We start from the raw sequence: 144,179 nt of genomic DNA on the forward strand, positions 1-144,179 counted from the left end.
ATGCTCCCCTCTCTGGAAGTCTGAGACATGTGTGAAAATTTTCTAAGTCCAGAAAAAAAAATTTTTCAGCTTTTTTTCAAATTTCCCGCCAAGGGATATATATTTTACCCACACATTTGGAGCCCTCATGGGATGCCCTCTAACATACTATAACCTCATTTAGCGGAGATTTTCACAAAAAAGTGAAATTTTCAAAAAACTCAAAAATTTTTCCAAAAAACGACTAAGTATGAAGGACTCATTGGATGAAACGCTCTGGAACTGAAATCGAAAGAGCTTACAGACATGCTCCCCTCTCTGGAAGTCTGAGACATGTGTGAAAATTTTCTAAGTCCAGAAAAAAAAATTTTTCAACTTTTTTTCAAATTTCCCCCCAAGGGATATATATTTTACCCACACATTTGGAGCCCTCCTGGGATGCCCTCTAACATACTATAACCTCATTTAGCGGAGATTTTCACAAAAAAGTGAAATTTTCAAAAAGTCAAAAACTTTTCCAAAAAACGACTAAGTATGAAGGACTCATTGGGGGAAATGCTCTGGAACTGAAATTGGATGCGCTTACAGACATGCTCCCCTCTCTGGAAGTCTGAGACATGTGTGAAAATTTTATAATTCCAGAAAAATAAGTTTCAACTTTTTTTCAAATTTCCCCAAAAGGGATATATATTTTACCCACACATTTGGAGCCCTCCTGGGATGCCCTCTAACATACTATAACCTCATTTAGCGGAGATTTTCACAAAAAAGTGAAATTTTCAAAAAACTCAAAAATTTTTCCAAAAAACGACTAAGTATGAAGGACTCATTGGGTGAAACGCTCTGGAACTGAAATCCGAAGCGCTTACAGACATGCTCCCCTCTCTGGAAGTCTGAGACATGTGTGAAAATTTTCTAAGTCCAGAAAAAAAAATTTTTCAACTTTTTTTCAAATTTCCCCACAAGGGATATATATTTTACCCACACATTTGGAGCCCTCCTGGGATGCCCTCTAACATACTATAACCTCATTTAGCGGAGATTTTCACAAAAAAGTGATATTTTCAAAAAGTCAAAAATTTTTCCAAAAAACGACTAAGTATGAAGGACTCATCGGGTGAAACACTCTGGAACTGAAATCGGATGCGCTTACAGACATGCTCCCCTCTCTGGAAGTCTGAGACATGTGTGAAAATTTTCTAAGTCCAGAAAAAAAAAATTTTCAACTTTTTTTCAAATTTCCCCAATAGGGATATATATTTTACCCACACATTTGGAGCCCTCCTGGGATGCCCTCTAACATACTATAACCTCATTTAGCGGAGATTTTCACAAAAAAGTGAAATTTTCAAAAAGTGGAAATTTTTCCAAAAAATGACTAAGTATGAAGGACTCATCGGGTGAAACACTCTGGAACTGAAATCGGATGCGCTTACAGACATGCTCCCCTCTCTGGAAGTCTGAGACATGTGTGAAAATTTTCTAAGTCCAGAAAAAAAAATTTTTCAACTTTTTTTCAAATTTCCCCAAAAGGGATATATATTTTACCCACACATTTGGAGCCCTCCTGGGATGCCCTCTAACATACTATAACCTCATTTAGCGGAGATTTTCACAAAAAAGTGAAATTTTCAAAAAACTCTAATTTTTTTCCAAAAAACGACTAAGTATGAAGGACTGATTGGGTGAAATGCTCTGGAACTGAAATCGGATGCGCTTACAGACATGCTCCCCTCACTGGAAGTCTGAGACATGTGTGAAAATTTTCTAAGTCCAGAAAAAAAAATTTTTCAGCTTTTTTTCAAATTTCCCGCCAAGGGATATATATTTTACCCACACATTTGGAGCCCTCATGGGATGCCCTCTAACATACTATAACCTCATTTAGCGGAGATTTTCACAAAAAAGTGAAATTTTCAAAAAGTCAGAAATTTTGCAAAAAAGGACTAAGTATGAAGGAATCATCGGGTGAAACACTCTGGAACTGAAATCGGATTCGCTTACAGACATGCTCCCCTCTCTGGAAGTCTGAGACATGTGTGAAAATTTTCTACGTCCAGAAAAAAAAAAATTTTCAACTTTTTTTCAAATTTCCCCACAAGGGATATATATTTTACCCACACATTTGGAGCCCTCCTGGGATGCCCTCTAACATACTATAACCTCATTTAGCGGAGATTTTCACAAAAAAGTGAAATTTTCAAAAAGTCAGAAATTTTGCAAAAAACGACTAAGTATGAAGGACTCATCGGGTGCATCGCTCTGGAACTGAAATCGGATGCGCGCACTGACATGCTCCCCTCTCTGGAAGTCTGAGACATTTGTGAAAATTTTCTAAGTCCAGAAAAAAAAAAATTTCAACTTTTTTTCAAATTTCCCCAAAAGGGATATATATTTTACCCACACATTTGGAGCCCTTCTGGGATGCCCTCTAACATACTATAACCTCATTTAGCGGAGATTTTCACAAAAAAGTGAAATTTTCAAAAAGTGGAAATTTTTCCAAAAAATGACTAAGTATGAAGGACTCATCGGGTGAAACACTCTGGAACTGAAATCGGATGCGCTTACAGACATGCTCCCCTCTCTGGAAGTCTGAGACATGTGTGAAAATTTTCTAAGTCCAGAAAAAAAAAATTTTCAACTTTTTTTCAAATTTCCCCAAAAGGGATATATATTTTACCCACACATTTGGAGCCCTCCTGGGATGCCCTCTAACATACTATAACCTCATTTAGCGGAGATTTTCACAAAAAAGTGAAATTTTCAAAAAACTCTAATTTTTTTCCAAAAAACGACTAAGTATGAAGGACTGATTGGGTGAAATGCTCTGGAACTGAAATCGGATGCGCTTACAGACATGCTCCCCTCTCTGGAAGTCTGAGACATGTGTGAAAATTTTCTAAGTCCAGAAAAAAAAATTTTTCAGCTTTTTTTCAAATTTCCCGACAAGGGATATATATTTTACCCACACATTTGGAGCCCTCCTGGGATGCCCTCTAACATACTATAACCTCATTTAGCGGAGATTTTCACAAAAAGTGAAATTTTCAAAAAGTGGAAATTTTTCCAAAAAACGACTAAGTATGAAGGACTCATCGGGTGAAACACTCTGGAACGGAAATCGGATGCGCTTACAGACATGCTCCCCTCTCTGGAAGTCTGAGACATGTGTGAAAATTTTCTAAGTCCAGAAAAAAAAAATTTCAACTTTTTTTCAAATTTCCCCACAAGGATTATATATTTTACCCACACATTTGGAGCCCTCCTGGGATGCCCTCTAACATACTATAACCTCATTTAGCGGAGATTTTCACAAAAAAGTGAAATTTTCAAAAAGTCAAAATTTTTTCCAAAAAACGACTAAGTATGAAGGACTCATTGGGGGAAATGCTCTGGAACTGAAATTGGATGCGCTTACAGACATGCTCCCCTCTCTGGAAGTCTGAGACATGTGTGAAAATTTTCTAAGTCCAGAAAAATAAGTTTCAACTTTTTTTCAAATTTCCCCAAAAGGGATATATATTTTACCCACACATTTGGAGCCCTCCTGGGATGCCCTCTAACATACTATAACCTCATTTAGCGGAGATTTTCACAAAAAAGTGAAATTTTCAAAAAGTGGAAATTTTTCCAAAAAACGAATAAGTATGAAGGACTCATCGGGAGAAACGCTCTGGAACTGAAATCGGATGCGCTTACAGACATGCTCCCCTCTCTGGAAGTCTGAGACATGTCTGAAAATTTTCTAAGTCCAGAAAAATAAGTTTCAACTTTTTTTCAAATTTCCCCAAAAGGGATATATATTTTACCCACACATTTGGAGCCCTCCTGGGATGCCCTCTAACATACTATAACCTCATTTAGCGGAGATTTTCACAAAAAAGTGAAATTTTCAAAAAGTGGAAATTTTTCCAAAAAACGACTAAGTATGAAGGACTCATCGGGTGAAACACTCTGGAACTGAAATCGGATGCGCTTACAGACATGCTCCCCTCTCTGGAAGTCTGAGACATGTGTGAAAATTTTCTAAGTTCAGAAAAAAAATTTTTTCAACTTTTTTTCAAATTTCCCCACAAGGGATATATATTTTACCCACACATTTGGAGCCCTCCTGGGATGCCCTCTAACATACTATAACCTCATTTAGCGGAGATTTTCACAAAAAAGTGAAATTTTCAAAAAGTCAAAAATTTTTCCAAAAAACGACTAAGTATGAAGGACTCATTGGGTGAAATGCTCTGGAACTGAAATCGGATGTGCTTACAGACATGCTCCCCTCTCTGGAAGTCTGAGACATGTGTGAAAATTTTCTAAGTCCAGAAAAATAAGTTTCAACTTTTTTTCAAATTTCCCCCCAAGGAATATATATTTTACCCACACATTTGGAGCCCTCCTGGGATGCCCTCTAACATACTATAACCTCATTTAGCGGAGATTTTCACAAAAAAGTGAAATTTTCAAAAAGTGGAAATTTTTCCAAAAAACGACTAAGTATGAAGGACTCATCGGGTGAAACGCTCTGGAACTGAAATCGGATGCGCTTACAGACATGCTCCCCTCTCTGGAAGTCTGAGACATGTGTGAAAATTTTCTAAGTCCAGAAAAATAAGTTTCAACTTTTTTTCAAATTTCCCCCCAAGGGATATATATTTTACCCACACATTTGGAGCCCTCCTGGGATGCCCTCTAACATACTATCACCTCATTTAGCGGAGATTTTCACAAAAAAGTGAAATTTTCAAAAAGTGGAAATTTTTCCAAAGAATGACTAAGTATGAAGGACTCATCGTGTGAAACACTCTGGAACTGAAATCGGATGCGCTTACAGACATGCTCCCCTCTCTGGAAGTCTGAGACATGTGTGAAAATTTTCTAAGTCCAGAAAAAAAATTTTTTCAACTTTTTTTCAAATTTCCCCAAAAGGGATATATATTTTACCCACACATTTGGAGCCCTCCTGGGATGCCCTCTAACATACTATAACCTCATTTAGCGGAGATTTTCACAAAAAAGTGAAATTTTCAAAAAGTCAAAAATTTTTCCAAAAAACGACTAAGTATGAAGGACTCATTGGGTGAAACGCTCTGGAACTGAAATCGGATGTGCTTACAGACATGCTCCCCTCTCTGGAAGTCTGAGACATGTGTGAAAATTTTCTAAGTCCAGAAAAATAAGTTTCAACTTTTTTTCAAATTTCCCCCCAAGGAATATATATTTTACCCACACATTTGGAGCCCTCCTGGGATGCCCTCTAACATACTATAACCTCATTTAGCGGAGATTTTCACAAAAAAGTGAAATTTTCAAAAAGTGGAAATTTTTCCAAAAAACGACTAAGTATGAAGGACTCATCGGGTGAAACATTCTGGAACTGAAATCGGATGCGCTTACAGACATGCTCCCCTCTCTGGAAGTCTGAGACATGTGTGAAAATTTTGTAAGTCCAGAAAAATAAGTTTCAACTTTTTTCCAAATTTCCCCAAAAGGGATATATATTTTACCCACACATTTGGAGCCCTCCTGGGATGCCCTCTAACATACTATAACCTCATTTAGCGGAGATTTTCACAAAAAAGTGAAATTTTCAAAAAGTGGAAATTTTTCCAAAAAATGACTAAGTATGAAGGACTCATCGGGTGAAACACTCTGGAACTGAAATCGGATGCGCTTACAGACATGCTCCCCTCTCTGGAAGTCTGAGACATGTGTGAAGATTTTCTAAGTCCAGAAAAAAAAAATTTTCAACTTTTTTTCAAATTTCCCCAAAAGGGATATATATTTTACCCACACATTTGGAGCCCTCCTGGGATGCCCTCTAACATACTATAACCTCATTTAGTGGAGATTTTCACAAAAAAGTGAAATTTTCAAAAAGTCAAAAATTTTTCCAAAAAACGACTAAGTATGAAGGACTCATTGGGTGAAACGCTCTGGAACTGAAATCGGATGTGCTTACAGACATGCTCCCCTCTCTGGAAGTCTGAGACATGTGTGAAAATTTTCTAAGTCCAGAAAAATAAGTTTCAACTTTTTTTCAAATTTCCCCCCAAGGGATATATATTTTACCCACACATTTGGAGCCCTCCTGGGATGCCCTCTAACATACTATAACTTCATTTAGCGGAGATTTTCACAAAAAAGTGAAATTTTCAAAAAGTGGAAATTTTTCCAAAAAACGACTAAGTATGAAGGACTCATCGGGTGAAACGCTCTGGAACTGAAATCGGATGCGCTTACAGACATGCTCCCCTCTCTGGAAGTCTGAGACATGTGTGAAAATTTTCTAAGTCCAGAAAAATAAGTTTCAACTTTTTTTCAAATTTCCCCCCAAGGGATATATATTTTACCCACACATTTGGAGCCCTCCTGGGATGCCCTCTAACATACTATCACCTCATTTAGCGGAGATTTTCACAAAAAAGTGAAATTTTCAAAAAGTGGAAATTTTTCCAAAAAACGACTGAGTATGAAGGACTCATCGGGTGAAACATTCTGGAACTGAAATCGGATGTGCTTACAGACATGCTCCCCTCTCTGGAAGTCTGAGACATGTGTGAAAATTTTCTAAGTCCAGAAAAATAAGTTTCAACTTTTTTCCAAATTTCCCCAAAAGGGATATATATTTTACCCACACATTTGGAGCCCTCCTGGGATGCCCTCTAACATACTATAACCTCATTTAGCGGAGATTTTCACAAAAAAGTGAAATTTTCAAAAAGTGGAAATTTTTCCAAAAAATGACTAAGTATGAAGGACTCATCGGGTGAAACACTCTGGAACTGAAATCGGATGCGCTTACAGACATGCTCCCCTCTCTGGAAGTCTGTGACATTAAATTTCCCCAAAAGGGATATATATTTTAACCACACATTTGGAGCCCTCCTGGGATGCCCTCTAACATACTATAACCTCATTTAGCGGAGATTTTCACAAAAAAGTGAAATTTTCAAAAAGTGGAAATTTTTCCAAAAAACGACTAAGTATGAAGGACTCATCGGGTGAAACGCTCTGGAACTGAAATCGGATGCGCTTATAGACATGCTCCCCTCTCTGGAAGTCTGAGACATGTGTGAAAATTTTCTAAGTCCAGAAAAAAATTTTTTTCAACTTTTTTTTCAAATTTCCCCACAAGGGACATATATTTTACCCACACATTTGGAGCCCTCCTGGGATGCCCTCTAACATACTATAACCTCATTTAGCGGAGATTTTCACAAAAAAGTGAAATTTTCAAAAAGTCTAAATTTTTTCCAAAAAACGACTAAGTATGAAGGACTCATTGGGGGAAATGCTCTGGAACTGAAATTGGATGCGCTTACAGACATGCTCCCCTCTCTGGAAGTCTGAGACATGTGTGAAAATTTTCTAAGTCCAGAAAAATAAGTTTCAACTTTTTTTCAAATTTCCCCAAAAGGGATATATATTTTACCCACACATTTGGAGCCCTCCTGGGATGCCCTCTAACATACTATAACCTCATTTAGCGGAGATTTTCACAAAAAAGTGAAATTTTCAAAAAGTGGAAATTTTTCCAAAAAACGACTAAGTATGAAGGACTCATCGGGTGAAACGCTCTGGAACTGAAATCGGATGCGCTTACAGACATGCTCCCCTCTCTGGAAGTCTGAGACATGTGTGAAAATTTTCTAAGTTCAGAAAAAAAAATTTTTCAACTTTTTTTCAAATTTCCCCACAAGGGATATATATTTTACCCACACATTTGGAGCCCTCCTGGGATGCCCTCTAACATACTATAACCTCATTTAGCGGAGATTTTCACAAAAAAGTGAAATTTTCAAAAAGTCAAAAATTTTTCCAAAAAACGACTAAGTATGAAGGACTCATTGGGTGAAACGCTCTGGAACTGAAATCGGATGTGCTTACAGACATGCTCCCCTCTCTGGAAGTCTGAGACATGTGTGAAAATTTTCTAAGTCCAGAAAAATAAGTTTCAACTTTTTTTCAAATTTCCCCCCAAGGGATATATATTTTACCCACACATTTGGAGCCCTCCTGGGATGCCCTCTAACATACTATCACCTCATTTAGCGGAGATTTTCACAAAAAAGTGAAATTTTCAAAAAGTGGAAATTTTTCCAAAAAACGACTAAGTATGAAGGACTCATCGGGTGAAACATTCTGGAACTGAAATCGGATGCGCTTACAGACATGCTCCCCTCTCTGGAAGTCTGAGACATGTGTGAAAATTTTGTAAGTCCAGAAAAATAAGTTTCAACTTTTTTCCAAATTTCCCCAAAAGGGATATATATTTTACCCACACATTTGGAGCCCTCCTGGGATGCCCTCTAACATACTATAACCTCATTTAGCAGAGATTTTCACAAAAAAGTGAAATTTTCAAAAAGTGGAAATTTTTCCAAAAAATGACTAAGTATGAAGGACTCATCGGGTGAAACACTCTGGAACTGAAATCGGATGCGCTTACAGACATGCTCCCCTCTCTGGAAGTCTGAGACATGTGTGAAAATTTTCTAAGTCCAGAAAAAAAAATTTTTCAACTTTTTTTCAAATTTCCCCAAAAGGGATATATATTTTACCCACACATTTGGAGCCCTCCTGGGATGCCCTCTAACATACTATAACCTCATTTAGCGGAGATTTTCACAAAAAAGTGAAATTTTCAAAAAGTGGAAATTTTTCCAAAAAACGACTAAGTATGAAGGACTCATCGGGTGAAACGCTCTGGAACTGAAATCGGATGCGCTTACAGACATGCTCCCCTCTCTGGAAGTCTGAGACATGTGTGAAAATTTTCTAAGTTCAGAAAAAAAAATTTTTCAACTTTTTTTCAAATTTCCCCACAAGGGATATATATTTTACCCACACATTTGGAGCCCTCCTGGGATGCCCTCTAACATACTATAACCTCATTTAGTGGAGATTTTCACAAAAAAGTGAAATTTTCAAAAAGTCAAAAATTTTTCCAAAAAGCGACTAAGTATGAAGGACTCATTGGGTGAAACGCTCTGGAACTGAAATCGGATGTGCTTACAGACATGCTCCCCTCTCTGGAAGTCTGAGACATGTGTGAAAATTTTCTAAGTCCAGAAAAATAAGTTTCAACTTTTTTTCAAATTTCCCCACAAGGGATATATATTTTACCCACACATTTGGAGCCCTCCTGGGATGCCCTCTAACATACTATAACCTCATTTAGCGGAGATTTTCACAAAAAAGTGAAATTTTCAAAAAGTGGAAATTTTTCCAAAAAACGACTAATTGTGAAGGACTCATCGGGTGAAACGCTCTGGAACTGAAATCGGATGCGCTTACAGACATGCTCCCCTCTCTGGAAGTCTGAGACATGTGTGAAAATTTTCTAAGTTCAGAAAAAAAAATTTTTCAACTTTTTTTCAAATTTCCCCAGAAGGGATATATATTTTACCCACACATTTGGAGCCCTCCTGGGATGCCCTCTAACATACTATAACCTCATTTAGTGGAGATTTTCACAAAAAAGTGAAATTTTCAAAAAGTCAAAAATTTTTCCAAAAAACGACTAAGTATGAAGGACTCATTGGGTGAAACGCTCTGGAATTGAAATCGGATGTGCTTACAGACATGCTCCCCTCTCTGGAAGTCTGAGACATGTGTGAAAATTTTCTAAGTCCAGAAAAATAAGTTTCAACTTTTTTTCAAATTTCCCCCCAAGGGATATATATTTTACCCACACATTTGGAGCCCTCCTGGGATGCCCTCTAACATACTATAACTTCATTTAGCGGAGATTTTCACAAAAAAGTGAAATTTTCAAAAAGTGGAAATTTTTCCAAAAAACGACTAAGTATGAAGGACTCATCGGGTGAAACGCTCTGGAACTGAAATCGGATGCGCTTACAGACATGCTCCCCTCTCTGGAAGTCTGAGACATGTGTGAAAATTTTCTAAGTCCAGAAAAATAAGTTTCAACTTTTTTTCAAATTTCCCCCCAAGGGATATATATTTTACCCACACATTTGGAGCCCTCCTGGGATGCCCTCTAACATACTATCACCTCATTTAGCGGAGATTTTCACAAAAAAGTGAAATTTTCAAAAAGTGGAAATTTTTCCAAAAAACGACTGAGTATGAAGGACTCATCGGGTGAAACATTCTGGAACTGAAATCGGATGTGCTTACAGACATGCTCCCCTCTCTGGAAGTCTGAGACATGTGTGAAAATTTTCTAAGTCCAGAAAAATAAGTTTCAACTTTTTTCCAAATTTCCCCAAAAGGGATATATATTTTACCCACACATTTGGAGCCCTCCTGGGATGCCCTCTAACATACTATAACCTCATTTAGCGGAGATTTTCACAAAAAAGTGAAATTTTCAAAAAGTGGAAATTTTTCCAAAAAACGACTAAGTATGAAGGACTCATCGGGTGAAACATTCTGGAACTGAAATCGGATGCGCTTACAGACATGCTCCCCTCTCTGGAAGTCTGAGACATGTGTGAAAATTTTGTAAGTCCAGAAAAATAAGTTTCAACTTTTTTCCAAATTTCCCCAAAAGGGATATATATTTTACCCACACATTTGGAGCCCTCCTGGGATGCCCTCTAACATACTATAACCTCATTTAGCAGAGATTTTCACAAAAAAGTGAAATTTTCAAAAAGTGGAAATTTTTCCAAAAAATGACTAAGTATGAAGGACTCATCGGGTGAAACACTCTGGAACTGAAATCGGATGCGCTTACAGACATGCTCCCCTCTCTGGAAGTCTGAGACATGTGTGAAAATTTTCTAAGTCCAGAAAAAAAAATTTTTCAACTTTTTTTCAAATTTCCCCAAAAGGGATATATATTTTACCCACACATTTGGAGCCCTCCTGGGATGCCCTCTAACATACTATAACCTCATTTAGCGGAGATTTTCACAAAAAAGTGAAATTTTCAAAAAGTGGAAATTTTTCCAAAAAACGACTAAGTATGAAGGACTCATCGGGTGAAACGCTCTGGAACTGAAATCGGATGCGCTTACAGACATGCTCCCCTCTCTGGAAGTCTGAGACATGTGTGAAAATTTTCTAAGTTCAGAAAAAAAAATTTTTCAACTTTTTTTCAAATTTCCCCACAAGGGATATATATTTTACCCACACATTTGGAGCCCTCCTGGGATGCCCTCTAACATACTATAACCTCATTTAGTGGAGATTTTCACAAAAAAGTGAAATTTTCAAAAAGTCAAAAATTTTTCCAAAAAGCGACTAAGTATGAAGGACTCATTGGGTGAAACGCTCTGGAACTGAAATCGGATGTGCTTACAGACATGCTCCCCTCTCTGGAAGTCTGAGACATGTGTGAAAATTTTCTAAGTCCAGAAAAATAAGTTTCAACTTTTTTTCAAATTTCCCCACAAGGGATATATATTTTACCCACACATTTGGAGCCCTCCTGGGATGCCCTCTAACATACTATAACCTCATTTAGCGGAGATTTTCACAAAAAAGTGAAATTTTCAAAAAGTGGAAATTTTTCCAAAAAACGACTAATTGTGAAGGACTCATCGGGTGAAACGCTCTGGAACTGAAATCGGATGCGCTTACAGACATGCTCCCCTCTCTGGAAGTCTGAGACATGTGTGAAAATTTTCTAAGTTCAGAAAAAAAAATTTTTCAACTTTTTTTCAAATTTCCCCAGAAGGGATATATATTTTACCCACACATTTGGAGCCCTCCTGGGATGCCCTCTAACATACTATAACCTCATTTAGTGGAGATTTTCACAAAAAAGTGAAATTTTCAAAAAGTCAAAAATTTTTCCAAAAAACGACTAAGTATGAAGGACTCATTGGGTGAAACGCTCTGGAATTGAAATCGGATGTGCTTACAGACATGCTCCCCTCTCTGGAAGTCTGAGACATGTGTGAAAATTTTCTAAGTCCAGAAAAATAAGTTTCAACTTTTTTTCAAATTTCCCCCCAAGGGATATATATTTTACCCACACATTTGGAGCCCTCCTGGGATGCCCTCTAACATACTATAACTTCATTTAGCGGAGATTTTCACAAAAAAGTGAAATTTTCAAAAAGTGGAAATTTTTCCAAAAAACGACTAAGTATGAAGGACTCATCGGGTGAAACGCTCTGGAACTGAAATCGGATGCGCTTACAGACATGCTCCCCTCTCTGGAAGTCTGAGACATGTGTGAAAATTTTCTAAGTCCAGAAAAATAAGTTTCAACTTTTTTTCAAATTTCCCCCCAAGGGATATATATTTTACCCACACATTTGGAGCCCTCCTGGGATGCCCTCTAACATACTATCACCTCATTTAGCGGAGATTTTCACAAAAAAGTGAAATTTTCAAAAAGTGGAAATTTTTCCAAAAAACGACTGAGTATGAAGGACTCATCGGGTGAAACATTCTGGAACTGAAATCGGATGTGCTTACAGACATGCTCCCCTCTCTGGAAGTCTGAGACATGTGTGAAAATTTTCTAAGTCCAGAAAAATAAGTTTCAACTTTTTTCCAAATTTCCCCAAAAGGGATATATATTTTACCCACACATTTGGAGCCCTCCTGGGATGCCCTCTAACATACTATAACCTCATTTAGCGGAGATTTTCACAAAAAAGTGAAATTTTCAAAAAGTGGAAATTTTTCCAAAAAATGACTAAGTATGAAGGACTCATCGGGTGAAACACTCTGGAACTGAAATCGGATGCGCTTACAGACATGCTCCCCTCTCTGGAAGTCTGAGACATTAAATTTCCCCAAAAGGGATATATATTTTAACCACACATTTGGAGCCCTCCTGGGATGCCCTCTAACATACTATAACCTCATTTAGCGGAGATTTTCACAAAAAAGTGAAATTTTCAAAAAGTGGAAATTTTTCCAAAAAACTACTAAGTATGAAGGACTCATCGGGTGAAACGCTCTGGAACTGAAATCGGATGCGCTTATAGACATGCTCCCCTCTCTGGAAGTCTGAGACATGTGTGAAAATTTTCTAAGTCCAGAAAAAATTTTTTTTCAACTTTTTTTTCAAATTTCCCCACAAGGGATATATATTTTACCCACACATTTGGAGCCCTCCTGGGATGCCCTCTAACATACTATAACCTCATTTAGCGGAGATTTTCACAAAAAAGTGAAATTTTCAAAAAGTCTAAATTTTTTCCAAAAAACGACTAAGTATGAAGGACTCATTGGGGGAAATGCTCTGGAACTGAAATTGGATGCGCTTACAGACATGCTCCCCTCTCTGGAAGTCTGAGACATGTGTGAAAATTTTCTAAGTCCAGAAAAATAAGTTTCAACTTTTTTTCAAATTTCCCCAAAAGGGATATATATTTTACCCACACATTTGGAGCCCTCCTGGGATGCCCTCTAACATACTATAACCTCATTTAGCGGAGATTTTCACAAAAAAGTGAAATTTTCAAAAAGTGGAAATTTTTCCAAAAAACGACTAAGTATGAAGGACTCATCGGGTGAAACGCTCTGGAACTGAAATCGGATGCGCTTACAGACATGCTCCCCTCTCTGGAAGTCTGAGACATGTGTGAAAATTTTCTAAGTTCAGAAAAAAAAATTTTTCAACTTTTTTTCAAATTTCCCCACAAGGGATATATATTTTACCCACACATTTGGAGCCCTCCTGGGATGCCCTCTAACATACTATAACCTCATTTAGCGGAGATTTTCACAAAAAAGTGAAATTTTCAAAAAGTCAAAAATTTTTCCAAAAAACGACTAAGTATGAAGGACTCATTGGGTGAAACGCTCTGGAACTGAAATCGGATGTGCTTACAGACATGCTCCCCTCTCTGGAAGTCTGAGACATGTGTGAAAATTTTCTAAGTCCAGAAAAATAAGTTTCAACTTTTTTTCAAATTTCCCCCCAAGGGATATATATTTTACCCACACATTTGGAGCCCTCCTGGGATGCCCTCTAACATACTATCACCTCATTTAGCGGAGATTTTCACAAAAAAGTGAAATTTTCAAAAAGTGGAAATTTTTCCAAAAAACGACTAAGTATGAAGGACTCATCGGGTGAAACATTCTGGAACTGAAATCGGATGCGCTTACAGACATGCTCCCCTCTCTGGAAGTCTGAGACATGTGTGAAAATTTTGTAAGTCCAGAAAAATAAGTTTCAACTTTTTTCCAAATTTCCCCAAAAGGGATATATATTTTACCCACACATTTGGAGCCCTCCTGGGATGCCCTCTAACATACTATAACCTCATTTAGCAGAGATTTTCACAAAAAAGTGAAATTTTCAAAAAGTGGACATTTTTCCAAAAAACGACTAAGTATGAAGGACTCATCGGGTGAAACGCTCTGGAACTGAAATCGGATGCGCTTACAGACATGCTCCCCTCTCTGGAAGTCTGAGACATGTGTGAAAATTTTCTAAGTTCAGAAAAAAAAATTTTTCAACTTTTTTTCAAATTTCCCCACAAGGGATATATATTTTACCCACACATTTGGAGCCCTCCTGGGATGCCCTCTAACATACTATAACCTCATTTAGTGGAGATTTTCACAAAAAAGTGAAATTTTCAAAAAGTCAAAAATTTTTCCAAAAAGCGACTAAGTATGAAGGACTCATTGGGTGAAACGCTCTGGAACTGAAATCGGATGTGCTTACAGACATGCTCCCCTCTCTGGAAGTCTGAGACATGTGTGAAAATTTTCTAAGTCCAGAAAAATAAGTTTCAACTTTTTTTCAAATTTCCCCACAAGGGATATATATTTTACCCACACATTTGGAGCCCTCCTGGGATGCCCTCTAACATACTATAACCTCATTTAGCGGAGATTTTCACAAAAAAGTGAAATTTTCAAAAAGTGGAAATTTTTCCAAAAAACGACTAATTGTGAAGGACTCATCGGGTGAAACGCTCTGGAACTGAAATCGGATGCGCTTACAGACATGCTCCCCTCTCTGGAAGTCTGAGACATGTGTGAAAATTTTCTAAGTTCAGAAAAAAAAATTTTTCAACTTTTTTTCAAATTTCCCCAGAAGGGATATATATTTTACCCACACATTTGGAGCCCTCCTGGGATGCCCTCTAACATACTATAACCTCATTTAGTGGAGATTTTCACAAAAAAGTGAAATTTTCAAAAAGTCAAAAATTTTTCCAAAAAACGACTAAGTATGAAGGACTCATTGGGTGAAACGCTCTGGAATTGAAATCGGATGTGCTTACAGACATGCTCCCCTCTCTGGAAGTCTGAGACATGTGTGAAAATTTTCTAAGTCCAGAAAAATAAGTTTCAACTTTTTTTCAAATTTCCCCCCAAGGGATATATATTTTACCCACACATTTGGAGTCCTCCTGGGATGCCCTCTAACATACTATAACTTCATTTAGCGGAGATTTTCACAAAAAAGTGAAATTTTCAAAAAGTGGAAATTTTTCCAAAAAACGACTAAGTATGAAGGACTCATCGGGTGAAACGCTCTGGAACTGAAATCGGATGCGCTTACAGACATGCTCCCCTCTCTGGAAGTCTGAGACATGTGTGAAAATTTTCTAAGTCCAGAAAAATAAGTTTCAACTTTTTTCAAATTTCCCCCCAAGGGATATATATTTTACCCACACATTTGGAGCCCTCCTGGGATGCCCTCTAACATACTATCACCTCATTTAGCGGAGATTTTCACAAAAAAGTGAAATTTTCAAAAAGTGGAAATTTATCCAAAAAACGACTAAGTATGAAGGACTCATCGGGTGAAACATTCTGGAACTGAAATCGGATGCGCTTACAGACATGCTCCCCTCTCTGGAAGTCTGAGACATGTGTGAAAATTTTCTAAGTTCAGAAAAAAAAATTTTTCAACTTTTTTTCAAATTTCCCCACAAGGGATATATATTTTACCCACACATTTGGAGCCCTCCTGGGATGCCCTCTAACATACTATAACCTCATTTAGCGGAGATTTTCACAAAAAAGTGAAATTTTCAAAAAGTCAAAAATTTTTCCAAAAAACGACTAAGTATGAAGGACTCATTGGGTGAAACGCTCTGGAACTGAAATCGGATGTGCTTACAGACATGCTCCCCTCTCTGGAAGTCTGAGACATGTGTGAAAATTTTCTAAGTCCAGAAAAATAAGTTTCAACTTTTTTTCAAATTTCCCCCCAAGGGATATATATTTTACCCACACATTTGGAGCCCTCCTGGGATGCCCTCTAACATACTATCACCTCATTTAGCGGAGATTTTCACAAAAAAGTGAAATTTTCAAAAAGTGGAAATTTTTCCAAAAAACGACTAAGTATGAAGGACTCATCGGGTGAAACATTCTGGAACTGAAATCGGATGCGCTTACAGACATGCTCCCCTCTCTGGAAGTCTGAGACATGTGTGAAAATTTTGTAAGTCCAGAAAAATAAGTTTCAACTTTTTTCCAAATTTCCCCAAAAGGGATATATATTTTACCCACACATTTGGAGCCCTCCTGGGATGCCCTCTAACATACTATAACCTCATTTAGCAGAGATTTTCACAAAAAAGTGAAATTTTCAAAAAGTGGACATTTTTCCAAAAAACGACTAAGTATGAAGGACTCATCGGGTGAAACGCTCTGGAACTGAAATCGGATGCGCTTACAGACATGCTCCCCTCTCTGGAAGTCTGAGACATGTGTGAAAATTTTCTAAGTTCAGAAAAAAAAATTTTTCAACTTTTTTTCAAATTTCCCCACAAGGGATATATATTTTACCCACACATTTGGAGCCCTCCTGGGATGCCCTCTAACATACTATAACCTCATTTAGTGGAGATTTTCACAAAAAAGTGAAATTTTCAAAAAGTCAAAAATTTTTCCAAAAAGCGACTAAGTATGAAGGACTCATTGGGTGAAACGCTCTGGAACTGAAATCGGATGTGCTTACAGACATGCTCCCCTCTCTGGAAGTCTGAGACATGTGTGAAAATTTTCTAAGTCCAGAAAAATAAGTTTCAACTTTTTTTCAAATTTCCCCACAAGGGATATATATTTTACCCACACATTTGGAGCCCTCCTGGGATGCCCTCTAACATACTATAACCTCATTTAGCGGAGATTTTCACAAAAAAGTGAAATTTTCAAAAAGTGGAAATTTTTCCAAAAAACGACTAATTGTGAAGGACTCATCGGGTGAAACGCTCTGGAACTGAAATCGGATGCGCTTACAGACATGCTCCCCTCTCTGGAAGTCTGAGACATGTGTGAAAATTTTCTAAGTTCAGAAAAAAAAATTTTTCAACTTTTTTTCAAATTTCCCCAGAAGGGATATATATTTTACCCACACATTTGGAGCCCTCCTGGGATGCCCTCTAACATACTATAACCTCATTTAGTGGAGATTTTCACAAAAAAGTGAAATTTTCAAAAAGTCAAAAATTTTTCCAAAAAACGACTAAGTATGAAGGACTCATTGGGTGAAACGCTCTGGAATTGAAATCGGATGTGCTTACAGACATGCTCCCCTCTCTGGAAGTCTGAGACATGTGTGAAAATTTTCTAAGTCCAGAAAAATAAGTTTCAACTTTTTTTCAAATTTCCCCCCAAGGGATATATATTTTACCCACACATTTGGAGTCCTCCTGGGATGCCCTCTAACATACTATAACTTCATTTAGCGGAGATTTTCACAAAAAAGTGAAATTTTCAAAAAGTGGAAATTTTTCCAAAAAACGACTAAGTATGAAGGACTCATCGGGTGAAACGCTCTGGAACTGAAATCGGATGCGCTTACAGACATGCTCCCCTCTCTGGAAGTCTGAGACATGTGTGAAAATTTTCTAAGTCCAGAAAAATAAGTTTCAACTTTTTTCAAATTTCCCCCCAAGGGATATATATTTTACCCACACATTTGGAGCCCTCCTGGGATGCCCTCTAACATACTATCACCTCATTTAGCGGAGATTTTCACAAAAAAGTGAAATTTTCAAAAAGTGGAAATTTATCCAAAAAACGACTAAGTATGAAGGACTCATCGGGTGAAACATTCTGGAACTGAAATCGGATGCGCTTACAGACATGCTCCCCTCTCTGGAAGTCTGAGACATGTGTGAAAATTTTCTAAGTCCAGAAAAATAAGTTTCAACTTTTTTCCAAATTTCCCCAAAAGGGATATATATTTTACCCACACATTTGGAGCCCTCCTGGGATGCCCTCTAACATACTATAACCTCATTTAGCGGAGATTTTCACAAAAAAGTGAAATTTTCAAAAAGTGGAAATTTTTCCAAAAAATGACTAAGTATGAAGGACTCATCGGGTGAAACACTCTGGAACTGAAATCGGATGCGCTTACAGACATGCTCCCCTCTCTGGAAGTCTGAGACATTAAATTTCCCCAAAAGGGATATATATTTTAACCACACATTTGGAGCCCTCCTGGGATGCCCTCTAACATACTATAACCTCATTTAGCGGAGATTTTCACAAAAAAGTGAAATTTTCAAAAAGTCTAAATTTTTTCCAAAAAACGACTAAGTATGAAGGACTCATTGGGGGAAATGCTCTGGAACTGAAATTGGATGCGCTTACAGACATGCTCCCCTCTCTGGAAGTCTGAGACATGTGTGAAAATTTTCTAAGTCCAGAAAAATAAGTTTCAACTTTTTTCAAATTTCCCCCCAAGGGATATATATTTTACCCACACATTTGGAGCCCTCCTGGGATGCCCTCTAACATACTATCACCTCATTTAGCGGAGATTTTCACAAAAAAGTGAAATTTTCAAAAAGTGGAAATTTATCCAAAAAACGACTAAGTATGAAGGACTCATCGGGTGAAACATTCTGGAACTGAAATCGGATGCGCTTACAGACATGCTCCCCTCTCTGGAAGTCTGAGACATGTGTGAAAATTTTCTAAGTCCAGAAAAATAAGTTTCAACTTTTTTCCAAATTTCCCCAAAAGGGATATATATTTTACCCACACATTTGGAGCCCTCCTGGGATGCCCTCTAACATACTATAACCTCATTTAGCGGAGATTTTCACAAAAAAGTGAAATTTTCAAAAAGTGTAAATTTTTCCAAAAAATGACTAAGTATGAAGGACTCATCGGGTGAAACACTCTGGAACTGAAATCGGATGCGCTTACAGACATGCTCCCCTCTCTGGAAGTCTGAGACATTAAATTTCCCCAAAAGGGATATATATTTTAACCACACATTTGGAGCCCTCCTGGGATGCCCTCTAACATACTATAACCTCATTTAGCGGAGATTTTCACAAAAAAGTGAAATTTTCAAAAAGTCTAAATTTTTTCCAAAAAACGACTAAGTATGAAGGACTCATTGGGGGAAATGCTCTGGAACTGAAATTGGATGCGCTTACAGACATGCTCCCCTCTCTGGAAGTCTGAGACATGTGTGAAAATTTTCTAAGTCCAGAAAAATAAGTTTCAACTTTTTTTCAAATTTCCCCAAAAGGGATATATATTTTACCCACACATTTGGAGCCCTCCTGGGATGCCCTCTAACATACTATAACCTCATTTAGCGGAGATTTTCACAAAAAAGTGAAATTTTCAAAAAGTGGAAATTTTTCCAAAAAACGACTAAGTATGAAGGACTCATCGGGTGAAACGCTCTGGAACTGAACTCGGATGCGCTTACAGACATGCTCCCCTCTCTGGAAGTCTGAGACATGTGTGAAAATTTTCTAAGTTCAGAAAAAAAAATTTTTCAACTTTTTTTCAAATTTCCCCACAAGGGATATATATTTTTCCCACACATTTGGAGCCCTCCTGGGATGCCCTCTAACATACTATAACCTCATTTAGCGGAGATTTTCACAAAAAAGTGAAATTTTCAAAAAGTCAAAAATTTTTCCAAAAAACGACTAAGTATGAAGGACTCATTGGGTGAAACGCTCTGGAACAGAAATCGGATGTGCTTACAGACATGCTCCCCTCTCTGGAAGTCTGAGACATGTGTGAAAATTTTCTAAGTCCAGAAAAATAAGTTTCAACTTTTTTTCAAATTTCCCCCCAAGGGATATATATTTTACCCACACATTTGGAGCCCTCCTGGGATGCCCTCTAACATACTATAACCTCATTTAGCGGAGATTTTCACAAAAAAGTGAAATTTTCAAAAAGTGGAAATTTTTCCAAAAAACGACTAATTATGAAGGACTCATCGGGTGAAACGCTCTGGAACTGAAATCGGATGCGCTTACAGACATGCTCCCCTCTCTGGAAGTCTGAGACATGTGTGAAAATTTTCTAAGTTCAGAAAAAAAAATTTTTCAACTTTTTTTCAAATTTCCCCAGAAGGGATATATATTTTACCCACACATTTGGAGCCCTCCTGGGATGCCCTCTAACATACTATAACCTCATTTAGTGGAGATTTTCACAAAAAAGTGAAATTTTCAAAAAGTCAAAAATTTTTCCAAAAAACGACTAAGTATGAAGGACTCATTGGGTGAAACGCTCTGGAATTGAAATCGGATGTGCTTACAGACATGCTCCCCTCTCTGGAAGTCTGAGACATGTGTGAAAATTTTCTAAGTCCAGAAAAATAAGTTTCAACTTTTTTTCAAATTTCCCCCCAAGGGATATATATTTTACCCACACATTTGGAGTCCTCCTGGGATGCCCTCTAACATACTATAACTTCATTTAGCGGAGATTTTCACAAAAAAGTGAAATTTTCAAAAAGTGGAAATTTTTCCAAAAAACGACTAAGTATGAAGGACTCATCGGGTGAAACGCTCTGGAACTGAAATCGGATGCGCTTACAGACATGCTCCCCTCTCTGGAAGTCTGAGACATGTGTGAAAATTTTCTAAGTCCAGAAAAATAAGTTTCAACTTTTTTCAAATTTCCCCCCAAGGGATATATATTTTACCCACACATTTGGAGCCCTCCTGGGATGCCCTCTAACATACTATCACCTCATTTAGCGGAGATTTTCACAAAAAAGTGAAATTTTCAAAAAGTGGAAATTTATCCAAAAAACGACTAAGTATGAAGGACTCATCGGGTGAAACATTCTGGAACTGAAATCGGATGCGCTTACAGACATGCTCCCCTCTCTGGAAGTCTGAGACATGTGTGAAAATTTTCTAAGTCCAGAAAAATAAGTTTCAACTTTTTTTCAAATTTCCCCCCAAGGGATATATATTTTACCCACACATTTGGAGTCCTCCTGGGATGCCCTCTAACATACTATAACTTCATTTAGCGGAGATTTTCACAAAAAAGTGAAATTTTCAAAAAGTGGAAATTTTTCCAAAAAACGACTAAGTATGAAGGACTCATCGGGTGAAACGCTCTGGAACTGAAATCGGATGCGCTTACAGACATGCTCCCCTCTCTGGAAGTCTGAGACATGTGTGAAAATTTTCTAAGTCCAGAAAAATAAGTTTCAACTTTTTTCAAATTTCCCCCCAAGGGATATATATTTTACCCACACATTTGGAGCCCTCCTGGGATGCCCTCTAACATACTATCACCTCATTTAGCGGAGATTTTCACAAAAAAGTGAAATTTTCAAAAAGTGGAAATTTATCCAAAAAACGACTAAGTATGAAGGACTCATCGGGTGAAACATTCTGGAACTGAAATCGGATGCGCTTACAGACATGCTCCCCTCTCTGGAAGTCTGAGACATGTGTGAAAATTTTCTAAGTCCAGAAAAATAAGTTTCAACTTTTTTTCAAATTTCCCCCCAAGGGATATATATTTTACCCACACATTTGGAGCCCTCCTGGGATGCCCTCTAACATACTATAACCTCATTTAGCGGAGATTTTCACAAAAAAGTGAAATTTTCAAAAAGTGGAAATTTTTCCAAAAAACGACTAAGTATGAAGGACTCATCGGGTGAAACGCTCTGGAACTGAAATCGGATGCGCTTACAGACATGCTCCCCTCTCTGGAAGTCTGAGACATGTGTGAAAATTTTCTAAGTCCAGAAAAATAAGTTTCAACTTTTTTTCAAATTTCCCCCCAAGGGATATATATTTTACCCACACATTTGGAGCCCTCCTGGGATGCCCTCTAACATACTATCACCTCATTTAGCGGAGATTTTCACAAAAAAGTGAAATTTTCAAAAAGTGGAAATTTTTCCAAAAAACGACTAAGTATGAAGGACTCATCGGGTGAAACATTCTGGAACTGAAATCGGATGCGCTTACAGACATGCTCCCCTCTCTGGAAGTCTGAGACATGTGTGAAAATTTTCTAAGTCCAGAAAAATAAGTTTCAACTTTTTTCCAAATTTCCCCAAAAGGGATATATATTTTAACCACACATTTGGAGCCCTCCTGGGATGCCCTCTAACATACTATAACCTCATTTAGCGGAGATTTTCACAAAAAAGTGAAATTTTCAAAAAGTGGAAATTTTTCCAAAAAATGACTAAGTATGAAGGACTCATCGGGTGAAACACTCTGGAACTGAAATCGGATGCGCTTACAGACATGCTCCCCTCTCTGGAAGTCTGAGACATTAAATTTCCCCAAAAGGGATATATATTTTAACCACACATTTGGAGCCCTCCTGGGATGCCCTCTAACATACTATAACCTCATTTAGCGGAGATTTTCACAAAAAAGTGAAATTTTCAAAAAGTGGAAATTTTTCCAAAAAACGACTAAGTATGAAGGACTCATCGGGTGAAACGCTCTGGAACTGAAATCGGATGCGCTTACAGACATGCTCCCCTCTCTGGAAGTCTGAGACATGTGTGAAAATTTTCTAAGTGAAGAAAAAAAAATTTTTTCAACTTTTTTTTCAAATTTCCCCACAAGGGATATATATTTTACCCACACATTTGGAGCCCTCCTGGGATGCCCTCTAACATACTATAACCTCATTTAGCGGAGATTTTCACAAAAAAGTGAAATTTTCAAAAAGTCTAAATTTTTTCCAAAAAACGACTAAGTATGAAGGACTCATTGGGGGAAAGGCTCTGGAACTGAAATTGGATGCGCTTACAGACATGCTCCCCTCTCTGGAAGTCTGAGACATGTGTGAAAATTTTCTAAGTCCAGAAAAATAAGTTTCAACTTTTTTTCAAATTTCCCCAAAAGGGATATATATTTTACCCACACATTTGGAGCCCTCCTGGGATGCCCTCTAACATACTATAACCTCATTTAGCGGAGATTTTCACAAAAAAGTGAAATTTTCAAAAAGTCTAAAATTTTTCCAAAAAACGACTAAGTATGAAGGACTCATTGGGTGAAACGCTCTGGAACTGAAATCGGATGTGCTTACAGACATGCTCCCCTCTCTGGAAGTCTGAGACATGTGTGAAAATTTTCTAAGTCCAGAAAAATAAGTTTCAACTTTTTTCAAATTTCCCCCCAAGGGATATATATTTTACCCACACATTTGGAGCCCTCCTGGGATGCCCTCTAACATACTATAACCTCATTTGGTGGAGATTTTCACAAAAAAGTGAAATTTTCAAAAAGTGGAAATTTTTCCAAAAAACGACTAAGTATGAAGGACTCATCGGGTGAAACGCTCTGGAACTGAAATCGGATGCGCTTACAGACATGCTCCCCTCTCTGGAAGTCTGAGACATGTGTGAAAATTTTCTAAGTCCAGAAAAATAAGTTTCAACTTTTTTTCAAATTTCTCCCCAAGGGATATATATTTTACCCACACATTTGGAGCCCTCCTGGGATGCCCTCTAACATACTATAACCTCATTTAGCGGAGATTTTCACAAAAAAGTGAAATTTTCAAAAAGTGGAAATTTTTCCAAAAAATGACTAAGTATGAAGGACTCATCAGGTGAAACACTCTGGAACTGAAATCGGATGCGCTTACAGACATGCTCCCCTCTCTGGAAGTCTGAGACATGTGTGAAAATTTTCTAAGTCCAGAAAAAAAATTTTTTCAACTTTTTTTCAAATTTCCCCAAAAGGGATATATATTTTACCCACACATTTGGAGCCCTCCTGGGATGCCCTCTAACATACTATAACCTCATTTAGCGGAGATTTTCACAAAAAAGTGAAATTTTCAAAAAGTGGAAATTTTTCCAAAAAACGACTAAGTATGAAGGACTCATCGGGTGAAACGCTCTGGAACTGAAATCGGATGCGCTTACAGACATGCTCCCCTCTCTGGAAGTCTGAGACATGTGTGAAAATTTTCTAAGTTCAGAAAAAATATTTTTTCAACTTTTTTTCAAATTTTCCCACAAGGGATATATATTTTACCCACACATTTGGAGCCCTCCTGGGATGCCCTCTAACATACTATAACCTCATTTAGCGGAGATTTTCACAAAAAAGTGAAATTTTCAAAAAGTCAAAAATTTTTCCAAAAAACGACTAAGTATGAAGGACTCATTGGGTGAAACGCTCTGGAACTGAAATCGGATGTGCTTACAGACATGCTCCCCTCTCTGGAAGTCTGAGACATGTGTGAAAATTTTCTAAGTCCAGAAAAATAAGTTTCAACTTTTTTTCAAATTTCCCCCCAAGGAATATATATTTTACCCACACATTTGGAGCCCTCCTGGGATGCCCTCTAACATACTATAACCTCATTTAGCGGAGATTTTCACAAAAAAGTGAAATTTTCAAAAAGTGGAAATTTTTCCTAAAAACGACTAAGTATGAAGGACTCATCGGGTGAAACGCTCTGGAACTGAAATCGGATGCGCTTACAGACATGCTCCCCTCTCTGGAAGTCTGAGACATGTGTGAAAATTTTCTAAGTCCAGAAAAATAAGTTTCAACTTTTTTTCAAATTTCCCCCCAAGGGATATATATTTTACCCACACATTTGGAGCCCTCCTGGGATGCCCTCTAACATACTATCACCTCATTTAGCGGAGATTTTCACAAAAAAGTGAAATTTTCAAAAAGTGGAAATTTTTCCAAAAAACGACTAAGTATGAAGGACTCATCGGGTGAAACACTCTGGAACTGAAATCGGATGCGCTTACAGACATGCTCCCCTCTCTGGAAGTCTGAGACATGTGTGAAAATTTTCTAAGTCCAGAAAAATAAGTTTCAACTTTTTTCCAAATTTCCCCAAAAGGGATATATATTTTACCCACACATTTGGAGCCCTCCTGGGATGCCCTCTAACATACTATAACCTCATTTAGCGGAGATTTTCACAAAAAAGTGAAATTTTCAAAAAGTGGAAATTTTTCCAAAAAATGACTAAGTATGAAGGACTCATCGGGTGAAACACTCTGGAACTGAAATCGGATGCGCTTACAGACATGCTCCCCTCTCTGGAAGTCTGAGACATTAAATTTCCCCAAAAGGGATATATATTTTACCCACACATTTGGAGCCCTCCTGGGATGCCCTCTAACATACTATAACCTCATTTAGCGGAGATTTTCACAAAAAAGTGAAATTTTCAAAAAGTGGAAATTTTTCCAAAAAATGACTAAGTATGAAGGACTCATCGGGTGAAACACTCTGGAACTGAAATCGGATGCGCTTACAGACATGCTCCCCTCTCTGGAAGTCTGAGACATTAAATTTCCCCAAAAGGGATATATATTTTAACCACACATTTGGAGCCCTCCTGGGATGTCCTCTAACATACTATAACCTCATTTAGCGGAGATTTTCACAAAAAAGTGAAATTTTCAAAAAGTGGAAATTTTTCCAAAAAACGACTAAGTATGAAGGACTCATCGGGTGAAACGCTCTGGAACTGAAATCGGATGCGCTTACAGACATGCTCCCCTCTCTGGAAGTCTGAGACATGTGTGAAAATTTTCTAAGTCCAGAAAAAAAATTTTTTCAACTTTTTTTTCAAATTTCCCCACAAGGGATATATATTTTACCCACACATTTGGAGCCCTCCTGGGATGCCCTCTAACATACTATAACCTCATTTAGCGGAGATTTTCACAAAAAAGTGAAATTTTCAAAAAGTCTAAATTTTTTCCAAAAAACGACTAAGTATGAACGACTCATTGGGGGAAAGGCTCTGGAACTGAAATTGGATGCGCTTACAGACATGCTCCCCTCTCTGGAAGTCTGAGACATGTGTGAAAATTTTCTAAGTCCAGAAAAATAAGTTTCAACTTTTTTTCAAATTTCCCCAAAAGGGATATATATTTTACCCACACATTTGGAGCCCTCCTGGGATGCCCTCTAACATACTATAACCTCTTTTAGCGGAGATTTTCACAAAAAAGTGAAATTTTCAAAAAGTGGAAATTTTTCCAAAAAACGACTAAGTATGAAGGACTCATCGGGTGAAACGCTCTGGAACTGAAATCGGATGCGCTTACAGACATGCTCCCCTCTCTGGAAGTCTGAGACATGTGTGAAAATTTTCTAAGTTCAGAAAAAAAAATTTTTCAACTTTTTTTCAAATTTCCCCACAAGGGATATATATTTTACCCACACATTTGGAGCCCTCCTGGGATGCCCTCTAACATACTATAACCTCATTTAGCGGAAATTTTCACAAAAAAGTGAAATTTTCAAAAAGTCTAAAATTTTTCCAAAAAACGACTAAGTATGAAGGACTCATTGGGTGAAACGCTCTGGAACTGAAATCGGATGTGCTTACAGACATGCTCCCCTCTCTGGAAGTCTGAGGCATGTGTGAAAATTTTCTAAGTCCAGAAAAATAAGTTTCAACTTTTTTTCAAATTTCCCAACAAGGGATATATATTTTACCCACACATTTGGAGCCCTCCTGGGATGCCCTCTAACATACTATAACCTCATTTAGCGGAGATTTTCACAAAAAAGTGAAATTTTCAAAAAGTGGAAATTTTTCCAAAAAACGACTAAGTATGAAGGACTCATCGGGTGAAACGCTCTGGAACTGAAATCGGATGCGCTTACAGACATGCTCCCCTCTCTGGAAGTCTGAGACATGTGTGAAAATTTTCTAAGTCCAGAAAAATAAGTTTCAACTTTTTTTCAAATTTCCCCCCAAGGGATATATATTTTACCCACACATTTGGAGCCCTCCTGGGATGCCCTCTAACATACTATAACCTCATTTAGCGGAGATTTTCACAAAAAAGTGAAATTTTCAAAAAGTGGAAATTTTTCCAAAAAATGACTAAGTATGAAGGACTCATCAGGTGAAACACTCTGGAACTGAAATCGGATGCGCTTACAGACATGCTCCCCTCTCTGGAAGTCTGAGACATGTGTGAAAATTTTCTAAGTCCAGAAAAAAAAATTTTTCAACTTTTTTTCAAATTTCCCCAAAAGGGATATATATTTTACCCTCACATTTGGAGCCCTCCTGGGATGCCCTCTAACATACTATAACCTCATTTAGCGGAGATTTTCACAAAAAAGTGAAATTTTCAAAAAGTGGAAATTTTTCCAAAAAACGACTAAGTATGAAGGACTCATCGGGTGAAACGCTCTGGAACTGAAATCGGATGCGCTTACAGACATGCTCCCCTCTCTGGAAGTCTGAGACATGTGTGAAAATTTTCTAAGTCCAGAAAAATAAGTTTCAACTTTTTTTCAAATTTCCCCCCAAGGGATATATATTTTACCCACACATTTGGAGCCCTCCTGGGATGCCCTCTAACATACTATAACCTCATTTAGCGGAGATTTTCACAAAAAAGTGAAATTTTCAAAAAGTGGAAATTTTTCCAAAAAATGACTAAGTATGAAGGACTCATCGGGTGAAACACTCTGGAACTGAAATCGGATGCGCTTACAGACATGCTCCCCTCTCTGGAAGTCTGAGACATTAAATTTCCCCAAAAGGGATATATATTTTAACCACACATTTGGAGCCCTCCTGGGATGTCCTCTAACATACTATAACCTCATTTAGCGGAGATTTTCACAAAAAAGTGAAATTTTCAAAAAGTTGAAATTTTTCCAAAAAACGACTAAGTATGAAGGACTCATCGGGTGAAACGCTCTGGAACTGAAATCGGATGCGCTTACAGACATGCTCCCCTCTCTGGAAGTCTGAGACATGTGTGAAAATTTTCTAAGTCCAGAAAAAAAATTTTTTCAACTTTTTTTTCAAATTTCCCCACAAGGGATATATATTTTACCCACACATTTGGAGCCCTCCTGGGATGCCCTCTAACATACTATAACCTCATTTAGCGGAGATTTTCACAAAAAAGTGAAATTTTCAAAAAGTCTAAATTTTTTCCAAAAAACGACTAAGTATGAAGGACTCATTGGGGGAAAGGCTCTGGAACTGAAATTGGATGCGCTTACAGACATGCTCCCCTCTCTGGAAGTCTGAGACATGTGTGAAAATTTTCTAAGTCCAGAAAAATAAGTTTCAACTTTTTTTCAAATTTCCCCAAAAGGGATATATATTTTACCCACACATTTGGAGCCCTCCTGGGATGCCCTCTAACATACTATAACCTCATTTAGCGGAGATTTTCACAAAAAAGTGAAATTTTCAAAAAGTGGAAATTTTTCCAAAAAACGACTAAGTATGAAGGACTCATCGGGTGAAACGCTCTGGAACTGAAATCGGATGCGCTTACAGACATGCTCCCCTCTCTGGAAGTCTGAGACATGTGTGAAAATTTTCTAAGTTCAGAAAAAAAAATTTTTCAACTTTTTTTCAAATTTCCCCACAAGGGATATATATTTTACCCACACATTTGGAGCCCTCCTGGGATGCCCTCTAACATACTATAACCTCATTTAGCGGAGATTTTCACAAAAAAGTGAAATTTTCAAAAAGTCTAAAATTTTTCCAAAAAACGACTAAGTATGAAGGACTCATTGGGTGAAACGCTCTGGAACTGAAATCGGATGTGCTTACAGACATGCTCCCCTCTCTGGAAGTCTGAGACATGTGTGAAAGTTTTCTAAGTCCAGAAAAATAAGTTTCAACTTTTTTTCAAATTTCCCCCCAAGGGATATATATTTTACCCACACATTTGGAGCCCTCCTGGGATGCCCTCTAACATACTATAACCTCATTTAGCGGAGATTTTCACAAAAAAGTGAAATTTTCAAAAAGTGGAAATTTTTCCAAAAAACGACTAAGTATGAAGGACTCATCGGGTGAAACGCTCTGGAACTGAAATCGGATGCGCTTACAGACATGCTCCCCTCTCTGGAAGTCTGAGACATGTGTGAAAATTTTCTAAGTCCAGAAAAATAAGTTTCAACTTTTTTTCAAATTTCCCCCCAAGGGATATATATTTTACCCACACATTTGGAGCCCTCCTGGGATGCCCTCTAACATACTATAACCTCATTTAGCGGAGATTTTCACAAAAAAGTGAAATTTTCAAAAAGTGGAAATTTTTCCAAAAAATGACTAAGTATGAAGGACTCATCAGGTGAAACACTCTGGAACTGAAATCGGATGCGCTTACAGACATGCTCCCCTCTCTGGAAGTCTGAGACATGTGTGAAAATTTTCTAAGTCCAGAAAAAAAAATTTTTCAACTTTTTTTCAAATTTCCCCAAAAGGGATATATATTTTACCCACACATTTGGAGCCCTCCTGGGATGCCCTCTAACATACTATAACCTCATTTAGCGGAGATTTTCACAAAAAAGTGAAATTTTCAAAAAGTCAAAAATTTTTCCAAAAAACGACTAAGTATGAAGGACTCATTGGGTGAAAAGCTCTGGAACTGAAATCGGATGTGCTTACAGACATGCTCCCCTCTCTGGAAGTCTGAGACATGTGTGAAAATTTTGTAAGTCCAGAAAAATAAGTTTCAACTTTTTTCCAAATTTCCCCAAAAGGGATATATATTTTACCCACACATTTGGAGCCCTCCTGGGATGCCCTCTAACATACTATAACCTCATTTAGCGGAGATTTTCACAAAAAAGTGAAATTTTCAAAAAGTGGAAATTTTTCCAAAAAATGACTAAGTATGAAGGACTCATCGGGTGAAACACTCTGGAACTGAAATCGGATGCGCTTACAGACATGCTCCCCTCTCTGGAAGTCTGAGACATGTGTGAAAATTTTCTAAGTCCAGAAAAAAAAAATTTTCAACTTTTTTTCAAATTTCCCCAAAAGGGATATATATTTTACCCACACATTTGGAGCCCTCCTGGGATGCCCTCTAACATACTATAACCTCATTTAGCGGAGATTTTCACAAAAAAGTGAAATTTTCAAAAAGTGGAAATTTTTCCAAAAAACGACTAAGTATGAAGGACTCATCGGGTGAAACGCTCTGGAACTGAAATCGGATGCGCTTACAGACATGCTCCCCTCTCTGGAAGTCTGAGACATGTGTGAAAATTTTCTAAGTTCAGAAAAAAAATTTTTTCAACTTTTTTTCAAATTTCCCCACAAGGGATATATATTTTACCCACACATTTGGAGCCCTCCTGGGATGCCCTCTAACATACTATAACCTCATTTAGTGGAGATTTTCACAAAAAAGTGAAATTTTCAAAAAGTGGAAATTTTTCCAAAAAACGACTAAGTATGAAGGACTCATCGGGTGAAACGCTCTGGAACTGAAATCGGATGTGCTTACAGACATGCTCCCCTCTCTGGAAGTCTGAGACATGTGTGAAAATTTTCTAAGTCCAGAAAAATAAGTTTCAACTTTTTTTCAAATTTCCCCCCAAGGGATATATATTTTACCCACACATTTGGAGCCCTCCTGGGATGCCCTCTAACATACTATAACCTCATTTAGCGGAGATTTTCACAAAAAAGTGAAATTTTCAAAAAGTGTAAATTTTTCCAAAAAATGACTAAGTATGAAGGACTCATCGGGTGAAACACTCTGGAACTGAAATCGGATGCGCTTACAGACATGCTCCCCTCTCTGGAAGTCTGAGACATGTGTGAAAATTTTCTAAGTCCAGAAAAAAAAATTTTTCAACTTTTTTCAAATTTCCCCAAAAGGGATATATATTTTACCCACACATTTGGAGCCCTCCTGGGATGCCCTCTAACATACTATAACCTCATTTAGCGGAGATTTTCACAAAAAAGTGAAATTTTCAAAAAGTGGAAATTTTTCCAAAAAACGACTAAGTATGAAGGACTCATCGGGTGAAACGATCTGGAACTGAAATCGGATGCGCTTACAGACATGCTCCCCTCTCTGGAAGTCTGAGACATGTGTGAAAATTTTCTAAGTTCAGAAAAAAAAAATTTTCAACTTTTTTTCAAATTTCCCCACAAGGGATATATATTTTACCCACACATTTGGAGCCCTCCTGGGATGCCCTCTAACATACTATCACCTCATTTAGCGGAGATTTTCACAAAAAAGTGAAATTTTCAAAAAGTGGAAATTTTTCCAAAAAACGACTAAGTATGAAGGACTCATCGGGTGAAACACTCTGGAACTGAAATCGGATGCGCTTACAGACATGCTCCCCTCTCTGGAAGTCTGAGACATGTGTGAAAATTTTCTAAGTCCAGAAAAAAAAATTTTTCAACTTTTTTTCAAATTTCCCCAAAAGGGATATATATTTTACCCACACATTTGGAGCCCTCCTGGGATGCCCTCTAACATACTATAACCTCATTTAGCGGAGATTTTCACAAAAAAGTGAAATTTTCAAAAAGTGGAAATTTTTCCAAAAAACGACTAAGTATGAAGGACTCATCGGGTGAAACGCTCTGGAACTGAAATCGGATGCGCTTACAGACATGCTCCCCTCTCTGGAAGTCTGAGACATGTGTGAAAATTTTCTAAGTTCAGAAAAAAAAATTTTTCAACTTTTTTTCAAATTTCCCCACAAGGGATATATATTTTACCCACACATTTGGAGCCCTCCTGGGATGCCCTCTAACATACTATAACCTCATTTAGTGGAGATTTTCACAAAAAAGTGAAATTTTCAAAAAGTGGAAATTTTTCCAAAAAACTACTAAGTATGAAGGACTCATCGGGTGAAACGCTCTGGAACTGAAATCGGATGTGCTTACAGACATGCTCCCCTCTCTGGAAGTCTGAGACATGTGTGAAAATTTTCTAAGTCCAGAAAAATAAGTTTCAACTTTTTTTCAAATTTCCCCCCAAGGGATATATATTTTACCCACACATTTGGAGCCCTCCTGGGATGCCCTCTAACATACTATAACCTCATTTAGCGGAGATTTTCACAAAAAAGTGAAATTTTCAAAAAGTGGAAATTTTTCCAAAAAACGACTAAGTATGAAGGACTCATCGGGTGAAACGCTCTGGAACTGAAATCGGATGCGCTTACAGACATGCTCCCCTCTCTGGAAGTCTGAGACATGTGTGAAAATTTTCTAAGTCCAGAAAAATAAGTTTCAACTTTTTTTCAAATTTCCCCCCAAGGGATATATATTTTACCCACACATTTGGAGCCCTCCTGGGATGCCCTCTAACATACTATAACCTCATTTAGCGGAGATTTTCACAAAAAAGTGAAATTTTCAAAAAGTGGAAATTTTTCCAAAAATGACTAAGTATGAAGGACTCATCGGGTGAAACGATCTGGAACTGAAATCGGATGCGCTTACAGACATGCTCCCCTCTCTGGAAGTCTGAGACATGTGTGAAAATTTTCTAAGTTCAGAAAAAAAATTTTTTCAACTTTTTTTCAAATTTCCCCACAAGGGATATATATTTTACCCACACATTTGGAGCCCTCCTGGGATGCCCTCTAACATACTATAACCTCATTTAGCGGAGATTTTCACAAAAAAGTGAAATTTTCAAAAAGTCTTAAATTTTTCCAAAAAACGACTAAGTATGAAGGACTCATTGGGTGAAACGCTCTGGAACTGAAATCGGATGCGCTTACAGACATGCTCCCCTCTCTGGAAGTCTGAGACATGTGTGAAAATTTTCTAAGTCCAGAAAAATAAGTTTCAACTTTTTTTCAAATTTCCCCCCAAGGGATATATATTTTACCCACACATTTGGAGCCCTCCTGGGATGCCCTCTAACATACTATCACCTCATTTAGCGGAGATTTTCACAAAAAAGTGAAATTTTCAAAAAGTGGAAATTTTTCCAAAAAACGACTAAGTATGAAGGACTCATCGGGTGAAACATTCTGGAACTGAAATCGGATGCGCTTACAGACATGCTCCCCTCTCTGGAAGTCTGAGACATGTGTGAAAATTTTGTAAGTCCAGAAAAATAAGTTTCAACTTTTTTCCAAATTTCCCCAAAAGGGATATATATTTTACCCACACATTTGGAGCCCTCCTGTGATGCCCTCTAACATACTATAACCTCATTTAGCGGAGATTTTCACAAAAAAGTGAAATTTTCAAAAAGTGGAAATTTTTCCAAAAAATGACTAAGTATGAAGGACTCATCGGGTGAAACACTCTGGAACTGAAATCGGATGCGCTTACAGACATGCTCCCCTCTCTGGAAGTCTGAGACATGTGTGAAAATTTTCTAAGTCCAGAAAAAAAAAATTTTCAACTTTTTTTCAAATTTCCCCAAAAGGGATATATATTTTACCCACACATTTGGAGCCCTCCTGGGATGCCCTCTAACATACTATAACCTCATTTAGCGGAGATTTTCACAAAAAAGTGAAATTTTCAAAAAGTGGAAATTTTTCCAAAAAACGACTAAGTATGAAGGACTCATCGGGTGAAACGCTCTGGAACTGAAATCGGATGCGCTTACAGACATGCTCCCCTCTCTGGAAGTCTGAGACATGTGTGAAAATTTTCTAAGTTCAGAAAAAAAAATTTTTCAACTTTTTTTCAAATTTCCCCACAAGGGATATATATTTTACCCACACATTTGGAGCCCTCCTGGGATGCCCTCTAACATACTATAACCTCATTTAGTGGAGATTTTCACAAAAAAGTGAAATTTTCAAAAAGTGGAAATTTTTCCAAAAAACGACTAAGTATGAAGGACTCATCGGGTGAAACGCTCTGGAACTGAAATCGGATGTGCTTACAGACATGCTCCCCTCTCTGGAAGTCTGAGACATGTGTGAAAATTTTCTAAGTCCAGAAAAATAAGTTTCAACTTTTTTTCAAATTTCCCCCCAAGGGATATATATTTTACCCACACATTTGGAGCCCTCCTGGGATGCCCTCTAACATACTATAACCTCATTTAGCGGAGATTTTCACAAAAAAGTGAAATTTTCAAAAAGTGGAAATTTTTCCAAAAAACGACTAAGTATGAAGGACTGATCGGGTGAAACGCTCTGGAACTGAAATCGGATGCGCTTACAGACATGCTCCCCTCTCTGGAAGTCTGAGACATGTGTGAAAATTTTCTAAGTCCAGAAAAATAAGTTTCAACTTTTTTTCAAATTTCCCCCCAAGGGATATATATTTTACCCACACATTTGGAGCCCTCCTGGGATGCCCTCTAACATACTATAACCTCATTTAGCGGAGATTTTCACAAAAAAGTGAAATTTTCAAAAAGTGGAAATTTTTCCAAAAAACGACTAAGTATGAAGGACTCATCGGGTGAAACGCTCTGGAACTGAAATCGGATGCGCTTACAGACATGCTCCCCTCTCTGGAAGTCTGAGACATGTGTGAAAATTTTCTAAGTGAAGAAAAAAAAATTTTTTCAACTTTTTTTTCAAATTTCCCCACAAGGGATATATATTTTACCCACACATTTGGAGCCCTCCTGGGATGCCCTCTAACATACTATAACCTCATTTAGCGGAGATTTTCACAAAAAAGTGAAATTTTCAAAAAGTGGAAATTTTTCCAAAAAACGACTAAGTATGAAGGACTCATCGGGTGAAACGCTCTGGAACTGAAATCGGATGCGCTTACAGACATGCTCCCCTCTCTGGAAGTCTGAGACATGTGTGAAAATTTTCTAAGTGAAGAAAAAAAAATTTTTTCAACTTTTTTTTCAAATTTCCCCACAAGGGATATATATTTTACCCACACATTTGGAGCCCTCCTGGGATGCCCTCTAACATACTATAACCTCATTTAGCGGAGATTTTCACAAAAAAGTGAAATTTTCAAAAAGTCTAAATTTTTTCCAAAAAACGACTAAGTATGAAGGACTCATTGGGGGAAAGGCTCTGGAACTGAAATTGGATGCGCTTACAGACATGCTCCCCTCTCTGGAAGTCTGAGACATGTGTGAAAATTTTCTAAGTCCAGAAAAATAAGTTTCAACTTTTTTTCAAATTTCCCCCCAAGGGATATATATTTTACCCACACATTTGGAGCCCTCCTGGGATGCCCTCTAACATACTATCACCTCATTTAGCGGAGATTTTCACAAAAAAGTGAAATTTTCAAAAAGTGGAAATTTTTCCAAAAAACGACTAAGTATGAAGGACTCATCGGGTGAAACATTCTGGAACTGAAATCGGATGCGCTTACAGACATGCTCCCCTCTCTGGAAGTCTGAGACATGTGTGAAAATTTTGTAAGTCCAGAAAAATAAGTTTCAACTTTTTTCCAAATTTCCCCAAAAGGGATATATATTTTACCCACACATTTGGAGCCCTCCTGTGATGCCCTCTAACATACTATAACCTCATTTAGCGGAGATTTTCACAAAAAAGTGAAATTTTCAAAAAGTGGAAATTTTTCCAAAAAATGACTAAGTATGAAGGACTCATCGGGTGAAACACTCTGGAACTGAAATCGGATGCGCTTACAGACATGCTCCCCTCTCTGGAAGTCTGAGACATGTGTGAAAATTTTCTAAGTCCAGAAAAAAAAAATTTTCAACTTTTTTTCAAATTTCCCCAAAAGGGATATATATTTTACCCACACATTTGGAGCCCTCCTGGGATGCCCTCTAACATACTATAACCTCATTTAGCGGAGATTTTCACAAAAAAGTGAAATTTTCAAAAAGTGGAAATTTTTCCAAAAAACGACTAAGTATGAAGGACTCATCGGGTGAAACGCTCTGGAACTGAAATCGGATGCGCTTACAGACATGCTCCCCTCTCTGGAAGTCTGAGACATGTGTGAAAATTTTCTAAGTTCAGAAAAAAAAATTTTTCAACTTTTTTTCAAATTTCCCCACAAGGGATATATATTTTACCCACACATTTGGAGCCCTCCTGGGATGCCCTCTAACATACTATAACCTCATTTAGTGGAGATTTTCACAAAAAAGTGAAATTTTCAAAAAGTGGAAATTTTTCCAAAAAACGACTAAGTATGAAGGACTCATCGGGTGAAACGCTCTGGAACTGAAATCGGATGTGCTTACAGACATGCTCCCCTCTCTGGAAGTCTGAGACATGTGTGAAAATTTTCTAAGTCCAGAAAAATAAGTTTCAACTTTTTTTCAAATTTCCCCCCAAGGGATATATATTTTACCCACACATTTGGAGCCCTCCTGGGATGCCCTCTAACATACTATAACCTCATTTAGCGGAGATTTTCACAAAAAAGTGAAATTTTCAAAAAGTGGAAATTTTTCCAAAAAACGACTAAGTATGAAGGACTGATCGGGTGAAACGCTCTGGAACTGAAATCGGATGCGCTTACAGACATGCTCCCCTCTCTGGAAGTCTGAGACATGTGTGAAAATTTTCTAAGTCCAGAAAAATAAGTTTCAACTTTTTTTCAAATTTCCCCCCAAGGGATATATATTTTACCCACACATTTGGAGCCCTCCTGGGATGCCCTCTAACATACTATAACCTCATTTAGCGGAGATTTTCACAAAAAAGTGAAATTTTCAAAAAGTGGAAATTTTTCCAAAAAACGACTAAGTATGAAGGACTCATCGGGTGAAACGCTCTGGAACTGAAATCGGATGCGCTTACAGACATGCTCCCCTCTCTGGAAGTCTGAGACATGTGTGAAAATTTTCTAAGTGAAGAAAAAAAAATTTTTTCAACTTTTTTTTCAAATTTCCCCACAAGGGATATATATTTTACCCACACATTTGGAGCCCTCCTGGGATGCCCTCTAACATACTATAACCTCATTTAGCGGAGATTTTCACAAAAAAGTGAAATTTTCAAAAAGTCTAAATTTTTTCCAAAAAACGACTAAGTATGAAGGACTCATTGGGGGAAAGGCTCTGGAACTGAAATTGGATGCGCTTACAGACATGCTCCCCTCTCTGGAAGTCTGAGACATGTGTGAAAATTTTCTAAGTCCAGAAAAATAAGTTTCAACTTTTTTTCAAATTTCCCCAAAAGGGATATATATTTTACCCACACATTTGGAGCCCTCCTGGGATGCCCTCTAACATACTATAACCTCATTTAGCGGAGATTTTCACAAAAAAGTGAAATTTTCAAAAAGTGGAAATTTTTCCAAAAAACGACTAAGTATGAAGGACTCATCGGGTGAAACGCTCTGGAACTGAAATCGGATGCGCTTACAGACATGCTCCCCTCTCTGGAAGTCTGAGACATGTGTGAAAATTTTCTAAGTTCAGAAAAAAAAATTTTTCAACTTTTTTTCAAATTTCCCCACAAGGGATATATATTTTACCCACACATTTGGAGCCCTCCTGGGATGCCCTCTAACATACTATAACCTCATTTAGCGGAGATTTTCACAAAAAAGTGAAATTTTCAAAAAGTCTAAAATTTTTCCAAAAAACGACTAAGTATGAAGGACTCATTGGGTGAAACGCTCTGGAACTGAAATCGGATGTGCTTACAGACATGCTCCCCTCTCTGGAAGTCTGAGACATGTGTGAAAATTTTCTAAGTCCAGAAAAATAAGTTTCAACTTTTTTTCAAATTTCCCCCCAAGGGATATATATTTTACCCACACATTTGGAGCCCTCCTGGGATGCCCTCTAACATACTATAACCTCATTTGGTGGAGATTTTCACAAAAAAGTGAAATTTTCAAAAAGTGGAAATTTTTCCAAAAAACGACTAAGTATGAAGGACTCATCGGGTGAAACGCTCTGGAACTGAAATCGGATGCGCTTACAGACATGCTCCCCTCTCTGGAAGTCTGAGACATGTGTGAAAATTTTCTAAGTCCAGAAAAATAAGTTTCAACTTTTTTTCAAATTTCCCCAAAAGGGATATATATTTTACCCACACATTTGGAGCCCTCCTGGGATGCCCTCTAACATACTATAACCTCATTTAGCGGAGATTTTCACAAAAAAGTGAAATTTTCAAAAAGTGGAAATTTTTCCAAAAAACGACTAAGTATGAAGGACTCATCGGGTGAAACGCTCTGGAACTGAAATCGGATGCGCTTACAGACATGCTCCCCTCTCTGGAAGTCTGAGACATGTGTGAAAATTTTCTAAGTTCAGAAAAAAAAATTTTTCAACTTTTTTTCAAATTTCCCCACAAGGGATATATATTTTACCCACACATTTGGAGCCCTCCTGGGATGCCCTCTAACATACTATAACCTCATTTAGCGGAGATTTTCACAAAAAAGTGAAATTTTCAAAAAGTGGAAATTTTTCCAAAAAACGACTAAGTATGAAGGACTCATCGGGTGAAACGCTCTGGAACTGAAATCGGATGCGCTTACAGACATGCTCCCCTCTCTGGAAGTCTGAGACATGTGTGAAAATTTTCTAAGTTCAGAAAAAAAAATTTTTCAACTTTTTTTCAAATTTCCCCACAAGGGATATATATTTTACCCACACATTTGGAGCCCTCCTGGGATGCCCTCTAACATACTATAACCTCATTTAGTGGAGATTTTCACAAAAAAGTGAAATTTTCAAAAAGTGGAAATTTTTCCAAAAAACGACTAAGTATGAAGGACTCATCGGGTGAAACGCTCTGGAACTGAAATCGGATGTGCTTACAGACATGCTCCCCTCTCTGGAAGTCTGAGACATGTGTGAAAATTTTCTAAGTCCAGAAAAATAAGTTTCAACTTTTTTTCAAATTTCCCCCCAAGGGATATATATTTTACCCACACATTTGGAGCCCTCCTGGGATGCCCTCTAACATACTATAACCTCATTTAGCGGAGATTTTCACAAAAAAGTGAAATTTTCAAAAAGTGGAAATTTTTCCAAAAAACGACTAAGTATGAAGGACTGATCGGGTGAAACGCTCTGGAACTGAAATCGGATGCGCTTACAGACATGCTCCCCTCTCTGGAAGTCTGAGACATGTGTGAAAATTTTCTAAGTCCAGAAAAATAAGTTTCAACTTTTTTTCAAATTTCCCCCCAAGGGATATATATTTTACCCACACATTTGGAGCCCTCCTGGGATGCCCTCTAACATACTATAACCTCATTTAGCGGAGATTTTCACAAAAAAGTGAAATTTTCAAAAAGTGGAAATTTTTCCAAAAAACGACTAAGTATGAAGGACTCATCGGGTGAAACGCTCTGGAACTGAAATCGGATGCGCTTACAGACATGCTCCCCTCTCTGGAAGTCTGAGACATGTGTGAAAATTTTCTAAGTGAAGAAAAAAAAATTTTTTCAACTTTTTTTTCAAATTTCCCCACAAGGGATATATATTTTACCCACACATTTGGAGCCCTCCTGGGATGCCCTCTAACATACTATAACCTCATTTAGCGGAGATTTTCACAAAAAAGTGAAATTTTCAAAAAGTCTAAATTTTTTCCAAAAAACGACTAAGTATGAAGGACTCATTGGGGGAAAGGCTCTGGAACTGAAATTGGATGCGCTTACAGACATGCTCCCCTCTCTGGAAGTCTGAGACATGTGTGAAAATTTTCTAAGTCCAGAAAAATAAGTTTCAACTTTTTTTCAAATTTCCCCAAAAGGGATATATATTTTACCCACACATTTGGAGCCCTCCTGGGATGCCCTCTAACATACTATAACCTCATTTAGCGGAGATTTTCACAAAAAAGTGAAATTTTCAAAAAGTGGAAATTTTTCCAAAAAACGACTAAGTATGAAGGACTCATCGGGTGAAACGCTCTGGAACTGAAATCGGATGCGCTTACAGACATGCTCCCCTCTCTGGAAGTCTGAGACATGTGTGAAAATTTTCTAAGTTCAGAAAAAAAAATTTTTCAACTTTTTTTCAAATTTCCCCACAAGGGATATATATTTTACCCACACATTTGGAGCCCTCCTGGGATGCCCTCTAACATACTATAACCTCATTTAGCGGAGATTTTCACAAAAAAGTGAAATTTTCAAAAAGTCTAAAATTTTTCCAAAAAACGACTAAGTATGAAGGACTCATTGGGTGAAACGCTCTGGAACTGAAATCGGATGTGCTTACAGACATGCTCCCCTCTCTGGAAGTCTGAGACATGTGTGAAAATTTTCTAAGTCCAGAAAAATAAGTTTCAACTTTTTTTCAAATTTCCCCCCAAGGGATATATATTTTACCCACACATTTGGAGCCCTCCTGGGATGCCCTCTAACATACTATAACCTCATTTGGTGGAGATTTTCACAAAAAAGTGAAATTTTCAAAAAGTGGAAATTTTTCCAAAAAACGACTAAGTATGAAGGACTCATCGGGTGAAACGCTCTGGAACTGAAATCGGATGCGCTTACAGACATGCTCCCCTCTCTGGAAGTCTGAGACATGTGTGAAAATTTTCTAAGTCCAGAAAAATAAGTTTCAACTTTTTTTCAAATTTCCCCAAAAGGGATATATATTTTACCCACACATTTGGAGCCCTCCTGGGATGCCCTCTAACATACTATAACCTCATTTAGCGGAGATTTTCACAAAAAAGTGAAATTTTCAAAAAGTGGAAATTTTTCCAAAAAACGACTAAGTATGAAGGACTCATCGGGTGAAACGCTCTGGAACTGAAATCGGATGCGCTTACAGACATGCTCCCCTCTCTGGAAGTCTGAGACATGTGTGAAAATTTTCTAAGTTCAGAAAAAAAAATTTTTCAACTTTTTTTCAAATTTCCCCACAAGGGATATATATTTTACCCACACATTTGGAGCCCTCCTGGGATGCCCTCTAACATACTATAACCTCATTTAGCGGAGATTTTCACAAAAAAGTGAAATTTTCAAAAAGTGGAAATTTTTCCAAAAAACGACTAAGTATGAAGGACTCATCGGGTGAAACGCTCTGGAACTGAAATCGGATGCGCTTACAGACATGCTCCCCTCTCTGGAAGTCTGAGACATGTGTGAAAATTTTCTAAGTTCAGAAAAAAAAATTTTTCAACTTTTTTTCAAATTTCCCCACAAGGGATATATATTTTACCCACACATTTGGAGCCCTCCTGGGATGCCCTCTAACATACTATAACCTCATTTAGTGGAGATTTTCACAAAAAAGTGAAATTTTCAAAAAGTGGAAATTTTTCCAAAAAACGACTAAGTATGAAGGACTCATCGGGTGAAACGCTCTGGAACTGAAATCGGATGTGCTTACAGACATGCTCCCCTCTCTGGAAGTCTGAGACATGTGTGAAAATTTTCTAAGTCCAGAAAAATAAGTTTCAACTTTTTTTCAAATTTCCCCCCAAGGGATATATATTTTACCCACACATTTGGAGCCCTCCTGGGATGCCCTCTAACATACTATAACCTCATTTAGCGGAGATTTTCACAAAAAAGTGAAATTTTCAAAAAGTGGAAATTTTTCCAAAAAACGACTAAGTATGAAGGACTGATCGGGTGAAACGCTCTGGAACTGAAATCGGATGCGCTTACAGACATGCTCCCCTCTCTGGAAGTCTGAGACATGTGTGAAAATTTTCTAAGTCCAGAAAAATAAGTTTCAACTTTTTTTCAAATTTCCCCCCAAGGGATATATATTTTACCCACACATTTGGAGCCCTCCTGGGATGCCCTCTAACATACTATAACCTCATTTAGCGGAGATTTTCACAAAAAAGTGAAATTTTCAAAAAGTGGAAATTTTTCCAAAAAACGACTAAGTATGAAGGACTCATCGGGTGAAACGCTCTGGAACTGAAATCGGATGCGCTTACAGACATGCTCCCCTCTCTGGAAGTCTGAGACATGTGTGAAAATTTTCTAAGTGAAGAAAAAAAAATTTTTTCAACTTTTTTTTCAAATTTCCCCACAAGGGATATATATTTTACCCACACATTTGGAGCCCTCCTGGGATGCCCTCTAACATACTATAACCTCATTTAGCGGAGATTTTCACAAAAAAGTGAAATTTTCAAAAAGTCTAAATTTTTTCCAAAAAACGACTAAGTATGAAGGACTCATTGGGGGAAAGGCTCTGGAACTGAAATTGGATGCGCTTACAGACATGCTCCCCTCTCTGGAAGTCTGAGACATGTGTGAAAATTTTCTAAGTCCAGAAAAATAAGTTTCAACTTTTTTTCAAATTTCCCCAAAAGGGATATATATTTTACCCACACATTTGGAGCCCTCCTGGGATGCCCTCTAACATACTATAACCTCATTTAGCGGAGATTTTCACAAAAAAGTGAAATTTTCAAAAAGTGGAAATTTTTCCAAAAAACGACTAAGTATGAAGGACTCATCGGGTGAAACGCTCTGGAACTGAAATCGGATGCGCTTACAGACATGCTCCCCTCTCTGGAAGTCTGAGACATGTGTGAAAATTTTCTAAGTTCAGAAAAAAAAATTTTTCAACTTTTTTTCAAATTTCCCCACAAGGGATATATATTTTACCCACACATTTGGAGCCCTCCTGGGATGCCCTCTAACATACTATAACCTCATTTAGCGGAGATTTTCACAAAAAAGTGAAATTTTCAAAAAGTCTAAAATTTTTCCAAAAAACGACTAAGTATGAAGGACTCATTGGGTGAAACGCTCTGGAACTGAAATCGGATGTGCTTACAGACATGCTCCCCTCTCTGGAAGTCTGAGACATGTGTGAAAATTTTCTAAGTCCAGAAAAATAAGTTTCAACTTTTTTTCAAATTTCTCCCCAAGGGATATATATTTTACCCACACATTTGGAGCCCTCCTGGGATGCCCTCTAACATACTATAACCTCATTTAGCGGAGATTTTCACAAAAAAGTGAAATTTTCAAAAAGTGGAAATTTTTCCAAAAAATGACTAAGTATGAAGGACTCATCAGGTGAAACACTCTGGAACTGAAATCGGATGCGCTTACAGACATGCTCCCCTCTCTGGAAGTCTGAGACATGTGTGAAAATTTTCTAAGTCCAGAAAAAAAATTTTTTCAACTTTTTTTCAAATTTCCCCAAAAGGGATATATATTTTACCCACACATTTGGAGCCCTCCTGGGATGCCCTCTAACATACTATAACCTCATTTAGCGGAGATTTTCACAAAAAAGTGAAATTTTCAAAAAGTGGAAATTTTTCCAAAAAACGACTAAGTATGAAGGACTCATCGGGTGAAACGCTCTGGAACTGAAATCGGATGCGCTTACAGACATGCTCCCCTCTCTGGAAGTCTGAGACATGTGTGAAAATTTTCTAAGTTCAGAAAAAATATTTTTTCAACTTTTTTTCAAATTTTCCCACAAGGGATATATATTTTACCCACACATTTGGAGCCCTCCTGGGATGCCCTCTAACATACTATAACCTCATTTAGCGGAGATTTTCACAAAAAAGTGAAATTTTCAAAAAGTCAAAAATTTTTCCAAAAAACGACTAAGTATGAAGGACTCATTGGGTGAAACGCTCTGGAACTGAAATCGGATGTGCTTACAGACATGCTCCCCTCTCTGGAAGTCTGAGACATGTGTGAAAATTTTCTAAGTCCAGAAAAATAAGTTTCAACTTTTTTTCAAATTTCCCCCCAAGGAATATATATTTTACCCACACATTTGGAGCCCTCCTGGGATGCCCTCTAACATACTATAACCTCATTTAGCGGAGATTTTCACAAAAAAGTGAAATTTTCAAAAAGTGGAAATTTTTCCTAAAAACGACTAAGTATGAAGGACTCATCGGGTGAAACGCTCTGGAACTGAAATCGGATGCGCTTACAGACATGCTCCCCTCTCTGGAAGTCTGAGACATGTGTGAAAATTTTCTAAGTCCAGAAAAATAAGTTTCAACTTTTTTTCAAATTTCCCCCCAAGGGATATATATTTTACCCACACATTTGGAGCCCTCCTGGGATGCCCTCTAACATACTATCACCTCATTTAGCGGAGATTTTCACAAAAAAGTGAAATTTTCAAAAAGTGGAAATTTTTCCAAAAAACGACTAAGTATGAAGGACTCATCGGGTGAAACACTCTGGAACTGAAATCGGATGCGCTTACAGACATGCTCCCCTCTCTGGAAGTCTGAGACATGTGTGAAAATTTTCTAAGTCCAGAAAAATAAGTTTCAACTTTTTTCCAAATTTCCCCAAAAGGGATATATATTTTACCCACACATTTGGAGCCCTCCTGGGATGCCCTCTAACATACTATAACCTCATTTAGCGGAGATTTTCACAAAAAAGTGAAATTTTCAAAAAGTGGAAATTTTTCCAAAAAATGACTAAGTATGAAGGACTCATCGGGTGAAACACTCTGGAACTGAAATCGGATGCGCTTACAGACATGCTCCCCTCTCTGGAAGTCTGAGACATTAAATTTCCCCAAAAGGGATATATATTTTAACCACACATTTGGAGCCCTCCTGGGATGTCCTCTAACATACTATAACCTCATTTAGCGGAGATTTTCACAAAAAAGTGAAATTTTCAAAAAGTGGAAATTTTTCCAAAAAACGACTAAGTATGAAGGACTCATCGGGTGAAACGCTCTGGAACTGAAATCGGATGCGCTTACAGACATGCTCCCCTCTCTGGAAGTCTGAGACATGTGTGAAAATTTTCTAAGTCCAGAAAAAAAATTTTTTCAACTTTTTTTTCAAATTTCCCCACAAGGGATATATATTTTACCCACACATTTGGAGCCCTCCTGGGATGCCCTCTAACATACTATAACCTCATTTAGCGGAGATTTTCACAAAAAAGTGAAATTTTCAAAAAGTCTAAATTTTTTCCAAAAAACGACTAAGTATGAACGACTCATTGGGGGAAAGGCTCTGGAACTGAAATTGGATGCGCTTACAGACATGCTCCCCTCTCTGGAAGTCTGAGACATGTGTGAAAATTTTCTAAGTCCAGAAAAATAAGTTTCAACTTTTTTTCAAATTTCCCCAAAAGGGATATATATTTTACCCACACATTTGGAGCCCTCCTGGGATGCCCTCTAACATACTATAACCTCTTTTAGCGGAGATTTTCACAAAAAAGTGAAATTTTCAAAAAGTGGAAATTTTTCCAAAAAACGACTAAGTATGAAGGACTCATCGGGTGAAACGCTCTGGAACTGAAATCGGATGCGCTTACAGACATGCTCCCCTCTCTGGAAGTCTGAGACATGTGTGAAAATTTTCTAAGTTCAGAAAAAAAAATTTTTCAACTTTTTTTCAAATTTCCCCACAAGGGATATATATTTTACCCACACATTTGGAGCCCTCCTGGGATGCCCTCTAACATACTATAACCTCATTTAGCGGAAATTTTCACAAAAAAGTGAAATTTTCAAAAAGTCTAAAATTTTTCCAAAAAACGACTAAGTATGAAGGACTCATTGGGTGAAACGCTCTGGAACTGAAATCGGATGTGCTTACAGACATGCTCCCCTCTCTGGAAGTCTGAGACATGTGTGAAAATTTTCTAAGTCCAGAAAAATAAGTTTCAACTTTTTTTCAAATTTCCCAACAAGGGATATATATTTTACCCACACATTTGGAGCCCTCCTGGGATGCCCTCTAACATACTATAACCTCATTTAGCGGAGATTTTCACAAAAAAGTGAAATTTTCAAAAAGTGGAAATTTTTCCAAAAAACGACTAAGTATGAAGGACTCATCGGGTGAAACGCTCTGGAACTGAAATCGGATGCGCTTACAGACATGCTCCCCTCTCTGGAAGTCTGAGACATGTGTGAAAATTTTCTAAGTCCAGAAAAATAAGTTTCAACTTTTTTTCAAATTTCCCCCCAAGGGATATATATTTTACCCACACATTTGGAGCCCTCCTGGGATGCCCTCTAACATACTATAACCTCATTTAGCGGAGATTTTCACAAAAAAGTGAAATTTTCAAAAAGTGGAAATTTTTCCAAAAAATGACTAAGTATGAAGGACTCATCAGGTGAAACACTCTGGAACTGAAATCGGATGCGCTTACAGACATGCTCCCCTCTCTGGAAGTCTGAGACATGTGTGAAAATTTTCTAAGTCCAGAAAAAAAAATTTTTCAACTTTTTTTCAAATTTCCCCAAAAGGGATATATATTTTACCCTCACATTTGGAGCCCTCCTGGGATGCCCTCTAACATACTATAACCTCATTTAGCGGAGATTTTCACAAAAAAGTGAAATTTTCAAAAAGTGGAAATTTTTCCAAAAAACGACTAAGTATGAAGGACTCATCGGGTGAAACGCTCTGGAACTGAAATCGGATGCGCTTACAGACATGCTCCCCTCTCTGGAAGTCTGAGACATGTGTGAAAATTTTCTAAGTCCAGAAAAATAAGTTTCAACTTTTTTTCAAATTTCCCCCCAAGGGATATATATTTTACCCACACATTTGGAGCCCTCCTGGGATGCCCTCTAACATACTATAACCTCATTTAGCGGAGATTTTCACAAAAAAGTGAAATTTTCAAAAAGTGGAAATTTTTCCAAAAAATGACTAAGTATGAAGGACTCATCGGGTGAAACACTCTGGAACTGAAATCGGATGCGCTTACAGACATGCTCCCCTCTCTGGAAGTCTGAGACATTAAATTTCCCCAAAAGGGATATATATTTTAACCACACATTTGGAGCCCTCCTGGGATGTCCTCTAACATACTATAACCTCATTTAGCGGAGATTTTCACAAAAAAGTGAAATTTTCAAAAAGTTGAAATTTTTCCAAAAAACGACTAAGTATGAAGGACTCATCGGGTGAAACGCTCTGGAACTGAAATCGGATGCGCTTACAGACATGCTCCCCTCTCTGGAAGTCTGAGACATGTGTGAAAATTTTCTAAGTCCAGAAAAAAAAATTTTTCAACTTTTTTTTCAAATTTCCCCACAAGGGATATATATTTTACCCACACATTTGGAGCCTTCCTGGGATGCCCTCTAACATACTATAACCTCATTTAGCGGAGATTTTCACAAAAAAGTGAAATTTTCAAAAAGTCTAAATTTTTTCCAAAAAACGACTAAGTATGAAGGACTCATTGGGGGAAAGGCTCTGGAACTGAAATTGGATGCGCTTACAGACATGCTCCCCTCTCTGGAAGTCTGAGACATGTGTGAAAATTTTCTAAGTCCAGAAAAATAAGTTTCAACTTTTTTTCAAATTTCCCCAAAAGGGATATATATTTTACCCACACATTTGGAGCCCTCCTGGGATGCCCTCTAACATACTATAACCTCATTTAGCGGAGATTTTCACAAAAAAGTGAAATTTTCAAAAAGTGGAAATTTTTCCAAAAAACGACTAAGTATGAAGGACTCATCGGGTGAAACGCTCTGGAACTGAAATCGGATGCGCTTACAGACATGCTCCCCTCTCTGGAAGTCTGAGACATGTGTGAAAATTTTCTAAGTTCAGAAAAAAAAATTTTTCAACTTTTTTTCAAATTTCCCCACAAGGGATATATATTTTACCCACACATTTGGAGCCCTCCTGGGATGCCCTCTAACATACTATAACCTCATTTAGCGGAGATTTTCACAAAAAAGTGAAATTTTCAAAAAGTCTAAAATTTTTCCAAAAAACGACTAAGTATGAAGGACTCATTGGGTGAAACGCTCTGGAACTGAAATCGGATGTGCTTACAGACATGCTCCCCTCTCTGGAAGTCTGAGACATGTGTGAAAATTTTCTAAGTCCAGAAAAATAAGTTTCAACTTTTTTTCAAATTTCCCCCCGAGGGATATATATTTTACCCACACATTTGGAGCCCTCCTGGGATTCCCTCTAACATACTATAACCTCATTTAGCGGAGATTTTCACAAAAAAGTGAAATTTTCAAAAAGTGGAAATTTTTCCAAAAAACGACTAAGTATGAAGGACTCATCGGGTGAAACGCTCTGGAACTGAAATCGGATGCGCTTACAGACATGCTCCCCTCTCTGGAAGTCTGAGACATGTGTGAAAATTTTCTAAGTCCAGAAAAATAAGTTTCAACTTTTTTTCAAATTTCCCCCCAAGGGATATATATTTTACCCACACATTTGGAGCCCTCCTGGGATGCCCTCTAACATACTATAACCTCATTTAGCGGAGATTTTCACAAAAAAGTGAAATTTTCAAAAAGTGGAAATTTTTCCAAAAAATGACTAAGTATGAAGGACTCATCGGGTGAAACACTCTGGAACTGAAATCGGATGCGCTTACAGACATGCTCCCCTCTCTGGAAGTCTGAGACATTAAATTTCCCCAAAAGGGATATATATTTTAACCACACATTTGGAGCCCTCCTGGGATGTCCTCTAACATACTATAACCTCATTTAGCGGAGATTTTCACAAAAAAGTGAAATTTTCAAAAAGTTGAAATTTTTCCAAAAAACGACTAAGTATGAAGGACTCATCGGGTGAAACGCTCTGGAACTGAAATCGGATGCGCTTACAGACATGCTCCCCTCTCTGGAAGTCTGAGACATGTGTGAAAATTTTCTAAGTCCAGAAAAAAAATTTTTTCAACTTTTTTTTCAAATTTCCCCACAAGAGATATATATTTTACCCACACATTTGGAGCCTTCCTGGGATGCCCTCTAACATACTATAACCTCATTTAGCGGAGATTTTCACAAAAAAGTGAAATTTTCAAAAAGTCTAAATTTTTTCCAAAAAACGACTAAGTATGAAGGACTCATTGGGGGAAAGGCTCTGGAACTGAAATTGGATGCGCTTACAGACATGCTCCCCTCTCTGGAAGTCTGAGACATGTGTGAAAATTTTCTAAGTCCAGAAAAATAAGTTTCAACTTTTTTTCAAATTTCCCCAAAAGGGATATATATTTTACCCACACATTTGGAGCCCTCCTGGGATGCCCTCTAACATACTATAACCTCATTTAGCGGAGATTTTCACAAAAAAGTGAAATTTTCAAAAAGTGGAAATTTTTCCAAAAAACGACTAAGTATGAAGGACTCATCGGGTGAAACGCTCTGGAACTGAAATCGGATGCGCTTACAGACATGCTCCCCTCTCTGGAAGTCTGAGACATGTGTGAAAATTTTCTAAGTTCAGAAAAAAAAATTTTTCAACTTTTTTTCAAATTTCCCCACAAGGGATATATATTTTACCCACACATTTGGAGCCCTCCTGGGATGCCCTCTAACATACTATAACCTCATTTAGCGGAGATTTTCACAAAAAAGTGAAATTTTCAAAAAGTCTAAAATTTTTCCAAAAAACGACTAAGTATGAAGGACTCATTGGGTGAAACGCTCTGGAACTGAAATCGGATGTGCTTACAGACATGCTCCCCTCTCTGGAAGTCTGAGACATGTGTGAAAATTTTCTAAGTCCAGAAAAATAAGTTTCAACTTTTTTTCAAATTTCCCCCCAAGGGATATATATTTTACCCACACATTTGGAGCCCTCCTGGGATTCCCTCTAACATACTATAACCTCATTTAGCGGAGATTTTCACAAAAAAGTGAAATTTTCAAAAAGTGGAAATTTTTCCAAAAAACGACTAAGTATGAAGGACTCATCGGGTGAAACGCTCTGGAACTGAAATCGGATGCGCTTACAGACATGCTCCCCTCTCTGGAAGTCTGAGACATGTGTGAAAATTTTCTAAGTCCAGAAAAATAAGTTTCAACTTTTTTTCAAATTTCCCCCCAAGGGATATATATTTTACCCACACATTTGGAGCCCTCCTGGGATGCCCTCTAACATACTATAACCTCATTTAGCGGAGATTTTCACAAAAAAGTGAAATTTTCAAAAAGTGGAAATTTTTCCAAAAAATGACTAAGTATGAAGGACTCATCAGGTGAAACACTCTGGAACTGAAATCGGATGCGCTTACAGACATGCTCCCCTCTCTGGAAGTCTGAGACATGTGTGAAAATTTTCTAAGTCCAGAAAAAAAAATTTTTCAACTTTTTTTCAAATTTCCCCAAAAGGGATATATATTTTACCCACACATTTGGAGCCCTCCTGGGATGCCCTCTAACATACTATAACCTCATTTAGCGGAGATTTTCACAAAAAAGTGAAATTTTCAAAAAGTCAAAAATTTTTCCAAAAAACGACTAAGTATGAAGGACTCATTGGGTGAAAAGCTCTGGAACTGAAATCGGATGTGCTTACAGACATGCTCCCCTCTCTGGAAGTCTGAGACATGTGTGAAAATTTTGTAAGTCCAGAAAAATAAGTTTCAACTTTTTTCCAAATTTCCCCAAAAGGGATATATATTTTACCCACACATTTGGAGCCCTCCTGGGATGCCCTCTAACATACTATAACCTCATTTAGCGGAGATTTTCACAAAAAAGTGAAATTTTCAAAAAGTGGAAATTTTTCCAAAAAATGACTAAGTATGAAGGACTCATCGGGTGAAACACTCTGGAACTGAAATCGGATGCGCTTACAGACATGCTCCCCTCTCTGGAAGTCTGAGACATGTGTGAAAATTTTCTAAGTCCAGAAAAAAAAAATTTTCAACTTTTTTTCAAATTTCCCCAAAAGGGATATATATTTTACCCACACATTTGGAGCCCTCCTGGGATGCCCTCTAACATACTATAACCTCATTTAGCGGAGATTTTCACAAAAAAGTGAAATTTTCAAAAAGTGGAAATTTTTCCAAAAAACGACTAAGTATGAAGGACTCATCGGGTGAAACGCTCTGGAACTGAAATCGGATGCGCTTACAGACATGCTCCCCTCTCTGGAAGTCTGAGACATGTGTGAAAATTTTCTAAGTTCAGAAAAAAAATTTTTTCAACTTTTTTTCAAATTTCCCCACAAGGGATATATATTTTACCCACACATTTGGAGCCCTCCTGGGATGCCCTCTAACATACTATAACCTCATTTAGTGGAGATTTTCACAAAAAAGTGAAATTTTCAAAAAGTGGAAATTTTTCCAAAAAACGACTAAGTATGAAGGACTCATCGGGTGAAACGCTCTGGAACTGAAATCGGATGTGCTTACAGACATGCTCCCCTCTCTGGAAGTCTGAGACATGTGTGAAAATTTTCTAAGTCCAGAAAAATAAGTTTCAACTTTTTTTCAAATTTCCCCCCAAGGGATATATATTTTACCCACACATTTGGAGCCCTCCTGGGATGCCCTCTAACATACTATAACCTCATTTAGCGGAGATTTTCACAAAAAAGTGAAATTTTCAAAAAGTGTAAATTTTTCCAAAAAATGACTAAGTATGAAGGACTCATCGGGTGAAACACTCTGGAACTGAAATCGGATGCGCTTACAGACATGCTCCCCTCTCTGGAAGTCTGAGACATGTGTGAAAATTTTCTAAGTCCAGAAAAAAAAATTTTTCAACTTTTTTCAAATTTCCCCAAAAGGGATATATATTTTACCCACACATTTGGAGCCCTCCTGGGATGCCCTCTAACATACTATAACCTCATTTAGCGGAGATTTTCACAAAAAAGTGAAATTTTCAAAAAGTGGAAATTTTTCCAAAAAACGACTAAGTATGAAGGACTCATCGGGTGAAACGATCTGGAACTGAAATCGGATGCGCTTACAGACATGCTCCCCTCTCTGGAAGTCTGAGACATGTGTGAAAATTTTCTAAGTTCAGAAAAAAAAAATTTTCAACTTTTTTTCAAATTTCCCCACAAGGGATATATATTTTACCCACACATTTGGAGCCCTCCTGGGATGCCCTCTAACATACTATCACCTCATTTAGCGGAGATTTTCACAAAAAAGTGAAATTTTCAAAAAGTGGAAATTTTTCCAAAAAACGACTAAGTATGAAGGACTCATCGGGTGAAACACTCTGGAACTGAAATCGGATGCGCTTACAGACATGCTCCCCTCTCTGGAAGTCTGAGACATGTGTGAAAATTTTCTAAGTTCAGAAAAAAAAATTTTTCAACTTTTTTTCAAATTTCCCCACAAGGGATATATATTTTACCCACACATTTGGAGCCCTCCTGGGATGCCCTCTAACATACTATAACCTCATTTAGTGGAGATTTTCACAAAAAAGTGAAATTTTCAAAAAGTGGAAATTTTTCCAAAAAACTACTAAGTATGAAGGACTCATCGGGTGAAACGCTCTGGAACTGAAATCGGATGTGCTTACAGACATGCTCCCCTCTCTGGAAGTCTGAGACATGTGTGAAAATTTTCTAAGTCCAGAAAAATAAGTTTCAACTTTTTTTCAAATTTCCCCCCAAGGGATATATATTTTACCCACACATTTGGAGCCCTCCTGGGATGCCCTCTAACATACTATAACCTCATTTAGCGGAGATTTTCACAAAAAAGTGAAATTTTCAAAAAGTGGAAATTTTTCCAAAAATGACTAAGTATGAAGGACTCATCGGGTGAAACGATCTGGAACTGAAATCGGATGCGCTTACAGACATGCTCCCCTCTCTGGAAGTCTGAGACATGTGTGAAAATTTTCTAAGTTCAGAAAAAAAATTTTTTCAACTTTTTTTCAAATTTCCCCACAAGGGATATATATTTTACCCACACATTTGGAGCCCTCCTGGGATGCCCTCTAACATACTATAACCTCATTTAGCGGAGATTTTCACAAAAAAGTGAAATTTTCAAAAAGTCTTAAATTTTTCCAAAAAACGACTAAGTATGAAGGACTCATTGGGTGAAACGCTCTGGAACTGAAATCGGATGCGCTTACAGACATGCTCCCCTCTCTGGAAGTCTGAGACATGTGTGAAAATTTTCTAAGTCCAGAAAAATAAGTTTCAACTTTTTTTCAAATTTCCCCCCAAGGGATATATATTTTACCCACACATTTGGAGCCCTCCTGGGATGCCCTCTAACATACTATCACCTCATTTAGCGGAGATTTTCACAAAAAAGTGAAATTTTCAAAAAGTGGAAATTTTTCCAAAAAACGACTAAGTATGAAGGACTCATCGGGTGAAACATTCTGGAACTGAAATCGGATGCGCTTACAGAAATGCTCCCCTCTCTGGAAGTCTGAGACATGTGTGAAAATTTTGTAAGTCCAGAAAAATAAGTTTCAACTTTTTTCCAAATTTCCCCAAAAGGGATATATATTTTACCCACACATTTGGAGCCCTCCTGTGATGCCCTCTAACATACTATAACCTCATTTAGCGGAGATTTTCACAAAAAAGTGAAATTTTCAAAAAGTGGAAATTTTTCCAAAAAATTACTAAGTATGAAGGACTCATCGGGTGAAACACTCTGGAACTGAAATCGGATGCGCTTACAGACATGCTCCCCTCTCTGGAAGTCTGAGACATGTGTGAAAATTTTCTAAGTCCAGAAAAAAAAAATTTTCAACTTTTTTTCAAATTTCCCCAAAAGGGATATATATTTTACCCACACATTTGGAGCCCTCCTGGGATGCCCTCTAACATACTATAACCTCATTTAGCGGAGATTTTCACAAAAAAGTGAAATTTTCAAAAAGTGGAAATTTTTCCAAAAAACGACTAAGTATGAAGGACTCATCGGGTGAAACGCTCTGGAACTGAAATCGGATGCGCTTACAGACATGCTCCCCTCTCTGGAAGTCTGAGACATGTGTGAAAATTTTCTAAGTTCAGAAAAAAAAATTTTTCAACTTTTTTTCAAATTTCCCCACAAGGGATATATATTTTACCCACACATTTGGAGCCCTCCTGGGATGCCCTCTAACATACTATAACCTCATTTAGTGGAGATTTTCACAAAAAAGTGAAATTTTCAAAAAGTGGAAATTTTTCCAAAAAACGACTAAGTATGAAGGACTCATCGGGTGAAACGCTCTGGAACTGAAATCGGATGTGCTTACAGACATGCTCCCCTCTCTGGAAGTCTGAGACATGTGTGAAAATTTTCTAAGTCCAGAAAAATAAGTTTCAACTTTTTTTCAAATTTCCCCCCAAGGGATATATATTTTACCCACACATTTGGAGCCCTCCTGGGATGCCCTCTAACATACTATAACCTCATTTAGCGGAGATTTTCACAAAAAAGTGAAATTTTCAAAAAGTGGAAATTTTTCCAAAAAACGACTAAGTATGAAGGACTGATCGGGTGAAACGCTCTGGAACTGAAATCGGATGCGCTTACAGACATGCTCCCCTCTCTGGAAGTCTGAGACATGTGTGAAAATTTTCTAAGTCCAGAAAAATAAGTTTCAACTTTTTTTCAAATTTCCCCCCAAGGGATATATATTTTACCCACACATTTGGAGCCCTCCTGGGATGCCCTCTAACATACTATAACCTCATTTAGCGGAGATTTTCACAAAAAAGTGAAATTTTCAAAAAGTGGAAATTTTTCCAAAAATGACTAAGTATGAAGGACTCATCGGGTGAAACGATCTGGAACTGAAATCGGATGCGCTTACAGACATGCTCCCCTCTCTGGAAGTCTGAGACATGTGTGAAAATTTTCTAAGTTCATAAAAAAAATTTTTTCAACTTTTTTTCAAATTTCCCCACAAGGGATATATATTTTACCCACACATTTGGAGCCCTCCTGGGATGCCCTCTAACATACTATCACCTCATTTAGCGGAGATTTTCACAAAAAAGTGAAATTTTCAAAAAGTGGAAATTTTTCCAAAAAACGACTAAGTATGAAGGACTCATCGGGTGAAACATTCTGGAACTGAAATCGGATGCGCTTACAGACATGCTCCCTTCTCTGGAAGTCTGAGACATGTGTGAAAATTTTCTAAGTCCAGAAAAATAAGTTTCAACTTTTTTCCAAATTTCCCCAAAAGGGATATATATTTTACCCACACATTTGGAGCCCTCCTGGGATGCCCTCTAACATACTATAACCTCATTTAGCGGAGATTTTCACAAAAAAGTGAAATTTTCAAAAAGTGGAAATTTTTCCAAAAAATGACTAAGTATGAAGGACTCATCGGGTGAAACACTCTGGAACTGAAATCGGATGCGCTTACAGACATGCTCCCCTCTCTGGAAGTCTGAGACATTAAATTTCCCCAAAAGGGATATATATTTTAACCACACATTTGGAGCCCTCCTGGGATGTCCTCTAACATACTATAACCTCATTTAGCGGAGATTTTCACAAAAAAGTGAAATTTTCAAAAAGTGGAAATTTTTCCAAAAAACGACTAAGTATGAAGGACTCATCGGGTGAAACGCTCTGGAACTGAAATCGGATGCGCTTACAGACATGCTCCCCTCTCTGGAAGTCTGAGACATGTGTGAAAATTTTCTAAGTCCAGAAAAAAAATTTTTTCAACTTTTTTTTCAAATTTCCCCACAAGGGATATATATTTTACCCACACATTTGGAGCCCTCCTGGGATGCCCTCTAACATACTATAACCTCATTTAGCGGAGATTTTCACAAAAAAGTGAAATTTTCAAAAAGTCTAAATTTTTTCCAAAAAACGACTAAGTATGAAGGACTCATTGGGGGAAAGGCTCTGGAACTGAAATTGGATGCGCTTACAGACATGCTCCCCTCTCTGGAAGTCTGAGACATGTGTGAAAATTTTCTAAGTCCAGAAAAATAAGTTTCAACTTTTTTTCAAATTTCCCCAAAAGGGATATATATTTTACCCACACATTTGGAGCCCTCCTGGGATGCCCTCTAACATACTATAACCTCATTTAGCGGAGATTTTCACAAAAAAGTGAAATTTTCAAAAAGTGGAAATTTTTCCAAAAAACGACTAAGTATGAAGGACTCATCGGGTGAAACGCTCTGGAACTGAAATCGGATGCGCTTACAGACATGCTCCCCTCTCTGGAAGTCTGAGACATGTGTGAAAATTTTCTAAGTTCAGAAAAAAAAATTTTTCAACTTTTTTTCAAATTTCCCCACAAGGGATATATATTTTACCCACACATTTGGAGCCCTCCTGGGATGCCCTCTAACATACTATAACCTCATTTAGCGGAGATTTTCACAAAAAAGTGAAATTTTCAAAAAGTCTAAAATTTTTCCAAAAAACGACTAAGTATGAAGGACTCATTGGGTGAAACGCTCTGGAACTGAAATCGGATGTGCTTACAGACATGCTCCCCTCTCTGGAAGTCTGAGACATGTGTGAAAATTTTCTAAGTCCAGAAAAATAAGTTTCAACTTTTTTTCAAATTTCCCCCCAAGGGATATATATTTTACCCACACATTTGGAGCCCTCCTGGGATGCCCTCTAACATACTATAACCTCATTTAGCGGAGATTTTCACAAAAAAGTGAAATTTTCAAAAAGTGGAAATTTTTCCAAAAAACGACTAAGTATGAAGGACTCATCGGGTGAAACGCTCTGGAACTGAAATCGGATGCGCTTACAGACATGCTCCCCTCTCTGGAAGTCTGAGACATGTGTGAAAATTTTCTAAGTCCAGAAAAATAAGTTTCAACTTTTTTTCAAATTTCCCCCCAAGGGATATATATTTTACCCACACATTTGGAGCCCTCCTGGGATGCCCTCTAACATACTATAACCTCATTTAGCGGAGATTTTCACAAAAAAGTGAAATTTTCAAAAAGTGGAAATTTTTCCAAAAAATGACTAAGTATGAAGGACTCATCAGGTGAAACACTCTGGAACTGAAATCGGATGCGCTTACAGACATGCTCCCCTCTCTGGAAGTCTGAGACATGTGTGAAAATTTTCTAAGTCCAGAAAAAAAAATTTTTCAACTTTTTTTCAAATTTCCCCAAAAGGGATATATATTTTACCCACACATTTGGAGCCCTCCTGGGATGCCCTCTAACATACTATAACCTCATTTAGCGGAGATTTTCACAAAAAAGTGAAATTTTCAAAAAGTGGAAATTTTTCCAAAAAACGACTAAGTATGAAGGACTCATCGGGTGAAACGCTCTGGAACTGAAATCGGATGCGCTTACAGACATGCTCCCCTCTCTGGAAGTCTGAGACATGTGTGAAAATTTTCTAAGTTCAGGAAAAAAATTTTTTCAACTTTTTTTCAAATTTCCCCACAAGGGATATATATTTTACCCACACATTTGGAGCCCTCCTGGGATGCCCTCTAACATACTATAACCTCATTTAGCGGAGATTTTCACAAAAAAGTGAAATTTTCAAAAAGTCAAAAATTTTTCCAAAAAACGACTAAGTATGAAGGACTCATTGGGTGAAACGCTCTGGAACTGAAATCGGATGTGCTTACAGACATGCTCCCCTCTCTGGAAGTCTGAGACATGTGTGAAAATTTTGTAAGTCCAGAAAAATAAGTTTCAACTTTTTTCCAAATTTCCCCAAAAGGGATATATATTTTACCCACACATTTGGAGCCCTCCTGGGATGCCCTCTAACATACTATAACCTCATTTAGCGGAGATTTTCACAAAAAAGTGAAATTTTCAAAAAGTGGAAATTTTTCCAAAAAATGACTAAGTATGAAGGACTCATCGGGTGAAACACTCTGGAACTGAAATCGGATGCGCTTACAGACATGCTCCCCTCTCTGGAAGTCTGAGACATGTGTGAAAATTTTCTAAGTCCAGAAAAAAAAAATTTTCAACTTTTTTTCAAATTTCCCCAAAAGGGATATATATTTTACCCACACATTTGGAGCCCTCCTGGGATGCCCTCTAACATACTATAACCTCATTTAGCGGAGATTTTCACAAAAAAGTGAAATTTTCAAAAAGTGGAAATTTTTCCAAAAAACGACTAAGTATGAAGGACTCATCGGGTGAAACGCTCTGGAACTGAAATCGGATGTGCTTACAGACATGCTCCCCTCTCTGGAAGTCTGAGACATGTGTGAAAATTTTCTAAGTCCAGAAAAATAAGTTTCAACTTTTTTTCAAATTTCCCCCCAAGGGATATATATTTTACCCACACATTTGGAGCCCTCCTGGGATGCCCTCTAACATACTATAACCTCATTTAGCGGAGATTTTCACAAAAAAGTGAATTTTTCAAAAAGTGTAAATTTTTCCAAAAAATGACTAAGTATGAAGGACTCATCGGGTGAAACACTCTGGAACTGAAATCGGATGCGCTTACAGACATGCTCCCCTCTCTGGAAGTCTGAGACATGTGTGAAAATTTTCTAAGTCCAGAAAAAAAAATTTTTCAACTTTTTTCAAATTTCCCCAAAAGGGATATATATTTTACCCACACATTTGGAGCCCTCCTGGGATGCCCTCTAACATACTATAACCTCATTTAGCGGAGATTTTCACAAAAAAGTGAAATTTTCAAAAAGTGGAAATTTTTCCAAAAAACGACTAAGTATGAAGGACTCATCGGGTGAAACGCTCTGGAACTGAAATCGGATGCGCTTACAGACATGCTCCCCTCTCTGGAAGTCTGAGACATGTGTGAAAATTTTCTAAGTTCAGAAAAAAAATTTTTTCAACTTTTTTTCAAATTTCCCCACAAGGGATATATATTTTACCCACACATTTGGAGCCCTCCTGGGATGCCCTCTAACATACTATAACCTCATTTAGCGGAGATTTTCACAAAAAAGTGAAATTTTCAAAAAGTGGAAATTTTTCCAAAAAATGACTAAGTATGAAGGACTCATCGGGTGAAACACTCTGGAACTGAAATCGGATGCGCTTACAGACATGCTCCCCTCTCTGGAAGTCTGAGACATGTGTGAAAATTTTCTAAGTCCAGAAAAAAAAATTTTTCAACTTTTTTCAAATTTCCCCAAAAGGGATATATATTTTACCCACACATTTGGAGCCCTCCTGGGATGCCCTCTAACATACTATAACCTCATTTAGCGGAGATTTTCACAAAAAAGTGAAATTTTCAAAAAGTGGAAATTTTTCCAAAAAACGACTAAGTATGAAGGACTCATCGGGTGAAACGATCTGGAACTGAAATCGGATGCGCTTACAGACATGCTCCCCTCTCTGGAAGTCTGAGACATGTGTGAAAATTTTCTAAGTTCAGAAAAAAAAATTTTTCAACTTTTTTTCAAATTTCCCCACAAGGGATATATATTTTACCCACACATTTGGAGCCCTCCTGGGATGCCCTCTAACATACTATAACCTCATTTAGCGGAGATTTTCACAAAAAAGTGAAATTTTCAAAAAGTCAAAAATTTTTCCAAAAAACGACTAAGTATGAAGGACTCATTGGGTGAAACGCTCTGGAACTGAAATCGGATGTGCTTACAGACATGCTCCCCTCTCTGGAAGTCTGAGACATGTGTGAAAATTTTCTAAGTCCAGAAAAATAAGTTTCAACTTTTTTTCAAATTTCCCCCCAAGGAATATATATTTTACCCACACATTTGGAGCCCTCCTGGGATGTCCTCTAACATACTATAACCTCATTTAGCGGAGATTTACAAAAAAAAGTGAAATCTTCAAAAAGTGGAAATTTTTCCAAAAAACGACTAAGTATGAAGGACTCATCGGGTGAAACGCTCTGGAACTGAAATCGGATGCGCTTACAGACATGCTCCCCTCTCTGGAAGTCTGAGACATGTGTGAAAATTTTCTAAGTCCAGAAAAATAAGTTTCAACTTTTTTCCAAATTTCCCCAAAAGGGATATATATTTTACCCACACATTTGGAGCCCTCCTGGGATGCCCTCTAACATACTATAACCTCATTTAGCGGAGATTTTCACAAAAAAGTGAAATTTTCAAAAAGTGGAAATTTTTCCAAAAAATGACTAAGTATGAAGGACTCATCGGGTGAAACACTCTGGAACTGAAATCGGATGCGCTTACAGACATGCTCCCCTCTCTGGAAGTCTGAGACATGTGTGAAAATTTTCTAAGTCCAGAAAAAAAAATTTTTCAACTTTTTTTCAAATTTCCCCAAAAGGGATATATATTTTACCCACACATTTGGAGCCCTCCTGGGATGCCCTCTAACATACTATAACCTCATTTAGCGGAGATTTTCACAAAAAAGTGAAATTTTCAAAAAGTGGAAATTTTTCCAAAAAACGACTAAGTATGAAGGACTCATCGGGTGAAACGCTCTGGAACTGAAATCGGATGCGCTTACAGACATGCTCCCCTCTCTGGAAGTCTGAGACATGTGTGAAAATTTTCTAAGTTCAGAAAAAAAATTTTTTCAACTTTTTTTCAAATTTCCCCACAAGGGATATATATTTTACCCACACATTTGGAGCCCTCCTGGGATGCCCTCTAACATACTATAACCTCATTTAGCGGAGATTTTCACAAAAAAGTGAAATTTTCAAAAAGTGGAAATTTTTCCAAAAAATGACTAAGTATGAAGGACTCATCGGGTGAAACACTCTGGAACTGAAATCGGATGCGCTTACAGACATGCTCCCCTCTCTGGAAGTCTGAGACATGTGTGAAAATTTTCTAAGTCCAGAAAAATAAGTTTCAACTTTTTTTCAAATTTCCCCCCAAGGGATATATATTTTACCCACACATTTGGAGCCCTCCTGGGATGCCCTCTAACATACTATCACCTCATTTAGCGGAGATTTTCACAAAAAAGTGAAATTTTCAAAAAGTGGAAATTTTTCCAAAAAACGACTAAGTATGAAGGACTCATCGGGTGAAACACTCTGGAACTGAAATCGGATGCGCTTACAGACATGCTCCCCTCTCTGGAAGTCTGAGACATGTGTGAAAATTTTCTAAGTCCAGAAAAAAAAATTTTTCAACTTTTTTCAAATTTCCCCAAAAGGGATATATATTTTACCCACACATTTGGAGCCCTCCTGGGATGCCCTCTAACATACTATAACCTCATTTAGCGGAGATTTTCACAAAAAAGTGAAATTTTCAAAAAGTGGAAATTTTTCCAAAAAACGACTAAGTATGAAGGACTCATCGGGTGAAACGATCTGGAACTGAAATCGGATGCGCTTACAGACATGCTCCCCTCTCTGGAAGTCTGAGACATGTGTGAAAATTTTCTAAGTTCAGAAAAAAAAATTTTTCAACTTTTTTTCAAATTTCCCCACAAGGGATATATATTTTACCCACACATTTGGAGCCCTCCTGGGATGCCCTCTAACATACTATAACCTCATTTAGCGGAGATTTTCACAAAAAAGTGAAATTTTCAAAAAGTCAAAAATTTTTCCAAAAAACGACTAAGTATGAAGGACTCATTGGGTGAAACGCTCTGGAACTGAAATCGGATGTGCTTACAGACATGCTCCCCTCTCTGGAAGTCTGAGACATGTGTGAAAATTTTCTAAGTCCAGAAAAATAAGTTTCAACTTTTTTTCAAATTTCCCCCCAAGGAATATATATTTTACCCACACATTTGGAGCCCTCCTGGGATGTCCTCTAACATACTATAACCTCATTTAGCGGAGATTTACAAAAAAAAGTGAAATCTTCAAAAAGTGGAAATTTTTCCAAAAAACGACTAAGTATGAAGGACTCATCGGGTGAAACGCTCTGGAACTGAAATCGGATGCGCTTACAGACATGCTCCCCTCTCTGGAAGTCTGAGACATGTGTGAAAATTTTCTAAGTCCAGAAAAATAAGTTTCAACTTTTTTCCAAATTTCCCCAAAAGGGATATATATTTTACCCACACATTTGGAGCCCTCCTGGGATGCCCTCTAACATACTATAACCTCATTTAGCGGAGATTTTCACAAAAAAGTGAAATTTTCAAAAAGTGGAAATTTTTCCAAAAAATGACTAAGTATGAAGGACTCATCGGGTGAAACACTCTGGAACTGAAATCGGATGCGCTTACAGACATGCTCCCCTCTCTGGAAGTCTGAGACATGTGTGAAAATTTTCTAAGTCCAGAAAAAAAAATTTTTCAACTTTTTTTCAAATTTCCCCAAAAGGGATATATATTTTACCCACACATTTGGAGCCCTCCTGGGATGCCCTCTAACATACTATAACCTCATTTAGCGGAGATTTTCACAAAAAAGTGAAATTTTCAAAAAGTGGAAATTTTTCCAAAAAACGACTAAGTATGAAGGACTCATCGGGTGAAACGCTCTGGAACTGAAATCGGATGCGCTTACAGACATGCTCCCCTCTCTGGAAGTCTGAGACATGTGTGAAAATTTTCTAAGTCCAGAAAAATAAGTTTCAACTTTTTTTCAAATTTCCCCCCAAGGGATATATATTTTACCCACACATTTGGAGCCCTCCTGGGATGCCCTCTAACATACTATCACCTCATTTAGCGGAGATTTTCACAAAAAAGTGAAATTTTCAAAAAGTGGAAATTTTTCCAAAAAACGACTAAGTATGAAGGACTCATCGGGTGAAACATTCTGGAACTGAAATCGGATGCGCTTACAGACATGCTCCCCTCTCTGGAAGTCTGAGACATGTGTGAAAATTTTGTAAGTCCAGAAAAATAAGTTTCAACTTTTTTCCAAATTTCCCCAAAAGGGATATATATTTTACCCACACATTTGGAGCCCTCCTGGGATGCCCTCTAACATACTATAACCTCATTTAGCGGAGATTTTCACAAAAAAGTGAAATTTTCAAAAAGTGGAAATTTTTCCAAAAAACGACTAAGTATGAAGGACTCATCGGGTGAAACGCTCTGGAACTGAAATCGGATGCGCTTACAGACATGCTCCCCTCTCTGGAAGTCTGAGACATGTGTGAAAATTTTCTAAGTTCAGAAAAAAAATTTTTTCAACTTTTTTTCAAATTTCCCCACAAGGGATATATATTTTACCCACACATTTGGAGCCCTCCTGGGATGCCCTCTAACATACTATAACCTCATTTAGTGGAGATTTTCACAAAAAAGTGAAATTTTCAAAAAGTGGAAATTTTTCCAAAAAACGACTAAGTATGAAGGACTCATCGGGTGAAACGCTCTGGAACTGAAATCGGATGCGCTTACAGACATGCTCCCCTCTCTGGAAGTCTGAGACATGTGTGAAAATTTTCTAAGTTCAGAAAAAAAATGTTTTCAACTTTTTTTCAAATTTCCCCACAAGGGATATATATTTTACCCACACATTTGGAGCCCTCCTGGGATGCCCTCTAACATACTATAACCTCATTTAGTGGAGATTTTCACAAAAAAGTGAAATTTTCAAAAAGTGGAAATTTTTCCAAAAAATGACTAAGTATGAAGGACTCATCGGGTGAAACGCTCTGGAACTGAAATCGGATGTGCTTACAGACATGCTCCCCTCTCTGGAAGTCTGAGACATGTGTGAAAATTTTCTAAGTCCAGAAAAATAAGTTTCAACTTTTTTTCAAATTTCCCCCCAAGGGATATATATTTTACCCACACACTTGGAGCCCTCCTGGGATGCCCTCTAACATACTATAACCTCATTTAGCGGAGATTTTCACAAAAAAGTGAAATTTTCAAAAAGTGGAAATTTTTCCAAAAAACGACTAAGTATGAAGGACTCATCGGGTGAAACGCTCTGGAACTGAAATCGGATGCGCTTACAGACATGCTCCCCTCTCTGGAAGTCTGAGACATGTGTGAAAATTTTCTAAGTTCAGAAAAAAAAATTTTTCAACTTTTTTTCAAATTTCCCCACAAGGGATATATATTTTACCCACACATTTGGAGCCCTCCTGGGATGCCCTCTAACATACTATAACCTCATTTAGCGGAGATTTTCACAAAAAAGTGAAATTTTCAAAAAGTCTAAAATTTTTCCAAAAAACGACTAAGTATGAAGGACTCATTGGGTGAAACGCTCTGGAACTGAAATCGGATGTGCTTACAGACATGCTCCCCTCTCTGGAAGTCTGAGACATGTGTGAAAATTTTCTAAGTCCAGAAAAATAAGTTTCAACTTTTTTTCAAATTTCCCCCCAAGGGATATATATTTTACCCACACATTTGGAGCCCTCCTGGGATGCCCTCTAACATACTATAACCTCATTTAGCGGAGATTTTCACAAAAAAGTGAAATTTTCAAAAAGTGGAAATTTTTCCAAAAAATGACTAAGTATGAAGGACTCATCAGGTGAAACACTCTGGAACTGAAATCGGATGCGCTTACAGACATGCTCCCCTCTCTGGAAGTCTGAGACATGTGTGAAAATTTTCTAAGTCCAGAAAAAAAAATTTTTCAACTTTTTTTCAAATTTCCCCAAAAGGGATATATATTTTACCCACACATTTGGAGCCCTCCTGGGATGCCCTCTAACATACTATAACCTCATTTAGCGGAGATTTTCACAAAAAAGTGAAATTTTCAAAAAGTGGAAATTTTTCCAAAAAACGACTAAGTATGAAGGACTCATCGGGTGAAACGCTCTGGAACTGAAATCGGATGCGCTTACAGACATGCTCCCCTCTCTGGAAGTCTGAGACATGTGTGAAAATTTTCTAAGTTCAGAAAAAAAATTTTTTCAACTTTTTTTCAAATTTCCCCACAAGGGATATATATTTTACCCACACATTTGGAGCCCTCCTGGGATGCCCTCTAACATACTATAACCTCATTTAGCGGAGATTTTCACAAAAAAGTGACATTTTCAAAAAGTGGAAATTTTTCCAAAAAACGACTAAGTATGAAGGACTCATCGGGTGAAACGCTCTGGAACTGAAATCGGATGCGCTTACAGACATGCTCCCCTCTCTGGAAGTCTGAGACATGTGTGAAAATTTTGTAAGTCCAGAAAAATAAGTTTCAACTTTTTTCCAAATTTCCCCAAAAGGGATATATATTTTACCCACACATTTGGAGCCCTCCTGGGATGCCCTCTAACATACTATAACCTCATTTAGCGGAGATTTTCACAAAAAAGTGAAATTTTCAAAAAGTGGAAATTTTTCCAAAAAATGACTAAGTATGAAGGACTCATCGGGTGAAACACTCTGGAACTGAAATCGGATGCGCTTCCAGACATGCTCCCCTCTCTGGAAGTTTGAGACATGTGTGAAAATTTTCTAAGTCCAGAAAAAAAAAATTTTCAACTTTTTTTCAAATTTCCCCAAAAGGGATATATATTTTACCCACACATTTGGAGCCCTCCTGGGATGCCCTCTAACATACTATAACCTCATTTAGCGGAGATTTTCACAAAAAAGTGACATTTTCAAAAAGTGGAAATTTTTCCAAAAAACGACTAAGTATGAAGGACTCATCGGGTGAAACGCTCTGGAACTGAAATCGGATGCGCTTACAGACATGCTCCCCTCTCTGGAAGTCTGAGACATGTGTGAAAATTTTCTAAGTTCAGAAAAAAAATTTTTTCAACTTTTTTTCAAATTTCCCCACAAGGGATATATATTTTACCCACACATTTGGAGCCCTCCTGGGATGCCCTCTAACATACTATAACCTCATTTAGCGGAGATTTTCACAAAAAAGTGAAATTTTCAAAAAGTGGAAATTTTTCCAAAAAACGACTAAGTATGAAGGACTCATCGGGTGAAACGCTCTGGAACTTAAATCGGATGCGCTTACAGACATGCTCCCCTCTCTGGAAGTCTGAGACATGTGTGAAAATTTTCTAAGTCCAGAAAAATAAGTTTCAACTTTTTTTCAAATTTCCCCCCAAGGGATATATATTTTACCCACACATTTGGAGCCCTCCTGGGATGCCCTCTAACATACTATAACCTCATTTAGCGGAGATTTTCACAAAAAAGTGAAATTTTCAAAAAGTGGAAATTTTTCCAAAAAATGACTAAGTATGAAGGACTCATCAGGTGAAACACTCTGGAACTGAAATCGGATGCGCTTACAGACATGCTCCCCTCTCTGGAAGTCTGAGACATGTGTGAAAATTTTCTAAGTCCAGAAAAAAAAATGTTTCAACTTTTTTTCAAATTTCCCCAAAAGGGATATATATTTTACCCACACATTTGGAGCCCTCCTGGGATGCCCTCTAACATACTATAACCTCATTTAGCGGAGATTTTCACAAAAAAGTGAAATTTTCAAAAAGTGGAAATTTTTCCAAAAAACGACTAAGTATGAAGGACTCATCGGGTGAAACGCTCTGGAACTGAAATCGGATGCGCTTACAGACATGCTCCCCTCTCTGGAAGTCTGAGACATGTGTGAAAATTTTCTAAGTTCAGAAAAAAAAATTTTTCAACTTTTTTTCAAATTTCCCCACAAGGGATATATATTTTACCCACACATTTGGAGCCCTCCTGGGATGCCCTCTAACATACTATAACCTCATTTAGCGGAGATTTTCACAAAAAAGTGAAATTTTCAAAAAGTCAAAAATTTTTCCAAAAAACGACTAAGTATGAAGGACTCATTGGGTGAAACGCTCTGGAACTGAAATCGGATGTGCTTACAGACATGCTCCCCTCTCTGGAAGTCTGAGACATGTGTGAAAATTTTGTAAGTCCAGAAAAATAAGTTTCAACTTTTTTCCAAATTTCCCCAAACGGGATATATATTTTACCCACACATTTGGAGCCCTCCTGGGATGCCCTCTAACATACTATAACCTCATTTAGCGGAGATTTTCACAAAAAAGTGAAATTTTCAAAAAGTGGAAATTTTTCCAAAAAATGACTAAGTATGAAGGACTCATCGGGTGAAACACTCTGGAACTGAAATCGGATGCGCTTACAGACATGCTCCCCTCTCTGGAAGTTTGAGACATGTGTGAAAATTTTCTAAGTCCAGAAAAAAAAAATTTTCAACTTTTTTTCAAATTTCCCCAAAAGGGATATATATTTTACCCACACATTTGGAGCCCTCCTGGGATGCCCTCTAACATACTATAACCTCATTTAGTGGAGATTTTCACAAAAAAGTGAAATTTTCAAAAAGTGGAAATTTTTCCAAAAAACGACTAAGTATGAAGGACTCATCGGGTGAAACGCTCTGGAACTGAAATCGGATGTGCTTACAGACATGCTCCCCTCTCTGGAAGTCTGAGACATGTGTGAAAATTTTCTAAGTCCAGAAAAATAAGTTTCAACTTTTTTTCAAATTTCCCCCCAAGGGATATATATTTTACCCACACATTTGGAGCCCTCCTGGGATGCCCTCTAACATACTATAACCTCATTTAGCGGAGATTTTCACAAAAAAGTGAAATTTTCAAAAAGTGGAAATTTTTCCAAAAAACGACTAAGTATGAAGGACTCATCGGGTGAAACGATCTGGAACTGAAATCGGATGCGCTTACAGACATGCTCCCCTCTCTGGAAGTCTGAGACATGTGTGAAAATTTTCTAAGTTCAGAAAAAAAAATTTTTCAACTTTTTTTCAAATTTCCCCACAAGGGATATATATTTTACCCACACATTTGGAGCCCTCCTGGGATGCCCTCTAACATACTATAACCTCATTTAGCGGAGATTTTCACAAAAAAGTGAAATTTTCAAAAAGTCAAAAATTTTTCCAAAAAACGACTAAGTATGAAGGACTCATTGGGTGAAACGCTCTGGAACTGAAATCGGATATGCTTACAGACATGCTCCCCTCTCTGGAAGTCTGAGACATGTGTGAAAATTTTCTAAGTCCAGAAAAATAAGTTTCAACTTTTTTTCAAATTTCCCCCCAAGGGATATATATTTTACCCACACATTTGGAGCCCTCCTGGGATGCCCTCTAACATACTATAACCTCATTTAGCGGAGATTTTCACAAAAAAGTGAAATTTTCAAAAAGTGTAAATTTTTCCAAAAAATGACTAAGTATGAAGGACTCATCGGGTGAAACACTCTGGAACTGAAATCGGATGCGCTTACAGACATGCTCCCCTCTCTGGAAGTCTGAGACATGTGTGAAAATTTTCTAAGTCCAGAAAAAAAAATTTTTCAACTTTTTTCAAATTTCCCCAAAAGGGATATATATTTTACCCACACATTTGGAGCCCTCCTGGGATGCCCTCTAACATACTATAACCTCATTTAGCGGAGATTTTCACAAAAAAGTGAAATTTTCAAAAAGTGGAAATTTTTCCAAAAAACGACTAAGTATGAAGGACTCATCGGGTGAAACGATCTGGAACTGAAATCGGATGCGCTTACAGACATGCTCCCCTCTCTGGAAGTCTGAGACATGTGTGAAAATTTTCTAAGTTCAGAAAAAAAAATTTTTCAACTTTTTTTCAAATTTCCCCACAAGGGATATATATTTTACCCACACATTTGGAGCCCTCCTGGGATGCCCTCTAACATACTATAACCTCATTTAGCGGAGATTTTCACAAAAAAGTGAAATTTTCAAAAAGTCAAAAATTTTTCCAAAAAACGACTAAGTATGAAGGACTCATTGGGTGAAACGCTCTGGAACTGAAATCGGATGTGCTTACAGACATGCTCCCCTCTCTGGAAGTCTGAGACATGTGTGAAAATTTTCTAAGTCCAGAAAAATAAGTTTCAACTTTTTTTCAAATTTCCCCCCAAGGAATATATATTTTACCCACACATTTGGAGCCCTCCTGGGATGTCCTCTAACATACTATAACCTCATTTAGCGGAGATTTACAAAAAAAAGTGAAATCTTCAAAAAGTGGAAATTTTTCCAAAAAACGACTAAGTATGAAGGACTCATCGGGTGAAACGCTCTGGAACTGAAATCGGATGCGCTTACAGACATGCTCCCCTCTCTGGAAGTCTGAGACATGTGTGAAAATTTTCTAAGTCCAGAAAAATAAGTTTCAACTTTTTTCCAAATTTCCCCAAAAGGGATATATATTTTACCCACACATTTGGAGCCCTCCTGGGATGCCCTCTAACATACTATAACCTCATTTAGCGGAGATTTTCACAAAAAAGTGAAATTTTCAAAAAGTGGAAATTTTTCCAAAAAATGACTAAGTATGAAGGACTCATCGGGTGAAACACTCTGGAACTGAAATCGGATGCGCTTACAGACATGCTCCCCTCTCTGGAAGTCTGAGACATGTGTGAAAATTTTCTAAGTCCAGAAAAAAAAATTTTTCAACTTTTTTTCAAATTTCCCCAAAAGGGATATATATTTTACCCACACATTTGGAGCCCTCCTGGGATGCCCTCTAACATACTATAACCTCATTTAGCGGAGATTTTCACAAAAAAGTGAAATTTTCAAAAAGTGGAAATTTTTCCAAAAAACGACTAAGTATGAAGGACTCATCGGGTGAAACGCTCTGGAACTGAAATCGGATGCGCTTACAGACATGCTCCCCTCTCTGGAAGTCTGAGACATGTGTGAAAATTTTCTAAGTCCAGAAAAATAAGTTTCAACTTTTTTTCAAATTTCCCCCCAAGGGATATATATTTTACCCACACATTTGGAGCCCTCCTGGGATGCCCTCTAACATACTATCACCTCATTTAGCGGAGATTTTCACAAAAAAGTGAAATTTTCAAAAAGTGGAAATTTTTCCAAAAAACGACTAAGTATGAAGGACTCATCGGGTGAAACATTCTGGAACTGAAATCGGATGCGCTTACAGACATGCTCCCCTCTCTGGAAGTCTGAGACATGTGTGAAAATTTTGTAAGTCCAGAAAAATAAGTTTCAACTTTTTTCCAAATTTCCCCAAAAGGGATATATATTTTACCCACACATTTGGAGCCCTCCTGGGATGCCCTCTAACATACTATAACCTCATTTAGCGGAGATTTTCACAAAAAAGTGAAATTTTCAAAAAGTGGAAATTTTTCCAAAAAACGACTAAGTATGAAGGACTCATCGGGTGAAACGCTCTGGAACTGAAATCGGATGCGCTTACAGACATGCTCCCCTCTCTGGAAGTCTGAGACATGTGTGAAAATTTTCTAAGTTCAGAAAAAAAATTTTTTCAACTTTTTTTCAAATTTCCCCACAAGGGATATATATTTTACCCACACATTTGGAGCCCTCCTGGGATGCCCTCTAACATACTATAACCTCATTTAGTGGAGATTTTCACAAAAAAGTGAAATTTTCAAAAAGTGGAAATTTTTCCAAAAAACGACTAAGTATGAAGGACTCATCGGGTGAAACGCTCTGGAACTGAAATCGGATGCGCTTACAGACATGCTCCCCTCTCTGGAAGTCTGAGACATGTGTGAAAATTTTCTAAGTTCAGAAAAAAAATGTTTTCAACTTTTTTTCAAATTTCCCCACAAGGGATATATATTTTACCCACACATTTGGAGCCCTCCTGGGATGCCCTCTAACATACTATAACCTCATTTAGTGGAGATTTTCACAAAAAAGTGAAATTTTCAAAAAGTGGAAATTTTTCCAAAAAATGACTAAGTATGAAGGACTCATCGGGTGAAACGCTCTGGAACTGAAATCGGATGTGCTTACAGACATGCTCCCCTCTCTGGAAGTCTGAGACATGTGTGAAAATTTTCTAAGTCCAGAAAAATAAGTTTCAACTTTTTTTCAAATTTCCCCCCAAGGGATATATATTTTACCCACACACTTGGAGCCCTCCTGGGATGCCCTCTAACATACTATAACCTCATTTAGCGGAGATTTTCACAAAAAAGTGAAATTTTCAAAAAGTGGAAATTTTTCCAAAAAACGACTAAGTATGAAGGACTCATCGGGTGAAACGCTCTGGAACTGAAATCGGATGCGCTTACAGACATGCTCCCCTCTCTGGAAGTCTGAGACATGTGTGAAAATTTTCTAAGTTCAGAAAAAAAAATTTTTCAACTTTTTTTCAAATTTCCCCACAAGGGATATATATTTTACCCACACATTTGGAGCCCTCCTGGGATGCCCTCTAACATACTATAACCTCATTTAGCGGAGATTTTCACAAAAAAGTGAAATTTTCAAAAAGTCTAAAATTTTTCCAAAAAACGACTAAGTATGAAGGACTCATTGGGTGAAACGCTCTGGAACTGAAATCGGATGTGCTTACAGACATGCTCCCCTCTCTGGAAGTCTGAGACATGTGTGAAAATTTTCTAAGTCCAGAAAAATAAGTTTCAACTTTTTTTCAAATTTCCCCCCAAGGGATATATATTTTACCCACACATTTGGAGCCCTCCTGGGATGCCCTCTAACATACTATAACCTCATTTAGCGGAGATTTTCACAAAAAAGTGAAATTTTCAAAAAGTGGAAATTTTTCCAAAAAATGACTAAGTATGAAGGACTCATCAGGTGAAACACTCTGGAACTGAAATCGGATGCGCTTACAGACATGCTCCCCTCTCTGGAAGTCTGAGACATGTGTGAAAATTTTCTAAGTCCAGAAAAAAAAATTTTTCAACTTTTTTTCAAATTTCCCCAAAAGGGATATATATTTTACCCACACATTTGGAGCCCTCCTGGGATGCCCTCTAACATACTATAACCTCATTTAGCGGAGATTTTCACAAAAAAGTGAAATTTTCAAAAAGTGGAAATTTTTCCAAAAAACGACTAAGTATGAAGGACTCATCGGGTGAAACGCTCTGGAACTGAAATCGGATGCGCTTACAGACATGCTCCCCTCTCTGGAAGTCTGAGACATGTGTGAAAATTTTCTAAGTTCAGAAAAAAAATTTTTTCAACTTTTTTTCAAATTTCCCCACAAGGGATATATATTTTACCCACACATTTGGAGCCCTCCTGGGATGCCCTCTAACATACTATAACCTCATTTAGCGGAGATTTTCACAAAAAAGTGACATTTTCAAAAAGTGGAAATTTTTCCAAAAAACGACTAAGTATGAAGGACTCATCGGGTGAAACGCTCTGGAACTGAAATCGGATGCGCTTACAGACATGCTCCCCTCTCTGGAAGTCTGAGACATGTGTGAAAATTTTGTAAGTCCAGAAAAATAAGTTTCAACTTTTTTCCAAATTTCCCCAAAAGGGATATATATTTTACCCACACATTTGGAGCCCTCCTGGGATGCCCTCTAACATACTATAACCTCATTTAGCGGAGATTTTCACAAAAAAGTGAAATTTTCAAAAAGTGGAAATTTTTCCAAAAAATGACTAAGTATGAAGGACTCATCGGGTGAAACACTCTGGAACTGAAATCGGATGCGCTTCCAGACATGCTCCCCTCTCTGGAAGTTTGAGACATGTGTGAAAATTTTCTAAGTCCAGAAAAAAAAAATTTTCAACTTTTTTTCAAATTTCCCCAAAAGGGATATATATTTTACCCACACATTTGGAGCCCTCCTGGGATGCCCTCTAACATACTATAACCTCATTTAGCGGAGATTTTCACAAAAAAGTGACATTTTCAAAAAGTGGAAATTTTTCCAAAAAACGACTAAGTATGAAGGACTCATCGGGTGAAACGCTCTGGAACTGAAATCGGATGCGCTTACAGACATGCTCCCCTCTCTGGAAGTCTGAGACATGTGTGAAAATTTTCTAAGTTCAGAAAAAAAATTTTTTCAACTTTTTTTCAAATTTCCCCACAAGGGATATATATTTTACCCACACATTTGGAGCCCTCCTGGGATGCCCTCTAACATACTATAACCTCATTTAGCGGAGATTTTCACAAAAAAGTGAAATTTTCAAAAAGTGGAAATTTTTCCAAAAAACGACTAAGTATGAAGGACTCATCGGGTGAAACGCTCTGGAACTTAAATCGGATGCGCTTACAGACATGCTCCCCTCTCTGGAAGTCTGAGACATGTGTGAAAATTTTCTAAGTCCAGAAAAATAAGTTTCAACTTTTTTTCAAATTTCCCCCCAAGGGATATATATTTTACCCACACATTTGGAGCCCTCCTGGGATGCCCTCTAACATACTATAACCTCATTTAGCGGAGATTTTCACAAAAAAGTGAAATTTTCAAAAAGTGGAAATTTTTCCAAAAAATGACTAAGTATGAAGGACTCATCAGGTGAAACACTCTGGAACTGAAATCGGATGCGCTTACAGACATGCTCCCCTCTCTGGAAGTCTGAGACATGTGTGAAAATTTTCTAAGTCCAGAAAAAAAAATGTTTCAACTTTTTTTCAAATTTCCCCAAAAGGGATATATATTTTACCCACACATTTGGAGCCCTCCTGGGATGCCCTCTAACATACTATAACCTCATTTAGCGGAGATTTTCACAAAAAAGTGAAATTTTCAAAAAGTGGAAATTTTTCCAAAAAACGACTAAGTATGAAGGACTCATCGGGTGAAACGCTCTGGAACTGAAATCGGATGCGCTTACAGACATGCTCCCCTCTCTGGAAGTCTGAGACATGTGTGAAAATTTTCTAAGTTCAGAAAAAAAAATTTTTCAACTTTTTTTCAAATTTCCCCACAAGGGATATATATTTTACCCACACATTTGGAGCCCTCCTGGGATGCCCTCTAACATACTATAACCTCATTTAGCGGAGATTTTCACAAAAAAGTGAAATTTTCAAAAAGTCAAAAATTTTTCCAAAAAACGACTAAGTATGAAGGACTCATTGGGTGAAACGCTCTGGAACTGAAATCGGATGTGCTTACAGACATGCTCCCCTCTCTGGAAGTCTGAGACATGTGTGAAAATTTTGTAAGTCCAGAAAAATAAGTTTCAACTTTTTTCCAAATTTCCCCAAACGGGATATATATTTTACCCACACATTTGGAGCCCTCCTGGGATGCCCTCTAACATACTATAACCTCATTTAGCGGAGATTTTCACAAAAAAGTGAAATTTTCAAAAAGTGGAAATTTTTCCAAAAAATGACTAAGTATGAAGGACTCATCGGGTGAAACACTCTGGAACTGAAATCGGATGCGCTTACAGACATGCTCCCCTCTCTGGAAGTTTGAGACATGTGTGAAAATTTTCTAAGTCCAGAAAAAAAAAATTTTCAACTTTTTTTCAAATTTCCCCAAAAGGGATATATATTTTACCCACACATTTGGAGCCCTCCTGGGATGCCCTCTAACATACTATAACCTCATTTAGTGGAGATTTTCACAAAAAAGTGAAATTTTCAAAAAGTGGAAATTTTTCCAAAAAACGACTAAGTATGAAGGACTCATCGGGTGAAACGCTCTGGAACTGAAATCGGATGTGCTTACAGACATGCTCCCCTCTCTGGAAGTCTGAGACATGTGTGAAAATTTTCTAAGTCCAGAAAAATAAGTTTCAACTTTTTTTCAAATTTCCCCCCAAGGGATATATATTTTACCCACACATTTGGAGCCCTCCTGGGATGCCCTCTAACATACTATAACCTCATTTAGCGGAGATTTTCACAAAAAAGTGAAATTTTCAAAAAGTGGAAATTTTTCCAAAAAACGACTAAGTATGAAGGACTCATCGGGTGAAACGATCTGGAACTGAAATCGGATGCGCTTACAGACATGCTCCCCTCTCTGGAAGTCTGAGACATGTGTGAAAATTTTCTAAGTTCAGAAAAAAAAATTTTTCAACTTTTTTTCAAATTTCCCCACAAGGGATATATATTTTACCCACACATTTGGAGCCCTCCTGGGATGCCCTCTAACATACTATAACCTCATTTAGCGGAGATTTTCACAAAAAAGTGAAATTTTCAAAAAGTCAAAAATTTTTCCAAAAAACGACTAAGTATGAAGGACTCATTGGGTGAAACGCTCTGGAACTGAAATCGGATATGCTTACAGACATGCTCCCCTCTCTGGAAGTCTGAGACATGTGTGAAAATTTTCTAAGTCCAGAAAAATAAGTTTCAACTTTTTTTCAAATTTCCCCCCAAGGGATATATATTTTACCCACACATTTGGAGCCCTCCTGGGATGCCCTCTAACATACTATAACCTCATTTAGCGGAGATTTTCACAAAAAAGTGAAATTTTCAAAAAGTGTAAATTTTTCCAAAAAATGACTAAGTATGAAGGACTCATCGGGTGAAACACTCTGGAACTGAAATCGGATGCGCTTACAGACATGCTCCCCTCTCTGGAAGTCTGAGACATGTGTGAAAATTTTCTAAGTCCAGAAAAAAAAATTTTTCAACTTTTTTCAAATTTCCCCAAAAGGGATATATATTTTACCCACACATTTGGAGCCCTCCTGGGATGCCCTCTAACATACTATAACCTCATTTAGCGGAGATTTTCACAAAAAAGTGAAATTTTCAAAAAGTGGAAATTTTTCCAAAAAACGACTAAGTATGAAGGACTCATCGGGTGAAACGATCTGGAACTGAAATCGGATGCGCTTACAGACATGCTCCCCTCTCTGGAAGTCTGAGACATGTGTGAAAATTTTCTAAGTTCAGAAAAAAAAATTTTTCAACTTTTTTTCAAATTTCCCCACAAGGGATATATATTTTACCCACACATTTGGAGCCCTCCTGGGATGCCCTCTAACATACTATAACCTCATTTAGCGGAGATTTTCACAAAAAAGTGAAATTTTCAAAAAGTCAAAAATTTTTCCAAAAAACGACTAAGTATGAAGGACTCATTGGGTGAAACGCTCTGGAACTGAAATCGGATGTGCTTACAGACATGCTCCCCTCTCTGGAAGTCTGAGACATGTGTGAAAATTTTCTAAGTCCAGAAAAATAAGTTTCAACTTTTTTTCAAATTTCCCCCCAAGGAATATATATTTTACCCACACATTTGGAGCCCTCCTGGGATGTCCTCTAACATACTATAACCTCATTTAGCGGAGATTTACAAAAAAAAGTGAAATCTTCAAAAAGTGGAAATTTTTCCAAAAAACGACTAAGTATGAAGGACTCATCGGGTGAAACATTCTGGAACTGAAATCGGATGCGCTTACAGACATGCTCCCCTCTCTGGAAGTCTGAGACATGTGTGAAAATTTTCTAAGTCCAGAAAAATAAGTTTCAACTTTTTTTCAAATTTCCCCGCAAGGGATATATATTTTACCCACACATTTGGAGCCCTCCTGGGATGCCCTCTAACATACTATCACCTCATTTAGCGGAGATTTTCACAAAAAAGTGAAATTTTCAAAAAGTGGAAATTTTTCCAAAAAACGACTAAGTATGAAGGACTCATCGGGTGAAACATTCTGGAACTGAAATCGGATGCGCTTACAGACATGCTCCCCTCTCTGGAAGTCTGAGACATGTGTGAAAATTTTGTAAGTCCAGAAAAATAAGTTTCAACTTTTTTCCAAATTTCCCCAAAAGGGATATATATTTTACCCACACATTTGGAGCCCTCCTGGGATGCCCTCTAACATACTATAACCTCATTTAGCGGAGATTTTCACAAAAAAGTGAAATTTTCAAAAAGTGGAAATTTTTCCAAAAAACGACTAAGTATGAAGGACTCATCGGGTGAAACGCTCTGGAACTGAAATCGGATGCGCTTACAGACATGCTCCCCTCTCTGGAAGTCTGAGACATGTGTGAAAATTTTCTAAGTTCAGAAAAAAAAATTTTTCAACTTTTTTTCAAATTTCCCCACAAGGGATATATATTTTACCCACACATTTGGAGCCCTCCTGGGATGCCCTCTAACATACTATAACCTCATTTAGTGGAGATTTTCACAAAAAAGTGAAATTTTCAAAAAGTGGAAATTTTTCCAAAAAATGACTAAGTATGAAGGACTCATCGGGTGAAACGCTCTGGAACTGAAATCGGATGTTCTTACAGACATGCTCCCCTCTCTGGAAGTCTGAGACATGTGTGAAAATTTTCTAAGTCCAGAAAAATAAGTTTCAACTTTTTTTCAAATTTTCCCCCAAGGGATATATATTTTACCCACACATTTGGAGCCCTCCTGGGATGCCCTCTAACATACTATAACCTCATTTAGTGGAGATTTTCACAAAAAAGTGAAATTTTCAAAAAGTGTAAATTTTTCCAAAAAATGACTAAGTATGAAGGACTCATCGGGTGAAACACTCTGGAACTGAAATCGGATGCGCTTACAGACATGCTCCCCTCTCTGGAAGTCTGAGACATGTGTGAAAATTTTCTAAGTCCAGAAAAAAAAATTTTTCAACTTTTTTCAAATTTCCCCAAAAGGGATATATATTTTACCCACACATTTGGAGCCCTCCTGGGATGCCCTCTAACATACTATAACCTCATTTAGCGGAGATTTTCACAAAAAAGTGAAATTTTCAAAAAGTGGAAATTTTTCCAAAAAACGACTAAGTATGAAGGACTCATCGGGTGAAACATTCTGGAACTGAAATCGGATGCGCTTACAGACATGCTCCCCTCTCTGGAAGTCTGAGACATGTGTGAAAATTTTGTAAGTCCAGAAAAATAAGTTTCAACTTTTTTCCAAATTTCCCCAAAAGGGATATATATTTTACCCACACATTTGGAGCCCTCCTGGGATGCCCTCTAACATACTATAACCTCATTTAGCGGAGATTTTCACAAAAAAGTGAAATTTTCAAAAAGTGGAAATTTTTCCAAAAAATGACTAAGTATGAAGGACTCATCGGGTGAAACACTCTGGAACTGAAATCGGATGCGCTTACAGACATGCTCCCCTCTCTGGAAGTCTGAGACATGTGTGAAAATTTTCTAAGTCCAGAAAAATAAGTTTCAACTTTTTTTCAAATTTCCCCCCAAGGAATATATATTTTACCCACACATTTGGAGCCCTCCTGGGATGTCCTCTAACATACTATAACATCATTTAGCGGAGATTTACAAAAAAAAGTGAAATCTTCAAAAAGTGGAAATTTTTCCAAAAAACGACTAAGTATGAAGGACTCATCGGGTGAAACGCTCTGGAACTGAAATCGGATGCGCTTACAGACATGCTCCCCTCTCTGGAAGTCTGAGACATGTGTGAAAATTTTCTAAGTCCAGAAAAATAAGTTTCAACTTTTTTTCAAATTTCCCCCCAAGGGATATATATTTTACCCACACATTTGGAGCCCTCCTGGGATGCCCTCTAACATACTATCACCTCATTTAGCGGAGATTTTCACAAAAAAGTGAAATTTTCAAAAAGTGGAAATTTTTCCAAAAAACGACTAAGTATGAAGGACTCATCGGGTGAAACGCTCTGGAACTGAAATCGGATGCGCTTACAGACATGCTTCCCTCTCTGGAAGTCTGAGACATGTGTGAAAATTTTCTAAGTTCAGAAAAAAAAATTTTTCAACTTTTTTTCAAATTTCCCCACAAGGGATATATATTTTACCCACACATTTGGAGCCCTCCTGGGATGCCCTCTAACATACTATAACCTCATTTAGTGGAGATTTTCACAAAAAAGTGAAATTTTCAAAAAGTGGAAATTTTTCCAAAAAACGACTAAGTATGAAGGACTCATCGGGTGAAACGCTCTGGAACTGAAATCGGATGTGCTTACAGACATGCTCCCCTCTCTGGAAGTCTGAGACATGTGTGAAAATTTTCTAAGTCCAGAAAAATAAGTTTCAACTTTTTTTCAAATTTCCCCCCAAGGGATATATATTTTACCCACACATTTGGAGCCCTCCTGGGATGCCCTCTAACATACTATCACCTCATTTAGCGGAGATTTTCACAAAAAAGTGAAATTTTCAAAAAGTGGAAATTTTTCCAAAAAACGACTAAGTATGAAGGACTCATCGGGTGAAACGCTCTGGAACTGAAATCGGATGCGCTTACAGACATGCTTCCCTCTCTGGAAGTCTGAGACATGTGTGAAAATTTTCTAAGTTCAGAAAAAAAAATTTTTCAACTTTTTTTCAAATTTCCCCACAAGGGATATATATTTTACCCACACATTTGGAGCCCTCCTGGGATGCCCTCTAACATACTATAACCTCATTTAGTGGAGATTTTCACAAAAAAGTGAAATTTTCAAAAAGTGGAAATTTTTCCAAAAAACGACTAAGTATGAAGGACTCATCGGGTGAAACGCTCTGGAACTGAAATCGGATGTGCTTACAGACATGCTCCCCTCTCTGGAAGTCTGAGACATGTGTGAAAATTTTCTAAGTCCAGAAAAATAAGTTTCAACTTTTTTTCAAATTTCCCCCCAAGGGATATATATTTTACCCACACATTTGGAGCCCTCCTGGGATGCCCTCTAACATACTATAACCTCATTTAGCGGAGATTTTCACAAAAAAGTGAAATTTTCAAAAAGTGTAAATTTTTCCAAAAAATGACTAAGTATGAAGGACTCATCGGGTGAAACACTCTGGAACTGAAATCGGATGCGCTTACAGACATGCTCCCCTCTCTGGAAGTCTGAGACATGTGTGAAAATTTTCTAAGTCCAGAAAAAAAAATTTTTCAACTTTTTTCAAATTTCCCCAAAAGGGATATATATTTTACCGACACATTTGGAGCCCTCCTGGGATGCCCTCTAACATACTATAACCTCATTTAGCGGAGATTTTCACAAAAAAGTGAAATTTTCAAAAAGTCAAAAATTTTTCCAAAAAACGACTAAGTATGAAGGACTCATTGGGTGAAACGCTCTGAAACTGAAATCGGATGTGCTTACAGACATGCTCCCCTCTCTGGAAGTCTGAGACATGTGTGAAAATTTTCTAAGTCCAGAAAAATAAGTTTCAACTTTTTTTCAAATTTCCCCCCAAGGAATATATATTTTACCCACACATTTGGAGCCCTCCTGGGATGTCCTTTAACATACTATAACCTCATTTAGCGGAGATTTACAAAAAAAAGTGAAATCTTCAAAAAGTGGAAATTTTTCCAAAAAACGACTAAGTATGAAGGACTCATCGGGTGAAACGCTCTGGAACTGAAATCGGATGCGCTTACAGACATGCTCCCCTCTCTGGAAGTCTGAGACATGTGTGAAAATTTTCTAAGTCCAGAAAAATAAGTTTCAACTTTTTTTCAAATTTCCCCCCAAGGGATATATATTTTACCCACACATTTGGAGCCCTCCTGGGATGCCATCTAACATACTATCACCTCATTTAGCGGAGATTTTCACAAAAAAGTGAAATTTTCAAAAAGTGGAAATTTTTCCAAAAAACGACTAAGTATGAAGGACTCATCGGGTGAAACATTCTGGAACTGAAATCGGATGCGCTTACAGACATGCTCCCCTCTCTGGAAGTCTGAGACATGTGTGAAAATTTTGTAAGTCCAGAAAAATAAGTTTCAACTTTTTTCCAAATTTCCCCAAAAGGGATATATATTTTACCCACACATTTGGAGCCCTCCTGGGATGCCCTCTAACATACTATAACCTCATTTAGCGGAGATTTTCACAAAAAAGTGAAATTTTCAAAAAGTGGAAATTTTTCCAAAAAATGACTAAGTATGAAGGACTCATCGGGTGAAACACTCTGGAACTGAAATCGGATGCGCTTACAGACATGCTCCCCTCTCTGGAAGTCTGAGACATGTGTGAAAATTTTCTAAGTCCAGAAAAAAAAATTTTTCAACTTTTTTTCAAATTTCCCCAAAAGGGATATATATTTTACCCACACATTTGGAGCCCTCCTGGGATGCCCTCTAACATACTATAACCTCATTTAGCGGAGATTTTCACAAAAAAGTGAAATTTTCAAAAAGTGGAAATTTTTCCAAAAAACGACTAAGTATGAAGGACTCATCGGGTGAAACGCTCTGGAACTGAAATCGGATGCGCTTACAGACATGCTCCCCTCTCTGGAAGTCTGAGACATGTGTGAAAATTTTCTAAGTTCAGAAAAAAAATTTTTTCAACTTTTTTTCAAATTTCCCCACAAGGGATATATATTTTACCCACACATTTGGAGCCCTCCTGGGATGCCCTCTAACATACTATAAACTCATTTAGCGGAGATTTTCACAAAAAAGTGAAATTTTCAAAAAGTCAAAAATTTTTCCAAAAAACGACTAAGTATGAAGGACTCATTGGGTGAAACGCTCTGGAACTGAAATCGGATGTGCTTACAGACATGCTCCCCTCTCTGGAAGTCTGAGACATGTGTGAAAATTTTCTAAGTCCAGAAAAATAAGTTTCAACTTTTTTTCAAATTTCCCCCCAAGGAATATATATTTTACCCACACATTTGGAGCCCTCCTGGGATGTCCTCTAACATACTATAACATCATTTAGCGGAGATTTACAAAAAAAATCGAAATCTTCAAAAAGTGGAAATTTTTCCAAAAAACGACTAAGTATGAAGGACTCATCGGGTGAAACGCTCTGGAACTGAAATCGGATGCGCTTACAGACATGCTCCCCTCTCTGGAAGTCTGAGACATGTGTGAAAATTTTCTAAGTCCAGAAAAATAAGTTTCAACTTTTTTTCAAATTTCCCCCCAAGGGATATATATTTTACCCACACATTTGGAGCCCTCCTGGGATGCCCTCTAACATACTATCACCTCATTTAGCGGAGATTTTCACAAAAAAGTGAAATTTTCAAAAAGTGGAAATTTTTCCAAAAAACGACTAAGTATGAAGGACTCATCGGGTGAAACGCTCTGGAACTGAAATCGGATGCGCTTACAGACATGCTTCCCTCTCTGGAAGTCTGAGACATGTGTGAAAATTTTCTAAGTTCAGAAAAAAAAATTTTTCAACTTTTTTTCAAATTTCCCCACAAGGGATATATATTTTACCCACACATTTGGAGCCCTCCTGGGATGCCCTCTAACATACTATAACCTCATTTAGTGGAGATTTTCACAAAAAAGTGAAATTTTCAAAAAGTGGAAATTTTTCCAAAAAACGACTAAGTATGAAGGACTCATCGGGTGAAACGCTCTGGAACTGAAATCGGATGTGCTTACAGACATGCTCCCCTCTCTGGAAGTCTGAGACATGTGTGAAAATTTTCTAAGTCCAGAAAAATAAGTTTCAACTTTTTTTCAAATTTCCCCCCAAGGGATATATATTTTACCCACACATTTGGAGCCCTCCTGGGATGCCCTCTAACATACTATCACCTCATTTAGCGGAGATTTTCACAAAAAAGTGAAATTTTCAAAAAGTGGAAATTTTTCCAAAAAACGACTAAGTATGAAGGACTCATCGGGTGAAACGCTCTGGAACTGAAATCGGATGCGCTTACAGACATGCTTCCCTCTCTGGAAGTCTGAGACATGTGTGAAAATTTTCTAAGTTCAGAAAAAAAAATTTTTCAACTTTTTTTCAAATTTCCCCACAAGGGATATATATTTTACCCACACATTTGGAGCCCTCCTGGGATGCCCTCTAACATACTATAACCTCATTTAGTGGAGATTTTCACAAAAAAGTGAAATTTTCAAAAAGTGGAAATTTTTCCAAAAAACGACTAAGTATGAAGGACTCATCGGGTGAAACGCTCTGGAACTGAAATCGGATGTGCTTACAGACATGCTCCCCTCTCTGGAAGTCTGAGACATGTGTGAAAATTTTCTAAGTCCAGAAAAATAAGTTTCAACTTTTTTTCAAATTTCCCCCCAAGGGATATATATTTTACCCACACATTTGGAGCCCTCCTGGGATGCCCTCTAACATACTATAACCTCATTTAGCGGAGATTTTCACAAAAAAGTGAAATTTTCAAAAAGTGTAAATTTTTCCAAAAAATGACTAAGTATGAAGGACTCATCGGGTGAAACACTCTGGAACTGAAATCGGATGCGCTTACAGACATGCTCCCCTCTCTGGAAGTCTGAGACATGTGTGAAAATTTTCTAAGTCCAGAAAAAAAAATTTTTCAACTTTTTTCAAATTTCCCCAAAAGGGATATATATTTTACCGACACATTTGGAGCCCTCCTGGGATGCCCTCTAACATACTATAACCTCATTTAGCGGAGATTTTCACAAAAAAGTGAAATTTTCAAAAAGTCAAAAATTTTTCCAAAAAACGACTAAGTATGAAGGACTCATTGGGTGAAACGCTCTGAAACTGAAATCGGATGTGCTTACAGACATGCTCCCCTCTCTGGAAGTCTGAGACATGTGTGAAAATTTTCTAAGTCCAGAAAAATAAGTTTCAACTTTTTTTCAAATTTCCCCCCAAGGAATATATATTTTACCCACACATTTGGAGCCCTCCTGGGATGTCCTTTAACATACTATAACCTCATTTAGCGGAGATTTACAAAAAAAAGTGAAATCTTCAAAAAGTGGAAATTTTTCCAAAAAACGACTAAGTATGAAGGACTCATCGGGTGAAACGCTCTGGAACTGAAATCGGATGCGCTTACAGACATGCTCCCCTCTCTGGAAGTCTGAGACATGTGTGAAAATTTTCTAAGTCCAGAAAAATAAGTTTCAACTTTTTTTCAAATTTCCCCCCAAGGGATATATATTTTACCCACACATTTGGAGCCCTCCTGGGATGCCATCTAACATACTATCACCTCATTTAGCGGAGATTTTCACAAAAAAGTGAAATTTTCAAAAAGTGGAAATTTTTCCAAAAAACGACTAAGTATGAAGGACTCATCGGGTGAAACATTCTGGAACTGAAATCGGATGCGCTTACAGACATGCTCCCCTCTCTGGAAGTCTGAGACATGTGTGAAAATTTTGTAAGTCCAGAAAAATAAGTTTCAACTTTTTTCCAAATTTCCCCAAAAGGGATATATATTTTACCCACACATTTGGAGCCCTCCTGGGATGTCCTCTAACATACTATAACCTCATTTAGCGGAGATTTTCACAAAAAAGTGAAATTTTCAAAAAGTGGAAATTTTTCCAAAAAATGACTAAGTATGAAGGACTCATCGGGTGAAACACTCTGGAACTGAAATCGGATGCGCTTACTGACATGCTCCCCTCTCTGGAAGTCTGAGACATGTGTGAAAATTTTCTAAGTCCAGAAAAAAAAATTTTTCAACTTTTTTTCAAATTTCCCCAAAAGGGATATATATTTTACCCACACATTTGGAGCCCTCCTGGGATGCCCTCTAACATACTATAACCTCATTTAGCGGAGATTTTCACAAAAAAGTGAAATTTTCAAAAAGTGGAAATTTTTCCAAAAAACGACTAAGTATGAAGGACTCATCGGGTGAAACGCTCTGGAACTGAAATCGGATGCGCTTACAGACATGCTCCCCTCTCTGGAAGTCTGAGACATGTGTGAAAATTTTCTAAGTTCAGAAAAAAAATTTTTTCAACTTTTTTTCAAATTTCCCCACAAGGGATATATATTTTACCCACACATTTGGAGCCCTCCTGGGATGTCCTCTAACATACTATAACCTCATTTAGCGGAGATTTACAAAAAAAAGTGAAATCTTCAAAAAGTGGAAATTTTTCCAAAAAACGACTAAGTATGAAGGACTCATCGGGTGAAACGCTCTGGAACTGAAATCGGATGCGCTTACAGACATGCTCCCCTCTCTGGAAGTCTGAGACATGTGTGAAAATTTTCTAAGTCCAGAAAAATAAGTTTCAACTTTTTTTCAAATTTCCCCCCAAGGGATATATATTTTACCCACACATTTGGAGCCCTCCTGGGATGCCCTCTAACATACTATCACCTCATTTAGCGGAGATTTTCACAAAAAAGTGAAATTTTCAAAAAGTGGAAATTTTTCCAAAAAACGACTAAGTATGAAGGACTCATCGGGTGAAACGCTCTGGAACTGAAATCGGATGCGCTTACAGACATGCTTCCCTCTCTGGAAGTCTGAGACATGTGTGAAAATTTTCTAAGTTCAGAAAAAAAAATTTTTCAACTTTTTTTCAAATTTCCCCACAAGGGATATATATTTTACCCACACATTTGGAGCCCTCCTGGGATGCCCTCTAACATACTATAACCTCATTTAGTGGAGATTTTCACAAAAAAGTGAAATTTTCAAAAAGTGGAAATTTTTCCAAAAAACGACTAAGTATGAAGGACTCATCGGGTGAAACGCTCTGGAACTGAAATCGGATGTGCTTACAGACATGCTCCCCTCTCTGGAAGTCTGAGACATGTGTGAAAATTTTCTAAGTCCAGAAAAATAAGTTTCAACTTTTTTTCAAATTTCCCCCCAAGGGATATATATTTTACCCACACATTTGGAGCCCTCCTGGGATGCCCTCTAACATACTATAACCTCATTTAGCGGAGATTTTCACAAAAAAGTGAAATTTTCAAAAAGTGTAAATTTTTCCAAAAAATGACTAAGTATGAAGGACTCATCGGGTGAAACACTCTGGAACTGAAATCGGATGCGCTTACAGACATGCTCCCCTCTCTGGAAGTCTGAGACATGTGTGAAAATTTTCTAAGGCCAGAAAAAAAATTTTTTCAACTTTTTTCAAATTTCCCCAAAAGGGATATATATTTTACCGACACATTTGGAGCCCTCCTGGGATGCCCTCTAACATACTATAACCTCATTTAGCGGAGATTTTCACAAAAAAGTGAAATTTTCAAAAAGTCAAAAATTTTTCCAAAAAACGACTAAGTATGAAGGACTCATTGGGTGAAACGCTCTGAAACTGAAATCGGATGTGCTTACAGACATGCTCCCCTCTCTGGAAGTCTGAGACATGTGTGAAAATTTTCTAAGTCCAGAAAAATAAGTTTCAACTTTTTTTCAAATTTCCCCCCAAGGAATATATATTTTACCCACACATTTGGAGCCCTCCTGGGATGTCCTTTAACATACTATAACCTCATTTAGCGGAGATTTACAAAAAAAAGTGAAATCTTCAAAAAGTGGAAATTTTTCCAAAAAACGACTAAGTATGAAGGACTCATCGGGTGAAACGCTCTGGAACTGAAATCGGATGCGCTTACAGACATGCTCCCCTCTCTGGAAGTCTGAGACATGTGTGAAAATTTTCTAAGTCCAGAAAAATAAGTTTCAACTTTTTTTCAAATTTCCCCCCAAGGGATATATATTTTACCCACACATTTGGAGCCCTCCTGGGATGCCCTCTAACATACTATCACCTCATTTAGCGGAGATTTTCACAAAAAAGTGAAATTTTCAAAAAGTGGAAATTTTTCCAAAAAAACGACTAAGTATGAAGGACTCATCGGGTGAAACATTCTGGAACTGAAATCGGATGCGCTTACAGACATGCTCCCCTCTCTGGAAGTCTGAGACATGTGTGAAAATTTTGTAAGTCCAGAAAAATAAGTTTCAACTTTTTTCCAAATTTCCCCAAAAGGGATATATATTTTACCCACACATTTGGAGCCCTCCTGGGATGTCCTCTAACATACTATAACCTCATTTAGCGGAGATTTTCACAAAAAAGTGAAATTTTCAAAAAGTGGAAATTTTTCCAAAAAATGACTAAGTATGAAGGACTCATCGGGTGAAACACTCTGGAACTGAAATCGGATGCGCTTACTGACATGCTCCCCTCTCTGGAAGTCTGAGACATGTGTGAAAATTTTCTAAGTCCAGAAAAAAAAATTTTTCAACTTTTTTTCAAATTTCCCCAAGAGGGATATATATTTTACCCACACATTTGGAGCCCTCCTGGGATGCCCTCTAACATACTATAACCTCATTTAGCGGAGATTTTCACAAAAAAGTGAAATTTTCAAAAAGTGGAAATTTTTCCAAAAAACGACTAAGTATGAAGGACTCATCGGGTGAAACGCTCTGGAACTGAAATCGGATGCGCTTACAGACATGCTCCCCTCTCTGGAAGTCTGAGACATGTGTGAAAATTTTCTAAGTCCAGAAAAATAAGTTTCAACTTTTTTTCAAATTTCCCCCCAAGGGATATATATTTTACCCACACATTTGGAGCCCTCCTGGGATGCCCTCTAACATACTATCACCTCATTTAGCGGAGATTTTCACAAAAAAGTGAAATTTTCAAAAAGTGGAAATTTTTCCAAAAAACGACTAAGTATGAAGGACTCATCGGGTGAAACATTCTGGAACTGAAATCGGATGTGCTTACAGACATGCTCCCCTCTCTGGAAGTCTGAGACATGTGTGAAAATTTTGTAAGTCCAGAAAAATAAGTTTCAACTTTTTTCCAAATTTCCCCAAAAGGGATATATATTTTACCCACACATTTGGAGCCCTCCTGGGATGCCCTCTAACATACTATAACCTCATTTAGCGGAGATTTTCACAAAAAAGTGAAATTTTCAAAAAGTGGAAATTTTTCCAAAAAACGACTAAGTATGAAGGACTCATCGGGTGAAACGCTCTGGAACTGAAATCGGATGCGCTTACAGACATGCTCCCCTCTCTGGAAGTCTGAGACATGTGTGAAAATTTTCTAAGTTCAGAAAAAAAATTTTTTCAACTTTTTTTCAAATTTCCCCACAAGGGATGTATATTTTACCCACACATTTGGAGCCCTCCTGGGATGCCCTCTAACATACTATAACCTCATTTAGTGGAGATTTTCACAAAAAAGTGAAATTTTCAAAAAGTGGAAATTTTTCCAAAAAACGACTAAGTATGAAGGACTCATCGGGTGAAACGCTCTGGAACTGAAATCGGATGTGCTTACAGACATGCTCCCTTCTCTGGAAGTCTGAGACATGTGTGAAAATTTTCTAAGTCCAGAAAAATAAGTTTCAACTTTTTTTCAAATTTCCCCCCAAGGGATATATATTTTACCCACACATTTGGAGCCCTCCTGGGATGCCCTCTAACATACTATAACCTCATTTAGCGGAGATTTTCACAAAAAAGTGAAATTTTCAAAAAGTGTACATTTTTCCAAAAAATGACTAAGTATGAAGGACTCATCGGGTGAAACACTCTGGAACTGAAATCGGATGCGCTTACAGACATGCTCCCCTCTCTGGAAGTCTGAGACATGTGTGAAAATTTTCTAAGTCCAGAAAAAAAAATTTTTCAACTTTTTTCAAATTTCCCCAAAAGGGATATATATTTTACCCACACATTTGGAGCCCTCCTGGGATGCCCTCTAACATACTATAACCTCATTTAGCGGAGATTTTCACAAAAAAGTGAAATTTTCAAAAAGTGGAAATTTTTCCAAAAAACGACTAAGTATGAAGGACTCATCGGGTGAAACGCGCTGGAACTGAAATCGGATGCGCTTACGGACATGCTCCCCTCTCTGGAAGTCTGAGACATGTGTGAAAATTTTCTAAGTTCAGAAAAAAAATTTTTTCAACTTTTTTTCAAATTTCCCCACAAGGGATATATATTTTACCCACACATTTGGAGCCCTCCTGGGATGCCCTCTAACATACTATAACCTCATTTAGCGGAGATTTTCACAAAAAAGTGAAATTTTCAAAAAGTCAAAAATTTTTCCAAAAAACGACTAAGTATGAAGGACTCATTGGGTGAAACGCTCTGGAACTGAAATCGGATGTGCTTACAGACATGCTCCCCTCTCTGGAAGTCTGAGACATGTGTGAAAATTTTCTAAGTCCAGAAAAATAAGTTTCAACTTTTTTTCAAATTTCCCCCCAAGGAATATATATTTTACCCACACATTTGGAGCCCTCCTGGGATGTCCTCTAACATACTATAACCTCATTTAGCGGAGATTTACAAAAAAAAGTGAAATCTTCAAAAAGTGGAAATTTTTCCAAAAAACGACTAAGTATGAAGGACTCATCGGGTGAAACGCTCTGGAACTGAAATCGGATGCGCTTACAGACATGCTCCCCTCTCTGGAAGTCTGAGACATGTGTGAAAATTTTCTAAGTCCAGAAAAATAAGTTTCAACTTTTTTTCAAATTTCCCCCCAAGGGATATATATTTTACCCACACATTTGGAGCCCTCCTGGGATGCCCTCTAACATACTATCACCTCATTTAGCGGAGATTTTCACAAAAAAGTGAAATTTTCAAAAAGTGGAAATTTTTCCAAAAAACGACTAAGTATGAAGGACTCATCGGGTGAAACATTCTGGAACTGAAATCGGATGCGCTTACAGACATGCTCCCCTCTCTGGAAGTCTGAGACATGTGTGAAAATTTTGTAAGTCCAGAAAAATAAGTTTCAACTTTTTTCCAAATTTCCCCAAAAGGGATATATATTTTACCCACACATTTGGAGCCCTCCTGGGATGCCCTCTAACATACTATAACCTCATTTAGCGGAGATTTTCACAAAAAAGTGAAATTTTCAAAAAGTGGAAATTTTTCCAAAAAACGACTAAGTATGAAGGACTCATCGGGTGAAACGCTCTGGAACTGAAATCGGATGCGCTTACAGACATGCTCCCCTCTCTGGAAGTCTGAGACATGTGTGAAAATTTTCTAAGTTCAGAAAAAAAATTTTTTCAACTTTTTTTCAAATTTCCCCACAAGGGATGTATATTTTACCCACACATTTGGAGCCCTCCTGGGATGCCCTCTAACATACTATAACCTCATTTAGTGGAGATTTTCACAAAAAAGTGAAATTTTCAAAAAGTGGAAATTTTTCCAAAAAACGACTAAGTATGAAGGACTCATCGGGTGAAACGCTCTGGAACTGAAATCGGATGTTCTTACAGACATGCTCCCTTCTCTGGAAGTCTGAGACATGTGTGAAAATTTTCTAAGTCCAGAAAAATAAGTTTCAACTTTTTTTCAAATTTCCCCCCAAGGGATATATATTTTACCCACACATTTGGAGCCCTCCTGGGATGCCCTCTAACATACTATAACCTCATTTAGCGGAGATTTTCACAAAAAAGTGAAATTTTCAAAAAGTGTACATTTTTCCAAAAAATGACTAAGTATGAAGGACTCATCGGGTGAAACACTCTGGAACTGAAATCGGATGCGCTTACAGACATGCTCCCCTCTCTGGAAGTCTGAGACATGTGTGAAAATTTTCTAAGTCCAGAAAAAAAAATTTTTCAACTTTTTTCAAATTTCCCCAAAAGGGATATATATTTTACCCACACATTTGGAGCCCTCCTGGGATGCCCTCTAACATACTATAACCTCATTTAGCGGAGATTTTCACAAAAAAGTGAAATTTTCAAAAAGTGGAAATTTTTCCAAAAAACGACTAAGTATGAAGGACTCATCGGGTGAAACGATCTGGAACTGAAATCGGATGCGCTTACAGACATGCTCCCCTCTCTGGAAGTCTGAGACATGTGTGAAAAGTTTCTAAGTTCAGAAAAAAAATTTTTTCAACTTTTTTTCAAATTTCCCCACAAGGGATATATATTTTACCCACACATTTGGAGCCCTCCTGGGATGCCCTCTAACATACTATAACCTCATTTAGCGGAGATTTTCACAAAAAAGTGAAATTTTCAAAAAGTCAAAAATTTTTCCAAAAAACGACTAAGTATGAAGGACTCATTGGGTGAAACGCTCTGGAACTGAAATCGGATGTGCTTACAGACATGCTCCCCTCTCTGGAAGTCTGAGACATGTGTGAAAATTTTCTAAGTCCAGAAAAATAAGTTTCAACTTTTTTTCAAATTTCCCCCCAAGGAATATATATTTTACCCACACATTTGGAGCCCTCCTGGGATGTCCTCTAACATACTATAACCTCATTTAGCGGAGATTTACAAAAAAAAGTGAAATCTTCAAAAAGTGGAAATTTTTCCAAAAAACGACTAAGTATGAAGGACTCATCGGGTGAAACGCTCTGGAACTGAAATCGGATGCGCTTACAGACATGCTCCCCTCTCTGGAAGTCTGAGACATGTGTGAAAATTTTCTAAGTCCAGAAAAATAAGTTTCAACTTTTTTTCAAATTTCCCCCCAAGGGATATATATTTTACCCACACATTTGGAGCCCTCCTGGGATGCCCTCTAACATACTATCACCTCATTTAGCGGAGATTTTCACAAAAAAGTGAAATTTTCAAAAAGTGGAAATTTTTCCAAAAAACGACTAAGTATGAAGGACTCATCGGGTGAAACATTCTGGAACTGAAATCGGATGCGCTTACAGACATGCTCCCCTCTCTGGAAGTCTGAGACATGTGTGAAAATTTTGTAAGTCCAGAAAAATAAGTTTCAACTTTTTTCCAAATTTCCCCAAAAGGGATATATATTTTACCCACACATTTGGAGCCCTCCTGGGATGCCCTCTAACGTACTATAACCTCATTTAGCGGAGATTTTCACAAAAAAGTGAAATTTTCAAAAAGTGGAAATTTTTCCAAAAAATGACTAAGTATGAAGGACTCATCGGGTGAAACACTCTGGAACTGAAATCGGATGCGCTTACAGACATGCTCCCCTCTCTGGAAGTCTGAGACATGTGTGAAAATTTTCTAAGTCCAGAAAAAAAAATTTTTCAACTTTTTTTCAAATTTCCCCCCAAGGGATATATATTTTACCCACACATTTGGAGCCCTCCTGGGATGCCCTCTAACATACTATCACCTCATTTAGCGGAGATTTTCACAAAAAAGTGAAATTTTCAAAAAGTGGAAATTTTTCCAAAAAACGACTAAGTATGAAGGACTCATCGGGTGAAACATTCTGGAACTGAAATCGGATGCGCTTACAGACATGCTCCCCTCTCTGGAAGTCTGAGACATGTGTGAAAATTTTGTAAGTCCAGAAAAATAAGTTTCAACTTTTTTCCAAATTTCCCCAAAAGGGATATATATTTTACCCACACATTTGGAGCCCTCCTGGGATGCCCTCTATCATACTATAACCTCATTTAGTGGAGATTTTCACAAAAAAGTGAAATTTTCAAAAAGTGGAAATTTTTCCAAAAAACGACTAAGTATGAAGGACTCATCGGGTGAAACGCTCTGGAACTGAAATCGGATGCGCTTACAGACATGCTCCCCTCTCTGGAAGTCTGAGACATGTGTGAAAATTTTCTAAGTCCAGAAAAATAAGTTTCAACTTTTTTTAAAATTTCCCCCCAAGGGATATATATTTTACCCACACATTTGGAGCCCTCCTGGGATGCCCTCTAACATACTATCACCTCATTTAGCGGAGATTTTCACAAAAAAGTGAAATTTTCAAAAAGTGGAAATTTTTCCAAAAAACGACTAAGTATGAAGGACTCATCGGGTGAAACATTCTGGAACTGAAATCGGATGCGCTTACAGACATGCTCCCCTCTCTGGAAGTCTGAGACATGTGTGAAAATTTTCTAAGTCCAGAAAAATAAGTTTCAACTTTTTTTCAAATTTCCCCCCAAGGGATATATATTTTACCCACACATTTGGAGCCCTCCTGGGATGCCCTCTAACATACTATCACCTCATTTAGCGGAGATTTTCACAAAAAAAGTGAAATTTTCAAAAAGTGGAAATTTTTCCAAAAAATGACTAAGTATGAAGGACTCATCGGGTGAAACATTCTGGAACTGAAATCGGATGCGCTTACAGATATGCTCCCCTCTCTGGAAGTCTGAGACATGTGTGAAAATTTTGTAAGTCCAGAAAAATAAGTTTCAACTTTTTTCCAAATTTCCCCAAAAGGGATATATATTTTACCCACACATTTGGAGCCCTCCTGGGATGCCCTCTAACATACTATAACCTCATTTAGCGGAGATTTTCACAAAAAAGTGAAATTTTCAAAAAGTGGAAATTATTCCAAAAAACGACTAAGTATGAAGGACTCATCGGGTGAAACATTCTGGAACTGAAATCGGATGCGCTTACAGACATGCTCCCCTCTCTGGAAGTCTGAGACATGTGTGAAAATTTTCTAAGTCCAGAAAAATAAGTTTCAACTTTTTTCCAAATTTCCCCAAAAGGGATATATATTTTACCCACACATTTGGAGCCCTCCTGGGATGCCCTCTAACCTACTATAACCTCATTTAGCGGAGATTTTCACAAAAAAGTGAAATTTTCAAAAAGTGGAAATTTTTCCAAAAAATGACTAAGTATGAAGGACTCATCGGGTGAAACACTCTGGAACTGAAATCGGATGCGCTTACAGACATGCTCCCCTCTCTGGAAGTCTGAGACATTAAATTTCCCCAAAAGGGATATATATTTTAACCACACATTTGGAGCCCTCCTGGGATGCCCTCTAACATACTATAACCTCATTTAGCGGAGATTTTCACAAAAAAGTGAAATTTTCAAAAAGTGGAAATTTTTCCAAAAAATGACTAAGTATGAAGGACTCATCGGGTGAAACACTCTGGAACTGAAATCGGATGCGCTTACAGACATGCTCCCCTCTCTGGAAGTCTGAGACATGTGTGAAAATTTTCTAAGTCCAGAAAAAAAAATTTTTCAACTTTTTTTCAAATTTCCCCAAAAGGGATATATATTTTACCCACACATTTGGAGCCCTCCTGGGATGCCCTCTAACATACTATAACCTCATTTAGCGGAGATTTTCACAAAAAAGTGAAATTTTCAAAAAGTGGAAATTTTTCCAAAAAACGACTAAGTATGAAGGACTCATCGGGTGAAACGCTCTGGAACTGAAATCGGATGCGCTTACAGACATGCTCCCCTCTCTGGAAGTCTGAGACATGTGTGAAAATTTTCTAAGTTCAGAAAAAAAATTTTTTCAACTTTTTTTCAAATTTCCCCACAAGGGATATATATTTTACCCACACATTTGGAGCCCTCCTGGGATGCCCTCTAACATACTATAACCTCATTTAGCGGAGATTTTCACAAAAAAGTGAAATTTTCAAAAAGTCAAAAATTTTTCCAAAAAACGACTAAGTATGAAGGACTCATTGGGTGAAACGCTCTGGAACTGAAATCGGATGTGCTTACAGACATGCTCCCCTCTCTGGAAGTCTGAGACATGTGTGAAAATTTTCTAAGTCCAGAAAAATAAGTTTCAACTTTTTTTCAAATTTCCCCCCAAGGAATATATATTTTACCCACACATTTGGAGCCCTCCTGGGATGTCCTCTAACATACTATAACCTCATTTAGCGGAGATTTACAAAAAAAAGTGAAATCTTCAAAAAGTGGAAATTTTTCCAAAAAACGACTAAGTATGAAGGACTCATCGGGTGAAACATTCTGGAACTGAAATCGGATGCGCTTACAGACATGCTCCCCTCTCTGGAAGTCTGAGACATGTGTGAAAATTTTCTAAGTCCAGAAAAATAAGTTTCAACTTTTTTTCAAATTTCCCCGCAAGGGATATATATTTTACCCACACATTTGGAGCCCTCCTGGGATGCCCTCTAACATACTATCACCTCATTTAGCGGAGATTTTCACAAAAAAGTGAAATTTTCAAAAAGTGGAAATTTTTCCAAAAAACGACTAAGTATGAAGGACTCATCGGGTGAAACATTCTGGAACTGAAATCGGATGCGCTTACAGACATGCTCCCCTCTCTGGAAGTCTGAGACATGTGTGAAAATTTTGTAAGTCCAGAAAAATAAGTTTCAACTTTTTTCCAAATTTCCCCAAAAGGGATATATATTTTACCCACACATTTGGAGCCCTCCTGGGATGCCCTCTAACATACTATAACCTCATTTAGCGGAGATTTTCACAAAAAAGTGAAATTTTCAAAAAGTGGAAATTTTTCCAAAAAACGACTAAGTATGAAGGACTCATCGGGTGAAACGCTCTGGAACTGAAATCGGATGCGCTTACAGACATGCTCCCCTCTCTGGAAGTCTGAGACATGTGTGAAAATTTTCTAAGTTCAGAAAAAAAATTTTTTCAACTTTTTTTCAAATTTCCCCACAAGGGATATATATTTTACCCACACATTTGGAGCCCTCCTGGGATGCCCTCTAACATACTATAACCTCATTTAGTGGAGATTTTCACAAAAAAGTGAAATTTTCAAAAAGTGGAAATTTTTCCAAAAAATGACTAAGTATGAAGGACTCATCGGGTGAAACGCTCTGGAACTGAAATCGGATGTTCTTACAGACATGCTCCCCTCTCTGGAAGTCTGAGACATGTGTGAAAATTTTCTAAGTCCAGAAAAATAAGTTTCAACTTTTTTTCAAATTTTCCCCCAAGGGATATATATTTTACCCACACATTTGGAGCCCTCCTGGGATGCCCTCTAACATACTATAACCTCATTTAGTGGAGATTTTCACAAAAAAGTGAAATTTTCAAAAAGTGTAAATTTTTCCAAAAAATGACTAAGTATGAAGGACTCATCGGGTGAAACACTCTGGAACTGAAATCGGATGCGCTTACAGACATGCTCCCCTCTCTGGAAGTCTGAGACATGTGTGAAAATTTTCTAAGTCCAGAAAAAAAAATTTTTCAACTTTTTTCAAATTTCCCCAAAAGGGATATATATTTTACCCACACATTTGGAGCCCTCCTGGGATGCCCTCTAACATACTATAACCTCATTTAGCGGAGATTTTCACAAAAAAGTGAAATTTTCAAAAAGTGGAAATTTTTCCAAAAAACGACTAAGTATGAAGGACTCATCGGGTGAAACATTCTGGAACTGAAATCGGATGCGCTTACAGACATGCTCCCCTCTCTGGAAGTCTGAGACATGTGTGAAAATTTTGTAAGTCCAGAAAAATAAGTTTCAACTTTTTTCCAAATTTCCCCAAAAGGGATATATATTTTACCCACACATTTGGAGCCCTCCTGGGATGCCCTCTAACATACTATAACCTCATTTAGCGGAGATTTTCACAAAAAAGTGAAATTTTCAAAAAGTGGAAATTTTTCCAAAAAATGACTAAGTATGAAGGACTCATCGGGTGAAACACTCTGGAACTGAAATTGGATGCGCTTACAGACATGCTCCCCTCTCTGGAAGTCTGAGACATGTGTGAAAATTTTCTAAGTCCAGAAAAAAAAATTTTTCAACTTTTTTTCAAATTTCCCCAAAAGGGATATATATTTTACCCACACATTTGGAGCCCTCCTGGGATGCCCTCTAACATACTATAACCTCATTTAGCGGAGATTTTCACAAAAAAGTGAAATTTTCAAAAAGTGGAAATTTTTCCAAAAAACGACTAAGTATGAAGGACTCATCGGGTGAAACGCTCTGGAACTGAAATCGGATGCGCTTACAGACATGCTCCCCTCTCTGGAAGTCTGAGACATGTGTGAAAATTTTCTAAGTTCAGAAAAAAAAATTTTTCAACTTTTTTTCAAATTTCCCCACAAGGGATATATATTTTACCCACACATTTGGAGCCCTCCTGGGATGCCCTCTAACATACTATAAACTCATTTAGCGGAGATTTTCACAAAAAAGTGAAATTTTCAAAAAGTCAAAAATTTTTCCAAAAAACGACTAAGTATGAAGGACTCATTGGGTGAAACGCTCTGGAACTGAAATCGGATGTGCTTACAGACATGCTCCCCTCTCTGGAAGTCTGAGACATGTGTGAAAATTTTCTAAGTCCAGAAAAATAAGTTTCAACTTTTTTTCAAATTTCCCCCCAAGGAATATATATTTTACCCACACATTTGGAGCCCTCCTGGGATGTCCTCTAACATACTATAACATCATTTAGCGGAGATTTACAAAAAAAAGTGAAATCTTCAAAAAGAGGAAATTTTTCCAAAAAACGACTAAGTATGAAGGACTCATCGGGTGAAACGCTCTGGAACTGAAATCGGATGCGCTTACAGACATGCTCCCCTCTCTGGAAGTCTGAGACATGTGTGAAAATTTTCTAAGTCCAGAAAAATAAGTTTCAACTTTTTTTCAAATTTCCCCCCAAGGGATATATATTTTACCCACACATTTGGAGCCCTCCTGGGATGCCCTCTAACATACTATCACCTCATTTAGCGGAGATTTTCACAAAAAAGTGAAATTTTCAAAAAGTGGAAATTTTTCCAAAAAACGACTAAGTATGAAGGACTCATCGGGTGAAACGCTCTGGAACTGAAATCGGATGCGCTTACAGACATGCTTCCCTCTCTGGAAGTCTGAGACATGTGTGAAAATTTTCTAAGTTCAGAAAAAAAAATTTTTCAACTTTTTTTCAAATTTCCCCACAAGGGATATATATTTTACCCACACATTTGGAGCCCTCCTGGGATGCCCTCTAACATACTATAACCTCATTTAGTGGAGATTTTCACAAAAAAGTGAAATTTTCAAAAAGTGGAAATTTTTCCAAAAAACGACTAAGTATGAAGGACTCATCGGGTGAAACGCTCTGGAACTGAAATCGGATGTGCTTACAGACATGCTCCCCTCTCTGGAAGTCTGAGACATGTGTGAAAATTTTCTAAGTCCAGAAAAATAAGTTTCAACTTTTTTTCAAATTTCCCCCCAAGGGATATATATTTTACCCACACATTTGGAGCCCTCCTGGGATGCCCTCTAACATACTATCACCTCATTTAGCGGAGATTTTCACAAAAAAGTGAAATTTTCAAAAAGTGGAAATTTTTCCAAAAAACGACTAAGTATGAAGGACTCATCGGGTGAAACGCTCTGGAACTGAAATCGGATGCGCTTACAGACATGCTTCCCTCTCTGGAAGTCTGAGACATGTGTGAAAATTTTCTAAGTTCAGAAAAAAAAATTTTTCAACTTTTTTTCAAATTTCCCCACAAGGGATATATATTTTACCCACACATTTGGAGCCCTCCTGGGATGCCCTCTAACATACTATAACCTCATTTAGTGGAGATTTTCACAAAAAAGTGAAATTTTCCAAAAGTGGAAATTTTTCCAAAAAACGACTAAGTATGAAGGACTCATCGGGTGAAACGCTCTGGAACTGAAATCGGATGTGCTTACAGACATGCTCCCCTCTCTGGAAGTCTGAGACATGTGTGAAAATTTTCTAAGTCCAGAAAAATAAGTTTCAACTTTTTTTCAAATTTCCCCCCAAGGGATATATATTTTACCCACACATTTGGAGCCCTCCTGGGATGCCCTCTAACATACTATAACCTCATTTAGCGGAGATTTTCACAAAAAAGTGAAATTTTCAAAAAGTGTAAATTTTTCCAAAAAATGACTAAGTATGAAGGACTCATCGGGTGAAACACTCTGGAACTGAAATCGGATGCGCTTACAGACATGCTCCCCTCTCTGGAAGTCTGAGACATGTGTGAAAATTTTCTAAGTCCAGAAAAAAAAATTTTTCAACTTTTTTCAAATTTCCCCAAAAGGGATATATATTTTACCGACACATTTGGAGCCCTCCTGGGATGCCCTCTAACATACTATAACCTCATTTAGCGGAGATTTTCACAAAAAAGTGAAATTTTCAAAAAGTCAAAAATTTTTCCAAAAAACGACTAAGTATGAAGGACTCATTGGGTGAAACGCTCTGAAACTGAAATCGGATGTGCTTACAGACATGCTCCCCTCTCTGGAAGTCTGAGACATGTGTGAAAATTTTCTAAGTCCAGAAAAATAAGTTTCAACTTTTTTTCAAATTTCCCCCCAAGGAATATATATTTTACCCACACATTTGGAGCCCTCCTGGGATGTCCTTTAACATACTATAACCTCATTTAGCGGAGATTTACAAAAAAAAGTGAAATCTTCAAAAAGTGGAAATTTTTCCAAAAAACGACTAAGTATGAAGGACTCATCGGGTGAAACGCTCTGGAACTGAAATCGGATGCGCTTACAGACATGCTCCCCTCTCTGGAAGTCTGAGACATGTGTGAAAATTTTCTAAGTCCAGAAAAATAAGTTTCAACTTTTTTTCAAATTTCCCCCCAAGGGATATATATTTTACCCACACATTTGGAGCCCTCCTGGGATGCCATCTAACATACTATCACCTCATTTAGCGGAGATTTTCACAAAAAAGTGAAATTTTCAAAAAGTGGAAATTTTTCCAAAAAACGACTAAGTATGAAGGACTCATCGGGTGAAACATTCTGGAACTGAAATCGGATGCGCTTACAGACATGCTCCCCTCTCTGGAAGTCTGAGACATGTGTGAAAATTTTGTAAGTCCAGAAAAATAAGTTTCAACTTTTTTCCAAATTTCCCCAAAAGGGATATATATTTTACCCACACATTTGGAGCCCTCCTGGGATGTCCTCTAACATACTATAACCTCATTTAGCGGAGATTTTCACAAAAAAGTGAAATTTTCAAAAAGTGGAAATTTTTCCAAAAAATGACTAAGTATGAAGGACTCATCGGGTGAAACACTCTGGAACTGAAATCGGATGCGCTTACTGACATGCTCCCCTCTCTGGAAGTCTGAGACATGTGTGAAAATTTTCTAAGTCCAGAAAAAAAAATTTTTCAACTTTTTTTCAAATTTCCCCAAAAGGGATATATATTTTACCCACACATTTGGAGCCCTCCTGGGATGCCCTCTAACATACTATAACCTCATTTAGCGGAGATTTTCACAAAAAAGTGAAATTTTCAAAAAGTGGAAATTTTTCCAAAAAACGACTAAGTATGAAGGACTCATCGGGTGAAACGCTCTGGAACTGAAATCGGATGCGCTTACAGACATGCTCCCCTCTCTGGAAGTCTGAGACATGTGTGAAAATTTTCTAAGTTCAGAAAAAAAATTTTTTCAACTTTTTTTCAAATTTCCCCACAAGGGATATATATTTTACCCACACATTTGGAGCCCTCCTGGGATGCCCTCTAACATACTATAACCTCATTTAGCGGAGATTTTCACAAAAAAGTGAAATTTTCAAAAAGTCAAAAATTTTTCCAAAAAACGACTAAGTATGAAGGACTCATTGGGTGAAACGCTCTGGAACTGAAATCGGATGTGCTTACAGACATGCTCCCCTCTCTGGAAGTCTGAGACATGTGTGAAAATTTTCTAAGTCCAGAAAAATAAGTTTCAACTTTTTTTCAAATTTCCCCCCAAGGAATATATATTTTACCCACACATTTGGAGCCCTCCTGGGATGTCCTCTAACATACTATAACCTCATTTAGCGGAGATTTACAAAAAAAAGTGAAATCTTCAAAAAGTGGAAATTTTTCCAAAAAACGACTAAGTATGAAGGACTCATCGGGTGAAACGCTCTGGAACTGAAATCGGATGCGCTTACAGACATGCTCCCCTCTCTGGAAGTCTGAGACATGTGTGAAAATTTTCTAAGTCCAGAAAAATAAGTTTCAACTTTTTTTCAAATTTCCCCCCAAGGGATATATATTTTACCCACACATTTGGAGCCCTCCTGGGATGCCCTCTAACATACTATCACCTCATTTAGCGGAGATTTTCACAAAAAAGTGAAATTTTCAAAAAGTGGAAATTTTTCCAAAAAACGACTAAGTATGAAGGACTCATCGGGTGAAACGCTCTGGAACTGAAATCGGATGCGCTTACAGACATGCTTCCCTCTCTGGAAGTCTGAGACATGTGTGAAAATTTTCTAAGTTCAGAAAAAAAAATTTTTCAACTTTTTTTCAAATTTCCCCACAAGGGATATATATTTTACCCACACATTTGGAGCCCTCCTGGGATGCCCTCTAACATACTATAACCTCATTTAGTGGAGATTTTCACAAAAAAGTGAAATTTTCAAAAAGTGGAAATTTTTCCAAAAAACGACTAAGTATGAAGGACTCATCGGGTGAAACGCTCTGGAACTGAAATCGGATGTGCTTACAGACATGCTCCCCTCTCTGGAAGTCTGAGACATGTGTGAAAATTTTCTAAGTCCAGAAAAATAAGTTTCAACTTTTTTTCAAATTTCCCCCCAAGGGATATATATTTTACCCACACATTTGGAGCCCTCCTGGGATGCCCTCTAACATACTATAACCTCATTTAGCGGAGATTTTCACAAAAAAGTGAAATTTTCAAAAAGTGTAAATTTTTCCAAAAAATGACTAAGTATGAAGGACTCATCGGGTGAAACACTCTGGAACTGAAATCGGATGCGCTTACAGACATGCTCCCCTCTCTGGAAGTCTGAGACATGTGTGAAAATTTTCTAAGTCCAGAAAAAAAAATTTTTCAACTTTTTTCAAATTTCCCCAAAAGGGATATATATTTTACCGACACATTTGGAGCCCTCCTGGGATGCCCTCTAACATACTATAACCTCATTTAGCGGAGATTTTCACAAAAAAGTGAAATTTTCAAAAAGTCAAAAATTTTTCCAAAAAACGACTAAGTATGAAGGACTCATTGGGTGAAACGCTCTGAAACTGAAATCGGATGTGCTTACAGACATGCTCCCCTCTCTGGAAGTCTGAGACATGTGTGAAAATTTTCTAAGTCCAGAAAAATAAGTTTCAACTTTTTTTCAAATTTCCCCCCAAGGAATATATATTTTACCCACACATTTGGAGCCCTCCTGGGATGTCCTTTAACATACTATAACCTCATTTAGCGGAGATTTACAAAAAAAAGTGAAATCTTCAAAAAGTGGAAATTTTTCCAAAAAACGACTAAGTATGAAGGACTCATCGGGTGAAACGCTCTGGAACTGAAATCGGATGCGCTTACAGACATGCTCCCCTCTCTGGAAGTCTGAGACATGTGTGAAAATTTTCTAAGTCCAGAAAAATAAGTTTCAACTTTTTTTCAAATTTCCCCCCAAGGGATATATATTTTACCCACACATTTGGAGCCCTCCTGGGATGCCCTCTAACATACTATCACCTCATTTAGCGGAGATTTTCACAAAAAAGTGAAATTTTCAAAAAGTGGAAATTTTTCCAAAAAAACGACTAAGTATGAAGGACTCATCGGGTGAAACATTCTGGAACTGAAATCGGATGCGCTTACAGACATGCTCCCCTCTCTGGAAGTCTGAGACATGTGTGAAAATTTTGTAAGTCCAGAAAAATAAGTTTCAACTTTTTTCCAAATTTCCCCAAAAGGGATATATATTTTACCCACACATTTGGAGCCCTCCTGGGATGTCCTCTAACATACTATAACCTCATTTAGCGGAGATTTTCACAAAAAAGTGAAATTTTCAAAAAGTGGAAATTTTTCCAAAAAATGACTAAGTATGAAGGACTCATCGGGTGAAACACTCTGGAACTGAAATCGGATGCGCTTACTGACATGCTCCCCTCTCTGGAAGTCTGAGACATGTGTGAAAATTTTCTAAGTCCAGAAAAAAAAATTTTTCAACTTTTTTTCAAATTTCCCCAAGAGGGATATATATTTTACCCACACATTTGGAGCCCTCCTGGGATGCCCTCTAACATACTATAACCTCATTTAGCGGAGATTTTCACAAAAAAGTGAAATTTTCAAAAAGTGGAAATTTTTCCAAAAAACGACTAAGTATGAAGGACTCATCGGGTGAAACGCTCTGGAACTGAAATCGGATGCGCTTACGGACATGCTCCCCTCTCTGGAAGTCTGAGACATGTGTGAAAATTTTCTAAGTTCAGAAAAAAAATTTTTTCAACTTTTTTTCAAATTTCCCCACAAGGGATATATATTTTACCCACACATTTGGAGCCCTCCTGGGATGCCCTCTAACATACTATAACCTCATTTAGCGGAGATTTTCACAAAAAAGTGAAATTTTCAAAAAGTCAAAAATTTTTCCAAAAAACGACTAAGTATGAAGGACTCATTGGGTGAAACGCTCTGGAACTGAAATCGGATGTGCTTACAGACATGCTCCCCTCTCTGGAAGTCTGAGACATGTGTGAAAATTTTCTAAGTCCAGAAAAATAAGTTTCAACTTTTTTTCAAATTTCCCCCCAAGGAATATATATTTTACCCACACATTTGGAGCCCTCCTGGGATGTCCTCTAACATACTATAACCTCATTTAGCGGAGATTTACAAAAAAAAGTGAAATCTTCAAAAAGTGGAAATTTTTCCAAAAAACGACTAAGTATGAAGGACTCATCGGGTGAAACGCTCTGGAACTGAAATCGGATGCGCTTACAGACATGCTCCCCTCTCTGGAAGTCTGAGACATGTGTGAAAATTTTCTAAGTCCAGAAAAATGGTTTCAACTTTTTTTCAAATTTCCCCCCAAGGGATATATATTTTACCCACACATTTGGAGCCCTCCTGGGATGCCCTCTAACATACTATCACCTCATTTAGCGGAGATTTTCACAAAAAAGTGAAATTTTCAAAAAGTGGAAATTTTTCCAAAAAACGACTAAGTATGAAGGACTCATCGGGTGAAACATTCTGGAACTGAAATCGGATGTGCTTACAGACATGCTCCCCTCTCTGGAAGTCTGAGACATGTGTGAAAATTTTGTAAGTCCAGAAAAATAAGTTTCAACTTTTTTCCAAATTTCCCCAAAAGGGATATATATTTTACCCACACATTTGGAGCCCTCCTGGGATGCCCTCTAACATACTATAACCTCATTTAGCGGAGATTTTCACAAAAAAGTGAAATTTTCAAAAAGTGGAAATTTTTCCAAAAAACGACTAAGTATGAAGGACTCATCGGGTGAAACGCTCTGGAACTGAAATCGGATGCGCTTACAGACATGCTCCCCTCTCTGGAAGTCTGAGACATGTGTGAAAATTTTCTAAGTTCAGAAAAAAAATTTTTTCAACTTTTTTTCAAATTTCCCCACAAGGGATGTATATTTTACCCACACATTTGGAGCCCTCCTGGGATGCCCTCTAACATACTATAACCTCATTTAGTGGAGATTTTCACAAAAAAGTGAAATTTTCAAAAAGTGGAAATTTTTCCAAAAAACGACTAAGTATGAAGGACTCATCGGGTGAAACGCTCTGGAACTGAAATCGGATGTGCTTACAGACATGCTCCCTTCTCTGGAAGTCTGAGACATGTGTGAAAATTTTCTAAGTCCAGAAAAATAAGTTTCAACTTTTTTTCAAATTTCCCCCCAAGGGATATATATTTTACCCACACATTTGGAGACCTCCTGGGATGCCCTCTAACATACTATAACCTCATTTAGCGGAGATTTTCACAAAAAAGTGAAATTTTCAAAAAGTGTACATTTTTCCAAAAAATGACTAAGTATGAAGGACTCATCGGGTGAAACACTCTGGAACTGAAATCGGATGCGCTTACAGACATGCTCCCCTCTCTGGAAGTCTGAGACATGTGTGAAAATTTTCTAAGTCCAGAAAAAAAAATTTTTCAACTTTTTTCAAATTTCCCCAAAAGGGATATATATTTTACCCACACATTTGGAGCCCTCCTGGGATGCCCTCTAACATACTATAACCTCATTTAGCGGAGATTTTCACAAAAAAGTGAAATTTTCAAAAAGTGGAAATTTTTCCAAAAAACGACTAAGTATGAAGGACTCATCGGGTGAAACGCGCTGGAACTGAAATCGGATGCGCTTACGGACATGCTCCCCTCTCTGGAAGTCTGAGACATGTGTGAAAATTTTCTAAGTTCAGAAAAAAAATTTTTTCAACTTTTTTTCAAATTTCCCCACAAGGGATATATAATTTACCCACACATTTGGAGCCCTCCTGGGATGCCCTCTAACATACTATAACCTCATTTAGCGGAGATTTTCACAAAAAAGTGAAATTTTCAAAAAGTCAAAAATTTTTCCAAAAAACGACTAAGTATGAAGGACTCATTGGGTGAAACGCTCTGGAACTGAAATCGGATGTGCTTACAGACATGCTCCCCTCTCTGGAAGTCTGAGACATGTGTGAAAATTTTCTAAGTCCAGAAAAATAAGTTTCAACTTTTTTTCAAATTTCCCCCCAAGGAATATATATTTTACCCACACATTTGGAGCCCTCCTGGGATGTCCTCTAACATACTATAACCTCATTTAGCGGAGATTTACAAAAAAAAGTGAAATCTTCAAAAAGTGGAAATTTTTCCAAAAAACGACTAAGTATGAAGGACTCATCGGGTGAAACGCTCTGGAACTGAAATCGGATGCGCTTACAGACATGCTCCCCTCTCTGGAAGTCTGAGACATGTGTGAAAATTTTCTAAGTCCAGAAAAATAAGTTTCAACTTTTTTTCAAATTTCCCCCCAAGGGATATATATTTTACCCACACATTTGGAGCCCTCCTGGGATGCCCTCTAACATACTATCACCTCATTTAGCGGAGATTTTCACAAAAAAGTGAAATTTTCAAAAAGTGGAAATTTTTCCAAAAAACGACTAAGTATGAAGGACTCATCGGGTGAAACATTCTGGAACTGAAATCGGATGCGCTTACAGACATGCTCCCCTCTCTGGAAGTCTGAGACATGTGTGAAAATTTTGTAAGTCCAGAAAAATAAGTTTCAACTTTTTTCCAAATTTCCCCAAAAGGGATATATATTTTACCCACACATTTGGAGCCCTCCTGGGATGCCCTCTAACATACTATAACCTCATTTAGCGGAGATTTTCACAAAAAAGTGAAATTTTCAAAAAGTGGAAATTTTTCCAAAAAACGACTAAGTATGAAGGACTCATCGGGTGAAACGCTCTGGAACTGAAATCGGATGCGCTTACAGACATGCTCCCCTCTCTGGAAGTCTGAGACATGTGTGAAAATTTTCTAAGTTCAGAAAAAAAATTTTTTCAACTTTTTTTCAAATTTCCCCACAAGGGATGTATATTTTACCCACACATTTGGAGCCCTCCTGGGATGCCCTCTAACATACTATAACCTCATTTAGTGGAGATTTTCACAAAAAAGTGAAATTTTCAAAAAGTGGAAATTTTTCCAAAAAACGACTAAGTATGAAGGACTCATCGGGTGAAACGCTCTGGAACTGAAATCGGATGTTCTTACAGACATGCTCCCTTCTCTGGAAGTCTGAGACATGTGTGAAAATTTTCTAAGTCCAGAAAAATAAGTTTCAACTTTTTTTCAAATTTCCCCCCAAGGGATATATATTTTACCCACACATTTGGAGCCCTCCTGGGATGCCCTCTAACATACTATAACCTCATTTAGCGGAGATTTTCACAAAAAAGTGAAATTTTCAAAAAGTGTACATTTTTCCAAAAAATGACTAAGTATGAAGGACTCATCGGGTGAAACACTCTGGAACTGAAATCGGATGCGCTTACAGACATGCTCCCCTCTCTGGAAGTCTGAGACATGTGTGAAAATTTTCTAAGTCCAGAAAAAAAAATTTTTCAACTTTTTTCAAATTTCCCCAAAAGGGATATATATTTTACCCACACATTTGGAGCCCTCCTGGGATGCCCTCTAACATACTATAACCTCATTTAGCGGAGATTTTCACAAAAAAGTGAAATTTTCAAAAAGTGGAAATTTTTCCAAAAAACGACTAAGTATGAAGGACTCATCGGGTGAAACGATCTGGAACTGAAATCGGATGCGCTTACAGACATGCTCCCCTCTCTGGAAGTCTGAGACATGTGTGAAAAGTTTCTAAGTTCAGAAAAAAAATTTTTTCAACTTTTTTTCAAATTTCCCCACAAGGGATATATATTTTACCCACACATTTGGAGCCCTCCTGGGATGCCCTCTAACATACTATAACCTCATTTAGCGGAGATTTTCACAAAAAAGTGAAATTTTCAAAAAGTCAAAAATTTTTCCAAAAAACGACTAAGTATGAAGGACTCATTGGGTGAAACGCTCTGGAACTGAAATCGGATGTGCTTACAGACATGCTCCCCTCTCTGGAAGTCTGAGACATGTGTGAAAATTTTCTAAGTCCAGAAAAATAAGTTTCAACTTTTTTTCAAATTTCCCCCCAAGGAATATATATTTTACCCACACATTTGGAGCCCTCCTGGGATGTCCTCTAACATACTATAACCTCATTTAGCGGAGATTTACAAAAAAAAGTGAAATCTTCAAAAAGTGGAAATTTTTCCAAAAAACGACTAAGTATGAAGGACTCATCGGGTGAAACGCTCTGGAACTGAAATCGGATGCGCTTACAGACATGCTCCCCTCTCTGGAAGTCTGAGACATGTGTGAAAATTTTCTAAGTCCAGAAAAATAAGTTTCAACTTTTTTTCAAATTTCCCCCCAAGGGATATATATTTTACCCACACATTTGGAGCCCTCCTGGGATGCCCTCTAACATACTATCACCTCATTTAGCGGAGATTTTCACAAAAAAGTGAAATTTTCAAAAAGTGGAAATTTTTCCAAAAAACGACTAAGTATGAAGGACTCATCGGGTGAAACATTCTGGAACTGAAATCGGATGCGCTTACAGACATGCTCCCCTCTCTGGAAGTCTGAGACATGTGTGAAAATTTTGTAAGTCCAGAAAAATAAGTTTCAACTTTTTTCCAAATTTCCCCAAAAGGGATATATATTTTACCCACACATTTGGAGCCCTCCTGGGATGCCCTCTAACGTACTATAACCTCATTTAGCGGAGATTTTCACAAAAAAGTGAAATTTTCAAAAAGTGGAAATTTTTCCAAAAAATGACTAAGTATGAAGGACTCATCGGGTGAAACACTCTGGAACTGAAATCGGATGCGCTTACAGACATGCTCCCCTCTCTGGAAGTCTGAGACATGTGTGAAAATTTTCTAAGTCCAGAAAAAAAAATTTTTCAACTTTTTTTCAAATTTCCCCCCAAGGGATATATATTTTACCCACACATTTGGAGCCCTCCTGGGATGCCCTCTAACATACTATCACCTCATTTAGCGGAGATTTTCACAAAAAAGTGAAATTTTCAAAAAGTGGAAATTTTTCCAAAAAACGACTAAGTATGAAGGACTCATCGGGTGAAACATTCTGGAACTGAAATCGGATGCGCTTACAGACATGCTCCCCTCTCTGGAAGTCTGAGACATGTGTGAAAATTTTGTAAGTCCAGAAAAATAAGTTTCAACTTTTTTCCAAATTTCCCCAAAAGGGATATATATTTTACCCACACATTTGGAGCCCTCCTGGGATGCCCTCTATCATACTATAACCTCATTTAGTGGAGATTTTCACAAAAAAGTGAAATTTTCAAAAAGTGGAAATTTTTCCAAAAAACGACTAAGTATGAAGGACTCATCGGGTGAAACGCTCTGGAACTGAAATCGGATGCGCTTACAGACATGCTCCCCTCTCTGGAAGTCTGAGACATGTGTGAAAATTTTCTAAGTCCAGAAAAATAAGTTTCAACTTTTTTTAAAATTTCCCCCCAAGGGATATATATTTTACCCACACATTTGGAGCCCTCCTGGGATGCCCTCTAACATACTATCACCTCATTTAGCGGAGATTTTCACAAAAAAGTGAAATTTTCAAAAAGTGGAAATTTTTCCAAAAAACGACTAAGTATGAAGGACTCATCGGGTGAAACATTCTGGAACTGAAATCGGATGCGCTTACAGACATGCTCCCCTCTCTGGAAGTCTGAGACATGTGTGAAAATTTTGTAAGTCCAGAAAAATAAGTTTCAACTTTTTTCCAAATTTCCCCAAAAGGGATATATATTTTACCCACACATTTGGAGCCCTCCTGGGATGCCCTCTAACATACTATAACCTCATTTAGCGGAGATTTTCACAAAAAAGTGAAATTTTCAAAAAGTGGAAATTTTTCCAAAAAATGACTAAGTATGAAGGACTCATCGGGTGAAACACTCTGGAACTGAAATCGGATGCGCTTACAGACATGCTCCCCTCTCTGGAAGTCTGAGACATGTGTGAAAATTTTCTAAGTCCAGAAAAAAAAATTTTTCAACTTTTTTTCAAATTTCCCCAAAAGGGATATATATTTTACCCACACATTTGGAGCCCTCCTGGGATGCCCTCTAACATACTATAACCTCATTTAGCGGAGATTTTCACAAAAAAGTGAAATTTTCAAAAAGTGGAAATTTTTCCAAAAAACGACTAAGTATGAAGGACTCATCGGGTGAAACGCTCTGGAACTGAAATCGGATGCGCTTACAGACATGCTCCCCTCTCTGGAAGTCTGAGACATGTGTGAAAATTTTCTAAGTCCAGAAAAATAAGTTTCAACTTTTTTTCAAATTTCCCCCCAAGGGATATATATTTTACCCACACATTTGGAGCCCTCCTGGGATGCCCTCTAACATACTATCACCTCATTTAGCGGAGATTTTCACAAAAAAGTGAAATTTTCAAAAAGTGGAAATTTTTCCAAAAAATGACTAAGTATGAAGGACTCATCGGGTGAAACATTCTGGAACTGAAATCGGATGCGCTTACAGACATGCTCCCCTCTCTGGAAGTCTGAGACATGTGTGAAAATTTTGTAAGTCCAGAAAAATAAGTTTCAACTTTTTTCCAAATTTCCCCAAAAGGGATATATATTTTACCCACACATTTGGAGCCCTCCTGGGATGCCCTCTAACATACTATAACCTCATTTAGCGGAGATTTTCACAAAAAAGTGAAATTTTCAAAAAGTGGAAATTATTCCAAAAAACGACTAAGTATGAAGGACTCATCGGGTGAAACATTCTGGAACTGAAATCGGATGCGCTTACAGACATGCTCCCCTCTCTGGAAGTCTGAGACATGTGTGAAAATTTTCTAAGTCCAGAAAAATAAGTTTCAACTTTTTTCCAAATTTCCCCAAAAGGGATATATATTTTACCCACACATTTGGAGCCCTCCTGGGATGCCCTCTAACATACTATAACCTCATTTAGCGGAGATTTTCACAAAAAAGTGAAATTTTCAAAAAGTGGAAATTTTTCCAAAAAATGACTAAGTATGAAGGACTCATCGGGTGAAACACTCTGGAACTGAAATCGGATGCGCTTACAGACATGCTCCCCTCTCTGGAAGTCTGAGACATTAAATTTCCCCAAAAGGGATATATATTTTAACCACACATTTGGAGCCCTCCTGGGATGCCCTCTAACATACTATAACCTCATTTAGCGGAGATTTTCACAAAAAAGTGAAATTTTCAAAAAGTGGAAATTTTTCCAAAAAATGACTAAGTATGAAGGACTCATCGGGTGAAACACTCTGGAACTGAAATCGGATGCGCTTACAGACATGCTCCCCTCTCTGGAAGTCTGAGACATGTGTGAAAATTTTCTAAGTCCAGAAAAAAAAATTTTTCAACTTTTTTTCAAATTTCCCCAAAAGGGATATATATTTTACCCACACATTTGGAGCCCTCCTGGGATGCCCTCTAACATACTATAACCTCATTTAGCGGAGATTTTCACAAAAAAGTGAAATTTTCAAAAAGTGGAAATTTTTCCAAAAAACGACTAAGTATGAAGGACTCATCGGGTGAAACGCTCTGGAACTGAAATCGGATGCGCTTACAGACATGCTCCCCTCTCTGGAAGTCTGAGACATGTGTGAAAATTTTCTAAGTTCAGAAAAAAAAATTTTTCAACTTTTTTTCAAATTTCCCCACAAGGGATATATATTTTACCCACACATTTGGAGCCCTCCTGGGATGCCCTCTAACATACTATAACCTCATTTAGTGGAGATTTTCACAAAAAAGTGAAATTTTCAAAAAGTGGAAATTTTTCCAAAAAACGACTAAGTATGAAGGACTCATCGGGTGAAACGCTCTGGAACTGAAATCGGATGCGCTTACAGACATGCTCCCCTCTCTGGAAGTCTGAGACATGTGTGAAAATTTTCTAAGTCCAGAAAAATAAGTTTCAACTTTTTTTCAAATTTCCCCCCAAGGGATATATATTTTACCCACACATTTGGAGCCCTCCTGGGATGCCCTCTAACATACTATCACCTCATTTAGCGGAGATTTTCACAAAAAAGTGAAATTTTCAAAAAGTGGAAATTTTTCCAAAAAACGACTAAGTATGAAGGACTCATCGGGTGAAACATTCTGGAACTGAAATCGGATGCGCTTACAGACATGATCCCCTCTCTGGAAGTCTGAGACATGTGTGAAAATTTTGTAAGTCCAGAAAAATAAGTTTCAACTTTTTTCCAAATTTCCCCAAAAGGGATATATATTTTACCCACACATTTGGAGCCCTCCTGGGATGCCCTCTAACATACTATAACCTCATTTAGCGGAGATTTTCACAAAAAAGTGAAATTTTCAAAAAAGTGAAAATTTTTCCAAAAAACGACTAAGTCTGAAGGACTCATCGAGTGAAACGCTCTGGAACTGAAATCGGATGCGCTTACAGACATGCTCCCCTCTCTGGAAGTCTGAGACATGTGTGAAAATTTTCTAAGTCCAGAAAAAAAAAATTTTTCAACTTTTTTTCAAATTTCCCCACAAGGGATATATATTTTACCCACACATTTGGAGCCCTCCTGGGATGCCCTCTAACATACTATAACCTCATTTAGCGGAGATGTTCACAAAAAAGTGAAATTTTCAAAAAGTCTAAAATTTTTCCAAAAAACGACTAAGTATGAAGGACTCATCGGGTGAATCGCTCTGGAACTGAAATCGGATGCGCGCACTGACATGCTCCCCTCTCTGGAAGTCTGAGACATGTGTGAAAAATTTCTAAGTACAGAAAAAAAAAATGTTTCATCTTTTTTTCAAATTTCCCCCCAAGGGATATATATTTTACCCACACATTTGGAGCCCTCCTGGGATGCCCTCTAACATACTATAACCTCATTTAGCGGAGATTTTCACAAAAAAGTGAAATTTTCAAAAAGTGGAAATTTTTCCAAAAAACGACTAAGTATGAAGGACTCATCGGGTGAAACGCTCTGGAACTGAAATCGGATGCGCTTACAGACATGCTCCCCTCTCTGGAAGTCTGAGACATGTGTGAAAATTTTCTAAGTCCAGAAAAAAAAAAATTTTCAACTTTTTTTCAAATTTCCCCACAAGGAATATATATTTTACCCACACATTTGGAGCCCTCCAGGGTTGCCCTCTAACATACTATAACCTCATTTAGCGGAGATTTTCACAAAAAAGTGAAATTTTCAAAAAGTCAAAAATTTTTCCAAAAAACGACTAAGTATGAAGGACTCATTGGGTGAAACGCTCTGGAACTGAAATCGGATGCGCTTACAGACATGCTCCCCTCTCTGGAAGTCTGAGACATGTGTGAAAATTTTCTAAGTCCAGAAAAAAAAAAAATTTCAACTTTTTTTCAAATTTCCCCCCAAGGGATATATATTTTACCCACACATTTGGAGCCCTCCTCGAATGCCCTCTAACATACTATAACCTCATTTAGCGGAGATTTTCACAAAAAAGTGAAATTTTCAAAAAGTGGAAATTTTTCCAAAAAACGACTAAGTATGAAGGACTCATCGGGTGAAACGCTCTGGAACTGAAATCGGATGCGCTTACAGACATGCTCCCCTCTCTGGAAGTCTGAGACATGTGTGAAAAGTTTCTAAGTCCAGAAAAAAAATAATTTTCAACTTTTTTTCAAATTTCCCCACAAGGAATATATATTTTACCCACACATTTGGAGCCCTCCTGGGATGCCCTCTAACATACTATAACCTCATTTAGCGGAGATTTTCACAAAAAAGTGAAATTTTCAAAAAGTCAAAATTTTTCCAAAAAACGACTAAGTATGAAGGACTCATCGGGTGAAACGCTCTGGAACTGAAATCGGATGCGCTTACAGACATGCTCCCCTCTCTGGAAGTCTGACACATGTGTGAAAATTTTCTAAATCCAGAAAATAAAATGTTTTCAACTTTTTTTCAAATTTCTCCCCAAGGGATATATATTTTACCCACACATTTGGAGCCCTCCTAGGATGCCCTCTAACATACTATAACATCATTTAGCGGAGATTTTCACAAAAAAGTGAAATTTTCAAAAAGTGGAAATTTTTCCAAAAAACACTAAGTATGAAGGACTCATCAGGTGAAACGCTCTGGAACTGAAATCGGATGCGCTTACAGACATGCTCCCCTCTCTGGAAGTCTGAGACATGTGTGAAAATTTTCTAAGTCCAGAAAAAAAATTTTTTTTCAACGTTTTTTCAAATTTCCCCCAGGGATATATATTTTACCCACACATTTGGAGCCCTCCTGGGGTGCCCTCTAACATACTATAACCTCATTTAGCGGAGATTTTCACAAAAAAGTGAAATTTTCAAAAAGTGGAAATTTTTCCAAAAAACGACTAAGTATGAAGGACTCATCGGGTGAAACGCTCTGGAACTGAAATCGGATGCGCTTACAGACATGCTCCCCTCTCTGGAAGTCTGAGACATGTGTGAAAATTTTCTAAGTCCAGAAAAAAAAAATTAAACTTTTTTTCAAATTTCCCCCCAAGGGATATATATTTTACCCACACATTTGGAGCCCTCCTGGGATGCCCTCTAACATACTATAACCTCATTTAGCAGAGATTTTCACGCAAAAGTGAAATTTTCAAAAGGTCAGAAATTTTGCAAAAAATGACTAAGTATGAAGGACTCATCGGGTGAAACGCTCTGGAACTGAAATCGGATGCGCGCACTGACATGCTCCCCTCTCTGGAAGTCTGAGACATGTGTGAAAAATTTCTAAGTCCAGAAAAAAAAATTTTTCAACTTTTTTAAAAATTTCTCCCCAAGGGATATATATTTTACCCACACATTTGGAGCCCTCCTGGGATGCCCTCTAACATACTATAACCTCATTTAGCGGAGATTTTCACAAAAAAGTGAAATTTTCAAAAAGTCAGAAATTTTGCAAAAAATGACTAAGTATGAAGGACTCATCGGGTGAATCGCTCTGGAACTGAAATCGGATGCACTTACAGACATGCTCCCCTCTCTGGAAGTCTGACACATGTGTGAATATTTTCTAAGTCCAGAAAATAAAATGTTTTCAACTTTTTTTCAAATTTCTCCCCAAGGGATATATATTTTACCCACACATTTGGAGCCCTCCTGGGATGCCCTCTAACATACTATAACATCATTTAGCGGAGATTTTCACAAAAAATTTAAATTTTCAAAAAGTGGAAATTTTTCCAAAAAACGACTAAGTATGAAGGACTCATCAGGTGAAACGCTCTGGAACTGAAATCGGATGCGCTTACAGACATGCTCCCCTCTCTGGAAGTCTGAGACATGTGTGAAAATTTTCTAAGTCTAGAAAAAAAATTTTTTTCAACGTTTTTTCAAATTTGCCCCAGGGATATATATTTTACCCACACATTTGGAGCCCTCCTGGGGTGCCCTCTAACATACTATAACCTCATTTAGCGGAGATTTTCACAAAAAAGTGAAATTTTCAAAAAGTGGAAATTTTTCCAAAAAACGACTAAGTATGAAGGACTCATCGGGTGAAACGCTCTGGAACTGAAATCGGATGCGCTTACAGACATGCTCCCCTCTCTGGAAGTCTGAGACATGTGTGAAAATTTTCTAAGTCCAGAAAAAAAAAAATTAAACTTTTTTTCAAATTTCCCCCCAAGGGATATATATTTTACCCACACATTTGGAGCCCTCCTGGGATGCCCTCTAACATACTATAACCTCATTTAGCGGAGATTTTCACGCAAAAGTGAAATTTTCAAAAGGTCAGAAATTTTGCAAAAAATGACTAAGTATGAAGGACTCATCGGGTGAATCGCTCTGGAACTGAAATCGGATGCACTTACAGACATGCTCCCCTCTCTGGAAGTCTGACACATGTGTGAAAATTTTCTAAGTCCAGAAAATAAAATGTTTTCAACTTTTTTTCAAATTTCTCCCCAAGGGATATATATTTTACCCACACATTTGGAGCCCTCCTGGGGTGCCCTCTAACATACTATAACCTCATTTAGCGGAGATTTTCACAAAAAAGTGAAATTTTCAAAAAGTGGAAATTTTTCCAAAAAACGACTAAGTATGAAGGACTCATCGGGTGAAACGCTCTGGAACTGAAATCGGATGCGCTTACAGACATGCTCCCCTCTCTGGAAGTCTGAGACATGTGTGAAAATTTTCTAAGTCCAGAAAAAAAAAAATTAAACTTTTTTTCAAATTTCCCCCCAAGGGATATATATTTTACCCACACATTTGGAGCCCTCCTGGGATGCCCTCTAACATACTATAACCTCATTTAACGGAGATTTTCACAAAAAAGTGAAATTTTCAAAAAGTCAGAAATTTTGCAAAAAATGACTAAGTATGAAGGACTCATCGGGTGAATCGCTCTGGAACTGAAATCGGATGCGCGCACTGACATGCTCCCCTCTCTGGAAGTCTGAGACATGTGTGAAAAATTTCTAAGTACAGAAAAAAAAAAATTTTCATCTTTTTTTCAAATTTCCCCACAAGGGATATATATTTTACCCACACATTTGGAGCCCTCCTGGGATGCCCTCTAACATACTATAACCTCATTTAGCGGAGATTTTCACAAAAAAGTGAAATTTTCAAAAAGTGGAAATCTTTCCAAAAAACGACTAAGTATGAAGGACTCATCGGGTGAAACACTCTGGAACTGAAATCGGATGCACTTACAGACATGCTCCCCTCTCTGGAAGTCTGACACATGTGTGAAAATTTTCTAAGTCCAGAAAATAAAATGTTTTCAACTTTTTTTCAAATTTCTCCCCCAGGGATATATATTATACCCACACATTTGGAGCCCTCCTGGGGTGCCCTCTAACATACTATAACCTCATTTAGCGGAGATTTTCACAAAAAAGTGAAATTTTCAAAAAGTGGAAATTTTTCCAAAAAACGACTAAGTATGAAGGACTCATCGGGTGAAACGCTCTGGAACTGAAATCGGATGCGCTTACAGACATGCTCCCCTCTCTGGAAGTCTGAAACATGTGAAAAAATTTTCAACTTTTTTTCAAATTTCCCCACAAGGAATATATATTTTACCCACACATTTGGAGCCCTCCAGGGTTGCCCTCTAACATACTATAACCTCATTTAGCGGAGATTTTCACAAAAAAGTGAAATTTTCAAAAAGTCAAAAATTTTTCCAAAAAACGACTAAGTATGAAGGACTCATTGGGTGAAACGCTCTGGAACTGAAATCGGATGTGCTTACAGACATGCTCCCCTCTCTGGAAGTCTGAGACATGTGTGAAAAATTTCTAAGTCCATAAAAATAAGTTTCAACTTTTTTTCAAATTTCCCCCCAAGGGATATATATTTTACCCACACATTTGGAGCCCTCCTCGAATGCCCTCTAACATACTATAACCTCATTTAGCGGAGATTTTCACAAAAAAGTGAAATTTTCAAAAAGTGGAAATTTTTCCAAAAAACGACTAAGTATGAAGGACTCATCGGGTGAAACGCTCTGGAACTGAAATCGGATGCGCTTACAGACATGCTCCCCTCTCTGGAAGTCTGAGACATGTGTGAAAATTTTCTAAGTCCAGAAAAAAAAAATTTTCAACTTTTTTTCAAATTTCCCCACAAGGAATATATATTTTACCCACACATTTGGAGCCCTCCAGGGTTGCCCTCTAACATACTATAACCTCATTTAGCGGAGATTTTCACAAAAAAGTGAAATTTTCAAAAAGTCAAAAATTTTTCCAAAAAACGACTAAGTATGAAGGACTCATTGGGTGAAACGCTCTGCAACTAAAATCGGATGCGCTTACAGACATGCTCCCCTCTCTGGAAGTCTGAGACATGTGTGAAAATTTTCTAAGTCCAGAAAAAAAAAAAAATTCAACTTTTTTTCAAATTTCCCCACAAGGGTTACATATTTTACCCACACATTTGGAGCCCTCCTGGGATGCCCTCTAACATACTATAACCTCATTTAGCGGAGATTTTCACAAAAAAGTGAAATTTTCAAAAAGTGGAAATTTTTCCAAAAAACGACTAAGTATGAAGGACTCATCGGGTGAAACGCTCTGGAACTGAAATCGGATGCGCTTACAGACATGCTCCCCTCTCTGGAAGTCTGAGACATGTGTGAAAATTTTCTAAGTCCAGAAAAAAAAAAATTTTCAACTTTTTTTCAAATTTCCCCACAAGGAATATATATTTTACCCACACATTTGGAGCCCTCCAGGGTTGCCCTCTAACATACTATAACCTCATTTAGCGGAGATTTTCACAAAAAAGTGAAATTTTCAAAAAGTCAAAAATTTTTCCAAAAAACGACTAAGTATGAAGGACTCATTGGGTGAAACGCTCTGGAACTGAAATCGGATGCGCTTACAGACATGCTCCCCTCTCTGGAAGTCTGAGACATGTGTGAAAATTTTCTAAGTCCAGAAAAAAAAAAAATTTCAACTTTTTTTCAAATTTCCCCACAAGGGATATATATTTTACCCACACATTTGGAGCCCTCCTGGGATGCCCTCTAACATACTATAACCTCATTTAGCAGAGATTTTCACAAAAAAGTGAAATTTTCCAAAAGTCAGAAATTTTGCAAAAAATGACTAAGTATGAAGGACTCATCGGGTGAAACGCTCTGGAACTGAAATCGGATGCGCTTACAGACATGCTCCCCTCTCTGGAAGTCTGAGACATGTGTGAAAATTTTCTAAGTCCAGAAAAAAAAAAATTTTCAACTTTTTTTCAAATTTCCCCACAAGGAATATATATTTTACCCACACATTTGGAGCCCTCCAGGGTTGCCCTCTAACATACTATAACCTCATTTAGCGGAGATTTTCACAAAAAAGTGAAATTTTCAAAAAGTCAAAAATTTTTCCAAAAAACGACTAAGTATGAAGGACTCATTGGGTGAAACGCTCTGGAACTGAAATCGGATGTGCTTACAGACATGCTCCCCTCTCTGGAAGTCTGAGACATGTGTGAAAAATTTCTAAGTCCAGAAAAATAAGTTTCAACTTTTTTTCAAATTTCCCCCCAAGGGATATATATTTTACCCACACATTTGGAGCCCTCCTCGAATGCCCTCTAACATACTATAACCTCATTTAGCGGAGATTTTCACAAAAAAGTGAAATTTTCAAAAAGTGGAAATTTTTCCAAAAAACGACTAAGTATGAAGGACTCATCGGGTGAAACGCTCTGGAACTGAAATCGGATGCGCTTACAGACATGCTCCCCTCTCTGGAAGTCTGAGACATGTGTGAAAATTTTCTAAGTCCAGAAAAAAAAAAATTTTCAACTTTTTTTCAAATTTCCCCACAAGGAATATATATTTTACCCACACATTTGGAGCCCTCCAGGGTTGCCCTCTAACATACTATAACCTCATTTAGCGGAGATTTTCACAAAAAAGTGAAATTTTCAAAAAGTCAAAAATTTTTCCAAAAAACGACTAAGTATGAAGGACTCATTGGGTGAAACGCTCTGCAACTGAAATCGGATGCGCTTACAGACATGCTCCCCTCTCTGGAAGTCTGAGACATGTGTGAAAATTTTCTAAGTCCAGAAAAAAAAAAAAATTCAACTTTTTTTCAAATTTCCCCACAAGGGTTATATATTTTACCCACACATTTGGAGCCCTCCTGGGATGCCCTCTAACATACTATAACCTCATTTAGCGGAGATTTTCACAAAAAAGTGAAATTTTCCAAAAGTCAGAAATTTTGCAAAAAACGACTAAGTATGAAGGACTCATCGGGTGAAACGCTCTGGAACTGAAATCGGATGCGCTTACAGACATGCTCCCCTCTCTGGAAGTCTGAGACATGTGTGAAAATTTTCTAAGTCCAGAAAAAAAAAATTTTCAACTTTTTTTCAAATTTCCCCACAAGGGTTATATATTTTACCCACACATTTGGAGCCCTCCTGGGATGCCCTCTAACATACTATAACCTCATTTAGCGGAGATTTTCACAAAAAAGTGAAATTTTCCAAAAGTCAGAAATTTTGCAAAAAACGACTAAGTATGAAGGACTCATCGGGTGAAACGCTCTGGAACTGAAATCGGATGCGCTTACAGACATGCTCCCCTCTCTGGAAGTCTGAGACATGTGTGAAAATTTTCTAAGTCCAGAAAAAAAAAAATTTTCAACTTTTTTTCAAATTTCCCCACAAGGGATATATATTTTACCCACACATTTGGAGCCCTCCTGGGATGCCCTCTAACATACTATAACCTCATTTAGCGGAGATTTTCACAAAAAAGTGAAATTTTCAAAAAGTGGAAATTTTTCCAAAAAACGACTAAGTATGAAGGACTCATTGGGTGAAACGCTCTGGAACTGAAATCGGATGCGCTTACAGACATGCTCCCCTCTCTGGAAGTCTGAGACATGTGTGAAAATTTTCTAAGTCCAGAAAAAAAAAAAATTTCAACTTTTTTTCAAATTTCCCCACAAGGAATATATATTTTACCCACACATTTGGAGCCCTCCAGGGTTGCCCTCTAACATACTATAACCTCATTTAGCGGAGATTTTCACAAAAAAGTGAAATTTTCAAAAAGTCAAAAATTTTTCCAAAAAACGACTAAGTATGAAGGACTCATTGGGTGAAACGCTCTGCAACTAAAATCGGATGCGCTTACAGACATGCTCCCCTCTCTGGAAGTCTGAGACATGTGTGAAAATTTTCTAAGTCCAGAAAAAAAAAAAAATTCAACTTTTTTTCAAATTTCCCCACAAGGGTTACATATTTTACCCACACATTTGGAGCCCTCCAGGGTTGCCCTCTAACATACTATAACCTCATTTAGCGGAGATTTTCACAAAAAAGTGAAATTTTCAAAAAGTCAAAAATTTTTCCAAAAAACGACTAAGTATGAAGGACTCATTGGGTGAAACGCTCTGCAACTAAAATCGGATGCGCTTACAGACATGCTCCCCTCTCTGGAAGTCTGAGACATGTGTGAAAATTTTCTAAGTCCAGAAAAAAAAAAAAATTCAACTTTTTTTCAAATTTCCCCACAAGGGTTACATATTTTACCCACACATTTGGAGCCCTCCTGGGATGCCCTCTAACATACTATAACCTCATTTAGCGGAGATTTTCACAAAAAAGTGAAATTTTCAAAAAGTGGAAATTTTTCCAAAAAACGACTAAGTATGAAGGACTCATCGGGTGAAACGCTCTGGAACTGAAATCGGATGCGCTTACAGACATGCTCCCCTCTCTGGAAGTCTGAGACATGTGTGAAAATTTTCTAAGTCCAGAAAAAAAAAAATTTTCAACTTTTTTTCAAATTTCCCCACAAGGAATATATATTTTACCCACACATTTGGAGCCCTCCAGGGTTGCCCTCTAACATACTATAACCTCATTTAGCGGAGATTTTCACAAAAAAGTGAAATTTTCAAAAAGTCAAAAATTTTTCCAAAAAACGACTAAGTATGAAGGACTCATTGGGTGAAACGCTCTGGAACTGAAATCGGATGCGCTTACAGACATGCTCCCCTCTCTGGAAGTCTGAGACATGTGTGAAAATTTTCTAAGTCCAGAAAAAAAAAAAATTTCAACTTTTTTTCAAATTTCCCCACAAGGGATATATATTTTACCCACACATTTGGAGCCCTCCTGGGATGCCCTCTAACATACTATAACCTCATTTAGCAGAGATTTTCACAAAAAAGTGAAATTTTCCAAAAGTCAGAAATTTTGCAAAAAATGACTAAGTATGAAGGACTCATCGGGTGAAACGCTCTGGAACTGAAATCGGATGCGCTTACAGACATGCTCCCCTCTCTGGAAGTCTGAGACATGTGTGAAAATTTTCTAAGTCCAGAAAAAAAAAAATTTTCAACTTTTTTTCAAATTTCCCCACAAGGAATATATATTTTACCCACACATTTGGAGCCCTCCAGGGTTGCCCTCTAACATACTATAACCTCATTTAGCGGAGATTTTCACAAAAAAGTGAAATTTTCAAAAAGTCAAAAATTTTTCCAAAAAACGACTAAGTATGAAGGACTCATTGGGTGAAACGCTCTGGAACTGAAATCGGATGTGCTTACAGACATGCTCCCCTCTCTGGAAGTCTGAGACATGTGTGAAAAATTTCTAAGTCCAGAAAAATAAGTTTCAACTTTTTTTCAAATTTCCCCCCAAGGGATATATATTTTACCCACACATTTGGAGCCCTCCTCGAATGCCCTCTAACATACTATAACCTCATTTAGCGGAGATTTTCACAAAAAAGTGAAATTTTCAAAAAGTGGAAATTTTTCCAAAAAACGACTAAGTATGAAGGACTCATCGGGTGAAACGCTCTGGAACTGAAATCGGATGCGCTTACAGACATGCTCCCCTCTCTGGAAGTCTGAGACATGTGTGAAAATTTTCTAAGTCCAGAAAAAAAAAAATTTTCAACTTTTTTTCAAATTTCCCCACAAGGAATATATATTTTACCCACACATTTGGAGCCCTCCAGGGTTGCCCTCTAACATACTATAACCTCATTTAGCGGAGATTTTCACAAAAAAGTGAAATTTTCAAAAAGTCAAAAATTTTTCCAAAAAACGACTAAGTATGAAGGACTCATTGGGTGAAACGCTCTGCAACTGAAATCGGATGCGCTTACAGACATGCTCCCCTCTCTGGAAGTCTGAGACATGTGTGAAAATTTTCTAAGTCCAGAAAAAAAAAAAAATTCAACTTTTTTTCAAATTTCCCCACAAGGGTTATATATTTTACCCACACATTTGGAGCCCTCCTGGGATGCCCTCTAACATACTATAACCTCATTTAGCGGAGATTTTCACAAAAAAGTGAAATTTTCCAAAAGTCAGAAATTTTGCAAAAAACGACTAAGTATGAAGGACTCATCGGGTGAAACGCTCTGGAACTGAAATCGGATGCGCTTACAGACATGCTCCCCTCTCTGGAAGTCTGAGACATGTGTGAAAATTTTCTAAGTCCAGAAAAAAAAAAAATTTCAACTTTTTTTCAAATTTCCCCACAAGGGATATATATTTTACCCACACATTTGGAGCCCTCCTGGGATGCCCTCTAACATACTATAACCTCATTTAGCGGAGATTTTCACAAAAAAGTGAAATTTTCAAAAAGTGGAAATTTTTCCAAAAAACGACTAAGTATGAAGGACTCATTGGGTGAAACGCTCTGGAACTGAAATCGGATGCGCTTACAGACATGCTCCCCTCTCTGGAAGTCTGAGACATGTGTGAAAATTTTCTAAGTCCAGAAAAAAAAAAAATTTCAACTTTTTTTCAAATTTCCCCACAAGGAATATATATTTTACCCACACATTTGGAGCCCTCCAGGGTTGCCCTCTAACATACTATAACCTCATTTAGCGGAGATTTTCACAAAAAAGTGAAATTTTCCAAAAGTCAGAAATTTTGCAAAAAACGACTAAGTATGAAGGACTCATCGGGTGAAACGCTCTGGAACTGAAATCGGATGCGCTTACAGACATGCTCCCCTCTCTGGAAGTCTGAGACATGTGTGAAAATTTTCTAAGTCCAGAAAAATAAGTTTCAACTTTTTTTCAAATTTCCCCCCAAGGGATATATATTTTACCCACACATTTGGAGCCCTCCTGGGATGCCCTCTAACATACTATAACATCATTTAGCGGAGATTTTCACAAAAAAGTGAAATTTTCAAAAAGTGGAAATTTTTCCAAAAAACGACTAAGTATGAAGGTCTCATCGGGTGAAACGCTCTGGAACTGAAATCGGATGCGCTTACAGACTTGCTCCCCTCTCTGGAAGTCTGAGACATGTGTGAAAATTTTCTAAGTCCAGAAAAAAAAAATTTTCAACTTTTTTTCAAATTTCCCCACAAGGAATATATATTTTACCCACACATTTGGAGCCCTCCTGGGATGCCCTCTAACATACTATAACCTCATTTAGCGGAGATTTTCACAAAAAAGTGAAATTTTCAAAAAGTGGAAATTTTTCCAAAAAACGACTAAGTATGAAGGACTCATCGGGTGAAACGCTCTGGAACTGAAATCGGATGCGCTTACAGACATGCTCCCTTCTCTGGAAGTCTGAGACATGTGTGAGTATTTTCTAAGTCCAGAAAAAAAAAATTTTCAACATTTTTTCAAATTTCCCCACAAGGAATATATATTTTACCCACACATTTGGAGCCCTCCTGGGATGCCCTCTAACATACTATAACCTCATTTAGCGGAGATTTTCACAAAAAAGTGAAATTTTCAAAAAATCAAAAATTTTTCCAAAAAACGACTAAGTATGAAGGACTCATTGGGTGAAACGCTCTGGAACTGAAATCGGATGCGCTTACAGACATGCTCCCCTCTCTGGAAGTCTGAGACATGTGTGAAAATTTTCAAAGTCCAGAAAAAAAAATTTTTCAACTTTTTTTCAAATTTCCCCACAAGGGATATATATTTTACCCACACATTTGGAGCCCTCCTGGGATGCCCTCTAACATACTATAACCTCATTTAGCGGAGATTTTCACAAAAAAGTGAAATTTTCAAAAAGTCAAAAATTTTTCCAAAAAACGACTAAGTATGAAGGACTCATTGGGTGAAACGCTCTGGAACTGAAATCGGATGTGCTTACAGACATGCTCCCCTCTCTGGAAGTCTGAGACATGTGTGAAAATTTTCTAAGTCCAGAAAAATAAGTTTCAAATTTTTTTCAAATTTCCCCCCAAGGGATATATATTTTACCCACACATTTGGAGCCCTCCTGGGATGCCCTCTAACATACTATAACCTCATTTAGCGGAGATTTTCACAAAAAAGTGAAATTTTCCAAAAGTCAGAAATTTTGCAAAAAACGACTAAGTATGAAGGACTCATCGGGTGAAACGCTCTGGAACTGAAATCGGATGCGCTTACAGACATGCTCCCCTCTCTGGAAGTCTGAGACATGTGTGAAAATTTTCTAAGTCCAGAAAAATAAGTTTCAACTTTTTTTCAAATTTCCCCCCAAGGGATATATATTTTACCCACACATTTGGAGCCCTCCTGGGATGCCCTCTAACATACTATAACATCATTTAGCGGAGATTTTCACAAAAAAGTGAAATTTTCAAAAAGTGGAAATTTTTCCAAAAAACGACTAAGTATGAAGGTCTCATCGGGTGAAACGCTCTGGAACTGAAATCGGATGCGCTTACAGACTTGCTCCCCTCTCTGGAAGTCTGAGACATGTGTGAAAATTTTCTAAGTCCTGAAAAAAAAAAATTTCAACTTTTTTTCAAATTTCCCCACAAGGAATATATATTTTACCCACACATTTGGAGCCCTCCTGGGATGCCCTCTAACATACTATAACCTCATTTAGCGGAGATTTTCACAAAAAAGTGAAATTTTCAAAAAGTGGAAATTTTTCCAAAAAACGACTAAGTATGAAGGACTCATCGGGTGAAACGCTCTGGAACTGAAATCGGATGCGCTTACAGACATGCTCCCTTCTCTGGAAGTCTGAGACATGTGTGAGTATTTTCTAAGTCCAGAAAAAAAAAATTTTCAACATTTTTTCAAATTTCCCCACAAGGAATATATATTTTACCCACACATTTGGAGCCCTCCTGGGATGCCCTCTAACGTACTATAACCTCATTTAGCGGAGATTTTCACAAAAAAGTGAAATTTTCAAAAAATCAAAAATTTTTCCAAAAAACGACTAAGTATGAAGGACTCATTGGGTGAAACGCTCTGGAACTGAAATCGGATGCGCTTACAGACATGCTCCCCTCTCTGGAAGTCTGAGACATGTGTGAAAATTTTCAAAGTCCAGAAAAAAAAATTTTTCAACTTTTTTTCAAATTTCCCCACAAGGGATATAAATTTTACCCACACATTTGGAGCCCTCCTGGGATGCCCTCTAACATACTATAACCTCATTTAGCGGAGATTTTCACAAAAAAGTGAAATTTTCAAAAAGTCAAAAATTTTTCCAAAAAATGACTAAGTATGAAGGACTCATTGGGTGAAACGCTCTGGAACTGAAATCGGATGTGCTTACAGACATGCTCCCCTCTCTGGAAGTCTGAGACATGTGTGAAAATTTTCTAAGTCCAGAAAAATAAGTTTCAAATTTTTTTCAAATTTCCCCCCAAGGGATATATATTTTACCCACACATTTGGAGCCCTCCTGGGATGCCCTCTAACATACTATAACCTCATTTAGCGGAGATTTTCACAAAAAAGTGAAATTTTCAAAAAGTGGAAATTTTTCCAAAAAACGACTAAGTATGAAGGACTCATCGGGTGAAACGCTCTGGAACTGAAATCGGATGCGCTTACAGACATGCTCCCCTCTCTGGAAGTCTGAGACATGTGTGAAAATTTTCTGTCCAGAAAAAAAAAAATTTCAACTTTTTTTCAAATTTCCCCACAAGGAATATATATTTTACCCACACATTTGGAGCCCTCCAGGGTTGCCCTCTAACATACTATAACCTCATTTAGCGGAGATTTTCACAAAAAAGTGAAATTTTCAAAAAGCCAAATTTTTTTCCAAAAAACGACTAAGTATGAAGGACTCATTGGGTGAAACGCTCTGGAACTGAAATCGGATGCGCTTACAGACATGCTCCCCTCTCTGGAAGTCTGAGACATGTGTGAAAATTTTCAAAGTCCAGAAAAAAAAATTTTTCAACTTTTTTTCAAATTTCCCCACAAGGGATATATATTTTACCCACACATTTGGAGCCCTCCTGGGATGCCCTCTTACATACTATAACCTCATTTAGCAGAGATTTTCACAAAAAAGTGAAATTTTCCAAAAGTCAGAAATTTTGCAAAAAACGACTAAGTATGAAGGACTCATCGGGTGAAACGCTCTGGAACTGAAATCGGATGCGCTTACAGACATGCTCCCCTCTCTGGAAGTCTGAGACATGTGTGAAAATTTTCTAAGTCCAGAAAAAAAAAATTTTCAACTTTTTTTCAAATTTCCCCACAAGGAATATATATTTTACCCACACATTTGGAGCCCTCCTGGGATGCCCTCTAATATACTATAACCTCATTTAGCGGAGATTTTCACAAAAAAGTGAAATTTTCAAAAAGTCAAAAATTTTCCAAAAAACGACTAAGTATGAAGGACTCATCGGGTGAAACGCTCTGGAACTGAAATCGGATGCGCTTACAGACATGCTCCCCTCTCTGGAAGTCTGAGACATGTGTGAAAATTTTCTAAGTCCAGAAAAAAAATTTTTTCAACTTTTTTTCAAATTTCCCCACAAGGGATATATATTTTACCCACACATTTGGAGCCCTACTGGGATGCCCTCTAACATACTATAACCTCATTTAGCGGAGATTTTCACAAAAAAGTGAAATTTTCAAAAAGTGGAAATTTTTCCAAAAAACGACTAAGTATGAAGGACTCATCGGGTGAAACGCTCTGGAACTGAAATCGGATGCGCTTACAGACATGCTCCCTTCTCTGGAAGTCTGAGACATGTGTGAGTATTTTCTAAGTCCAGAAAAAAAAAATTTTCAACATTTTTTCAAATTTCCCCACAAGGAATATATATTTTACCCACACATTTGGAGCCCTCCTGGGATGCCCTCTAACATACTATAACCTCATTTAGCGGAGATTTTCACAAAAAAGTGAAATTTTCAAAAAATCAAAAATTTTTCCAAAAAACGACTAAGTATGAAGGACTCATTGGGTGAAACGCTCTGGAACTGAAATCGGATGCGCTTACAAACATGCTCCCCTCTCTGGAAGTCTGAGACATGTGTGAAAATTTTCAAAGTCCAGAAAAAAAAATTTTTCAACTTTTTTTCAAATTTCCCCACAAGGGATATATATTTTACCCACACATTTGGAGCCCTCCTGGGATGCCCTCTAACATACTATAACCTCATTTAGCGGAGATTTTCACAAAAAAGTGAAATTTTCAAAAAGTCAAAAATTTTTCCAAAAAACGACTAAGTATGAAGGACTCATTGGGTGAAACGCTCTGGAACTGAAATCGTATGTGCTTACAGACATGCTCCCCTCTCTGGAAGTCTGAGACATGTGTGAAAATTTTCTAAGTCCAGAAAAATAAGTCTCAACTTTTTTTCAAATTTCCCCCCAAGGGATATATATTTTACCCACACATTTGGAGCCCTCCTGGGATGCCCTCTAACATACTATAACCTCATTTAGCGGAGATTTTCACAAAAAAGTGAAATTTTCAAAAAGTGGAAATTTTTCCAAAAAACGACTAAGTATGAAGGACTCATCGGGTGAAACGCTCTGGAACTGAAATCGGATGCGCTTACAGACATGCTCCCCTCTCTGGAAGTCTGAGACATGTGTGAAAATTTTCTGTCCAGAAAAAAAAAAATTTCAACTTTTTTTCAAATTTCCCCACAAGGAATATATATTTTACCCACACATTTGGAGCCCTCCAGGGTTGCCCTCTAACATACTATAACCTCATTTAGCGGAGATTTTCACAAAAAAGTGAAATTTTCAAAAAGCCAAATTTTTTTCCAAAAAACGACTAAGTATGAAGGACTCATTGGGTGAAACGCTCTGGAACTGAAATCGGATGCGCTTACAGACATGCTCCCCTCTCTGGAAGTCTGAGACATGTGTGAAAATTTTCAAAGTCCAGAAAAAAAAATTTTTCAACTTTTTTTCAAATTTCCCCACAAGGGATATATATTTTACCCACACATTTGGAGCCCTCCTGGGATGCCCTCTTACATACTATAACCTCATTTAGCAGAGATTTTCACAAAAAAGTGAAATTTTCCAAAAGTCAGAAATTTTGCAAAAAACGACTAAGTATGAAGGACTCATCGGGTGAAACGCTCTGGAACTGAAATCGGATGCGCTTACAGACATGCTCCCCTCTCTGGAAGTCTGAGACATGTGTGAAAATTTTCTAAGTCCAGAAAAAAAAAATTTTCAACTTTTTTTCAAATTTCCCCACAAGGAATATATATTTTACCCACACATTTGGAGCCCTCCAGGTTTGCCCTCTAACATACTATAACCTCATTTAGCGGAGATTTTCACAAAAAAGTGAAATTTTCAAAAAGTCAAAAATTTTTCCAAAAAACGACTAAGTATGAAGGACTCATTGGGTGAAACGCTCTGGAACTGAAATCGGATGCGCTTACAGACATGCTCCCCTCTCTGGAAGTCTGAGACATGTGTGAAAATTTTCAAAGTCCAGAAAAAAAAATTTTTCAACTTTTTTTCAAATTTCCCCACAAGGGATATATATTTTACCCACACATTTGGAGCCCTCCTGGGATGCCCTCTAACATACTATAACCTCATTTAGCGGAGATTTTCACAAAAAAGTGAAATTTTCAAAAAGTCAAAATTTTTTCCAAAAAACGACTAAGTATGAAGGACTCATCGGGTGAAACGCTCTGGAACTGAAATCGGATGTGCTTACAGACATGCTCCCCTCTCTGGAAGTCTGAGACATGTGTGAAAATTTTCTAAGTCCAGAAAAATAAGTTTCAACTTTTTTTCAAATTTCCCCCCAAGGGATATATATTTTACCCACACATTTGGAGCCCTCCTGGGATGCCCTCTAACATACTATAACCTCATTTAGCGGAGATTTTCACAAAAAAGTGAAATTTTCAAAAAATCAAAAATTTTTCCAAAAAACGACTAAGTATGAAGGACTCATTGGGTGAAACGCTCTGGAACTGAAATCGGATGCGCTTACAGACATGCTCCCCTCTCTGGAAGTCTGAGACATGTGTGAAAATTTTCAAAGTCCAGAAAAAAAAATTTTTCAACTTTTTTTCAAATTTCCCCACAAGGGATATATATTTTACCCACACATTTGGAGCCCTCCTGGGATGCCCTCTAACATACTATAACCTCATTTAGCGGAGATTTTCACAAAAAAGTGAAATTTTCAAAAAGTGGAAATTTTTCCAAAAAACGACTAAGTATGAAGGACTCATCGGGTGAAACGCTCTGGAACTGAAATCGGATGCGCTTACAGACATGCTCCCTTCTCTGGAAGTCTGAGACATGTGTGAGAATTTTCTAAGTCCAGAAAAATAAGTTTCAACTTTTTTTCAAATTTCCCCCCAAGGGATATATATTTTACCCACACATTTGGAGCCCTCCTGGGATGCCCTCTAACATACTATAACCTCATTTAGCGGAGATTTTCACAAAAAAGTGAAATTTTCAAAAAGTCAAAAATTTTTCCAAAAAACGACTAAGTATGAAGGACTCATCGGGTGAAACGCTCTGGAACTGAAATCGGATGTGCTTACAGACATGCTCCCCTCTCTGGAAGTCTGAGACATGTGTGAAAATTTTCTAAGTCCAGAAAAATAAGTTTCAACTTTTTTTCAAATTTCCCCCCAAGGGATATATATTTTACCCACACATTTGGAGCCCTCCTGGGATGCCCTCTAACATACTATAACCTCATTTAGCGGAGATTTTCACAAAAAGTGAAATTTTCAAAAAGTGGAAATTTTTCCAAAAAACGACTAAGTATGAAGGACTCATCGGGTGAAACGCTCTGGAACTGAAATCGGATGCGCTTACAGACATGCTCCCCTCTCTGGAAGTCTGAGACATGTGTGCAAATTTTCTAAGTCCAGAAAAAAAAAATTTTTCAACTTTTTTTCAAATTTCCCCACAAGGAATATATATTTTACCCACACATTTGGAGCCCTCCAGGGTTGCCCTCTAACATACTATAACCTCATTTAGCGGAGATTTTCACAAAAAAGTGAAATTTTCAAAAAGTCAAATTTTTTTCCAAAAAACGACTAAGTATGAAGGACTCATTGGGTGAAACGCTCTGGAACTGAAATCGGATGCGCTTACAGACATGCTCCCCTCTCTGGAAGTCTGAGACATGTGTGAAAATTTTCTAAGTCCAGAAAAAAAAAAAATTTCAACTTTTTTTCAAATTTCCCCACATGGGATATATATTTTACCCACACATTTGGAGCCCTCCTGGGATGCCCTCTAACATACTATAACCTCATTTAGCGGAGATTTTCACAAAAAAGTGAAATTTTCAAAAAGTCAAAAATTTTTCCAAAAAACGACTAAGTATGAAGGACTCATTGGGTGAAACGCTCTGGAACTGAAATCGGATGTGCTTACAGACATGCTCCCCTCTCTGGAAGTCTGAGACATGTGTGAAAATTTTCTAAGTCCAGAAAAAAAAAAAATTTCAACTTTTTTTCAAATTTCCCCACATGGGATATATATTTTACCCACACATTTGGAGCCCTCCTGGGATGCCCTCTAACATACTATAACCTCATTTAGCGGAGATTTTCACAAAAAAGTGAAATTTTCAAAAAGTGGAAATTTTTCCAAAAAACGACTAAGTATGAAGGACTCATCGGGTGAAACGCTCTGGAACTGAAATCGGATGCGCTTACAGACATGCTCCCTTCTCTGGAAGTCTGAGACATGTGTGAGAATTTTCTAAGTCCAGAAAAAAAAAATTTCAACATTTTTTCAAATTTCCCCACAAGGAATATATATTTTACCCACACATTTGGAGCCCTCCTGGGATGCCCTCTAACATACTATAACCTCATTTAGCGGAGATTTTCACAAAAAAGTGAAATTATCAAAAAATCAAAAATTTTTCCAAAAAACGACTAAGTATGAAGGACTCATTGGGTGAAACGCTCTGGAACTGAAATCGGATGCGCTTACAGACATGCTCCCCTCTCTGGAAGTCTGAGACATGTGTGAAAATTTTCAAAGTCCAGAAAAAAAAATTTTTCAACTTTTTTTCAAATTTCCCCACAAGGGATATATATTTTACCCACACATTTGGAGCCCTCCTGGGATGCCCTCTAACATACTATAACCTCATTTAGCGGAGATTTTCACAAAAAAGTGAAATTTTCAAAAAGTCAAAAATTTTTCCAAAAAACGACTAAGTATGAAGGACTCATTGGGTGAAACGCTCTGGAACTGAAATCGGATGTGCTTACAGACATGCTCCCCTCTCTGGAAGTCTGAGACATGTGTGAAAATTTTCTAAGTCCAGAAAAATAAGTTTCAACTTTTTTTCAAATTTCCCCCCAAGGGATATATATTTTACCCACACATTTGGAGCCCTCCTGGGATGACCTCTAACATACTATAACCTCATTTAGCGGAGATTTTCACAAAAAAGTGAAATTTTCAAAAAGTGGAAATTTTTCCAAAAAACGACTAAGTATGAAGGACTCATCGGGTGAAACGCTCTGGAACTGAAATCGGATGCGCTTACAGACATGCTCCCCTCTCTGGAAGTCTGAGACATGTGTGAAAATTTTCTAAGTCCAGGAAAAAAAAAATTTTCAACTTTTTTTCAAATTTCCCCACAAGGAATATATATTTTACCCACACATTTGGAGCCCTCCAGGGTTGCCCTCTAACATACTATAACCTCATTTAGCGGAGATTTTCACAAAAAAGTGAAATTTTCAAAAAGTCAAAAATTTTTCCAAAAAACGACTAAGTATGAAGGTCTCATCGGGTGAAACGCTCTGGAACTGAAATCGGATGCGCTTACAGACTTGCTCCCCTCTCTGGAAGTCTGAGACATGTGTGAAAATTTTCTAAGTCCAGAAAAAAAAAATTTTCAACTTTTTTTCAAATTTCCCCACAAGGAATATATATTTTACCCACACATTTGGAGCCCTCCTGGGATGCCCTCTAATATACTATAACCTCATTTAGCGGAGATTTTCACAAAAAAGTGAAATTTTCAAAAAGTCAAAAATTTTCCAAAAAACGACTAAGTATGAAGGACTCATCGGGTGAAACGCTCTGGAACTGAAATCGGATGCGCTTACAGACATGCTCCCCTCTCTGGAAGTCTGAGACATGTGTGAAAATTTTCTAAGTCCAGAAAAAAAATTTTTTCAACTTTTTTTCAAATTTCCCCACAAGGGATATATATTTTACCCACACATTTGGAGCCCTCCTGGGATGCCCTCTAACATACTATAACCTCATTTAGCGGAGATTTTCACAAAAAAGTGAAATTTTCAAAAAATCAAAAATTTTTCCAAAAAACGACTAAGTATGAAGGACTCATTGGGTGAAACGCTCTGGAACTGAAATCGGATGCGCTTACAAACATGCTCCCCTCTCTGGAAGTCTGAGACATGTGTGAAAATTTTCAAAGTCCAGAAAAAAAAATTTTTCAACTTTTTTTCAAATTTCCCCACAAGGGATATATATTTTACCCACACATTTGGAGCCCTCCTGGGATGCCCTCTAACATACTATAACCTCATTTAGCGGAGATTTTCACAAAAAAGTGAAATTTTCAAAAAGTCAAAAATTTTTCCAAAAAACGACTAAGTATGAAGGACTCATTGGGTGAAACGCTCTGGAACTGAAATCGTATGTGCTTACAGACATGCTCCCCTCTCTGGAAGTCTGAGACATGTGTGAAAATTTTCTAAGTCCAGAAAAATAAGTCTCAACTTTTTTTCAAATTTCCCCCCAAGGGATATATATTTTACCCACACATTTGGAGCCCTCCTGGGATGCCCTCTAACATACTATAACCTCATTTAGCGGAGATTTTCACAAAAAAGTGAAATTTTCAAAAAGTGGAAATTTTTCCAAAAAACGACTAAGTATGAAGGACTCATCGGGTGAAACGCTCTGGAACTGAAATCGGATGCGCTTACAGACATGCTCCCCTCTCTGGAAGTCTGAGACATGTGTGAAAATTTTCTGTCCAGAAAAAAAAAAATTTCAACTTTTTTTCAAATTTCCCCACAAGGAATATATATTTTACCCACACATTTGGAGCCCTCCAGGGTTGCCCTCTAACATACTATAACCTCATTTAGCGGAGATTTTCACAAAAAAGTGAAATTTTCAAAAAGCCAAATTTTTTTCCAAAAAACGACTAAGTATGAAGGACTCATTGGGTGAAACGCTCTGGAACTGAAATCGGATGCGCTTACAGACATGCTCCCCTCTCTGGAAGTCTGAGACATGTGTGAAAATTTTCAAAGTCCAGAAAAAAAAATTTTTCAACTTTTTTTCAAATTTCCCCACAAGGGATATATATTTTACCCACACATTTGGAGCCCTCCTGGGATGCCCTCTTACATACTATAACCTCATTTAGCAGAGATTTTCACAAAAAAGTGAAATTTTCCAAAAGTCAGAAATTTTGCAAAAAACGACTAAGTATGAAGGACTCATCGGGTGAAACGCTCTGGAACTGAAATCGGATGCGCTTACAGACATGCTCCCCTCTCTGGAAGTCTGAGACATGTGTGAAAATTTTCTAAGTCCAGAAAAAAAAAATTTTCAACTTTTTTTCAAATTTCCCCACAAGGAATATATATTTTACCCACACATTTGGAGCCCTCCAGGTTTGCCCTCTAACATACTATAACCTCATTTAGCGGAGATTTTCACAAAAAAGTGAAATTTTCAAAAAGTCAAAAATTTTTCCAAAAAACGACTAAGTATGAAGGACTCATTGGGTGAAACGCTCTGGAACTGAAATCGGATGCGCTTACAGACATGCTCCCCTCTCTGGAAGTCTGAGACATGTGTGAAAATTTTCAAAGTCCAGAAAAAAAAATTTTTCAAATTTTTTTCAAATTTCCCCACAAGGGATATATATTTTACCCACACATTTGGAGCCCTCCTGGGATGCCCTCTAACATACTATAACCTCATTTAGCGGAGATTTTCACAAAAAAGTGAAATTTTCAAAAAATCAAAAATTTTTCCAAAAAACGACTAAGTATGAAGGACTCATTGGGTGAAACGCTCTGGAACTGAAATCGGATGCGCTTACAGACATGCTCCCCTCTCTGGAAGTCTGAGACATGTGTGAAAATTTTCAAAGTCCAGAAAAAAAAATTTTTCAACTTTTTTTCAAATTTCCCCACAAGGGATATATATTTTACCCACACATTTGGAGCCCTCCTGGGATGCCCTCTAACATACTATAACCTCATTTAGCGGAGATTTTCACAAAAAAGTGAAATTTTCAAAAAGTGGAAATTTTTCCAAAAAACGACTAAGTATGAAGGACTCATCGGGTGAAACGCTCTGGAACTGAAATCGGATGCGCTTACAGACATGCTCCCTTCTCTGGAAGTCTGAGACATGTGTGAGAATTTTCTAAGTCCAGAAAAATAAGTTTCAACTTTTTTTCAAATTTCCCCCCAAGGGATATATATTTTACCCACACATTTGGAGCCCTCCTGGGATGCCCTCTAACATACTATAACCTCATTTAGCGGAGATTTTCACAAAAAAGTGAAATTTTCAAAAAGTCAAAAATTTTTCCAAAAAACGACTAAGTATGAAGGACTCATCGGGTGAAACGCTCTGGAACTGAAATCGGATGTGCTTACAGACATGCTCCCCTCTCTGGAAGTCTGAGACATGTGTGAAAATTTTCTAAGTCCAGAAAAATAAGTTTCAACTTTTTTTCAAATTTCCCCCCAAGGGATATATATTTTACCCACACATTTGGAGCCCTCCTGGGATGCCCTCTAACATACTATAACCTCATTTAGCGGAGATTTTCACAAAAAGTGAAATTTTCAAAAAGTGGAAATTTTTCCAAAAAACGACTAAGTATGAAGGACTCATCGGGTGAAACGCTCTGGAACTGAAATCGGATGCGCTTACAGACATGCTCCCCTCTCTGGAAGTCTGAGACATGTGTGCAAATTTTCTAAGTCCAGAAAAAAAAAAATTTTCAACTTTTTTTCAAATTTCCCCACAAGGAATATATATTTTACCCACACATTTGGAGCCCTCCAGGGTTGCCCTCTAACATACTATAACCTCATTTAGCGGAGATTTTCACAAAAAAGTGAAATTTTCAAAAAGTCAAAATTTTTTCCAAAAAACGACTAAGTATGAAGGACTCATTGGGTGAAACGCTCTGGAACTGAAATCGGATGCGCTTACAGACATGCTCCCCTCTCTGGAAGTCTGAGACATGTGTGAAAATTTTCTAAGTCCAGAAAAAAAAAAAATTTCAACTTTTTTTCAAATTTCCCCACATGGGATATATATTTTACCCACACATTTGGAGCCCTCCTGGGATGCCCTCTAACATACTATAACCTCATTTAGCGGAGATTTTCACAAAAAAGTGAAATTTTCAAAAAGTCAAAAATTTTTCCAAAAAACGACTAAGTATGAAGGACTCATTGGGTGAAACGCTCTGGAACTGAAATCGGATGTGCTTACAGACATGCTCCCCTCTCTGGAAGTCTGAGACATGTGTGAAAATTTTCTAAGTCCAGAAAAAAAAAAAATTTCAACTTTTTTTCAAATTTCCCCACATGGGATATATATTTTACCCACACATTTGGAGCCCTCCTGGGATGCCCTCTAACATACTATAACCTCATTTAGCGGAGATTTTCACAAAAAAGTGAAATTTTCAAAAAGTGGAAATTTTTCCAAAAAACGACTAAGTATGAAGGACTCATCGGGTGAAACGCTCTGGAACTGAAATCGGATGCGCTTACAGACATGCTCCCTTCTCTGGAAGTCTGAGACATGTGTGAGAATTTTCTAAGTCCAGAAAAAAAAAATTTCAACATTTTTTCAAATTTCCCCACAAGGAATATATATTTTACCCACACATTTGGAGCCCTCCTGGGATGCCCTCTAACATACTATAACCTCATTTAGCGGAGATTTTCACAAAAAAGTGAAATTATCAAAAAATCAAAAATTTTTCCAAAAAACGACTAAGTATGAAGGACTCATTGGGTGAAACGCTCTGGAACTGAAATCGGATGTGCTTACAGACATGCTCCCCTCTCTGGAAGTTTGAGACATGTGTGAAAATTTTCTAAGTCCAGAAAAATAAGTTTCAACTTTTTTTCAAATTTCCCCCCAAGGGATATATATTTTACCCACACATTTGGAGCCCTCCTGGGATGACCTCTAACATACTATAACCTCATTTAGCGGAGATTTTCACAAAAAAGTGAAATTTTCAAAAAGTGGAAATTTTTCCAAAAAACGACTAAGTATGAAGGACTCATCGGGTGAAACGCTCTGGAACTGAAATCGGATGCGCTTACAGACATGCTCCCCTCTCTGGAAGTCTGAGACATGTGTGAAAATTTTCTAAGTCCAGGAAAAAAAAAATTTTCAACTTTTTTTCAAATTTCCCCACAAGGAATATATATTTTACCCACACATTTGGAGCCCTCCAGGGTTGCCCTCTAACATACTATAACCTCATTTAGCGGAGATTTTCACAAAAAAGTGAAATTTTCAAAAAGTCAAAAATTTTTCCAAAAAACGACTAAGTATGAAGGTCTCATCGGGTGAAACGCTCTGGAACTGAAATCGGATGCGCTTACAGACTTGCTCCCCTCTCTGGAAGTCTGAGACATGTGTGAAAATTTTCTAAGTCCAGAAAAAAAAAATTTTCAACTTTTTTTCAAATTTCCCCACAAGGAATATATATTTTACCCACACATTTGGAGCCCTCCTGGGATGCCCTCTAATATACTATAACCTCATTTAGCGGAGATTTTCACAAAAAAGTGAAATTTTCAAAAAGTCAAAAATTTTCCAAAAAACGACTAAGTATGAAGGACTCATCGGGTGAAACGCTCTGGAACTGAAATCGGATGCGCTTACAGACATGCTCCCCTCTCTGGAAGTCTGAGACATGTGTGAAAATTTTCTAAGTCCAGAAAAAAAATTTTTTCAACTTTTTTTCAAATTTCCCCACAAGGGATATATATTTTACCCACACATTTGGAGCCCTCCTGGGATGCCCTCTAACATACTATAACCTCATTTAGCGGAGATTTTCACAAAAAAGTGAAATTTTCAAAAAGTGGAAATTTTTCCAAAAAACGACTAAGTATGAAGGACTCATCGGGTGAAACGCTCTGGAACTGAAATCGGATGCGCTTACAGACATGCTCCCTTCTCTGGAAGTCTGAGACATGTGTGAGTATTTTCTAAGTCCAGAAAAAAAAAATTTTCAACATTTTTTCAAATTTCCCCACAAGGAATATATATTTTACCCACACATTTGGAGCCCTCCTGGGATGCCCTCTAACATACTATAACCTCATTTAGCGGAGATTTTCACAAAAAAGTGAAATTTTCAAAAAATCAAAAATTTTTCCAAAAAACGACTAAGTATGAAGGACTCATTGGGTGAAACGCTCTGGAACTGAAATCGGATGCGCTTACAAACATGCTCCCCTCTCTGGAAGTCTGAGACATGTGTGAAAATTTTCAAAGTCCAGAAAAAAAATTTTTTCAACTTTTTTTCAAATTTCCCCACAAGGGATATATATTTTACCCACACATTTGGAGCCCTCCTGGGATGCCCTCTAACATACTATAACCTCATTTAGCGGAGATTTTCACAAAAAAGTGAAATTTTCAAAAAGTCAAAAATTTTTCCAAAAAACGACTAAGTATGAAGGACTCATTGGGTGAAACGCTCTGGAACTGAAATCGTATGTGCTTACAGACATGCTCCCCTCTCTGGAAGTCTGAGACATGTGTGAAAATTTTCTAAGTCCAGAAAAATAAGTCTCAACTTTTTTTCAAATTTCCCCCCAAGGGATATATATTTTACCCACACATTTGGAGCCCTCCTGGGATGCCCTCTAACATACTATAACCTCATTTAGCGGAGATTTTCACAAAAAAGTGAAATTTTCAAAAAGTGGAAATTTTTCCAAAAAACGACTAAGTATGAAGGACTCATCGGGTGAAACGCTCTGGAACTGAAATCGGATGCGCTTACAGACATGCTCCCCTCTCTGGAAGTCTGAGACATGTGTGAAAATTTTCTGTCCAGAAAAAAAAAAATTTCAACTTTTTTTCAAATTTCCCCACAAGGAATATATATTTTACCCACACATTTGGAGCCCTCCAGGGTTGCCCTCTAACATACTATAACCTCATTTAGCGGAGATTTTCACAAAAAAGTGAAATTTTCAAAAAGCCAAATTTTTTTCCAAAAAACGACTAAGTATGAAGGACTCATTGGGTGAAACGCTCTGGAACTGAAATCGGATGCGCTTACAGACATGCTCCCCTCTCTGGAAGTCTGAGACATGTGTGAAAATTTTCAAAGTCCAGAAAAAAAAATTTTTCAACTTTTTTTCAAATTTCCCCACAAGGGATATATATTTTACCCACACATTTGGAGCCCTCCTGGGATGCCCTCTTACATACTATAACCTCATTTAGCAGAGATTTTCACAAAAAAGTGAAATTTTCCAAAAGTCAGAAATTTTGCAAAAAACGACTAAGTATGAAGGACTCATCGGGTGAAACGCTCTGGAACTGAAATCGGATGCGCTTACAGACATGCTCCCCTCTCTGGAAGTCTGAGACATGTGTGAAAATTTTCTAAGTGCAGAAAAAAAAAATTTTCAACTTTTTTTCAAATTTCCCCACAAGGAATATATATTTTACCCACACATTTGGAGCCCTCCAGGTTTGCCCTCTAACATACTATAACCTCATTTAGCGGAGATTTTCACAAAAAAGTGAAATTTTCAAAAAGTCAAAAATTTTTCCAAAAAACGACTAAGTATGAAGGACTCATTGGGTAAAACGCTCTGGAACTGAAATTGGATGCGCTTACAGACATGCTCCCCTCTCTGGAAGTCTGAGACATGTGTGAAAATTTTCAAAGTCCAGAAAAAAAAATTTTTCAACTTTTTTTCAAATTTCCCCACAAGGGATATATATTTTACCCACACATTTGGAGCCCTCCTGGGATGCCCTCTAACATACTATAACCTCATTTAGCGAAGATTTTCACAAAAAAGTGAAATTTTCAAAAAGTCAAAATTTTTTCCAAAAAACGACTAAGTATGAAGGACTCATCGGGTGAAACGCTCTGGAACTGAAATCGGATGTGCTTACAGACATGCTCCCCTCTCTGGAAGTCTGAGACATGTGTGAAAATTTTCTAAGTCCAGAAAAATAAGTTTCAACTTTTTTTCAAATTTCCCCCCAAGGGATATATATTTTACCCACACATTTGGAGCCCTCCTGGGATGCCCTCTAACATACTATAACCTCATTTAGCGGAGATTTTCACAAAAAAGTGAAATTTTCAAAAAATCAAAAATTTTTCCAAAAAACGACTAAGTATGAAGGACTCATTGGGTGAAACGCTCTGGAACTGAAATCGGATGCGCTTACAGACATGCTCCCCTCTCTGGAAGTCTGAGACATGTGTGAAAATTTTCAAAGTCCAGAAAAAAAAATTTTTCAACTTTTTTTCAAATTTCCCCACAAGGGATATATATTTTACCCACACATTTGGAGCCCTCCTGGGATGCCCTCTAACATACTATAACCTCATTTAGCGGAGATTTTCACAAAAAAGTGAAATTTTCAAAAAGTGGAAATTTTTCCAAAAAACGACTAAGTATGAAGGACTCATCGGGTGAAACGCTCTGGAACTGAAATCGGATGCGCTTACAGACATGCTCTCTTCTCTGGAAGTCTGAGACATGTGTGAGAATTTTCTAAGTCCAGAAAAATAAGTTTCAACTTTTTTTCAAATTTCCCCCCAAGGGATATATATTTTACCCACACATTTGGAGCCCTCCTGGGATGCCCTCTAACATACTATAACCTCATTTAGCGGAGATTTTCACAAAAAAGTGAAATTTTCAAAAAGTCAAAAATTTTTCCAAAAAACGACTAAGTATGAAGGACTCATCGGGTGAAACGCTCTGGAACTGAAATCGGATGTGCTTACAGACATGCTCCCCTCTCTGGAAGTCTGAGACATGTGTGAAAATTTTCTAAGTCCAGAAAAATAAGTTTTTCAACTTTTTTTCAAATTTCCCCACAAGGGATATATATTTTACCCACACATTTGGAGCCCTCCTGGGATGCCCTCTAACATACTATAACCTCATTTAGCGGAGATTTTCACAAAAAAGTGAAATTTTCAAAAAGTCAAAAATTTTTCCAAAAAACGACTAAGTATGAAGGACTCATTGGGTGAAACGCTCTGGAACTGAAATCGGATGTGCTTACAGACATGCTCCCCTCTCTGGAAGTCTGAGACATGTGTGAAAATTTTCTAAGTCCAGAAAAATAAGTTTCAACTTTTTTTCAAATTTCCCCCCAAGGGATATATATTTTACCCACACATTTGGAGCCCTCCTGGGATGACCTCTAACATACTATAACCTCATTTAGCGGAGATTTTCACAAAAAAGTGAAATTTTCAAAAAGTGGAAATTTTTCCAAAAAACGACTAAGTATGAAGGACTCATCGGGTGAAACGCTCTGGAACTGAAATCGGATGCGCTTACAGACATGCTCCCCTCTCTGGAAGTCTGAGACATGTGTGAAAATTTTCTAAGTCCAGGAAAAAAAAAATTTTCAACTTTTTTTCAAATTTCCCCACAAGGAATATATATTTTACCCACACATTTGGAGCCCTCCAGGGTTGCCCTCTAACATACTATAACCTCATTTAGCGGAGATTTTCACAAAAAAGTGAAATTTTCAAAAAGTCAAAAATTTTTCCAAAAAACGACTAAGTATGAAGGACTCATTGGGTGAAACGCTCTGGAACTGAAATCGGATGCGCTTACAGACATGCTCCCCTCTCTGGAAGTCTGAGACATGTGTGAAAATTTTCTAAGTCCAGAAAAAAAAAAAATTTCAACTTTTTTTCAAATTTCCCCACAAGGGATATATATTTTACCCACACATTTGGAGCCCTCCTGGGATGCCCTCTAACATACTATAACCTCATTTAGCAGAGATTTTCACAAAAAAGTGAAATTTTCCAAAAGTCAGAAATTTTGCAAAAAACGACTAAGTATGAAGGACTCATTGGGTGAAACGCTCTGGAACTGAAATCGGATGTGCTTACAAACATGCTCCCCTCTCTGGAAGTCTGAGACATGTGTGAAAATTTTCTAAGTCCAGAAAAATAAGTTTCAACTTTTTTTCAAATTTCCCCCCAAGGGATATATATTTTACCCACACATTTGGAGCCCTCCTGGGATGCCCTCTAACATACTATAACCTCATTTAGCGGAGATTTTCACAAAAAAGTGAAATTTTCGAAAAAATGAAATTTTTCCAAAAAACGACTAAGTATGAAGGACTCATCGGGTGAAACGCTCTGGAACTGAAATCGGATGCGCTTACAGACATGCTCCCCTCTCTGGAAGTCTGAGACATGTGTGAAAATTTTCTAAGTCCAGAAAAAAAAATTTTCAACTTTTTTTCAAATTTCCCCACAAGGGATATATATTTTACCCACACATTTGGAGCCCTCCTGGGATGCTCTCTAACATACTATAACCTCATTTAGCGGAGATTTTCACAAAAAAGTGAAATTTTCAAAAAGTGAGAAATTTTGCAAAAAACGACTAAGTATGAAGGAATCATCGGGTGAAACACTCTGATACTGAAATCGGATGCGCTGACAGACATGCTCCCCTCTCTGGAAGTCTGAGACATGTGTGAAAATTTTCTAAGTCCAGAAAAAAAAAAATTTCAACTTTTTTCCAAATTTCCCCACAAGGGATATATATTTTACCCACACATTTGGAGCCCTCCTGGGATGCCCTCAAACATACTATAACCTCATTTAGCGGAGATTTTCACAAAAAAGTGAAATTTTCAAAAAGTGGAAATTTTTCCAAAAAACGACTAAGTATGAAGGACTCATCGGGTGAAACGCTCTGGAACTGAAATCGGATGCGCTTACAGACATGCTCCCCTCTCTGGAAGTCTGAGACATGTGTGAAAATTTTCTAAGTCCAGAAAAAAAATTTTTTCAACTTTTTTTCAAATTTCCCCCCAAGGGATATATATTTTACCCACACATTTGGAGCCCTCCTGGGATGCCCTCTAACATACTATAACCTCATTTAGCGGAGATTTTCACAAAAAAGTGAAATTTTCAAAAAGTGGAAATTTTTCCAAAAAATGACTAAGTATGAAGGGCTCATCGGGTGAAACGCTCTGGAACTGAAATTGGATGCGCTTACAGACATGCTCCCCTCTCTGGAAGTCTGAGACATGTGTGAAAATTTTCTAAGTCCAGAAAAATAAGTTTCAACTTTTTTTCAAATTTCCCCCCAAGGGATATATATTTTACCCACACATTTGGAGCCCTCCTGGGATGACCTCTAACATACTATAACCTCATTTAGCGGAGATTTTCACAAAAAAGTGAAATTTTCAAAAAGTGGAAATTTTTCCAAAAAACGACTAAGTATGAAGGACTCATCGGGTGAAACGCTCTGGAACTGAAATCGGATGCGCTTACAGACATGCTCCCCTCTCTGGAAGTCTGAGACATGTGTGAAAATTTTCTAAGTCCAGGAAAAAAAAAATTTTCAACTTTTTTTCAAATTTCCCCACAAGGAATATATATTTTACCCACACATTTGGAGCCCTCCAGGGTTGCCCTCTAACATACTATAACCTCATTTAGCGGAGATTTTCACAAAAAAGTGAAATTTTCAAAAAGTCAAAAATTTTTCCAAAAAACGACTAAGTATGAAGGACTCATCGGGTGAAAAGCTCTGGAACTGAAATCGGATGCGCGCACTGACATGCTCCCCTCTCTGGAAGTCTGAGACATGTGTGAAAATTTTCTAAGTCCAGAAAAATAAGTTTCAACTTTTTTTCAAATTTCCCCCCAAGGGATATATATTTTACCCACACATTTGGAGCCCTCCTGGGATGACCTCTAACATACTATAACCTCATTTAGCGGAGATTTTCACAAAAAAGTGAAATTTTCAAAAAGTGGAAATTTTTCCAAAAAACGACTAAGTATGAAGGACTCATCGGGTGAAACGCTCTGGAACTGAAATCGGATGCGCTTACAGACATGCTCCCCTCTCTGGAAGTCTGAGACATGTGTGAAAATTTTCTAAGTCCAGGAAAAAAAAAATTTTCAACTTTTTTTCAAATTTCCCCACAAGGAATATATATTTTACCCACACATTTGGAGCCCTCCAGGGTTGCCCTCTAACATACTATAACCTCATTTAGCGGAGATTTTCACAAAAAAGTGAAATTTTCAAAAAGTCAAAAATTTTTCCAAAAAACGACTAAGTATGAAGGACTCATTGGGTGAAACGCTCTGGAACTGAAATCGGATGCGCTTACAGACATGCTCCCCTCTCTGGAAGTCTGAGACATGTGTGAAAATTTTCTAAGTCCAGAAAAAAAAAAAATTTCAACTTTTTTTCAAATTTCCCCACAAGGGATATATATTTTACCCACACATTTGGAGCCCTCCTGGGATGCCCTCTAACATACTATAACCTCATTTAGCAGAGATTTTCACAAAAAAGTGAAATTTTCCAAAAGTCAGAAATTTTGCAAAAAACGACTAAGTATGAAGGACTCATTGGGTGAAACGCTCTGGAACTGAAATCGGATGTGCTTACAAACATGCTCCCCTCTCTGGAAGTCTGAGACATGTGTGAAAATTTTCTAAGTCCAGAAAAATAAGTTTCAACTTTTTTTCAAATTTCCCCCCAAGGGATATATATTTTACCCACACATTTGGAGCCCTCCTGGGATGCCCTCTAACATACTATAACCTCATTTAGCGGAGATTTTCACAAAAAAGTGAAATTTTCGAAAAAATGAAATTTTTCCAAAAAACGACTAAGTATGAAGGACTCATCGGGTGAAACGCTCTGGAACTGAAATCGGATGCGCTTACAGACATGCTCCCCTCTCTGGAAGTCTGAGACATGTGTGAAAATTTTCTAAGTCCAGAAAAAAAAATTTTCAACTTTTTTTCAAATTTCCCCACAAGGGATATATATTTTACCCACACATTTGGAGCCCTCCTGGGATGCTCTCTAACATACTATAACCTCATTTAGCGGAGATTTTCACAAAAAAGTGAAATTTTCAAAAAGTGAGAAATTTTGCAAAAAACGACTAAGTATGAAGGAATCATCGGGTGAAACACTCTGATACTGAAATCGGATGCGCTGACAGACATGCTCCCCTCTCTGGAAGTCTGAGACATGTGTGAAAATTTTCTAAGTCCAGAAAAAAAAAAATTTCAACTTTTTTCCAAATTTCCCCACAAGGGATATATATTTTACCCACACATTTGGAGCCCTCCTGGGATGCCCTCAAACATACTATAACCTCATTTAGCGGAGATTTTCACAAAAAAGTGAAATTTTCAAAAAGTGGAAATTTTTCCAAAAAATGACTAAGTATGAAGGGCTCATTGGGTGAAACGCTCTGGAACTGAAATTGGATGCGCTTACAGACATGCTCCCCTCTCTGGAAGTCTGAGACATGTGTGAAAATTTTCTAAGTCCAGAAAAATAAGTTTCAACTTTTTTTCAAATTTCCCCCCAAGGGATATATATTTTACCCACACATTTGGAGCCCTCCTGGGATGACCTCTAACATACTATAACCTCATTTAGCGGAGATTTTCACAAAAAAGTGAAATTTTCAAAAAGTGGAAATTTTTCCAAAAAACGACTAAGTATGAAGGACTCATCGGGTGAAACGCTCTGGAACTGAAATCGGATGCGCTTACAGACATGCTCCCCTCTCTGGAAGTCTGAGACATGTGTGAAAATTTTCTAAGTCCAGGAAAAAAAAAATTTTCAACTTTTTTTCAAATTTCCCCACAAGGAATATATATTTTACCCACACATTTGGAGCCCTCCAGGGTTGCCCTCTAACATACTATAACCTCATTTAGCGGAGATTTTCACAAAAAAGTGAAATTTTCAAAAAGTCAAAAATTTTTCCAAAAAACGACTAAGTATGAAGGACTCATCGGGTGAAAAGCTCTGGAACTGAAATCGGATGCGCGCACTGACATGCTCCCCTCTCTGGAAGTCTGAGACATGTGTGAAAAATTTCTAAGTCCAGAAAAAAAATTTTTTTCAACTTTTTTAAAAATTTCCCCCCAAGGGATATATATTTTACCCACACATTTGGAGCCCTCCTGGGATGCCCTCTAACATACTATAACCTCATTTAGCGGAGATTTTCACAAAAAAGTGAAATTTTCAAAAAGTGGAAATTTTTCCAAAAAACAACTAAGTATGAAGGACTCATCGGGTGAATCGCTCTGGAACTGAAATCGGATGCGTTTACAGACATGCTCCCCTTTCTGGAAGTCTGAGACATGTGTGAAAATTTTCTAAGTCCAGAAAAAAAAAATTAAACTTTTTTTTCAAATTTCCCCACAAGGGATATATATTTTACCCACACATTTGGAGCCCTCCTGGGATGCCCTCTAACATACTATAACCTCATTTAGCAGAGATTTTCACAAAAAAGTGAAATTTTCCAAAAGTCAGAAATTTTGCAAAAAACGACTAAGTATGAAGGACTCATCGGGTGAAACGCTCTGGAGCTGAAATCGGATGCGCTTACAGACATGCTCCCCTCTCT

This window comes from Phyllobates terribilis, unplaced genomic scaffold (assembly GCF_046119375.1).
Source record: "Phyllobates terribilis strain yellow unplaced genomic scaffold, ASM4611937v1 Scaffold_109__1_contigs__length_5621821, whole genome shotgun sequence".
Classification (NCBI taxonomy): domain Eukaryota; kingdom Metazoa; phylum Chordata; class Amphibia; order Anura; family Dendrobatidae; genus Phyllobates; species Phyllobates terribilis.